The sequence below is a fragment of the Cynocephalus volans genome, chromosome 1, assembly GCF_027409185.1.
Source record: "Cynocephalus volans isolate mCynVol1 chromosome 1, mCynVol1.pri, whole genome shotgun sequence".
Lineage (NCBI taxonomy): Eukaryota > Metazoa > Chordata > Mammalia > Dermoptera > Cynocephalidae > Cynocephalus > Cynocephalus volans.
Genome location: NC_084460.1, coordinates 29,819,155 through 29,963,333, shown reverse-complemented (window position 1 = coordinate 29,963,333; position 144,179 = coordinate 29,819,155). Strand labels below are relative to the sequence as shown.

General features: G+C 46.2%; 4 protein-coding genes across 4 annotated transcripts; 1 reads left to right on the top strand and 3 right to left on the bottom strand.

Moving 5' to 3' along the window:
* Positions 1-25,812: 25,812 nt before the first annotated feature.
* On the bottom strand, positions 25,813-62,813 carry CHMP4B (charged multivesicular body protein 4B). Its single transcript, XM_063108561.1, has 5 exons — positions 62,467-62,813; positions 30,334-30,511; positions 28,408-28,522; positions 27,276-27,402; positions 25,813-26,060 (listed from the first exon to the last, which is right to left on the bottom strand). Exons 1-5 carry the CDS (start codon positions 62,654-62,656, stop codon positions 25,996-25,998), a joined length of 675 nt encoding a protein of 224 aa, XP_062964631.1. The 5' UTR covers positions 62,657-62,813; the 3' UTR covers positions 25,813-25,995.
* Positions 62,814-78,840: 16,027 nt separating this feature from the next.
* On the bottom strand, positions 78,841-111,828 carry ZNF341 (zinc finger protein 341). Its single transcript, XM_063096847.1, has 13 exons — positions 111,760-111,828; positions 106,397-106,546; positions 104,324-104,575; positions 102,007-102,202; positions 100,534-100,624; positions 98,220-98,413; positions 96,074-96,264; positions 93,921-94,129; positions 88,081-88,177; positions 86,858-86,990; positions 83,784-83,895; positions 83,465-83,535; positions 78,841-81,630 (listed from the first exon to the last, which is right to left on the bottom strand). Exons 1-13 carry the CDS (start codon positions 111,826-111,828, stop codon positions 81,101-81,103), a joined length of 2,295 nt encoding a protein of 764 aa, XP_062952917.1. The 3' UTR covers positions 78,841-81,100.
* Positions 111,829-125,546: 13,718 nt separating this feature from the next.
* Positions 125,547-138,972, top strand: PXMP4 (peroxisomal membrane protein 4). Its single transcript, XM_063112242.1, has 4 exons — positions 125,547-125,725; positions 131,968-132,030; positions 134,661-134,859; positions 138,142-138,972. The coding sequence occupies exons 1-4, from the start codon at positions 125,613-125,615 to the stop codon at positions 138,403-138,405; spliced, it is 639 nt and encodes a 212-aa protein (XP_062968312.1). The 5' UTR covers positions 125,547-125,612; the 3' UTR covers positions 138,406-138,972.
* A 3,614-nt stretch (positions 138,973-142,586) lies between these two features.
* On the bottom strand, positions 142,587-143,583 carry LOC134360977 (adenosine receptor A2b-like). The gene is given in 2 exon segments (XM_063075851.1): positions 142,587-143,267; positions 143,269-143,583. Coding segments are annotated over 2 exon segments (996 nt in total).
* Positions 143,584-144,179: the final 596 nt, after the last annotated feature.

Here is a 144,179-nt window from a genome sequence, read left to right as displayed (position 1 = left end):
AGAGGGAAGATCAAAAGTGTCTGAGTCCCCGGCAACTTCATAAAGCCACCAACTTCCTGGGGCTGTCATATCTGGACTTCTGGTTGCGAAGGGTTGGGGTTTTAACACCTCCTCCTCCAGGAGGATGGAAGGTGAGGCTCCAGACCCTGTGAGAGCCCGGGAGCTGGAACCAGGCTTTCTTAGGAAAAAGCTGGAAACAAGCTGTTTCTTCCTTGAATGTGAATGCAAGAAACTGTCCAACAACCATGGGTTGCATCCTGGAAGTGAGTTTGCTGCCCTGAGCCATGGAAGGAAAAAAGATCATCCAAGATCAATTTTAAAAAATAACAAAGAAACTCAATAGATGGGTTGACAGCAGTCTGGTATTAGTTTACTAGGGCTGACGTAACAAAATACCACAGACTGGGCGGCTTAAACAATAGAAATTTATTTTCTTACAGATCTGGAGGTTAAAAGTCCAAGATCACAACGTTGGCAGGTTTGGTTTCTTCTGAGGCCTCTCTCCTTGGCTTGCAAATGGCAACATTCTCACTTTGTCCTCATGTGGTCTTTCCTCTGTGTGCTCTCATCCCTGGTGTCCCTTTGTACGTCCAAATCTCTTCTTATAAGGACACCAGTCAGATTGGAATAGGACTCTGCCTAACAGCCTCATTCTAACTTAAGCACCTCTTTAAAGGCCTTATCTCCAAATACAGTCACATTTGGAGGTACTGAGGGTTAGAGCTTCAGCATGTGGATTTTAGGGAGGACACAATTCAGCCCATAACATCTGGACATAGTTGAAAAGAAAATGTTACTTAGAAGACCTATCTGAAGCCATCACCCAGAATACAGCCCACAGAGAGATAAAGAAATGTGAAATATAAAAGAGAAGTTAAGATGGAGGATGAAATAAAATGATTCATCATATATCTAACAGGATGTACAATAGGAATAGAAATCCCAATAAAACACAATAAAGAGAACATGGGAAAGGCAATACATAAAAATATAATATATAAGCATTTTTCAAAATTGGAGAAAGCTCTGAGTCCACACAGAGAAAAGTCATAGTTCAGAGTGAGATAAAAAGAAAGCTACACTTAGGCATGTCTAATTGTAGTTGTGCAACATTTAGGTAAAGGGAAAACCTTGAAAGCTGCCATAAGGTGGAAAGAGACAGATTCCTTCAAAGAAATGGTTAGACTGAAAAGTAGACTTCTAATCAGGGACAATAGGAGCCAGAAAAGAGTAGAATAATATCTTCAAACACAGTGAAAAAACTACTTGTCAGTCTAGATTCTAAACCTAGCTAAACTGTCATTGAAGAGTGAGGCCAAAACAAACATATTATCAGACATCCGTGATTAAGAGAGTTTAATACCCATAGGTCCTCACTGAAGGAATTATTAAAGGATGCACTTCAGCAAGAAGGAAAATGAACCCATAAGGAAGAAATGGAATGCAATATGGTGGCAAATTTAAGTAAGTTTTAACTGTAAAAAAAAAAAACCAACCAACAAAATGCCACGTTTTATAAACAAGATGAGACTAAAATACCAACCAATAGCAAAGAAGCTGGATGAGGACATTCAGGAGAATGGTAATGCATTCTGAGATTTTTTAAAACCAATTTTAGACTTCGTTAGAATCTATAACGTTAAGTACAAGTTTAACATTCAAGTGTAATCACTAAAATAGTATGTTTTAGATTGATGAAAAATTAAAGATGGCCATAAATTCTTTGTTACTGCTCCCATTGCAGGGTCTAATTCCCCACCTTTGAATCTGGGCTGGCCCTGATTGTTTTGTCCAAAGGAATGCAGAAGTAACACTGTGAAACTTCCAAAACTGGGCCTTTAAAATCTGCAACTTATGCCTTCAGCTCTGAATGTTCTTTCTTGGAACTTATCCACCATGCTGTGAGGAAGCTCAACTAGCCATGTGGACAGGCCCACATAGAGGAGAACAAAGGCCCCTAACCAATAGCACCAGTTGAGCTCCAAGATGGTGGCCAGCACAAATTGCCAGTCAAGTTACTGACACTTTTTTGGACCCTTTAGTTGTCTCAATACCACAGCCACAAGACGCAAGAGAATTGATAATAAATTGTTGTTTTAAGCCAACGAGTGGAATGGTTTTAATGCTATAATAGATACCTGAAACAAAATAGAAATAACATTTATAACTTCCAAGCGAATAGATGATAATAAAAAAATAGAGAAAACTTAATCAATTCAAAATGAAGCTCCAAAAAAGAAAAATTAAGAAGCAAAGAAAAAACAATATTTAAAAATTTCAATTTTTTTATTTATTTATTTTTTTTTTATTTTTTTATTTTTTTATTTTTTTGTCGTTTTTTCGTGACCGGCACTCAGCCAGTGAGTGCACCGGTCAGTCCTATATAGGATCCGAACCCGCGGCGGGAGCGTCGCCGCACTGCCAGCGCAGCACTCTACCAAGTGCGCCACGGGCTCGGCCCAAAAATTTCAATTTTTTTAAAAAAGAAAAATAAAATGGCTTGGGTTTGAACCCCTGCCCCATCACTTACTAGACATATGGCCTTAATAAAATTATCCAAATTCTCTGAGCTTTTTTGTCTCTATTTATTTTTCCTTTTGTATTAGGCTAGTATAGAGATCAAACCCTTGACCTTCATGTTATTGGGACCATGCTCTAACCAGCTGAGCTAACTGTCCAACCCCTGTTATCCCCATTTGTAAGTGGGTATAATAATTTCTAGAATGAAGTAGGGACTGTGTGTAAAGCACTTTGTAGGAGCTCAGTAAGAGGTGACCATTGGGGCCGGCCTGTGGCTCACTTGGGAGAGTGCGGTGCTGATAACACCAAGGCCACGGGTTCAGATCCCATATAGGGATGGCCGGTTAGCTCACTGGGTGAGCATGGTGCTGACAACACCAAGTCAAGGGTTAAGATCCCCTTACCAGTCATCTTTTGAAAAAAAAAAAAAAAAAAAGAGGTGACCATTATAGTTAGCATGAAGACAGTGATAGCTAGAAAGCTAGAAAGATGGATGACACATGAGAGAGGGTCCTCTCTACCATCACGTGTTCCAAATCTGGTAGAAATTCCAAAGACCATCAGAACCTCTAGGCCTTTGCCTTATCCTCACTAACGAAGCATGAAAAGCTGTGAAACTCAGAGTCCTTCTGCACAGCCTAGGCTGGCCCCTCAGGGATGACAATGGCCCTCCTCTACTTGCAGTGACCTCTCAGGGTCACTAAGGACCTGGGCCAGGCCCTCCAGGCCAAGGTTGGCTCACTGTCCAGCCTGTGTAGGACTTCCAGTCACATCTAGTTCCACAGCTTAGCCTGGAATTTTAGAACAAGAGGGTGAGCTCCTGCAGGGCCGTATCAGATCCGTCCCACTCACCTGAGCCTTGGAAAGGTTAGGTGGTGTCGTGTTCACCCCTGAGTGCTCAGCACCAACCACCTGGCACATAGTAGGTAGAGGAACAGACAGCTGTAGATTTTGCCATCCACCCCTTTTCTATTAACCTCAATCTCACCCCAATCTCTCCCACTCCTCCCCACTCTCCAGACATTGACTCCACCCCCAACTCCAGGGCTGAGCATATGACTCACACCTGGCCAGTCACATCATGACATTACTCTAGCCGTAGTGATTGGCTCAGGGATGGACATGTGACCTAGTGAGGGCCAATGAAATTCACTTGAACATGAGAGGATGTAAGGACCTGAGAAGGGCAGGGTTTTTTTTGTTTTTGTTTTTTAAGATGACCGGTAAGGGGATCTTAACCCTTGACTTGGTGTTGTCAGCACCACACTCTCCCAAGTGAGCCGCGGGCTGGCCCAAGAAGGGCAGATTTTTTACATATGTAACCAACGTGAAGGGGAAAGGATCAAGGAGACAGAGAGAGAAAGGAATCCCATTCTGGTATAATATTATTTGAGTCTTTGATCAAGCTTAACCTGAAGCTACTCCCGGACCTTTTAGTTTCAGGAGCCCACAAATTCTCTTTGTTGAGGGAAAGGGAATGAGTCAGAATGTTCTGTCACTTACAACCAGAAGAGCCCTTAGAAAACAACAGAGGTGAATAAATATATGTTAAATACATGAAACATGGTCCCTGTCTTTATGGATTATAGAATCTTATAACTATGGAACAACAGAGTTCTGGAGACATTGAATTTTGGACCCTGTCCACACCTGTTACATCCTGGTTTTGTCTGGTCTTCGGACCATGACCCCAGCTCATCTAATGGGATTATCTTCCTGTCTGTCATCTTCATTACACCCACACACCACCACACACATACAGCCCTTCTATCAAGCTCATTTTCCCAGTGCAGACCTGTGCCCACAACGCGCCTCATGACCCCTGCTCTGTTCCCCAACTGAACTTGAACAATTTGCCAGGGTGAAGCTCACAGCACTGCAGTGTGGTTGGTGAGGAGCAGCAGATCACCCAAGTGGTTTTTATCCCACAAATGTCCCATTTAGTGTCCATCGGGGGGGATGACCTTAGGCAAGCGGAAGCAAACTGGGAAAATGGTGTGGCTGGACTTGATTTCTTCAAGGGTCTTAGCCACTGAGAAGGGAGTGGCCAGTGAGCTGCGTCCCCCTTCTCCCGCCTCAGTCAGGGTAGATCTGTTGTTGATTGTCTTACGTATTTGATTTCCATGTCAAGACTTTCCTTGGAGAAAGACTCTGTAGCAAGTTTTTAAGATAAGTTTTAAAGATCCTCAGAACAGATGATCTCCTATGATCCTGCCTGATTCAGCGTTCCGTGATCCCTCTGAGAGTGTAGAGACCAGAGAGTGACGGCAGAGTCCTAGCAGACACCCAGAGGCCACCCCTCTCCATGGAGGACGCCTTAGGAAGATGTTTTCTACCTGCCCTACTCTAGGCAGAGCCGACACAGACTCACCCTCCACCTTTGCAAGGGAAGAAGTCAGTGTAGGGCCCTGCTGCCTTCCTAACTGGGCCCCGTGGAGGCAGTCAGTCCAGGCTTGGTGAGAAGGGCCTGGAGTAGCCCATTGTGCCTGGCAGCCCCTGTCGTCCCTAACTGGCTCAGCAGTGCAGGCTCCAGCACCATTTATCCTGTTGGCCAGGAGTCAGGCAGTCAGTTCCCAGAACCCTGAAGTCAGCAGTGGCATGGGGCTGCTAGTGAGGAATCCATCTAGGAGGAGGTGGATGGACTCACTTCCACTGTCTGAGCCTGAGCCATGGGGGAGTTTGGTCCTTCCTGGCCCCTGTTACTGCCACTCCTGAGCTCAGACAGATGCTTTATGGTGAGTCCAGCTGGTCCCCCTGCCGGTCCAGGTCTCTGGTGAGAGTGTTGGAGGAACGGGCAGGCCTTCCCTGGGAGACCATCAGAGAAAACTCTCAGGCAGTGAAAGTCCCCATTGCAATGGCATAACCCAAGGTCAAGTGGGCAGGGCATGGGCAGTGTGCACCACAGGAAGGGCAAGCGAAGTGGTGGCCTAAAGGACAAGAGGAAACAGGAACTCAGACTACCAGGATCCCCTCTCTTCTCTCCTCCTTCTTACTTCTGTGTATCAGTCAGTGTTCTCCAGAAAAACAGAATCAATAGAAGATATAGACACATTTTAAAGGAATTGGTTCACACACTTGTGGGGTCTTGCACGTCTGGAATCTGTAGGGCAGGCCAGCAGGCTGGAAACTCAAGCAGGACTTTATGCTGCAACCTTGAGGCAGAATTTCTTCCTTTCCAGGAAACCTCTGTTATTGCTCTTAAGGCCTTCAACTGATTGGACGAGGCCCACCCACATTACAGTCATCCAGATATCAAAATCCACGGATGCGTAAGTCCCTGATATAAAATGGTGTAGTACTTGCATATATAACCTACACACATCCTTCTGTATACTTTAAATCGTCTCTAGATGACTTGTAATACCTCATACAATATAAATGCTATGTGAATAGTTGTCATACTATATTGTTTAGGGAATAACAAGAAAAAAGTCTGTACATGTTCAGTACAATTTTTTAAAAAATGTTTTCAATCTGTAGTTGGTTGAATCCACAGATGCAGCACCCATGAATATGTAGGGCCGATTGTACCAAGATGACCTCCTTTACTGAGAGTCACCTGATTGCAGATATTAACCACATACACAAAATACCTCACAGTGACACCTAGATTCGTGTTTGATTCCTCACCAGCCACTATGGCCTGGCCGGGTTGACACAGGAGACTAACCATCACACTCAGCTGCCTGCCCCCACCCCCCACACCGCTTTCACAAAAAGGCTTCTCCATGGCTGGGCCTGGGGGACAGGGCCACCAGCAGCTCTGGGCTCTTGTTCTTCCAGCTGCATGACCAGAGGAAGGAGTCCCGCTTCCCCCATTTCCAGTTAGAAGAATCCCAGCAAAGATAGGCCAATCTCCACAGCTCAGGACGTAGGGCTAGGAAAGGAGAGGACGCGTCTTGATCCTGTGGCAGGGGAGGCAGGAATGGTTTCCCCAGAACAGAGGATGGGCACTCCTGGCAAGAGAAAGGGTGCTGGGGGCAGAGCAGGACCTGCCCCCTGGTCTCTTCCTGCGGGCAGGTGAGATCGAGGCTGCATCCAGCCTTCCCGTAACTCCGTCCTGCCTGTCACCTGCCACCCCGGGCCCAGCTGCTTGGTGACCCCAGCACCACCCCATCGAAGAACCCGGAGAAGCCCTCCCACCTCTTAAACACTCAGGTTCCGCATTATCATTGTTTTTTGGGTGTCTACCATGGGCCAGGCACTTGACATCCGTTTCTCCTTTAATCCTTTAATCAGTATCTCCTTAATCAACAACGCTTGGAGGTTTTACAAAGGAAGAACTGAGGCCCAGAGAGGGGAAGAGACTTGCTCAAAGTCCCTCAGCTATTAAGTTGAGGATTCAAGATTTCATTCCAGGTCTGTGTGAAGCCAAATCCCAGGATAGAAACTTCTCGTAGCCCTGTCTTGCAAACAGTCTTTCTGGAAAAGAAATGAAGACTTTGGGTTTATTATGATTTGGGCAAGACCTTGGCCCTCCCAGTTAATTCAGAGAGGTGAGGCCTGGCTGTGGGGATGGCACTCAAGGGGGTGAAGGTGTTTGCGTCCTTTCTCTGCCACTTCCTGGGCTCCCAGCTGCTGGCCAGAAACTTCTCGCCTAATTAAAAAATAAAATCAAAGAAAGAAAACTTTTTATTACACGTTTCTAATGACAGAAAATAGTCTCAGGCATAAAAAGGCATTCAGCTGGCTACTTCCCAGGCGTCAAAAATTAACAGCCACTACATTTTATTCTGAGGAATTAATGGAAAATTTTACATGGTGGTGTAAAATGTAGGGGACAAGATGAAGGGCAGGATTCTTCACTGAAGGGCTCAGTCCCTTACTTGCGGCAAAGACACTGGCTGGGCCACCTGCCCTGAGCAGGAGCCATAGGCCCACAGGATGCCAAGTGGGTTATGTGGTGCCTGGAGGGGAGATGTGGGGGATCTGGGTCAGCCTCGAGGAGAAAGTTCCGAAGCCCCCCTTGCACACACATTCGAACCCTGGCCCACTGAGCTGGCATCTTTCCTGCAAGCCTCCCTTTCCCCTCCAATGATTGCTGATGGCGAGAACTTCAGACTGGGGAACAGGAGGCCTGAGTTCTACCTCCAGTTCTGCCTCAGTCTCCCCATCTGGGAAATAGCCACAAGAGCTCTGGGAGCCCTCTGGATCCTGGTGTAAAACACACTTGTCCTTTGGTTTTGCCTATACATATAAGCAAGAACCTGGGCTTTGGAGCCTGGTAGACCTGGGTTCAAATCCTAGCTCAGCCATTCACCAGCTTTGTGGCTTTAGGCAAGTCGCTTCTCTGAGCCTCAGTTTCTGCTTCTGTAAAAGGGGACAATAGTCCACCGCTCTCAGGATGATTGTGGAATCCAGACATCAGCTTGTCGCATCTTCTCTAGCTCCAGGGGCCTCCCAGGTGAATTCCCAGCGACATAGACCCAAGCTCGTCTTCTTTTTTGCACAAAAGAATTCCCTCTAAAACATGCTAGTGATACACTTTACTGAAACCTCTACAAGGATGGGGTAGGGGAGGGTTTATTTCACTCATCTCACAGCAAACAACTGAAAAACCCCGTTGGTGCAAACACCAGAAATGGTAACCAGTTACTCTCAGGGGAGTAGGATGGAGGGGCTGGGGAGTGGGACAGAGGGGACAGGGAATACAGGGGAATATATATTTTAAGTACATTTGGGAAGAGGCACCATATAAGTCACTGTTATAGTATGGTCTGTGCTTTTTCTTTAAAATGTTTCTGAATCCAAATTAAAAATATATTTATATTTAAAATAAATAATTATACTTAATATAAATATTTGTATGCTTAATAATATTTGACAATTTATCAGAGGGACGGTAAGCCGGAGGGAAGGCCACACTCCTGGGGCTTCTGTCCACTCCACGGCCTCAGTGGCCCCAGCTGTCCAGGCCCACGCTCCATCTCAAGCCCGGGTCTTTCTCCAGATAGGCACTGTGACCTCCAGGAAGTCTCCCCCAGTGTCCTACCTCCCACTCAGGGAGCCCAACATTGACTACAGCTGCTCCCCACCCCAACTCCTCCCAAGCATTTCCACTAGCCACCCAGTTGTGCAAGCCAGGGCCCTGGTGTCCCCAGCCTCTCTCTTCCTCCAGCAACCGCCCCATTGATTCTACGTCTGGAACCTCTGCTGCCCTGACCCTAGTTCAGGCCCTGGCTCGGTTCCTCCCTGGTCCCTGGCTCCACACGCAGTTGGAGTGAGCTTTCTAAATGCAACATCCGATCGCTCCCTTCCAGTCGCGCCACCCTTTCACTGGCTCCCTGGGGCTTTGGAATAATGTCCACACCCCTCAGCTGGCGCCAACACCCTCCAGGGCCCAGCTCCTGCTAGTCTCTCCAGCTCATCGCTCACCACTCCAAGCCTGGAGCTTCAGGCTCTGGTAGCAGCCTCGCTGCTGGGAGCCCCCCGCATACCCCGGTACCTCCTGCTACCACCCCTCTGCTCATGCTGGGCCTTCTCCACGGCACACCCTTCCCTCTCCTCATTTCTCTACCTTGTGTCCCTACCACATCTCTACCTCACCTACCTCACACCTACCTCATCTCTAGACCCTTTGTACATCACCTTCCAGCCTGGCTCGACCAATGAGCAACTGCATTCAAAAACATGCAATGAGCATCTAGTGTGTGCTGGGGACACGGTGCTTAGTCAGACTGAGTCCCTGCCCTCAGGAGTGCCCAGTCTGGTGAAAGAGACAGAGACGATTAAAATCCTGTTTTGATGCTTACAGGACTGGATCCCAGAAGAAACCATAACACCGAGGAGAAACTGAGGAGAAACTGAGGATGGCTTCCTGGGGGAGGTGAGGTTTTAGACAGGCCTAGTAGAAGGAGGAGTTATTCAGCCTGCAGAGACAGAAGGGACAGCGTAGCAACCAGAGAACACAGCATTGGAAAAGGCCTGGGGTGCCCTCTCCACCGATGGCCTAACCCAGCCTCAAGGAAGCTCTTCCCAGGAGTTCCTTTGCCATATAACTAGGCTGGGAGCATTTCCAATTCTTCTAAGCACTGCCTAGAGGAAAGCTCTCTGTGAGGACAAAGATTTACATATTTGGTTGTAAACTGAAAGCCAGGCCAGGGTCGGGCATAGAGAGGAGAGAAGGGATGATAAAGACTCAGAGTACGGGGCCGACCCTGTGGCGCACTCAGGAGAGTACGGCGCTGGGAGCGCAGCGACACTCCTGCCGCAGGTTCGGATCCTATATAGGAATGGCCGGTGCAGTCACTGGCTGAGCGCTGGTCACGAAAAAGACAAAAAAAAAAAAGACTCAGAGTACGGGTATCCTTCAGCCTCAGGGACCCGGAGCTGGCCCCTCACCTCAGCTCAGTGCTATTCCAACAAAGGTCCTTCCACAAATGCACAGTGAGCACCTACTGTTTACTAGCCCTGTGCTAGGTGCTGGGGATACAGCAGTGAATGAGAAAGACAAAGGCCCTTTATTAGCCAGAGATGGACACATACCAAGCAGTGACAGGCCAGGGGTGTTGTGCTGAGGTGACAGGAACCCAGGGGGCCCTGAGAGCTCAGAGGAGTTCCCTGACCCAGCCTGGCAGGTGTAGGGGAGCAAGAGAGGGCAGGCAGAAAAGCTTCCAGAAGAGAGCCAAGAGAGGGAAGAGTGTGGTGAGGTGCTCTCCAGCCACGCCCCAGCCCCCTGGGTGAAGAGGCGCCCCAAGTGCAGGGGCCTGGAAAGGCATTACATGAAGAGGGAACAGCATGTGCAAAGGCAAGAGACACCACCATAGCTCTGCCCCTCCCACCCCTCAACTCCCACCCCTGGCAGCCCACCTTAGACCTCCTGTTGCCCCTTGAGTGTTTGTCCCAGCAAATGGCTCCAGCCAGCCTCCTCCTCTGAGGTCCACTTGACCACAGCCTCTCCCATGTAGCCCCTCCCTGTCTGCCCATACATTGTCCAATCTCATGGAGGTCCCAGGGCAGAGGCCGAGCCACTGCCTAAGCAGACCCCCCAATGGGGCACAAGATGCCCATCTGCCCTTCTAGTGGACCCCTGTCTCTGCAAGAGATCCCTTTGAAGATCCCCTCTCCTCTCCCACAGGCAGGGGGCACTAACTGACCCCTCCCAGGGCCAATAACTTAGGATCCAATAATTCTCTCTCTGCCTCTTGCTGGTTCTCCGCTTACGGAGACAGGACAAAAGGTGAAGGGCCGGGGGATGGTTGAGATAACAGAACTTGCTGGACTGTCTAAAGCCCTGAAAAGTGTGTCTGGCCCTAGTTTTAACTTTGCTTTTAAAATGTGGGGTGCTTGATGCTTTTGCCTATAGCTCTGGCCTCAGTCACCATTTCTAGGGCAACAGGAAACTTCATCCCATGTCTCATCCTGGTATGTGCACAAAAATGTTCATTGCCGCATTATCTGCAACTGTGAAAACTGCGAACAACCCTAGTGTCTAACAGCTGGGGAGAGTTATCAACTCCGCAAGAGCAGGACGACATCTGCCTTGTCCACTGTTATATCCCCAGTGCCTGATGCGGTGCCTGGCACACAGCAGGTGCTCAGGAAATGTTTGTGGGAAGAAGGAAAGGAAAAGAGGAGGGAAGGAAGTAGGGAGGGGAAGAAAATTCCAGAATCCCAGAAAGCAAACCCTTCCCCCTTCAGTTGAGCTGGAGAAGGTTCACTTTTGGGGGGTTGTTATTGTTCACTTTTAAAACTTCCATCAAACGACTCCAGAATTTAATTCCATCTTGAATGTTTTTCTTTCATTTTCATCCTCCATTGTCTTTTTAACACTCACTATTGAATTTCCCGTTTGGAGAAGCTGATTGCATTGTGGCTCCGGGGACTTGCGACCGTCACTTTAGGCAGTTAGAGTTTCAATACTGCTGCCACCGCCTAGGCCCCCCTTTAGCACCCTCTCTTATGAGAGCCAATTATATTTTAATAGCCCAGAACGTCACACTCTAAAACATGGGCTATAAAAATCAGAATTCTCTGATAATATACATCCAGTGAAAATATTAAAATGCCTATTTAACAGGAGAAAACTGATTGGAAAAATCCATGTGCTGGTGAAGTTCCATGGCTGACATCATTCAAGAGTCACCAGGTTTCACTTGGGAGAGTGTGGTGTTGATAACACCAAGATCAAGGGTTCAGATCCCCATACTGGCCAACCACACACAAAAAAATAAGAGTCACCAGGTCCAAGCCTGGGCAAGGCTGTGAGATCACCTGTCCAAGGGCCAAACCACCTAATCCCTCAGGGTACAGTGGGTTTCCACAGTCCTCCCTCCAGAGGGAGTGGCAGCTGGAGAAGGCCAGCAGAGGGGAAGGCATGCACATCGATTGAGCACCTACTGTGTGCCAGGCACCATACCAGGCATAATTTGATAAAATCCTGAGAACACCTTTGTCAGGTGAGATTTACTATCACACTTTTGGAGAGAGAGCTTCCTGTGGGATCTCGATGGATGAAGAGGAGTTAGTCAGGAGAAGTGGACAGCCCTGGAAAGGCATTACATGAACAGGGAACAGCATGTGCAAAGGCAAGAGGCAACAAATAGAATGAAAGCCGTTTGGTGTTGCTGAAGCTTAAAGTGCCATCCTGGAGAGGCGAGAATGAGGCTGGAGAGGTGGGCAGGGGTCAAATCACACAGAGCTTTGTGCACATTGCTGGGGGGGGCAGGGGATGGGGGAGGCACAAGCCAGAGCCAGAAGATGCCAGAGTAGACTGTCATAGTCATCCAGGGGGAGATGACAGAGCCTGGAGAGACATGTCCTGGAGGCAAAGTCGCAGGACTGGGGGACTGCTTAGATGCCCACGGATGCTGAAGGAGGAGAGCACCCAAGGATGGTGCCCAGATTCTAGTCTCCAGGGCTGATGGTGGGGCTGCCTCTGTCTCGGTGATCCAAGGGTGGCACAGACATGGGGAAAGATGCAGCATCACACTGTGACATGCTGGGTTTCTGATGCTCACAAGACGTGAGCCCAGGATGAGAGGGTCTGACTCAAGGGTGGGTCTGACCCAACACAGAAGAAGCACAGCTGTTGTTTCTCAGCTTGGTGACGATCCCTAAAGCCACAGAGTGGAGGACCTTGGACAGTGTGGGTGGGAGGCTGCAAATGAGCATCCCTGGGCTTTATCCATCCTACATACAAGTTCAGTTTGGCCTATACAGTGCCTCAAAAATCTTTGAGCCAATGTTTTAAAATCAAGCATGCTCACTTAAAAACACAGGTCTCTGGCTTCTCTTGTAAAACCAGAAGACCTAGCAACATGGGCTTGAAACCCCTCAGAGAACCATCACTGAGAAGTGGTTGCCCCCTCAGACAGGGCTCGTGCTCTCCTGTTCACCACAGTCCCCACCCTTCCCTTAATAGGTGCTAATCACCCAGAACCTGAGTTCCGTGTCAGTGATCATTGCACTTGCAATGATTTCTAGGTCCCACACCTCTATCAAATGCTGGGAAATAAAGGGGAGTCTCAGAGAGTCGGAGTCATGTTTCAAGTAAAATAGGACAATATTTACCTTTGCAGAAGCCAAGACAATTCCTTTGCCTTTAACAGGCAAAATGAGTCTGTGTCAAAAGCCTAGCCCAGGCCAGGCTCTCTTTTCTCATTCACAGGACCTACTGGTGACCCCTGATCTAGAGAGAGAGGAGAAGAGGGACACACAGGGAAGAGAGAGAGAGAGAGCAGAGAATGAGGGTGACATGGGAAGTTGCCAGAGAAGAGAAAGGAGACATCTAATGCTACCAGAAGTTAAATTGGGTAAGGCATGTAGGGTTTGCAACATGCAAGTGCACACAAGGCTACATGTGCATCCACACACCAAGAACAGTGCACACACATGTGCACACAGACATGCATGTGCACATACACACACCAGCTCATATGTGCTGGCCCACTCACACTTATGTGTATACACACCTCTAGACACAGAGGCACATGCGTGCACATGCAGAGAAAAGAGCACAGTAAAGGGGTATACACACAAGTAGACAGACACACACGCAGGCACGTGGGCACACGCACTCAGGCACAAGACATACGTATCCACACAGACAGCGGTGCGCACACGTACACAGAGCCGCCCCAGTCTGCACCCTCCCCGGGAGCGGGCTCACACCTCGCAAGGCCCTGCCAGTTCCAAGCCAGCAACTCGTAACTAAATAAATATGATAAACAACTCCCCTCCAGATGGCTTCGCACACACCCCCCTCCTCTTGCTCGGAGGGATGGCACATTCTATGCCAATAAATCCTCCTGTTTGAAAACATTTGCCTTCTTAATTGGTCCATTTATGGGTAAAATATGTTTCTGGGTAGCGCTCTGCCAGAATGGCTGAGAGGCCGGGCTGCTGGCGTGAGTTGCCACCTTAGCCTGGGGGGGGGGGGTCCAGCTTGACCCACTCCCAGAGAGAAGTTCCCAAGGGGGAAGGTCTCAGTACCACCAGGTCAGGCTTCCCCAATGGCCTTTTCCTCCTATGCCTTGATTCCTTTCCTTGGGTGCACATTTATTGAGCTTACTGCATGCAGCACTACCTAAGGTCTTTTACAGGAACCCTCAGGTCCTCACTTTCTTTCGAGGTGTGGATGACTGTTATAACCCTCATAGTGGGTTGAACGGTGGCTGCCCAAAAGGTATGTCCACATCCAAATCCCTGGAACCTGTGAAGGGGACCTTATTGAAAAAGGGTCTTTGCAGATATAATTAGGTTAAAGATTTTAAGATGATATCATCCTGGAATACCCTGGTGAGCCCTAAGTCTGATGACAAGTGTCCTTACAAGAGACAGAAGAAGACACACAGAGGAAAAGGTGATGTGAACACAGAGGCCAGAGGCTACAAACCCAGGGAGGCTGCGGGTTGCCGCAGCTTCTCTGGAAGAGGCAAAGTAGGGTTCTCCCCCAGCACCTCTGCAGGAGCATGGCCCTGCTGACACCTTGATTTGGGACTTGTGGCTCTTGATCATTCCTACTGTTTTAAGCCACCCAGTTTGTGGTTGTTCGTCCCAGCAACCTCAGGAAATGAATCCACCCGCTTATTTACATGGGGAAGTGTCCTGACTGCACACAGCTGGGTTTCAATTGCACATTTGCCCTCTACCCTAACATCCCGTAGGCTCTGCAAGAGACCCACACTAGAGGTGGGGAAACTGAGGCCCGGAGAGGGTCAGGGCGCCACTTGGTGGCAAGGCAAGGACCAGAACGTGGCACCCTGACCCTCTGCATGCTGCACTCGCCCTGGTGGTTTCCTGATCAGGAGCAGAGCAGCAGGACGCCCAGCACAGGATGGCCCCAAGGGGAGGTGCACCTAACGGTCCCACTCTGGGACCCTCTGAGGATGGACAGGAAAGAGACCCTCTTGGAGGTTCCATTTTCTTCTCAGAGGGCCCAGGGCGGATAAGGTGTGAAGACCCCTGATGGCCTCTCTCCTGAGCGCTCAGGATGTGCTGAGCACTGAGGCCACCTCTTCTCTACATGCCCCCTGCCCCTGGGGAGGTGGGCACTGACATCCGTCCTCCCCTCACTCGGGTGGGAAAGTGAGGCCAAAGACGCCCCACACACGGTTCTCACAGCTGCTCAGAGGCAGAGCTGGGATTCAAGTTCAGGCCTGTCTGTTTCCAGAGCCACTTGGTCATGCTGCCTCTCAGGTAAGAGCCCAGGCACCTCCTAGAGTCAGGGACACAGCCAGGCCACCAGAAGCAGCCTGAGGCCTTGGTCCCACTCTCCCCTCTCATTCTTAAAGAGCTGGTCTGTGGCTCAGCCTCCCTGTCATGACCAGGTCAAGGTGGGTGAGAAGTTTGAATCACCCACTGTGTGACCTTGGCCAAGTTCCTCTCCCTCTCTGAGCCTCCATTTTCTCATCTGCACCTCCGGGACATACTAATAGCCACTCCTAAGGGTTGTTGTGATGACCAGTGGAATAAAATCTAGAAAGCCCTTAGCAACATTCTGGCCACTCAGTAAGTGCTTAATAAATGCTGGCTGATGTTAAAGTGAGCTTGGAGGTTAGTGACATCACCACGGAAGGTCACTTGATCAAAGCAAGGCCAGGATGACAACAGGGCAGGTGAGACAAGCCAGCTGTGCTGCAGATGGGGCTGCGGCCCTACCCCTGTGCCCACCATTTGCACTCCTCCCCAGGGGACACCAAATCCTCTGCTCGTGACTCAGCCCAGATGCTGTTCTCAGAGCCAAGAGGTGGCCACGAGTGACCTGCATGCGCAGAGGAAATGGGAAATGGGAACATCACAACAATGTGACAGCTAAAGTTCAGAGTCTGACTAACATGAACATAAACCAGATCATTAACATTAGCCAAGAGGGGTTGGCTAAGGTTAAACATAGGAAACAAAGGAAAGTGGCACTATCGTTGCCACCAAACCAGGTCCATTTCACTCTCACCCTTCTACAGAGACACTGACTGCCTGGGCCTGGGGTCAGGGCTCTGGTCCGCACCCCCTCTGCAGGCAAAGCAGCTGCTCTTTCATCTGTTCATGCCATGGCTTCCCTGTAAGACCTCATTTAACAACGATTCTGTTACCAAAGAAAGTTTAAAAGTCCTTTTTCTGGTCCACCTGTCCTTTTCATCAATTAATTTTATTCAATTTAGCATATAGTGGGTGACTACTAAGTGCAGGCCTGCAGTGGTGCCAAACACAGGAATATAGTTGACCATCCATATCTGGAGGTTCACGGGCTGGCTGGTTAGCTCAGTTGGTTAGAGACGGTGTTGCAGCACCAAAGTTGAGGGTTCGGATCCCTGTACCATCCAAAAAAACCCCCATATCTGAAGGTTCTACATTTGCAGATTCAACCAACCATGTGCTGAAAATATTTGAGAAAAAAAAATTTGCGTCCGTACTGAATACGCATGGGGATTTTTTTCCTTGTCATTATTCCCCAAACAATACAGTATAACAACTATTTACATAAGGCTTATATTGTATTAGGTATTATTAGTAATCTACAGAGTGTGGTGCTGATAATACCAAGGTCCAGGGTTTGATACCTGTACCCACCAGCCACCAAAAAAAAAAGAAAGAAGAGAAAATGTAAAAATTTAAAAAATAAAGTATAGAGGAAGATGTTTGCACGTTATATGCAAATACTGCACCATTTTATATAGGTGACTTGAGCATCTGTGGTTTGTGGTATCCACAAGAGGTCCTGGAACCAATCCCCCATGGATGCAAGGGACAACTGTACAATGGTGGCCACAAGCCCTAGGAAGTTTCAGCATGGAGGGAGACACGAACATCGTCTGAGTAAATGCAGCTTCCACAGTGATGAGAGCTGGGCAGGGTGCACGCGTGGGGAGCTGTGAGAGCACATAACTGGGGAGTCGAGGGCAGGGGAAGCAGACCAGGTAGAAGACCTGTCCTCACTCCGAAGGACAAGTGGCACACAGGGGAGTGACAAGGTCTGGCCTAGATATTAAACGGTACCTCTGGCTGCTGAGTGGAGAATGGTTTGCAGGGGGTCAGGGAGACAGCAAGAAGGCCAGTGAGGAGATCGTGGCAGGCAAGCGAGGCTGTGGCCTGGATCAGAGCTGGGACTGCCACCTGTACAACCACGCAGGGCCCTCACTCAGAAGGGCCCCACACTTGGTTTAATACTCTGTTGTAGTTGTCTTGAAATTCTCAATAATTTTTGAACAAGGGGCTGTGTATTTTCACTTTGCACTGGGCGCTGTGAGCTGTGTAGCCAGTCCTTACCAAAGCAGAGGAGGGGTCTTCCTTAAACACTCGAAGTCGGGAACAGACCTTTTTCCACTGGTGTGCTCGAGCCAGCTTATACAAGCTCCAAGAACCAGTGGTTCAATTCTGGGAATTTTTTGGTCATGTCGGTAGCTTGAAACTGGCCATGGTGGAAGTATTTATGCCATGGGAATCGGCAAACATTACAGTCAGGGTCTTTTTTTCCCATAGATATTTTTTCATCAGTGTTTTTCAGAGTGTGTTCAAGGTCTACCTGACAGTGTGTTAAAACATAGTTTCTGGCACCCCTTGCCAGGCCTGCTGGGGCTCTGGGTGAGACTCCTCAGCCCCGAGGCTGGAGGGCCAGGGCAGGAAGGCCAAGGCCCTACGCAGTGGGCTGGCAAGCTTCACAGAAGGAGAAAGAAGCAGAGGAAACCGGTTTCACGGGGCTGGAAGAGGAAACCTGCCTGAGGTGAGGTGGTGGACGGCTGACCAGCTGAGCAGAGGGGCAGCAGTTTGGGGCCTGTGCTCTTGAGGACCCACATCCAAAGCGACAACGATGTCCAGGGAGCCAAGCCTGGGTGCTGCCTACAGTGCTGCCTTGCTTTGCCAGACTCTTGGGGCCGGGGCAGAGAGACCTGGAACAGGGGGACCTAGAGAACGAACGAGGCATGCACATCAGCAGCACCACGGCCCCCCAAACACGCACGGGGCCCCTTGCAGACTGGCGCTCCGTAAATGGTAACTGTTAGCACGAATGTGTTACAATGGCTCCACTTCCAGGCCGGCTTGTCCTCCCCCATCCTACGCTCTCTCCTCTCACCCCCGAACTGGCAGGAGCTAGGACACACCACACATCCCCTTCCCCGAGCAGTCAGGGAGCTGCACGGCAGGCAGGAGGAGGTATGCGCGTGTGCGTGTGTGTGTGCAGGAGCAGGAGGGTAGGGGGTTAGGGAGTTGGGTGGGGGTACCCAGAGCGGGGACCGCGGGATCCTAAGTAGACACCCGCCCCACCGCCTCCTCCAGACCACCCGCGAGGAGCCGGGCGTCACTGCCTGGGAGATGGCGCCACCTGCAGGCCCCCTGGTGCACTGCGGCGTCGGCCCCTCAAACAGGGAGGAGGGGTCGGAGAGGACCCCACGCTCTCCAGGGGCTCTGTTATTAGACCAGGCTCCACACAGTCTCCCCGAGACAGTGTTTCCCAAAAGCTGTCCTGAGGAACTCACACCCTGGTCAAGTAGTTTGGGAAATGCCTCTTGGAGATTATTAATGCACATTTGCCCCTGAAGTCCGACTTGAGTTAACCAACTTCAGTTCTTTAACGTGAACACCGAGGCCTTGGGAAAACTATGCTTTCTAGGCCTCAATTTCCTGATCTGCAGAATGGGGGTGAGGGTGTCGCACTAGAAGAGATTAGCTCAAAGGCTGGGTGGGATTCTTAGAAAGAGAATTATCTGGAAGCGTGTTTAAGAAGCAAGTTTCTGCCCCGCCCCTCACCCCCCAAAGACAATCTGATCAGCGCAGGAATCAACACGTGGAACCGTCCCCAGGTGGTCTGCCACCCCCAGGATGAGACACGCTGAAGGAACGGGCCCACCTGGAAAACCGGGCAGGGGACTGTTCATGCCTTGAGTGTGGAAGCTGTGACTGTGTCCGGAGGGCAGTAGAAGCCAGGGGAGGTTGTAAATGAGGAGTGACAGCTCTTTAGCAAGATCGCTCCGACTCTGGCGACTATGAAGGAAGAATTGATGGGGGTCAGGCAAAGTGGGTGGCAGAGAGACCAGGGAGGTAACTGCTGGAGTTGCCCAGGTGAGATTTAATGATGTCCTGGACCAGGTGGTGGCAGTGGAAGGGGAGGAGAGGGGCAGATTTCAGAGGTAAATCCTTTAACTCCTTAGGAATACAGGAAGAACACATTAAAATTTTTGATTATGTTTATTTCTTATCTCAGCCTTTTAAAACTTCAAGGAATTGTGTATTATTATCATGCAATATATTAGTACAGTGGTAAATATATATAATTTATAAATATGGTATGTACTCAAAAATATTTTCTCAATAGGGGTTCAGAGACCAGATAATTCAATACTTGACATACACTCTCTGTGTATCTATCACAGCAGATGTATCACCCAAAGATGGCCCCAGTGATATTTCCTGTCCTCCATACTATTTTATAACTAGCCATGCCCCATCAAGAGATGGAGATTAATTCCCCTCCCTTGGAACCTGGGTGGGTTTGCAGTTCACTCATAACCAGTAAAATGCAGTGAACTGATTCTGCATGATTTCCAAGGCTAGATCACAAAAGGTGATGCATCTTCCACCTTGCTGGCTGGGACAATCACTTTTAGAGCCCGGAGCTCTGACTACATTTAGGCCTCCATGCTGTAAGGAAGCCCAAGCCACACAGAGAAGCCACATGTTCCTGGTGACAGGCCCAGGGGAAGTCCCAGCCAACAACCAGCATCAACTACCACCATACCATATGACTGAAGAGGTCTCCAGAAGATTCCAGCCCTCCAGCCATTGAGGTCATCTCAGCCTTCAGATCTTCCCAAGTGAAGTCCTAGTTATCATGGAACAGAGACAAGTCATTCCCACTGGGCCCTTTCAGAATTTCTGACCCACAAAATCTGTAAGCATAATAAAATAGTTGCTTTTCACAACTAAGTCTCAGGCTGTTTTCTTATGCAGCAATAGAGAAATGGAACAGCCATCATTATGTAACATGGTGTCTTTGCCTACACTTTCTGTGAGGGAACCAAGTGTCCCCCACAGCAGCCCAAGCTGAGGAGGGAAGGAAGGAAATAGGTAGTGGATTGTCTGGGGGGAAAGAGACAGGGCTGCAGGCTGGGGAGAGGGCCCCAGCTGCAGAGGGGTCCCACCTTCATCAGCCCCTTGTGGAAGAGATAGGGAGCCCCAACTTTGCTGCATGGCTTAGACACCACCGCTACATTCCAGGTCACCCTGGATGATTCTGAGTCCTGTTGCTTGTGGCCTTTTTGCTGTCAGTCAGGAAGTAGATATCTGAGAAAGTTGGCTTCCTCTTTGGACCCCAGTGTTTGGTCACATTCAAGGTTGGTACCTTCTAAGGGAGACAGGGACCCGTCTCTGTAAACCTGCCCCTCCCCCACCACAGTGGCAGGGAAGGACTTGGCAAGGGAGTGGCTGGATTCTTGTGGGTCCACTGCTCACCAGCTCCGTGACCTTGGGCAAGTCACTTTACCTCCCCGGGCCCAGGCTTTCTCAGCTGTAAAATGGGGAGATTAATTGTCCTGCCCTGAAATAGTTCTTGTGTGGGTTAAATGAGATGATGCAGATTAAACGCCTCTTCTTAGTAAATGCTTCCTTGATGTTTGCTTTTCTTCTAGGGCTGTCGTTATCATTAAAACCCCAAAAGTCCCAGGCAGGTAGTGTCACTGTGAGCAGGAGAACACATTTCTGCTCTGAAGGGGACCCTTCCTCTCTGCTTCAGCCCAGAGTTGCCATGTGGGAAATGGAGCCCAGTATAGCCAGAGCCTCAGGGAAATCTAGCCTGGGGTTGGTGCAGAGTCTGGGCTGCAGGACCCAATGTTCTGTGCCTCTATCTGGCTCCACTCCCCTGTAGTCTGAGCAAGGCCAGGGTGCAGGGAGGAAGGAAGGGAGCTGTTTCTGTAAGGCAGGTACCCAGGGCAAGAAGGAAGAGACCTGCACGGGGAGCCGAGTTCATGTCTTAGCTCTGCTAGTACTTGCAGTGAGACTCAAAGCACCTCGGTGCCTCAGTTTCCTCATCTGTAATTCTTTTCATAAATAGTTACTGATGGTCTACTGACTCTGTAGCATTGTTCAACTCAGGCCCACAAGCAAGCCCAGGGTGGCTCCAGACCTTTGCACGTGCAATTGAATACAATGCTCCTATCTCCTTGTCTTTTACATCTTTTCCCCTTGATCTTGGCTGAGTCCTTCCACAAGCCCTCCTGAGTCAGCAGACCTCTTCCCAATGGGTTCCACTGCACGAATTACCCAGCCTGTGGTGGCAATGATGATGAAGAAGTAGATGGCAATGGCCTTTTTAAATTTTCCCACCAAACTATGAGTTTCGTGAGAGCTGGTGCAAAGGTGCTCAAAATACATTTGTTGAATGAATGGCCTTCATAGGATAAGAAGTCACCTCGTCACTTATTAACTGTGGGACCAGAAGCTTTTCTAAGTCTTGGTTTTCACACCTGGTAAACGGGGCCTGCAATACCTGTGCTTCCGTCTCTGCACTGTGCTGGGGCTTTACAGGCCATGAGCTCACAACTAAATGATGCAGTAGAGTGGGTTGAATAGCATTTCCCAAAATTCACATCTACCTGGAACTTCAGAATGTGACCTTTTTTGGAAATAGGGTCCCTGCAGATTTAATTAAGGCAAGAATCATGATGAGAACTTATTTAATTAGAATGGGCCTTAAATCCAATGACAAGTGTCCTTAGAGACAGAAACAGAAAGAGTCACAGAGAAGGCCACATGAAGACGGAGGCAGACTGGGGTGATGAAGCTACAAGCCAAGGAATGCCTGGAGCTCCCAGATGCTGGAAGAATGAAGGAAGGCTCCTCCCCTAGTGCCCCTACTGATACCCTAGAGTTTGGACTTCCGACCTCTTGAACTGTGGAAGAACACATCTCTGTTGTTTAACCCCCTAGTCTGTGGCAATTTGTTATGCCAGCCCTAGGAACTAATGCAGGCAGGTCTGTTATAGCCTGCATTTCTCACCTGCATTTACAGGTGAGAAAACTGAGGCTGAGACATGAGGTCACCTCCCCAGGCTCACACAACTGCTGCACCTGCAGAGGCAGTATCTGAAACTGGTGTGCCAGACCCCGAGCATTGACGCTACGTGCTGCTGAGGTGGCCTTCCCACCCTCTGGCCCACTGTCCAGTCTCGACTTGAAGCAGAGTTCGATTCCACAGTACTGCTGCTTCTAGAAAGCTGTTGTGGCTTCATGAGGGAAATGGAAGGCAGACTAAAAAGCTTCATCTCTACCCCTCCCCTGGCCTACAAATCATTGCCTGAGCAACTAATTTTCTTTCTCCCTTCCTCTTTTCTACCCCTTCGTTCCCCGCTTCCTCTCTCCCTTCCCTGCCTCTTAATGACCGCATATACCCCCGTCTCACACCCAAGATCCCAGTCCATCCCCAACCTCCCTCCCCAGTTCTACCTCCCACCTCTTCCCAAGCAAGCGCCTCCCCCAGTCAAGTCCTCCCTTGGGGAGGCAGCCCCTTGCCTCCCACCTTGTCTCCCCTCACAAGTTTCCCTTGGCCTAGAATGTCCCCCCACCCCCACCCCCAGGCACACGTAGAATCTACTTCTGAGTGCAAGCTCAAATCCCGCTTCCTCCTGGCATGCCCCGTGACGGAACCCCACTCTGATTTCCACCAAACACAGACATTCACACAAACATCCTCGAGCATCTGATCTTTGCTAAGCAGATCTAGGGGCCAGGAAATGCAGTGACCTCACTGTCTAGTAAGGGAGCGGGAAACAGTGACAAGACAGCGAGGAGAGGCGGGGAGCAGAGGAGAACGCTCCAATTCCCTGCAGGAAGATGAGGGCTGTGTCCAGGACAGCAAGGCTAAGGGGTTAGAGTACATGTTCTAGGAGGTGGGGAATTCTGGCTAAAGGAGTTGGGGGGCTGGCAGGGGAGATGAACGTAAGGGCCCGGCCATGGAGTGGCCACGTGGGTCACTCTGAGGCTGGATCCTGTCGACCTTTATTCCAGTGTGTGGGTCCCAGCCCACCTACATCAGAATCACCTGAGGAGTTTGTTAAAACACAATTCCTGGGTCCCCATGCAGCTCTTGGGATTTTTAACAAGCTCCCTGGGTAATTCCAATACACCCTCGTTTTCCAACCATTGAAGGGGAGAGGATGGAAGCAGACTGAGGGGTCTTAAAGAAGCAAGTGTCATGATCCCATCTGCTTTTTCGAAAACTGGTAGCACTAACCGCACATTTGTCTGATGTTTCTGGTGTTGGTGCCACTTACTCAACAACTATCCCCCCTTCTTCCTCACTAAAAAAACCCCAGTTTGTCCAGGTCATCAGGTGGGAGGGCTGTAGTATGCTCAGGGAAGGGAGGCCCCACTCCAGCCCTAGGGGAGAATCCTGATTGGACCCCTTTGTCCAGTACCCACTTTCCCATACTCCCTTGCAGTAAAAAGTGGCCATGTGACGGTTATGGCCCATGAGACATAAGGAATAGTTTGTGTGCAGTATTCTGGGAAAGGTTTGCCTCCTGTTAACACGTGCAGACATGAAGGAAAAGCTGGCAGGTGCTGATCCTCCCGCTCCTTGACCTTGGGTGTGTGATGAAGGGCTATCTCATGACCAAGAGGCAGCAAGTCTAAGAAGGAAAAGCCCGTGTGCCCAGGGTGCTCAGTGCAGAGCAGAAGGATGCAAAGAACCTGGTTCTTAAGGACATGATTGAGCCACTGTTCCAAACCCAGAAAACCACCACCACCAAGACTCCTTGTCCTAAGATTATTAGAAAGTAACCACTCTGAGGGCAGGAACTCAGTGTGTTTCATGTACTCCCAGTGCCTTAAACAGTACCTGGCACAGAGCAGGAGCTCAATGAATATTTGTTGAATAAGTGTTGGATGAATAAGCAAATGCGTTCATTGTTTATATCAGTTGGTTGAGTCTTCTGTTGCTTGTAGCGAAGGAATGCTGACACGGTAACTTTTCTCTCCGGCCCTGAGAAGCCCCTGAGAGCAAGAAAGGGACTGGGTATTACTGATCACTGTATCCCACAGGCTAATCTGTGATTAGATATGACACAAGGCTCACATCTAGTAAAAATAAGCAGCTATTTCTCAGGGAAGTCCCCGATGCTGCCCTGGACCTAGTTTCCAGATCTGCGAGCTGGGTGGTTGGGTCTGTGAGTTCCCTTCACCCAGATCTAGGGTGAGAAGCCTGTGGGGCAGGTGATGAGAAGAGCTGAAGAAGGTCCACTCTGGATCTGCCGCACCAAATGATGTCCGGGGCCATGTCAACTGCAGGCCGAGAAGGTGGAAGCTGGCAGCAAGCGTTGCCACTAGATTCTTACGGTGGAAAGAACTTCCAAGAATAGCCACATGCAACCTCCACACACGTCATGAATTAAGCCACTGTCATCAAGTCCCAATTCTAAGTGTGGCAGCCCTGGGAAGAGGAGGAATGATGGGTGAGGAACAGGGCACAAGCAGCTTCATACAGGCAGGACCTCTGGAATGATCTGGTCCTGCTCCCTTGTTTTACACATGAGAAACTGCGATCCAGGGAGCGTAGGCAACTTGCCCCAGGGCAAACAGTGAGCAATGATAGTGTCTAATCGTGAACTCAGGTTGGTTTTAATCTTAAAAGGATTGTGGATTTGGGGGATGTCCTCTCAATAATTCACATTTATGTGCAAAATTTAGGATGTGCAAAGACCTACTTCCCTCAAAGAGAGTGTCCATAGCATTCATCAAATTCTCAAGGGGGTACGAGACTAAAGAAAAGTAGAAAGAATGGAAAGGGCTGCGCCAAAGTCATAAGCCAAAGTCACATGGTGAGTCATAGCAGACCTGAGACAACCACGTTTATCCTAGATTCTCAGTCACTGCTGTGCTCTTCCTCCCCATGGGAAAGGTCATTTTCTTCAATGTGCCTGATGGGCCTTGTCCAGTGGGAACACCATGGTTTCCAACAGGTGGAGGCTTCTGCTGGCATTGCCCATGGACACTGGCAGAGAAGTAGGAGCTGCCCAAGAACTAGCTCACCCTGAACTGTGCCCACAGGGGCCCCAAGCAAGGCGAGGGCCACAGGTCCACGGCCTCTAGAACCTGAACAGACTTCTAGGAAGACAGACTTGCCCCTTTGGTTCAAGCTGTTGATATATCATGGTCAAGTATTCCACATGTTTCCAGACTCCACTGGACACCATGCTGGCCCAGAAAGAGTCAGTTCCTGAGGCAAATGACAAATTGAACACGACGGCAAAGTATGAAAATTAATCAAGATATTTAATAGACAGTGCAAACCATAATTTCATCTGAATATAAATGTATGCACATGTTTCCAATGAGTTATCTATCAGTTATCACAAACAGCAACAAGGACCTTAGAGCTATGTTAGAAAACTGTATAGCTGGAATCTCACTTGCTCTCAAGAGAACACTGTTCATTTCAAATCATTGTCACAAACTCCAAAAGACCAGAGGGTGAGAGTGAGGGGTGGGCCAGAGTGGTAAACACACGGGCCAGTTCACAGGTGATGGACAGACACAGCTCTCACAGAAACCGAGGTCAGATGCATTATTATAGCTAAGGACAAGGAAAAGCCTATGGCTTTAAAAAAAATGACTTTTTTTGCCAGTACCATACAAGTCTTACAAAGAGATGTGCGACAAGTCAACTGACTTAAGAGGACAGAGGCTACATTTTCAGGTCATTTCAACTGCAAACAATCAACTCTTTCCATTGAGGATTCAGCAGTAGAGTTAGCATAGTCCAGAAGCTTGATGTTGGATTTGCAAATACAGTTTATTTTACAGAAATTCAACATTATAAACAGCAGGCACCTCCCACCCCACCCGCCCACCCCCCTACCCCCACCCATCCCGCTGGGTGCAGGCCATGCTATGCAGAATGAGCAGTGATGTGGCCCTACTGCTTTGGAGTGAGATTTGAGAGCGATGGAACCTGCCTGCACCACGTCTTGCCTGCCCTGCACTTGTACATGCCTGCCCGCTGCGCAGGCCACCAGAGTCTGTCTGGGCCCAGACGCGCTGGACCAGTTACATGGATCCAGCCCAGTTCTCCAATTCCTTCATGTCGTCGTCTTCCTCTTCCTTCTTCTTGGCTGTGTGAAGAGAGAAAAGGCTGTTTAGAAGGGCTAGTTGTAGTGCTCGCCACACACGCTGACCAGGTGCTAGCTGCTACACGGTGTCTACCTAAAAGTCCTGCCCTTGCAGCCAGCCTCATCTCCTGGCTGTCAGCAGACTGCTTCTTGGTGCCCAAAAGCTGCAGCGTAAAACTCCAAAACACCAGGCACACTTTCTGCAGCACCTCCCTTGCGCCCCAGCAGGGTCAGACAAAACAAGAAGGATTCTACACTGAGAATCCATCAGGATTCCCATGAGACCTCAGCCCCAGAGCATCCAACGTGCGGGAAGAGAGGGAAGAACCCCACAAGAGATCTAATCTTTGCCAACCCCCCAACTCCACCTCAAGTTGCTTGAACAACCTCTATACACCCCCAGGAAGTTTGCTGGACAGCCTCTATCTACATACTGCCTAGGGGGCGATTTCCTCTTTACATATGGGGGAGAGAGGTGACTACAACCCGTTCACACACTGCTCCCTGTGCTCTCTCTCATGCCAAATGAAACTGCCTCACCTTTTCTAGAAGTTCTGTGTAGAATACTTCTATCCAGGGGTGAAATATTGGGAAAGGGAAGGGAGAGAAGGAACATGAAAAAGGAAATGAAGGTTTTATAGAACCATGTCTCTAAAAAAAGCCAAAGCTGTTTCCTTCCCCCAGGGGCTGCCTCCAAGCACCCAGGCTTTTACAGGTGTGCATAGCACAGGATACTAGACAGGGGGCAAGAGCTGTCCTGGAATTAAACTCTCACATTTTCTCACAGTACCTGGAACTTTCTCTTGTTTGGTGACATAGGAAAAAATGATTCTAGAATAGAGGTTCTCAACTGGGGATGATCCCCCCCAATCTCCACCAGGGGACATTTGGCAGTGTTTGGAGACATTTTTGTTTGTCACAACTTGGGGGGATTGCTCCTGGCATCTAGTGGGTAGAGGCCAGGAGCGCTGCTAAATATCCACAGTGCACAGGACAGCCCCTTCACCCCAAAGAATTATCTGGCCATGTCAATAGTGCCAAGGTTAAGAAACTCTGTTCTAGAGAGAAACTAGGAAAGGGCAGGTAGCCATCACAATGGATCCTACCTGGTTCACAACCCTGGGCAAGCTCAGAACCCAAACCAAAGCCAACCGACCACAAGATCACCCACCGCATGGCATCATGGGTATATCCTGATTCTAGATAAGAAGTACTCACTGGGTTTTGAAGGTAGGGCTATAGAGGGAACATTTGGTAGAGGGACTGTTTCGGGTCCACTGATTTCCAGCAAATTCTTGTCTAGTTCTTCCTGTTCTAGTTCTTCTAATTCGGCCATGAGTTCATCCTGGTAAAAGAAAACATTCCAGTGAGAGTCCTCCCTGGAAATCCCAGCCCCTGCAGCCATGCCTCTTACCTGATGCTCAGTGGACACACACACCCTTCTAGAAGATCAGAGAGGAGATGAACACTCCAGGTTCCACACTCTGATTCAAACATCCTAAACCAGCTTCTACTGGTGAATGTAACATGCTGTCAAGCAATCACTGATGTAAATGTCTGGTGTCCTACACTAAACTGTGAGCATCTTGGGAGAAGGGTTATATCTTTTCATTCCTCTTTATCTCAGAGCTGAGCACACCAGTGAATGCTCAGGAATGTTTGCTGAATTGAAATGAACTTGATTAGTCCATCAAACTCCAGCATGAAAACCCGATTCTGGGAGCTAAGAGCTGCAGGCTGCTTACCCAGTTACACAGAGGAAGCAGAGCACAATGAGTTAGGTTCAGTGGAGAGGAGCTGACCTTCAGGGTACTCAAATCTAAGGCATAGTGAAGTACCTTCAATAGGGGTTGGCTCTGAATTTCAAAAACCTAAAAGACTCAAAGTCTCAAACTGCTACAGCAGAAATTGACGGGTGGCCAACATCCAGACAGATCACTCAGGGGTCAGATGTAAATGCTCCTTCTATGGCTTTACCTTTACCTCACGTCAGAGTTGTATGAGGGCAAATCCTATAAATTTCTCCAGGGCATGGTCACCTCTGCTGCCCCAGCTCTGAGCTCAGGGCCCACCATGGAAAAGTGCAGACTAACTGCTTGTTGAAACCAATTATTGATCTGAAGGTTCGTTTACTCTACCTAAGCTTCTACCCTAAATAGTGAAAGCATCCCTCAAAATCCAGAATTTAGAGAGGGTTAACAACATGCCCTGTCTATGTCCAAGTCTCTAGAGAGGTAAGAATTGTGATTTGCAAACAATATACTCCTTGCCTCAGAGGCTTCAAGAGCACATCAAGGGGCAGCCTAGGTGTCATCTGTGAAGCTTACATGATCTGTATGAAATCACTCACCTCGTCAAACTCTTCTCCAAATCCTACAGGTTTTGAAATGGCTGTTGAAATCTCTTCTGCAAGTTCTTGCTGGTCAGCAATGTCTTGCATTAACTCATCGACTTTATCGATGTCCCTTTAAATAAGATGGACAGATGTCATATAGATTGATCGGTTCATGTAAAGAGGGTCTGCAGGGCTGGCTGGTTAGCTCAGTTGGTTAGAGCATAGTGTTGTAACACCAAGGTCAAGAGTTCAGATCCCCAAACAGGCCAGCCGCAAAAAAAAAAAAAAAGGGTCTGCAAGTCTCCAAGGCAGGAGCAGGAGAAGAAAAAATCCCCACCCTATACAATCAACTTCCCAGCTTTATCTCCTAAAATTACCCCCTGCAAGGAATCACTTGTGCTTACTGCCTTCTTCCTCACCTTTAAAATAGAGAATCACAAAATCAAAGGGATGGAAATGTCCCTAAAATATTACCTAGTCCAACACCCTAAGGAAATAAAGCTTATTTAGCAAAGATAGGTGGCACAGCCAAGGTCCCACATGCAAATTAATAAGCATGTCAGATGAGACCCTGGGCCAGTAGCTCTTCAAGCCCAAGGCAACTCTGTACAGGGGGAGGTAAAATCACAAATCACAAGATACAGCCTGACAGACCTTCCCAGCAACTCAAATCCACTTATGGCTCCTCTACTAGGCCTCAAAGGAAAGGCAAGTATGCAGAATTTGTTTCGATACACTGTCAATCATACAGTCAATACAATATGTACACATATAACTTCAAAGCATGTATAGAGTTTACTGAGATGTGCTCTGTGCTAGGTATCTGGGAGAACACAGAAATGCAGCAGATGGGGACCTCACTGAAGCAGCTCAGTCCAGTGAACATCCACCCTCAGACAACACCTCACTTATTTGAAGACTACTTTTCCTGTGTCTTCACATTTCTAGAGCAAACTAGAAATCTAGGGATCAGCAAACCTCTATAAAGAACCAGTTAGTAAACATTTTAGAATTTGTAGGCCATACACTGTTGCAAATACTCAAACCTGCTGTGCAGCACAAAAGCAGCAATAGAAAATAAGTAAATTAATGGGCATGACTGTGTTTCAATAAAACTTTATCTACAAAAATAGGTGGCAGGCCCACAGGCTGCATTTTGCCAATCCTTGTTCTAGAGCACAGCCGAGTACCCAAAAGGAAACAAAAAAGGCACCCCCAAATATAAGCTGCCAAGTCCAAACACTACAACCAATGCAGAATTTTGGTCACAGGAGAAATCCTCATTTGGAGCCTCGTTACCCTGGCCTTTGGTTACAACTGTAACAAACTCAGTTGTGTAGTTTCTTAAGCCACTGCTCATGAGAAGTAGCCACACAGAGGAGGAAGGATCGCTGAGAGCAAGAACATCTTCAACACGATAGCCACAGCACAAGGGCGCGGGAGGAGACAGAAAATTCCATCAAAAACAGACGTAAGAACAGAGAGCTCCAAAGCCCTCAGACATACCACACGTTCCATGACTCCTGACATCAGGAAAAAGTCATGAACACTGATTCAAATCCCAGCTCTATGCAAGGTCACCCATAACCCAGGGCAAGTCAGCTTCCCTCTATGGGACATGGCTTCCCCATCTTGATAATCAGAGGCCTGGGAAAGAGGATCTTCTAAGAACCTTTCCAGCTTGAAACTGTGCTCATCACAATAACCCTGAAATTACTCAGAAAATATTTCTTTTCATTTCATCAGATCAACTTCCAAAGGCAGCAGGGTACATGATCAATTTTAGAAGGAGTTCCAAAAAATAATGCAAATTAAAACAAACTCAGGTGCTTGAATGGACAAGTCAGGGGTCCACACAATGGGTCCCAGGCACGAGGCATTCCAGGGCCAGCACTGCCCTGCCGTGCAGGCCCTTCCCTCCACCAGCGGGGGGACACATACATGTTGTCGTGGGCAGCTTTCATGGCCTTGGCAGCATAGCCCATGTTCTTGAGCACCTCGGTGTTGGTGTTGGCATTCTCCAGGGCCTCCCGTTGGAACTCGATGGTTGATAATGTGCCATCAATCTGCGCCAGCTGCTTTTCATACCTCTTCTTGCGCTTCAGGGCCTGGAGGGCTGCTGCATGGTGGGTAAACAAGGTTTCAGAGAAGCCAGATACTGGGTGATGACCTAGAGTTCATTTGAGTCTTCTCCCTAGTCATACTGAATGCACCTCAGTTACTGTAACAGAGGGTTAAGAATCTCTTCCACACAAAGAAAAACGCATTCAATTTTCTAAGAAAACTACACAAAATTCACATACATCAAAACGCAGCCAGTAAACAAGCACATAAGCACAAGTTTACACTCTCTAGTAACTACACACACACAAATCAGAGCATGGACAGGCACCCAGAGAAAAAATGTGCTATAAGGTCAAACTGTCTTTGTCTCAAACTCCAGCTCACAGACTTAATCTGAGTTATTTAGGTACATTGTGAGGAGTACATGAGATAGTATATGTAAACATCTAACATATTAAACACAGTGGACACCATTAAAAAAAAAGCACACAGCTCTAATTATTATAAAGCAACTTTAAAATACCATTTTAGGCCAACTAAACTATGAAAATAATATAGAATGACTATACCAAATACTAGATCGGTTGGGTTAAAATGCTATCTTACACAAAGCCAACATTCCGTAAATTGTTATGCTTCTGAAAAGTAATGTGGCAACACAAAGCAACAGACACAGTGATGTTCCTGTCCTCTGACCAAATTATTTCCTCTGGAAATTTATTCAAAGCAAAGAGCCCCACGCCTGAAGATGGCTACTACAGCATTCTCTGTCATGGAAAACACAACTAAACTAAAAGAAAGACAGAATTCCTGGCCATGGACAAATCTCAAGTCTGACCATTTGGTCAAGTCAATGACATCATCTATCTTAGCCTCCTGGCATGTTATAGCTGTAGGGATCATCTTGTTTTAAGGTCCAATCAAGGCAAACAATTTGACCGAGGTGAATTTACTGCAGAGCTGGGACCAAAACCACTTCTCCCTACTCAAAACCCAGGCTTCCTCCCTCTTACTGTCTCAGCTCCCCTCTTTACACTGAAAATTATCTTTAGCACACATCTTAGATGGGCAACAAAGCAGGAAGAATGCTCAGCACACACATGGAGAGGGCAGAGCCAGAAAGCCGCCCAGCCCCTGCCTTGGGTCTGGACAGCACTAGCCTCACATATACACATATGCGCCCATGCACGCTCCCCAATGTCCCCCAAGCTCCAGACCAGAGCCATCTCTTGTAGGATGGAGGTCACAATCTCCTTCCCTAATGGAGTTGTAGTTTCTCCACATGTCACATGAATAGGTCCCATGCTCCTTCCACTCACAGTCCCTATTAGCCCAGGATTCCATCCTGAGAACCACTTGCCAAGGGAAAACTTGCCAAGCTTGGCCTGCATGTACAGTCCACAATTCCTCTAAAAGCAGCAGATAAAATAACCAGGAGAAATTCTCCCAGCCAAAGGATAGGGGAGGCTAAAGAGAACTTGCAAAAAATGTGAAAAACAACGAAATATGCCTCAGTAAAATCTGAAAAGCCAAGTCTCCCTTGATTCTGATGTGAATGGCCAGAACAGCCCATGACTTCAAGACTTCAAGACGATCCTACAGTCACGCCATAGGGTCCCAAAGACCCTTACTGAACACCCTCACCTTCTGATAGCACTAAGTCATGCACACTACATAAATACCTCACAACGACAACTTTGTAAGGTAAGAATGACTACCCCTTTTAGTAAATGAGGTTCTGAGAGATTATGTAACTCAGCCCAGGTCACCAGGTGGTAACCAGCAGAGGGGATTTAAGGCAGGTGTGGAACTCCTTGACCTGGAGGGAGTCATCCAGTATAGCACAGAATGTCCAAGGGACCCTAGGAACACATGAGTGCAAATCCAACCATTCCTTTGCTTAAAAACACTCAATAGCTTTCTTTGCCCACAGGACAAAGCCTCCACAAGGTTTAATGTAGCCTGCAAAGTCCTGCAGGGGCAAAGGACTGAAATTCTCTCCACAAAGCCACAAAGTCTGAATAACCACTTCTGCCACAGACAATCATGGCAGAGGAGAGTCCTATACGTGCCCAGGGGTGTGGGGCTGCTGACCTGCTTCCTCTGTGACTTCTTCGGTGCTGTGTTACTTTTCCACAGAAAAGTGATCCAGACATGCCCTTGTCACCAAGTGATTCTCATGCCTTCTCAGGCCAGACACCAATGTCCCACAGGTACCTCTTTCCCAGCTTCCCCCGGTAGCCATCCCCATCACCCATAGCCCAGCCCAGCCCAGCATATAACTTGTCCACCACTCAAGATTCACCAAGGCATTCTGAGAGCCTGCTGCACGGTAAGCAAGCAAGGTGACAGCCCTGTCTTCCTCCTCATTTCATTTAATCCTGCAGCATCCACTCATGTGGTGGAGACCCAGACTCCATACTAAAAAGGTGACAGAGACTGGACAGGTAAAGCAGCTCACCCAAGTAATCCTGCTGCGAAGTGGGAAGGGGAGGGCTCAGCCCATCCCCCAGCCCTCCACCCTTCCCCAGCACAGGCTCAGAATGATGGCAAGTGACTCCAGGACAGTTCTCATGAACGAACACTGAGGTGACATATCTGCTTTGCTTTTCAGTGTCCTGAGTGTGACAGGAGCCTGATAAAATGTTCATGAAACTGATTTTATACAGTCAGCTACATTCTGATTTTTAAAACTAAGGTTATTTCCCTTCTAATGTCAGATTTAGAACTGTTTTATCTTTTTCTCTAATACAGTGACTCCTTGTATGCCAATCTCTGACCTCCATCTCCACTTCTAAAATCTCTCAAATAATAAATCATCTGGAAGCAAATACCCAAATATACTAGAGAGATAAGCAAGAGACCCCCTTCACCATAAATGAAATATGTTTATATCGTTCATCCTTGCAGACCAACATCTAGCACAACTGATACACATGAAGTGCTTAATATCCATTACACTGAATCTGCAATTTCATCTGTTTTATAAGGTTTTCATATATTCTATCCAGGGTTCTTCATACGGGGTGTGCCCATATTTTATTGCTGTGCACCTCTGACTCAGAGGAGAAATGGTACTATCTTGCTGAAACAGGGGCCAGGGAAATCATTTGGCAGGCTCCTCTCCCTGCATTCCTCCTGGCCCATACAAAATAGAAACTTCTGCAAGTACCTTGCTGCAAAGTGCCTTGCTTCATATAAAATAGGAATGTCTGGGCCGGCCCGTGGCTCACTCGGGAGAGTGCGGTGCTGATAACACCAAGGCCCCAGGTTCGGATCCCATATATGGATGGCCGGTTCGCTCATTGGCTGAGAGTGGTGCTCACAACTCCAAGTCAAGGGTTAAGATCCCCTTACCAGTCATCTTTTAAAAAAAATAAAAATAAAATAAATAAATAAATAAATAAATAAATAAATAGGAACGTCTGCAAGTCTCAGGTGTGCCCTCTGAGACTGGGGAAAAGTCCCAAGCAAACAGCCTGGCCCCCCAGGGCTCCTCTCCTGCCTGCAGGGTTCACACAGCCTCCTCCCCTCCATGCAGTGAACTCTCCAGGATGGTGTCTACCGGGGACTGCTGATTTTTTTCTACAACTATCTAACTTCTGTGTGTATTTATCAACTAGTTGAAAACTCCAAATTAATTTCACCCTCAGAAGCCCCCAAACATGGTTCATGAGTAAAGTAACCTTGAAAATAGACATGGGGTCAGCATCTGGGCTATGAGAATAGGTGAAAACATTAATATTCACAGCACTTGAACCACTCCGTATCTTACAAACATGTGGCACCATGGTGGAGCATAACATAGGGCAAACTAAAGGCTTAGAGGAACCAGAGTGCTTTGACAAGTAAAATGCCACTCTTCCTGAACACTGTTACACTTAAAGTAAAACTTCCTCATCCCAACTTTATTTCCAACCACAGAAATTTGCTTCTCTATGTAGCCAAAGTCCAAAAAGCCAAGCCCAATGTTTACATAAATACAATTACTGGGTAATCAAGGAACTGTTCATCTAAACCAGATATTCAAAGAAGAGGTGTCTAAAAAAATCCCTTTACTCCCAAAGAATCCCCAGTGTCATTTATAAAAACAGTGGCTTTAACAACGGAGATCTAACCCAGGCCAATAGAAGTTTAAGGGGCTGCTTTTAGATGGAAAAAAAAAAAAAGTCTTTGGAATCTCCATATTTAATTATGCCTTTGCCGGTTCCAAGAGAGTAATTACAGCAGCAATTACAGAATCTAATAACTAGCTTTATTGGCACTGAAAGCTGAAGCAAAAACAACTCCAACCATGTTGAAATAAACATTGGTCTCCAGACAGTTGCTTCATTAGACCCTCCAAACAGCTATTTGGAGGAAAGATTACAGAAGAGATACCCCAAGAAACAGAAAGACTTGTTGAAAAGACGTTCTCCCAGGACGAGAAAGCAAGGCACCTGTTAGTGACTACCAAAACCATTTTCAGAGAACTCATCGGTTCAATGCAACTAGACAGGACATTGCTTTCTCCTAGGCAAAGGCAAACTTGACTCCTCTTTGAAAAGTTGCTGAGGAGGGCAAGTCTGCCTGCCCCCGATTGGGGGCATTCAGTACAGGGGCAAATAGCCAGGGCATCTCAATAGATGCAAAGAAGCCATAACCATACACTCATTACTGGTATAGAGAAATTCAGACATGGGGGGACAGAGGGCCCAGTAATATGCTCTCCCTAAATGAATGACGTCTATAGTACTTTCAAAGACCCAAGAGTCTACATTTGAAGTCATCTAACAGAGGTACAGGGCTAGGAGGGAAGAAGAGGGCTGCTTCCTTCCCGCTCTCAGTGTAAATGACATGGCAAACACAAACACTCCAGAGGACACTTACACACAAATGCCTAAGTGAGAACTGTGAAGAACCCTCAGCAGCCTGGTCCTGGCAGGGCTACTGGCAGGCAGGGAGCCTGCTGGGGGCAGGCACTTCAACGCCCCTTGCTTCTTCTGCCCATGAATAAATCTCAAACATTCAGGGTACCCTCAGCCAGGAGGACCATACTTGGCCCTCAAGCTGCTAGTTGCTTTTGCTAGACAGCAGAAGGAGTGGGGTTGGGGATGTCATTTGTCATCTGTCCTGAGTGGGTGGGTGAGAAAAGACCCAAAGTCAAAACAACAGTTAACCACCAGTGTCAAAGAAGCCCATACTCCTGTAGAGATGATTATCAGAAATCATCACAAGGCATCACATATCCCACCAAACCTTGATCAAATAGAAGTTACAATCTTAACATCAAGAGCAGAGGGAGGTTGAAGGACTCTCAAAGATACCGAAGTCCAACCCCTCTCATTAGATAACTGAGAAGAATGATGCCCAGAAAATGTGGCACAACCTGCCAGGACCCCGAAGCAAGGCAGAGGAAAAAATCAGGACTAGAACCTAGGTCTCCAGCTCAGGGATCTTTCTACCATTCAAGTCTGTTATCGCCAAATTAAATTGCTCTAAATAAGCCAGCAGTTCCTCCTGCCATAAGGAAAATCTGCCTAATGCTCTTTCATCCAATTTCCAAACCCTGCCCTTTGCAAACTCCATTTAAAAGCTTATGCAGACACATGAAAGAACAGGAAAGCTAACCAATTTGCTCTCCTAAGTCCCCAGTCAGAAGAAAAAGAAAACAAGATGGAAAAGAGGTGCTAGTCTGCCTGGTTGCAAGGTACCTTCCTCAAATGAATGCTGTTGATCCTGCCTGTAGTTTTAGAAGGTGGGGGCAGGGCTGGGCTCTTGTTTCTTTACCCTGTGTAAAGGTGGTTGGGACAGTGTGGGCCTACAGGACCTAGAGAAAGTTCTCAGAAACCAAAATGCACCTTGGAAGCCCAAAAAGAGGCTGTTTTGTGTTTATCATTGCTCAGAGTCCTATGTTCACCTGCAGGACAGAGGCCTCATCCTGCAAAAGCTTTGGAATGCTGTCCCTGACATTGCTGTATTTATTCCCACACAGCTGGAGAGTTCAGATTATAGGTGCACACAGCATTTTTCAGAGCAGCCTCCTTCTCTGTGATGTATCTCCGTTTCCCTTAATTTGCTCTCCATGGCCTGGAGCTAACGTGCTCCATTTAGAGATGGCAAAATAAGTACTTGTGTGTGACCAGGAAATCAGAATCTGAAACCCTGCTGACTTCATCAGCAAACACACAGGGAGTACAGTACTCACTGCAAGGGAAAATTCTAGAGAGAAAGAAAGAAGCCCCTTATCTGTTTAACAGGGACAAAGATGAAAGAAATAAGCCCCACAATCAACAACCTAACAGAATATCAAACTGCTCCCAAATCATTTAAGCAGCATATACAAAGTGTGTTTTGTAAAAGGTATGATAAAATACTTCCACAGTCAAACAAGCTTAGAACATGCTGGATCACATAAAATTACAACGGTCATTTAGGGAGTCCAGTTGTCCAGCTGTGGTTTCAGCTCTACCATCAAGTAACCCTAGGCAAATTATTTAATCTCATTAATCCTCGTGATAATAAGAACACCCACTTCATAGGGTTCCCATGAGGATTAAAATGAGGTATGTACGTGAAGTACCTGGCACACGGCCTTACATGCAGTAAGTGCTCAGTAAATGCCGTTCAAAGGGATTATTAACTGCAGGACTTCTCAGAGCCTATTTCCATAGAAAGAGAACACCCACACACCCCAACTCAGCACGCACACACACACAAAAGATAAAAAAAAACCAACAACACATAAACACCAACATCTGCAAAACACAGTTTGGGAAAAACCAATTTAAGGCCACCTAGATCATTTAGTCAACTGCAGCTTCATCAACCCTGCCCTTGGTTGATGTCTACCAGCACTGGGCCACAGTGAACAGAATATGAGGCTTTGTGCCAGAAGATCGGGTCACAATCCTGGCCCTGATGCTGGGTGTCAGGTAAGTTATTTCACTTCTCTGAATGTGTTTCATCAGATGCAAAATGGGGGTGATATCACTACCCCACGAATGTATGAGATAATCTCTACGAAAACATTTAATGAATGTAAGCATTCTTTCCGCCTTGCCTATTCCTTCCCCCCTTGGCCTCTCTTTACTTGCCTGTCTTGGGGCTCAGATAACCCCAAAGTGAGGCCTCAGAAGCAGCCTCAGAAGCAAAGTCTTTCTCTGACCTTCTCTTGCCCTCCTGTCTCTCACCCTCTATCCTCCCGTGAGGCAAGTCATAGAAACCGGAATTCCTCTTCCTCAAGGCAGGTCACAGAAACCAGAACCCCTTTTAAAAAAAGCCAGCCATCAAGCCTAAAAAATATTACTCTAACCTTTTCCCACCTTTTTATGTAACAGCTGGCTATAAAGAAATTAAGACCCTCATTCCAGAGGGTCCTGCCACATACCCAGGAGGAAGGAATGCTGCCAAGAAGAAAATGAACAGACAGGCCTTGCTGAGTTTCCCCACTTGGTCTATTAGCATTAGGTCATACCTCTTCTGTCTAATCATAATTTCTACACAGCTACCCATTCTTAACTGAACCTAAGCCCAAAAGTGGATAGTTTTCCCTATATCTTTGGGTCTTCATTCTGAAGGTTTCCATGATCAAATAAATGTGTCATGCTTTTCTCTTGTTAACTCACCTTTGTTACAGGGGTGTTGGTCGTGACCCTTATGATGGAGAGAAAAGGGATCACGCCCTTTCTGCCCTTACACCTGTGTCCAACATTATCTTTCTGTCCCTGTCCTGTCACATCTCCTAGCCCAGTGTGTCTCTCCACAAAAGAGTATACAGCTGCAGCATGATGGAGAAAAAGATAATGTATAACAGCAGCTAACATTTATGAGGGGCTTCCTGGGTGCCAGGCACTGTGACTGGTACTTTACATACTCACTGGCTCTTCCCAACAACCCTATGAATATGAAGTAGGAACTGTTATTGTCCCACTTGAAAAATCAGGATACTGATGCTCAAAGAGCCTACAATATCCTACCTACCTACCCAAGTCTACAGTTAGGCAGTGGCTAGCCTGGGAGCAAAGACAGGCTGCCTATTTGCAAAGGACATGTTCTTTATGCAGAAACATCTACCCTGCACCAAGCAGGCAGCTGGGGCTGCTTCTGCCTGGGACCGGAGATCTGAGAGCTTCTGGGGCCTTTCCCACCCCACAGATTCCACAAACTAGAAGTCTGGCACCAAAGGCATCCAAGGGGGCAGCTCAGTCTCCCCCTAAATTCCCCAATAACTGGTAATCCATGACAGTAGACAGTAAAAGACTCTGATGAGAAAAAAAAATTTTTTTTAGTGATTTTTAAATTGGTTAAAAGAACATATAATAAAATCCAACCATTTAATCACCCCCTCTACACTTAGGTTAACAATTCTACATACCTGGGGAGTTTGCAGTGAGTTTTTTTCTGTGTTTTAAAGAATATCTTCCTCCTTCATGCCTGTTCTTTGTCTTCCCTAAACCATAAGCTCCTCAAGAGTAGAACCTTCATCTCCTACATGTGCCCCTAACAGCACTGAAATAGGGAGAAGGGAAGGGTGGCCCCTTCATTTCACCCATTAGTGCCCTCTGTCCTTTCACCCCATCATGGCCTCCAGATCTTTACCAGGACCTAAAATGTCCTTCCCTCTGTATGCTAGAAGGCCCAGGGACCATAGCTACAAGAACTTGGTAAGGTTTCCCAAACTTCTGTAATTTGCTCACTTTTTTCTCTGGGTTAACTCCCATTGGGATTCCTAGAATTTTATTTTATTTTTTATTTATTTATTTTTTAAAGATGACCGGTAAGGGGATCTTAACCCTTGATTTGGTGTTGTCAGCACCACGCTCTCCCAAGGGAGCTAACCGGCCATCCCTATAAGGGATCCGAACCCATGGCCTTGGTGTTATCAGCACCACACTCTCTCAAGTGAGCCACGGGCCGGCCCTGGATTCCTAGAATTTTAAAACCAAACAGTGCAGGGGCTTTTTATTATCAGGGACAGTGAGCCTGGGACCTCCTATGACTACTCCTGGAGGGAGGTGGCAAAGACCAAGAGTAAGCAGCAGATTGTTCCAGCGGGAGTGGCCCAGGCCATAAACAAGAAGAAGAGAAAATGGCCAACGGGAGTCCAGCCTACAAAAGGGAACAGTGCAAAGGCCTATGTGGCTGCCTCCTCCTGCTCCCAAAAGGGCAGCTGATGGCTTCCCACGGCTCTGCTGCAGCTGGGTTCCATTGTGGAAGGAATAGGAGGTGTTTCACTTCCTAGACACAGCAGGCAGTCAGGGAGTAGTAGATCTTGGTGATAAGAATAACTTAGGGCCAGGATGGAGAACTGGGATCCTAGGAAGGCAAGTGACCTGCCCTTGTTTAATGAGAGCCATAGTCAGCCTGTGCTCTGGAATCCAAGGTCAAGGTTCTTTCCTGTACACCAGCCAGGCTGCAGAATTTCATTTAAACAGCTATCAGAGGTGAAAACTGGGCACCTGTGTAGCCCACAGATATGTCTTAATTGTTTCATGTCTTAACTAAGACATGTTATAATATGTTAATTTCAATATTACATATTTCACAGAAAAAGCCAAATTTTTGGCTTCCTTTGAGCCCACACTGCCACCTGGCAACAATCCACTGGAGCTGAGTAGCAGCCATCCATCCCTTTCAGAAGGGGCACATACTTTCCAGTTCACCTAAGAGCCCACCACTGCTCCTCATCTTCTCCCTGGCCATATTACTCATCGACATGTCCTGACCAGTCCTGTAACACCTGACATTAATTTTAATCTGAGGAGGGGGGTGGGGAGGAGGAGAAGGACTGGACTAACAAGTACAAAACTATGCTACCTACCCCAAGTGACTCATATGCATATACTGAAACAACACACTATACCCCACAAAAATAAATATAAATAAAATTACATTTTAGATCTGGAGGAAAATGCTAAAAGTTATCTGGTACAATCTCTTGCCTTCAGGCAGTTAAGGTTATGCCTAATTTAAAGATAAGCAACCGAAGTCACAAAGGTTCAACAACTTGCTCAAGGTCACAAAATCGGAGGTAATGGACAAAGAGGAATCCAAGCCAGATGCCCTGAACAGACAATGCTCCTTCCACTATTTCAGGTGAAATGTCTCTAGATAGAACCTGCAACACAGGTCCTGTGATCCTGAATCTGGCTTCTAGTTCCAACTCTGCCATGACCAAATTATGTTACCGAACAAGTCCCCTAACTTCTTAGGGCCTTGGACTCCTTATCAAGGACATGGGCAGGGTTGATTAGATGTCTCTAAGTCTTCTTCCAGCTCTAACAGTATATGAACCCATATAGCTATGAGATTTCCAGTAACTGGACTGAAACAAACACAAAAGGCTTTTTCTGGTTGACCCTGTGTGTGATCCTGAAAATATAATTAACATCCATATACTCCATTTCCTGAGTATTTCACATAATCAAGTTTTTCTTGTCCAATGAAATTAGCAGCCCCTCTTTTATTTGAACTGGTTTCATAAAGTGAGTTACAAAGATCAGAGACTCCATCTGGCCTCTGAATTCAGCTGCTCCAGCTGAGCCGAGGAAGTCAGCATTCTGATCCAATGTCAGCCACAAATGTCACTCAGGGAGAAGAGGTAACTGTAGTTAAAAGGCAAAGATTATTCAATTGGGTTTAAAAAAATCCCAACTATATACTGCCTACAAGAAACACACTTTAATTATAAAGACAAGTAGGGTAAAAATAAAAGGATTGGAAAAGATATACCATGGTTACACTAATCAAAAGAGAGAGTGTCTATACTAATTAATATATCAAAGTAGATTTCAGAGCAAAGAATATTACCAGGGACAAAAAAGGTCATTTCATAATGATAAAGGTGTTTAATTTATCAGGAAGCTATAACAACTGCAAATATTTATACACATAATAACAGAGTTTTCAAATACAAGACGCAAAAATGGATAGAATTTCAAGGAGAAACAGACAAATCCACAATTACAGTCAGATTTCAATACCACTCTCTCAGCAAACGACCAGCAGAATATTCATTCTGTTCATTTGCACACGGAACGTTTACCAAAATGGTCCATATTCTGGACCATAATACGAGTCTCAATAATTTTAAAAGGATTCAAGCCATACAAAGTGTTTTCTCTGACTACAATGGAATTAAATTAGAAATCTTAAACAGAAGAACTCTGAAAAATCCCTCAATATTTGGATACAAAATAGTATACTTTTATATAAACCACAGGTCAAAGAAGAAAGGAAACAGGAAATTAGAAAGTATTTTGAACCAACTGAAAATGAAAACACAACATCTCAAAATCTGTGAGATGACATTAATAGAGGACTTAGGGGAACTAAACGCATATAATACTAGAGAAGAAGAAAGATCTCAAATCAACCTCACCTTCTACCTTAAGTAGCTAGGAAAAAAAAAAAAAGAGCAAATGAAATCCAAAATAAGTAGAAGAAAGGAAATAAAGATCAAAGTGAAAAACTCAATAAAACAGAAATCAGAAATAAGAGAGGGGCTGTCCAGTTAGCTCACTCGCATGGAGGAGGAGGAGAGGTCTGGATACTGGGACAGAAAGGCAAGAAAAGGGAAAGGGGGGCAGAAGGAGAAAGGAAGTAGGCTGCCCAGCATGCAGGCCCCTCTGAGTTGCAAAACCTGTACCTAAGTTGGCTAAACTCGTGACAGGCTTGCAAAGGGGACTTTCTGAAGGAATGGACAGGTTGAGGGAGGTGCTGATAACACCACAGTCACCAGTTCAGATACCCTTAGGGGTCAGCCACCAAAGAAAACAAAACAAAGCAAAAAAAAAGAAAAGAAAAGAAACAATGGAGAAGGTCAATGAAATAAAAAGCTGGTTCTTAGAGAAGATCAATAAAATTGAACTTCTAGCCAGACTGATCAGGCAAAAAAGAATATAAACATCAGGAATTACACATGTTATATCACTAGATTCCACAGATATTAAAAGGATAAAAAAGGAACATTATGAACAACTTCATGCCAATAAATTTAACAACCTAGATGAAATGGACAAATTCCTTGAATGACCGAAATCCATGCTCCTCCTACTATATCAGGAATTATACCCTGCTCATGACACTTTGCTAGGGAACTAGTAACTAAAATGCTACAAACCCAAGGCTGAAAGAGTTCACAGACCAGCAGAGAGATGGACAATGTAATATAATGACAGAGGTAACCACGGGGCACTGTGGGGACCTAGCGGAGGGGAATGTAACCTTTGGAGCCATCACACATTTTAAAGGATCATAAGAGACAGCTAGGAGGGACACATCCCAAGCAGGAAGAACAGAGAGGCATGAGAGAATGGGGGCAAGAGCAAGGAAAGATAAAAGCGGAAGAGAGAAATTCAAGAACGGACTTGTCTGTCTGGTTAAGGAGCTGTTGGACTTTATCCCAGGGTTAGTGGGAAGCTATTGAAAGACTAAGCAGGCCAGGAACGTGATCAGATTTGCATTTCAGAAAGATCCCTCTGGCCGCTGTGGGGAGAAAGGGGCTGACAACCACGGCAATAATCCACTAAGTTGTGATTTCAAGGGCCTGAACCAAGGCCACAGCAGAGGGGCTGACCTGGAGAGGATGAACTTCACAGACACCAGGAGGGAAGACTCCATGGACCTGTATCACCTGTTTGAATGTGCAGGGGAAGTAAAATGAGAGGGAGCCAGGAATGACTTCCAGATCCCTGGCCGGTGCAACTAGGTGGTAGAGATGCTATTTCTCAGAGAGACCAGTGACTCGGAGAAGAGAAGATGGGGTGGGGAGGGAGAAACAATTCTTACAGGTCTTTCTGTGGGGCTGTGGGCTTCAAAATTCAAATTAGCACTTGAAATGTAAATTAACATTCTCTAAATCCATATGATGAAGATGGAGTTCAGGGACTTCTGAGTGGGTCAAATTTCTAAATCACTTCTTACAAAACTATAAAGAGCACAGGATTCCAAGGTAACCTAATTACTACCACTTATGTACGTGTATATTGGGAGAATATACAGGTATAAGTTTGTAATTGCTGAGACTCTCTCTGGGCCTTGTAATTGGTCATCTCTGGGAAGGGCACAGAACGGCTGGGGCAGGGAAGACACTTTTAAAACTATGTACCATTTAAATGACTATATAAATCAAAATTTAAAAAAAAGAACAGCCAATTTACTCCCCATCCCCAGACAGGCAGTTATATATATATTTTTTTTTTTGTCATTTTTTTCGTGACCGGCACTCAGCCAGTGAGTGCACCGGTCAGTCCTACATAGGATCCGAACCTGCGGCGGGAGCGTCGCCACGCTCCCAGTGCAGCACTCTACCAAGTGCGCCACGGACTCGGCCCTAGGCAGTTATATTTAAAGCAGCACACAGAACCACCTAACTGTGCCCAGCACTGGAGCTATGGTCTGGTCCTATCTATGGAATGAGGGCACTGATTGAGCTCTTCCCCCCACCCACCAAGTTCCAGGCAGGATGCACTTAGCCAGGCTTGCTCGAGGTGGCCAGGTTCTTGGCTGGGACAGAGGGGAAACAGCCTGCCCTTGGTTTCCGTTCCCAGGCTGGGATGCACTGTTTCTTTTCCGACTGGCTTTTCTTCTTCTGCTTCCAGCTGAATCCATGCCAACAAGAGCCCCCTTCTGCCTGAGCAAGCATGAGAGCACCCTGGCAACTGAGATGACAACAGAGGTCGGGGGAGGTTTGTAGGGAAGTGGGGAGAGAGTGGAATGCCAACAGAAAAATACTTACAGCGTGTGCACTTGTTAGAAGAGCAAAGCAACAGGGAAAACCAAACCAGCCTTTTTTCCTTTTGGAATCAAAGAGACATGATGAGGGTTTGCAGAGACAAATTATCCTCCCTGCCCAAATGGCAGCAAGGGACAAAGGGCAAAAAGAGTCACAGGAAGCTGGTTCTCTTCTGGGAAAAGGTAGTCTTGCCTTGGTCCATAAAAAAATGGGGCACAGAACCTCAGAGTCTTGGAAATCTACGGCATATCTCTTTTTCACACTTCATGCAATTTAACTAAAATGTGAGCTCCTAGGAGCAGAAACAGTGTTCTACTCATCTCAGCATCCTTGGTACACAGTAGGTGCTCAGTGAGGATGGATAGCTGGACACTTTCTTATTTGTACAGACAGGGAAACAAAGGCCTGGGGAGGTACGATCACAGAGCCAGTGCCCAGGAAAGCCTCGTGGGCCCAGGACCAGAACCCAGGTATCCTGCCTTCCCCACAGCTTTGTTGGGGCTGAGAAAGAAGATATGAGCAGGAGGAGTGCCTTTACCACTGAGGAAGAGAAAAGTAAGGGGCAATTGTTTTCCTAAGGACCAACCCCAAGCCTTTGCAAACAGACCCTGCCTTCCTGGCCCTTGGGTAGGGTAGGCGTGTGATCCAAGCTGAGCCACAAACACCCTCCCCTTGATTATGGTGATTGATCTAGTCATGAGACATGACCTCAGCAGCCAATCAGAATCCCTCTCTGGAATTTTTCTAACAGAGCTAGGAGAGAAATGGGGGTGGAAAGAGGCACAGACTTACCCCCCAGCAACCAAAGCTATAAACCAGAGTGGCCTGCAGCCATGGCCCAGACTCATGAGGAAGTCAGTACGAATGAAGTCAACTGCAGAGATACAAGCTCAACCCTGCCCTTTCCCAGAGTCATGTGAGTCAATAAATCCCCTTCCAGCAGGTTAAGATGGTATGAGCTGGCATTCTATCACCTGCAACTAAAAGACTGCAGTTAGCAAGTAATGGAGCCTGAATTCAAGCCCAGTTTGTCCGACTCAAGGGCCCTTATTACTATTGTATTCTCATTTTACAGATGGGGACACAGGCTCAGAGACGTCAAATAGCTAATCTTAATGGCAGAAAACAAACTTGAGTAGTGTTTTATTCAAGAGTAAAAACAGATCAGGCACAATGTGAATGTATTTAATGCCACAGAACTGTACCCTTAAAAATGGTTAAAATGGAAATTTTTATGTTACGTATATCTTATCACAATTAAAAACAAAAACAGATTGGTTCATGAATTTTTGCTATCTGACCTTCCCTGCTGAACACTGTAGCTTATAACAATGTATGTAAGAAAAATAAAACTAGAGGACTAACTCCAAACTGTACAGAATTACCAGAAACTGAAACTGAGAGAAAATAACCTCTGTTCCCTTGAACAAGTCACAACAGTACTAGATTACAATCTAACTGTTTAGAAATGAATGTAAAGAAAGAAATGTCAGAAAGCAGGCTTCCTACACCAAGGAAAACAATATCTCAAAGGTCCTAAAATAGCCAATTAGAAAACAAAAAGATAAGGAGTGCTATGGACTGAATTATGCCTCCCCAGAATACATATGTTGAGGCCAGCCTCACATGTGACTGCATTTGGAGATGTGGCCTTTAGGTAGTAACTAAGGCTAAATGAGATCATATGGGTGGGGCCCTAATCTGATAGGACTAGTGGCCTTATAAGAATAGAGATCTCTCTCTCTTTCTACCCACCCCCCATAACACTCACACATGCCAAGGAAAGGCCATGTGAAGACACAGAAAGAAGACAGCTGGTTGTCTGCAAGCCAGGAAGAGAGCCTTCACCAGAAACCGAATCACCCAGCACCTTGACTTCCAGTCTCCACAACTATGAAAAAATAAATTTCTGTTATTTAAACCTCCCAGTCTATGGTATTTTGTTATGGCAGCCTGAGCTAACTAATACAAGGAAGACAAGCACTGAGGATTACCCAGCCATTCAAAATCCTTAATCCAGGGCTGGCCAGTTAGCTCACTTTATTCAGAGCATGGTACTGATAACACCAAGGTAAAAAATTTGGATCCTGGTATGGCCAGCCACCAAAAAAACAAACAAACCCACAAAATCTTTAATCCTGGCCATAATATCCCTCATATCCTCTTGCTGTGGGGCTCCCAGGGACCTACTTCAGATGACTGACAGCCTCAGCATTCACCCTGCCTCCCCACTCTAGCCTCCTCCTCCTCGGGACCTTGCTTTTCCTGGCTCCAAATGCTGGGGGGAACCATCCAATGTTCCTGTCACTCCATTCATCCTCCTCCTTGCCACCATTCTCTCCCAGCCAAGCTTCCTTCCAAATCCTGCTGAGCACTCCTCCAGAACGTCTTCATGAGCCACCAACGTGAGAGATGATTCTGGTTCCAGCTCTGCTGCCAGCCAGATCTGATCAAATCAAAGTCTTAGTTTCCTACTCTGTCAAATAGGGTAAGAGAATGGACCCAGATGACCTCTCAAGTCCCTTATATTTCCAAAACACAGTAACTCATTTCATTAGAACCTGAACAAGGTTCAGCCAGGCTAAGCCATCACCCTTCTTCCTTTCCTATCTACAGTCTACACATGTACACACATACCAAGATGCGGCTCTATAATGTTCAGATGTCCTAGGTTGTTATCTCTTCACACTGGCTCTACCTCAGGCAATGGTCTTAACTACCTCCGAAACCTCTTTCTTTGAAGAAAAAGATCGCCATGCATCTACTTTGGATATGGCCTCCATCCCTCCTAACAACCACAGAGCCATATGCCTTTATTAGCAATTTTAAAAAGTTGTTTCTCATTTATGCAAAGGATCAGAAAAGACCTTCTTGGGTCTGTTTTCACTTAAGAAAGAGAAAATCCTATGTTTTAAACTATTTGACCAAAGGGGGCAGAAATTCAGACCAAAATTAACTCAGAAGATCTGTTGTCTTAGTCTTAAGACCCAAGACCAAAGGGAAGTCTGCTACTTAGAGCCTGGGGGCCTGACAAGGGCAGGAAGTGCCTCTTGTTTTTGCTTTCTCCATGCTGCCCAGTCTGCTCCTATTTCCCAAGGGAGAAGGCAAACTGGGTCTACACCTCTCCAAGTACCCAATGTGGCTAAGAAGTGGCTTATAAAATCTTAATCTGGCCCTTTTCCTGTTTACAAACATTTAGAGGACCAGGGAAAATTCCGTGCCTACATAAACACACACACCCTCTCCTCTCCCAGCAAGAGGCAGCTCTTTCCTCCAAGCTTCTCACACAGCCCTTCTCACTTTCTCCTTTGGATTCTAGTCATAATTCCTGATGGGTTGTGAGCCCCAGACAGAGGCCAACAATTCCTAATTTCTGTACTCCCAGAACACCTAGCAGTGTGCCCTGTACTGAAGGTGTTTGGGAAACATGTTAGATAAGTAACAGAAGGATAAATGGCCTCTGAGAGTCTTAAAGGAGCCAGAGTAAACAAACACTGCTCTTTTCTCAAGTCCTGAGCTGCTACAAAAATCATCAAGACAGCTGGGGTGCTGAAAATGTTCTATATTTTGATCTGGGTGGTGGTTACACAGGGACATACATCTGTAAAAATTCATTGAGCTGTACATTTAAGATTTGTCTGCTTTACTGTAAGTTATACTGCAATAAAAAGAAAAAAACAAACAAGCAGCACCAAAAATTGCTATTTATATACCAATTTTTTCTTAGGTCTCTTTATAGACTTCCTAATCCTCTCCAGAGTCAGTAAAACGGGCTAAAAGTAGGAATTATTCTGATCCTTTGCAGAGGAACCTGTGATAAAGAGAAAGACAGTGCCTTATTCAGCCTGGTCACACAGAGTCAGAAATGTACGAGCAACAAGACCCTGGGGTTTGTGATCCTCCACCCAGGCTGTGCCAGCCTGCCAAACCACTGACAGCCAGATATAATTCAAAAGAAAACAACCCCCTAAAATAGGAACTGTTTGCTACATCTCTCCTGTTAGCCGGCTTTCTGCATGGCAACTTTAACATTCTTTTCAAAACCATTCTGGCAGGGTTGGGAACATGCCACTACAGCATCTGCTGAGAATCAGTGAGGCAGCAGAAAAACTCACTGGAATGAGGAAATAGGAGCCATATGCTCCAATCCCAGCTTTGCCTTCAATGAATGAGCTGTGTCACTTTTAACAGGTGTACTAACTTCTCTGGGCCTGGGATTCCCCTCCGTATGGGCAAGATGAGCTCTTAAGCTGTGTGATTTATCCAGAGCTGCTTAGGAGATAGGAATGTACTATGCAAGTTAATAAAAGGAGAGAGCTGTTTCAATGTTACTAGTACGGACTTGAGGTTTTAAAGGCCCTAATTTAGAACCAGGTGGATAAATGTTTTCCATATTCCTAAGAGGCTTAGCTGCTCATGATGGAGCCAGGACTTACACTAAGCCCACAAGGCCTTTGCAAAAAAGCCCGCTCTCCTCCCAGCACTCCCAACATCATTAGTTGCTTCTTCACTCGCCATCCTAAAGAGCAGATTTAATTAAAATGACTCAAGTCAGGCCAGCACTCAGCAGCTGGTTCCTTTCTTTGTTACTCTCACATAGGAGACAAGTCCCCTATATCCTGTGACCCCAAAGGTGGGTCAGTGGCAAAGTCAAGTTCCTGCCACACATATGCACACCCAGTGTGCTTAATGGTCACTTAATGGTCACCAGGTTTCTGTCCAGCAGGGCTTGAACATGCTCAACCCCAGCAGAAAGTTGTGCCTCTCATTTGCCAAAAGGCTGGCAGTAAAGTCAGAGGCAGGCTACTGATCGAAACAAGGCTCAGATGCCAGGAGAGATGCCCTCCAGCATCTGTGCTGCTCAGGGGAGCTGCTAAAAACCACTAATCAGCTCTGGCCTCTGAACCAGGGAATCAAAATGGAAAAGTGAGGGGCCGAGCCCGTGGCACACTCGGTAGAGTGCTGCGCTGGGAGCGCGGCGATCCTCCCGCCGCGGGTTCGGATCCTATATAGGAATGACCGGTGCACTCACTGGCTGAGTGTCGGTCACGAAAAAACGACAAAATGGAAAAGTGTCCAGCACCTTCTACAAAAACAGCCTGTGGCTACCGTCGACTTTTACAATGAGCAGGGATGTACCCAAGCTGTTAACAGAAAATGAATGGTGAGCTGCTCCATCTTTTTATGCAGCAAAACTGCTGGGAGCAACACCTGGTTCTCTGGAGGCTTACTGTATAATATGGCACTCATTGGCTCAAAGAATGTTAGAGCAGGAAGGAATCTTAGCACTCATTTAATCCATCCTTATGTTGTTGTTGAGAAAACAAGGCCAGAGGTGGGAAGGCACTTGCCCAAAGACACGTGGTGACTGAGTCAGAACTAAGAACTTGGGTGCACGGCATCTCAAGACCTAGGGCTCTGCTTCACCATTTTGGGTGATGGAGTGAGCACCCAGGGACAGAAAAGCGAACAGAAGGCTGGGAGCTAAGGAAAAGGGGTTGAGGGGTATGTGGGAAGAGTTAGTTCTCAGACTTTTGTGAATGGGATTGTAGATAGAGTCTGGATTGAACTTAAATTTATGACCTCAGAAATACAGGTCACTGTTATCAGCCAAGAGAAGTAACTAGCTCTCTCTAAGATCAAAGATAAACATTAAGGGAAGATTAAATAATCCCAAAATCATGACTAATTGAGTGAGCCAACCAGGCAGCCCGGAGTGAAACATACAATATAAGACAGCAAAGGTGGGCTGGCCAGTTAGCTTAGTTGGTTAGAGCACAGCCTTATAACACCAAGGTCACGGATTCCCATACCAGCCAGCCGCTAAAAAAAAAAAAGAAAAAGACAGCCAAGGACCTGATCAATAAATGAGGCTGGGTCAAGCTAATTTGATCAGGAAGGATTTGCCTGCTTACCTTTGGCATGTAACCTGAGATATTCTCAGAGCAGAGGAAAACTGTTGTCTTACTCAGCTGCCCAGGATATGCTGGGCTTCAAATAAAGCAGAAGGGGAACTGGGGAGAAGTAACAAGAGAAAAGGTAATGACCCATAGGACTTTCCTTATCAGGGAAAAGCCCCTCTGCCCACCTCATTCCTTCAGGCAGCAATGGATAGAAAGCCTACCGATGGGAAACTTCACCAGGGTGCTGCAGGGAGATGGCTGCTGGTCTGCAGCACACTGCTCTCTAGAGACAGAAAATGTCCATTTCGTAAGTGCCTCACTAAACCCAAACACAAATTCTTCAGCTTGGCAACCAGGGCCTCCTCTGGGAAGCCACAGCCAAAACCTTCACCCCACCTGAGCCACCACCACTGCCCCTCACCCACACCCCATAATCCCTCATCTCTGCCACATACACACACAGCATATATTAATCTTTGTACCTTGGATCCCATAATCTCCTCTGCCTGGAATTGTCCTACCCCCTTGCTCTGTTCCAAATCCCATTATCTGTCAAGTCCCAACTCAGAACCCCTCCCCTCCCTGGCGCTGTCTCAGAGCCTCTCAGTTGTAATTCATTTCTCCTTCTGTCCTCCTCCTACCATACTTTGAATAAATACCAATGATGCTGTGTCTTACCTTAGAGACTGTTGTGCACTGTCTGCCTTTCTCCCCAGCCCTCACCAGACTGGAAGCTCCTGGAAGTTTAAGAACTCTGTGTCCCACAGAGTCCCTTCAAATGGAGTGTTTCACAGTGAACACTCAAAATGTTTGCTGACTTGGGTGGAACTTAATCTTTTTCCTCTTCCCATATCATCTGACAGAAACAAATAGCCCCATCCTGGGATGCAAACCAGAAGTCCCAGCTCCTAAATCTGGGAGGAGCTGGCTCTTTTTCAGGGACCATTTGTGTGCCCTGGCCTCTCTGTTTATCTTTGCAATAAGAATAATGGTTCTTGTCAGAGAAGCTGACTGCTTTGAGATGAGAGGCTCTGGAAACACAGATTCTCAAGTTCAAGGCCATTACTGTAAACTCCCCTTGGACCCATGCTCCATTTACCAACTAATGCTAGAAACTTAAAAGCTTGTTTCCAGCCAAATGTCTCTTCTTTTATCACAAATGCCCTAGTGTATAGCTGTTGAGAGAAATGCACTGAGGACTCTGGGTAGTCTGTTGAATTTTATTTCCACAGAGTGTAGAGATTTCCATCTCAAGTGTGGAGAGAGTTCATGATTTCAGGAAAAGCCCAGAGTTTCATGCAGGCTGTTCTCTTGAGTCTCGTGGCATAATGCATCAATTGGTTCCCAATCCGTGGTTTGTGAGCCCATGGGGTTCACAGTTATCGCTCCAGTGCTCTGTGAATATGCCTGCCTGTGCACTAAATGATGAATGTACCACACAATAATAAAAACAACAACCATGTGATCACTCCTACCATTTACGTCAGACACAGTCCTATGACAGAGACACAGAACAGTGGGTAGTTAGTAAATATGGTGCTGAAAGGAATCATGTATCTGTATCTTCTCAATTAACAGGTACTAAAAGTATAGCTATTATCACATAACCATTCCTGACATTTTTTGGAATTGGAAAAGGGTCTTCCAATCTGAAAAGACTATGGACCTCTGGGTTGATGAAAGAGCCCTGTGTGGGAGGGATTCAAGTCTGAGTCCCAGCCCTAGCCAGACTCCCAGAAAGCAGAGCCAGGTGGCCCTGAGCTAAATCTCTAGATCTTGGTTTCCTGAACAGAACAACCAAACGGTAGGATTAAAAATACTCCAACAAGTCCCCTCAGCTCTGCTTTTTATGATCCCCTCATCCTTAGACCATCCTCTAAAGCTCTAGAGCTGTACCTGCAGTGGCTTGACAATTGCTGCTCCCCCTCCCCCACCCGGGGGACATTTGGCAATATTTGGAGACATTTTAATTGTCACAATTAGAGGAGGGGCTGCTATGAACATCTAGTGGGTAGAGGCCAAAGATGCTACTAAATATCCTATAATACACAGGACAGCCCTCCACAACAAAGAGGTACCCCGTCCAAAATGCCAATAGTGCCAAGGTTAAGCAACACTGCTCTAGAGGACACAGATTACTGTGGGAAAAGATGGAAACTAGGCTGGAAAAGGCACAATGCTGATGGCATAGCAGACTATGAACAAATGAATACAAGTGAATAAAGGCTATCAAACCATTCTAGAATGTATTAACAGTCTCCTCACTTCTCTCTGGCACAAGTCTCACTGTGCATAAAATGATCCAGTCACTCTAAGGACCCCAACCCTAACCTGTCCTCCTCAAACTGACCGCACCCTCTACTGACACACAGGTTTGCTGGAGCTGCCAGGGGAATCTGAATTTGAGCATTAATAGTAAGGAACAGCATCGTGTGGTAATTAAGCACTAGACTTGGAGCCCTAAAGAAGGGCTCCAAGGGCTGGCTGGTGGCTCACTTGGGAGAGTGTGGTGCTGATAACACCAAGGCCACGGGTTCAGATCCCCATATACGGATGGCCAGTTAGCTCACTTGGGAGAGCGTGGTACTGACAACACCAAGTCAAGGGTTAAGATCCCCTTACTGGTCATCTTTAAAAAAAAAAAAAAAAAAAGAAGAAGGGCTCCAGCCTTGGTTCTGCCTCTAGGTAAACCACTAATTGCTTTGAGACTTAGTTTCCTCCTCTGCAAAATGGGGCTAAAAATCATAACCTGCCCTACTTACCTTATAAGGCTTCTCTGAATTTCAAAACTAGATTATGCATGTCAAAGTACTTTGGAACCCACAAAACCCTGTACAAATATGAAGTATTCCCCTGAAGAATAATAGAAGGTGCTCACACTGGAGGGAATATTATAAAAATTGATTTCCAATGACAGAATTCTGTCCATTGATAAGTTATGAGCACTCAAGAATACAGTGTTCTGGCCCTATAAGAATGTCAAAGACAACAGAACTGTGATACAGTCCACCTTAGGATCCCCAAGGCACAGAGCAGGGTCTGCCCAGTGACTCATGTAATCTGAACCTTGGCTTTCTTATTTCTAAAATGGGATAATACCACTTAATGCATGGGGTTGTTGAAAAGATCAAACATGATCAAGTTTGTAAAGTGTATGGCATTTCCCAAAAATGAAGAGATGTTTTTATTTCCTGAGGATTTTTTTCCTGAAGATTTTTGTTTACTCTGAAACAGAATTTTTTTTAGAATGATGAAAATTACCTAAGTGGTCTTATATTGCTATCTGTCCTTTACACCTCCAAAATTACTTCTAAAATCTAAACATGAAAAGAGAGCCCTGGAGTCCTGTCAGCTAGGAGCAACAAGCTGATACGAGTTCCCTCCTTGGACATGGCCATAGAAGGTTATGGGAGCCCATTACAACTCGACACCCAAATCTTCTAACTCCAGACTCACAAGTAATCTGCAACGACACACTGCCTGTGTGCAAGATTCTAAAGGGAGAAAATGTTCTAGAGAGGTGAAAGCAACTGATCCATCCACCTGATGGAGAATTAAGAAACTAGCAATTGTTTGGGTTTTAAATGCCAGCCTTGTCAGTCAATGTCTCCAAGTCCAGTGAACTCTGGGATACCAAACTGATTGAATCCCTCACCCTAATCAGGGAGTCACAAGGTAAATGCCTCTTTCAGGTTGCCTAGACTTGGTAGAGCAATGCCTCTTCAAACCTCTGCCAGGAATAGCAGCTGGTCTACACACATGTACAAGCCTTACTTTTGCTTTCACAACTCTCAGATCTTACAAAGATTTCAAACACAAAATTTACAGTTCCTGCTTAAACAGATAGTAAAAAACCCACTCCTCAGGTTTCTTTGTTCCTACTTCCTTTTGTAGGAAGACAATTGTAATTAATTGATTTTCATGGATTAATTAATTAAGCAAATTAATTATCAGGATAAACTATACTTTAAATTTAGAATTCCAAAGCTAATTATTTTATTACTAAACTAAGTAAAGCATTGATCCATTCCTATGTCTGCACCAAGAGGTTTCTGATTCAAATAAAGTGCTTTTAAAAACTACTGCATATATTTCCATGTTCCTGGTTTTTCTTTCCCAAAAAACTTTTCCTATTCATTCAAAGTTATAAACTCTCATACATTTTGAGCTCCCTTCTGCTCTAACACTCCATTACTCTCCAAAATAACTATTCAATACAAGGAGATAAAAGTTCCCACCTCCCAGGCTGTTTCGGCTCCCTCTACTGCATGTCACTTACTCTGAATATGTTACTTATTCTGAATATGCTACTAGAACAGATCACACTGTACCACAGTTAGCTGTTTACTTGTCTGTCACTCCAGCTAGATTGTAAGCTCCTCAGAGGCAGTGATCTGTCTTCATCTGCATTTACCCAGCAACTAGGACAGTATCTGGCGTACAGCTCAAATTAATACATACTTATCAAATGGATTCACGAATTAAGCCAAAGTTTCCAGCTACCTGCTTTTAAATGGACCACCTAAAATTAAATGCAAATGTCCATCTATGCAACATTAAGACCAAAAATAACTGGGATTTCAACATCACAGCCCCCAAACGTGATCAATTTCCAAATCTATTTCAAAATCTCTCAAACTTTAATGGGCATACAAACCACACGGGCATCTCATATAAATGCAGGTTCTGCCTCAGTTGGTCAGGATGGGATCTAAGAGTCTGCATTTCTAAACAATTTCCCAGGTGTTCCCACAGATCACCTGTAGCAAGATCATCTGAGTAGAAAGGTTATATAGTAAATACTGTATTTCATTTTTGCAGCTGAAAAAGCTGATGCTCAGATATGTGAGGAAACTTACCCAGGAACACAAAACCAGCAAGTGGCAGAGGTAGAATGTAAAGTCAGGTCTTCTGACCCCAAAATCCAGCACCTTTTCCACTATGCATACCAATAACCTTTTGAGCTAAACAGCCACAATGAAAAGAAATAGCTTTCCTCTATCCCTCAAATAAGCCTTCCAGCCAGCTTTGCCTTGTAAGGAAAAGGGAGGAGGTAGAACTAGAAATATCAGCTACGAGAGAATCAAGCCAGCCAGATGCTCTTGTTAAGAACTTAAATCATTCAATCCTTCAGCTAAGAATCCTTAAGAAGGGCCGAACAAACTTTAGGGGTTCCTAGATACTCATTCCCTTAATAATGAAAAGCCATGGAACAGCCATGGTAAAGTATGATTGCTTTTTGGGGGAAAAAAACATGTCTCAGTGATATGGAAATTATCAGGGCCAAAGAGTATTCAGAGTATTCGGCTCTGCCCATTCTACACCCTAAAAGCAACACTGATGAACAGGAGCACATCCAGAGGAGGGTAACAAGGAAGGAATAGAAACACCAGGCAACGAACAGTAAATGGAGCAGAGACGGTCTAGCAAAGGGCAGGCTTGAGACATAAGTACCATCTTCCTTGATCTCTCCTGTCCAGGTGAGGGAATGGGGAGGGGCACAGACCTGTTCTCTGTGACCCCAAGAAACAGATTCAGCAACCTGTTTTCCTGTTCACAATTGTCTCGCATCAGAACTGGAATTTGTCCCCATGCCTCTAACTCCAATTCCCATATTCTTTCCACTAGCCCAGGCTGCTTCCCCATGGAGCTACCACCCCAACCTGTAGCAGAGACAGATCTCAGTCCCAAATAAGAAAAATGATATTCTTTTTTTTAAAAAAAGATGACCGGTAAGGGGATCTTAACCCTTGACTTGGTGTTGTCAGCACCATGTTCACCCAGTGAGCTAACCAGCCATCCCAATATGGGATCCGAACTTGTGGCCTTGGTGTTATCAGCACCACACTCTCCCAAGTGAGCCAAGGGCCAGCCCAGAAAAATGATTTTGTAGTCAGAGCTGTCCAAAGACAGACTCTGCTGTAGCATGGGAGAACAGAGCACCTAATATAGATCCTATCAACAGAGAAGTTCATCTCAGAGGTTAATCGCTTGGCAGGAATACTGCAAAGGAAATTTGGGCACTGGATAGGTGACTGTGTGAGATGAACCTGCTGGCCTCAGAGATGAATTAATTTCTTCCTGCTGTATTTTCCCTTAACACTTCACTTGTATACTTACTGTGGTTTGCCTTTTATCATAGTTATTTGTACCTGTGTGTGTCTTCCTTGCTGAGAGAGTGTGTGTCTTCATCACATCGTGGGGAGATGATAGTGTCTTATCTATCCTTATACTCTTATTGTGCCTAAGACTATACCTGAGAAAACAAGGGAACGTTTACATCTCTCCTACGTGCCAGGCACTCTGCTAGGCACTTTACATACATCAACTTATTCCATATCCTCTCAAGAATGCTATGAAGTAAGTATTAGTATTCCCTTTTTATAGATAAGGAAATTGAGATTCAGAGAGGGCAAGTAACTGCCAAAGTACTGCTGGTGAGTAGTAAAGCTGCATTCAAACTAGGAATCTTTTGCCTACACCACTATGCTGTCTTCCTCCTAGAAGGAAAGCAGTAAATATCTGCTGACTTTAGCCAAACAGTTTAAAACAGACCAGTACTATATCCACCTATGTCTGTTTCCTGTTTCTATGTTCAAATTTTCCTTCTAAATATAGTCACCATCCTCAGAATGATCAATCTAAAGTTGCGTTTTTGAATATCCTCTCTCTTTCACTCTTTTCAAGACAGTGGCATAGTACAAAACAATTCTAGGCCAAGTTTTCATAAACCTTTCCTGCCCAGAAGAATTCCTCAAGACCCCAAGTGCTCTCCGCACTCCTTCCAGTGGACCCTGGCTCCATATCAGGACTCGGGACCACTGCAGACAAATCAGATCCTGGCTTTATACCTCAAAGACTCATGGCTTGCATGCATCTTCACAGGCTGTTCTCCAGGACCTCACTCCCCACACTCAAACCCAACTCTGGACAACTCAAGATTTTCCCAAGCAAAACAGTCTGGCTCAAAGGTCTTCATGTTTAGTTAAACTTCCAAACAAAATCGATCTTGAATTTCAAATCACATTATAAACCTACTCTGGCAGGCACTTAAAAATATTTAATCTCCTTGCCAAATGAGGCAAAAAAAGATTTTGTCATTTGAATCAAAGGCACCAGCATGTTTATACAGCCTCTCTGACATTCCATCTGACTTGAAAAGTAAACCAAACCCAATCTGGCCAACCATTTCTTCAAACGAGAAACTTAAGTGTCACCAAGAGAAATTCCCACAGCTCAGTTCTCTGGGTAAGTTTTGGGTTTTTCATCCCCAAGCCTCCGGGGTAAGAGATCCTGCTGGCACATGAACCATTAAGATGTTGTGCTTTTCAACCTGGTATTTTGATTCCAGAGAACCCAAAGCCACGTTCACTATAAATTTAATTTATTAAGACATCTTCTCAAATGCTAACGTTTCAGAGCGTCTTTATTAAACATGAATATGCCACCCTGGCTCCAGCAATGAGCAGAACTTAATGAAGATATATTTCCCATGAGCTCCTGGCCTCTCTGCATCCATCAGACATTCTCGGCTGAACCTAAATTAACCTGTAAAAGAACTGATTTGCATCCATAAATCCACAGAAATGAACCAGTACAGGGTGTTTGAAATACCCAGTTTCCATTTCTCAATCTCATAAAATTTTCTTGTTAAACTAAAATATGATCCTTTCTACAAACTGTTTCCATCTTTATTAAAACAGGAAAAAAAGGGAAATCTGAACGACCTATAGTAGTTATTTCCTTAACTAGTTACCATGCCTTAAAAAGAAAAGGATAGGGGCCGGCCCGTGGCTCACTTGGGAGAGTGTGGTGCTGATAACACCAAGGCCCCGGGTTCGGATCCCATATAGGGATGGCCGGTTTGCTCACTGGCTGAGCGTGGTGCTGACAACACCAAGCCAAGGGTTAAGATCCCCTTACCGGTCATCTTTTTAAAAAAAGAAAAAAAAGAAAAGGATCTAGGATGGCTGGTTAGTTCAACTGGTTAGAGTGTAGTGCTGACAGAAAGAAACAGAGAAGGAGAGGAAGGAGAGGAAGGAGAGGAAGGAGAGGAAGGAAGGAAGGAAAGAAGGAAGGAAGGAGGGAAGGAAGGAAGAAAGAATCTTTGATATCTGATCATTTTCTTAGAGAGAAAACCAACAGGGCACTGTTCAGAAAGGTACCAAAAAACACCTAAGTTTGGGTGATTTTTGTCAGTTCATCTAGACCTCAATCCTGGTTTCCATCCAGCTCTCAGTGAAAGAACTCTTCCATTTTCACAATTAAACCAAAGATGTCTGATCAATGATAACTTTATTAGAAAAGTATTCTTACTCAATATCCACAGTGTGCCACATTCCTTCATATATTATCTTAGCTAATCCTCATCATAGTCATGTGGGATGAATATTATTTCATAAGTGATGACATTTAAGTCCCTTGGATCGCAGGGACCACATCTGGTTCATGTCTGTATCCTCAGCACCAAGCAGGGCCTAGGACACAGTAAGAGCCATCCACATGCTAGAGAATGAATACACGACTAAAGAAGAGGAAAAGAAATTTGGAAAAAACAGGCAACATAACTTTTGAATAACTGGGCCCCTAACTGAAACCACTGCCTGGGACACACCTACACATTGCAAATAATCTACTCAAGCTTCTGAGGTTTGTTTCAAAGGGCCACTATCATCTTTCCAATGTGTACATCATAAAAATAGTATCCACATTTGGCTAGATACTCCCCAAGGCAGGGCCTGGTCCTGTCTCACTTTTCTCCCCAACTCAGAGCACCACACCTTGCGAGGTGGGTGTTTAATGACCTGAGCGATGACAAAAGCCATGATGACGCAGGGAGTAAAAAACACAAGCTGCCCGCAGCCACTGGAAAAACTGGTCTCTGAGTTGACTTACAGCCCTCTTGAGCCTTATTTTCCTCTCCATACAATGGGAATAACAGAACATACTCACAAGACTGTTTTTATTCATTTCATAAATATTTACTAAACATTGCCCACATGCTGGGTGCTGGGGACACAGCAGTGAACATAATCATCACATCCTACCTCGTGGAGCTCAGTCTCAGTGGATGGTGCCAGACTTACATGAAAAAAGTTTTACAAACTTCAAAGAATCACTCCTCCTCTGTGTTTCCCAACTTTGGTTAAGGGCATGACCATCCACCCAGTTGCCCAAGCTGTAACTTGGGAATTGTCCTCAACTCCAATCTCTCCTTCATCCTGCCCATTCCCACAATCCCAATAAATCACTAACTTTCTTTTGATTCTTGTTTAGAATAGTCTCTGACATGTATTATTTTTCTTCCAGTTTTCCATGCTTCTACTCTAGGCCCTTTGTTCCTATCTTGAATAATTGCAAGTCCTATTCTAATAACGATAATGGAAAGCATTTATTGATCATTTACTATATGCCAGGCACTGTACTAATAGCTTTGCGCCCATAACATATTTTAATCCTATAAGGCAGATACCAGTACCCTGATTTGTAGAGGAAGAATCTGAGGTGCAGAGTAACCTGCCCCAGGCACACAGCTAGTAAGTGAGGAAGCTACAACTCAAATCCAGGTCTATGAGATTTTATCCTTATCCTATTACGGGATTCCTGCCTCCAGTCCCTTCCTGGTCAGTCTACAACTTCCTCCTTTAAGCTGTTGCTAGAATTTCCTTTCAAAAATCCAAGTAGATATGACTCTTGCTTTAAAAGACAGACTTACCATCTCCAAGACAAGATTTAGAGGTTACAGGCTACTCTCCAGTGTTATGTCCGGTCCCTTCCCACAGACTCCAGCCAGAGACACTAACTGCTCCTCAAACACACCAAACTCCTTGCTGATCCACCTCACATTCTCCTTCTGCTGCAAAGTCTCCTTTCACCTCCAAACAGGAACCCATGTACACATCATGTTTCAGCACTGTTACAATTATTTCCTTTCCTTACTCTGTCTCTCTCTCTTTCTCTCTCTCTTTCTGTCACACACACACACCACACACTTCCAAGCCTGAGTTTCTGGAGGACAGGCACAGTGTATTTTCATCTCTGATTCTCAAGGTCCCAGCACAGCGGCAAGTCAATAAGTAGACTAAATGAATGGTATGAGTGATCTTAACACCTCACAGCATCATTCCAGTAAGCAGCTAAGGCCTTTCTCCCGGAGGATGCTAAAAAGAAGGGCAAGTTATAGTAGCTCCTGTCCTCTTGGGCAAACTCCAGAAGACAGAAGTTAATTATCCCCAAAGTTACTACAACTGAGAATGGTCCTCGACAGACTGCTGGCAGACTCTCCAAGCCTCTTGAAAGCCAATTCAATCACCTCTAAAACGGCAGAAACCAAGCTAGCTCCAGATCAAAAGACCGCAGGAGAATTGACCTCTCTGATAGGAGATGAGGTACACCGATACCCTCCCTTCACCACCCAGCAATGGGGGAAGCACTCCGAAATGGAGAATGGTAAAAACAATGACTCTAATTACCATGAATAACAGAGGATCCTGACTGAGGGAGAGTCATCAGAGAAAAAAGCTAGAGACAGCAAAATATAACCCTACTCTCCACCTCCAGAGCTACAGCTGTAGTCCAGGCCACAAAGGGATGGCTGCAACGGCTTCCTTACTGGTCTCCCTGCTCCCACCCTCACCCCTCTCTTCTGCCCCCCCATTATCCAAAGAGCAGCTAGATGTTTTCAAAACCCTATCAACGATTAGGAAACACTGCAGCATAACACCATACAACAGCTTTCCAGTCACTTAAATCCAAACTCTTTAACAGAAGTTCAAGGTCTAACCCACCACTTCCTTATTTCTTACTACTCTCCCTTCAATCACCACATTCCAGAACACAGGGGTCCTCTTGGACAAACTTTTCCTATTCTGCTTCCCTGCCTGGAAGGCTCCTCCCCCAGATTTCTACAGAGCTGGTTCCTTCCAAAGGCTCAGTTCAAACTTTATCTTTTCAAAGAAGCCTTCTTTGACCATTCTATCTAAAGTGACATATAACCATCCCACCCCATCAGATGATCTTTTGTTTGTCTGTTTAGTACTTATCACCACCAGATGGTAGTTTTCTTCATTTATTTTCCTGTTTCTTGTCTTCTCGCCCATTAGAGTGGACACTCTGTTTTATTCACCCCTATAAATATAGTGCATGCAGTAGGCACTCAAAAAGAATTTCCAGAATATTTATTGACTATCAGAAGAGGGGCATCCTCAGGAAGAGCTATTTTGTTCTTCTGTGAGAATGAAGAAAACATCTACGTGCTGGGTACTGTAAATCCATGATCTTCCTTTTCAGAAGGGTAAATTTATTAGCTCAAGGTCACACCAGCAGACTTCTGAATTAAATACTTGTTTGTATTACTTCTAAACCCTCCCACCTTTGCCCTCCTCTCAGGCGGAAGGGTTGTCACTGTATGACTCACTCTCATATTGCCAAAACAAGAAAAATCGAACATTTCTAAATTGCTGTACAGTTACTAAAGCATTTCACTTAAGACAGATACAAAGCACTCGCCCGGAAAGAGAGTAAAGTAAGGGTGCCTCAAGGTTCAATACCCCGGCCCTGAACCCCAGTAGAGGGATTGGGAAGCAGTCTGGCCAAGAGAAGCACGGAGTCCATATTTCTGGTTCAGAGGGATGGGGAAGCGGTGAGTCACGGGTGAAGGCTTGCGCCACGGGAAACTCTGATAAGGCCAGGCTATGAGGCAACAGAAAGTGAATCACAGAGCTGGAAGACACCGTAGGCCTTATGGAGGCCAAACCCTGGCTGATGTATGGGGGAACTGAGGCCTCAAAGGGAAAGCGACTGGCTCAAGTTCACTCAGCAAGTAAACACAGCGGGATACAGGGGTCTCCTCTCCCCTGTTCCCTTTTCTCTCCATCAAGGAGGCTTTTCAAGGAGAATTCTTAGTTAGTGGGATGGGGAGAGGTCAGAAGCAGCTCAGATCCCAGAGAAGGGTCGGCAGAGGGCAGGGCTAGGACCAGGAAGCACATAAATGTTAGGATGGGGGGGCAGAAACGAGCCACGGAGGCAGCGGCAGTAGCTGGGAAGGTAGGTGAGGCCAAAAGCAAGAGGAAAAGGCGGAAGTGAAAGAAATAGAGTGAGGGCGGAGGAAAGTGCTGTGAGATCGGGGTATGAAGGGGCCTGGAAGAGTGGGAAGAGCCTGAAGGGAGAGGGATGGAATGAGAGTCTGATGGTGGAAGAGCCCAGGGCACAGGGAGACACTGAAGGGAGTCAGACGCGAAGGGGTCCTAGACCAGGAAGCCACGGAAAGAAGTCTGAGGGGGGGAGATCCAGGGTCCTAGCAGACCCTGAGGCCAGTCTGACGAAGGTAGAGTCTGGCCCGGAGAGGCTCGGGGGAACTGTGGGGAGTCCGAAGGGGCCGGGCCGCCTCACCTCGCTTGTTTTTGGTGCCGTGCTTCTTGGCAGCCGTCAGTTCCTGCTCGATCTTCTTCTCCAGGAACTCCTGTTTCTTGCTTAGCATTTCCTCCGTGTCCCGAAGCCGTTGGATGGCCTCCTGGGGGGTCGGGCCGCCCTTGCCGGCCTTACCCCCTCCAGCCCCGAACAGCTTCCCGAACACCGACATGGTTGCTGCTCGCCGCGCCGGCCTTCGCCGCCCGCTCCGGCTCGGCTCGGCTTCGGCGCCCGCTCCCGGCCCCGCCGCTCCCTGCAGCCGCAGGCCTCGCCTCCGCCTCCGCCCTGAAGCTGGGCCCGGCCGCGCCACCTCCCACAGGTCCCCACTCCCGGCCCGGCAGGCGTCTGGGCAACGCGCCGCTGACTACAATTCCCGATGAGCAACGCGCCGGCCGCGCCTCATATCTAATGGAGGGATGCGCGCTGCATGCCGGGAGGCTGTAGTCTTCCAGCTTGAGGAACTCCCGGCGCGTCTTTTTAGTCCAGCTAGGGTCAAAGGGTGAAGTAGCATGCTGGGAAATGTAGTCTCCTTGGAACGTGCTCTATGAATGTGAAAGAACAGGAAGAGAAATAACTTAAGTGTTAGGATCATAACACTGCTTAAAAATGTGTAAGTATGGGAAACAGCTATGGCTGAACTGTATCTTCATGTGAAATTGTCTTAAAAGCTTGAAGGCAACAGATATTTCCAATTCAATGATCTTGGAAGCAAAGAAGTATCTACTTCAGTAGGTACAGCAGTTTCTGTGGTTTCAGTTACCCCTGTTAAATAAAAATCATAGGAGGCCATTTTTTGGACTAAGTTCCTGCTCTAGGCTGCAACAAACCAGACTAAAAACCACAATGAAGTCCCTCCTGCTAAATTCCAAGAAGTCAAGAGAAAGAGATAACAGCCAATTCCCCCAAATATGCCAGTTTAAATCTTCAATACTATGATAATGAAGTTCTCTCCACTTTTCTTTAATCCTTTTTTATTTTTTGGAAGCTGGCTGGTGAGGGGATCTGAACCCTTCACATTGGTGTTACCAACACCATGCTCTAACCAATTGAGCAAACTGGCCGGCTCCCTCTGCTTTAATCTTTACACAGGAGATAGCCTGAAGTAGCTTGATGTTAACTAATCAGTTATTTTTTATTGTTCTATCTCCCTATCCCCACCTTACAAAGAAAGTAACTTTGAAATGACCAATCTGCTTTTTGTTCATTGTTTCTGCTTTCTTCAGCCTTTTGTCTATAAAGGCTTTGTTATTTGTAATAGGCTTTGGAGCACTTCTCTGACTTTGATGGATAGTGTTTCCCAGGTCGATCCTCACATTTAGCTCCTGGTAAACTTTACATACTATTTCTGCCTCTACAGCCTTAATTGCAGTTGACACCCCTAATAAATTTTATCCAAGATATTATTAAATGGATGAATTTTATCTGAAAATATTAAATGGAAAATTCCAGAAATAAACAGTTCATAAGTTTTAAATTTCTCACTGAGGAAGTGAATCATCCCTTTGTCCAGCATATCTGTGCTGTATACACTACCCTCCCGTTTTGGTTATCAGATCAACTGTCCAGGTATTGCAGTGTTTGTGTTCAAGTAACCCTTATTTTACTGAATAATGGCCCCAAAGCGCAAGAAGAGTGATGCTGGCAACTTGGATACACCAAAGAGAAGCCATAAAGTGCTTCTTTAAGAAAGAAGGTGAAAGTTTTCAAATTAATAGAAAAGAGAAAAAATCGTGTACTTAGGTTGCTAAGATGTATGGTAAGAATGAATCTTCTATCTGTGAAACTGTGAAGAAGGAAAAGAAATTCAAGCTAGTTTTGCTGTTGCACCTCAAACTGCAAAAGTTATGACCACAGTGTGAGGTAAGTGCTTAGTGAAGATGTAAAAGGCATTACATTTGTGGGTGGAAGACATGGACAGAAAACATGTTCCTACCGATGGCAACGTGTTGCACCAGTAAGCATTGAGCCTATATGAAGACTTCAGCAAGGGATCCCCTGAAACAAGTGACAACAAGCCATTTACTGCAAGGATGGTCACACAGATTCAGGAATAGGTTTGGCCTGAAAAATATAAAAATTACTGGAGAGGCTGTACTAGTCCATTTCTGTTGCTTGTACCACAATACCTGGAACTGGGAGATTGGTAAGAAAATAAAATTTACAGCTTACAGTTTCAGAGGCTGGGAAGTCCAAAGTGCAGGGAACACATCTGGTGAGGGTTTTCTTTGTTGTGGCTTTACAGCAACGCAAGGGACTCACATGGCAGAAAATGGCAGAGCAAAGGGAGAAAGACTTTCATGTGCTCTACTTTTAAACAGCTCAGAACCACACCCCTGACCACCATTATTAACCCATTCATTAGGGCATTGTCCTCAGAATCTAATCACCTCTTCAAGGCCCCACCTTTCAATTACCATAATAGGATTTCCCACCCTCTTAACAGTCACAGTGGGGGATCAAGCTTCTAATACATAAAACTTGGGGAACATAATTCAATCCATATCAAGGCTACAGGAAGACAAGTTAGTGGGGAAGGATTTGCCAACATGCTTGATGAAGAAGTGGAAGAACATATTGAAGGTCCTCAAGAAATGTTAATTAAGGACGAATTGGAAGAACTTGTTGAGATGTCTACAGAGGAAGAGGAAGAGGAAACAGAAGCAAAATCAGCAACGTGGACATTACCAAAATTTGCTGAAGTGGTTCAAATTACACAAACATTAAAGGACAAAATTGTGGAATATGATCCTTGGATGGAATGTGGTATTAAAGTCAGCCAACGATCACCGAAGGGTTACAACACTTTGTGGAGTTAAAAAGAGTCAAAAAGAAAGAGACCATAATTATGATTACAATGTTCTTCCAAAAGGTTTCAGAAAAAAAACTTTCAACTGTTAAGGAGCCCCAATCACCGACACCATCTGCTCCTGACATCCTGACATCCAACCATCGACACTGTCATGGCTTGATGATCTAGGTTCACCTGAAGTAGATGCTCTACTGTCAGAAGGTCAGTAGAAACCTATGCTTGCGTCATTCACCTCACTTCATATCATCATGTAGGCATTTCATCATCTCACATTATCATAAGGAGGGTGAGAATGGTACAATAAGATATTTTGACAAAGATAGAAAGACCACATTCACATAACTTTTATTACAGCATATTGTTATAATTGTTCTATTTTATTATTAGTTATTGTTATTAATCTGTTACTGTGCCTAACTGATAAATTCATCTTTATCATAGGTATGTATGTATAGAAAAAAGCAGTATGTGTAGAAAAAAGCAGTATATATAGGGTTCAATACTATCCATGGTTTCAGGCAGCCACTGAGTGTGTTGGAACATATCCACTGCAGATAATGGGGGACTGCTGTATTAAAAAAAAAAAAAAAAAAAAACAATAAGGGCTGGCTGGTTAGCTCAGTTGGTTAGAGCATGGTACTGATAACACCGAAACACTCTGGTTTCTCTTCAGATCGTATAAATCTTTCGCCTTTTACTGATAACACCGAAGTCCAGGGTTAGATCCCTGAACTGGCCAGTCACCAAAACAGACAAAAAGAAAACAAAAAAAATTAATATGGTGACCTTCTATGATTTAGGCATTGTGCAACATACTTTACATGTATTATTACATTTAATTCTCATAAGCAGCCTCTGACAGATAATACTGCTTTCCATTTTATTGGTGAATGATATGGGTTGAAATTTGTCCCCCAAATTTTAGTGTATTGAAACTTCATCCCCACTGTGACAGTGTTAAGAGCAGGGGAAATCCTATTGTAATTGAAATGTGGGGTTTTGAAGAGGTGATTAGATTCTGAGGATCATGCCCTAATGAATGGATTAATCCATTCATAGAGTAATAAAGTGATGGTTTAATGGGTGGTAATGGGTGTGGCTCTCTGATGGCTTTATAAGGAGAGCAAGTGAGTAGGTTAGCTCTTTCTCACTCAAGCCATTCACTATGATGATGCCCTGCGTTGCTGTGAAGAGTCACCATCCACCAGGAAAAGGCCTTCACCAGATGTGTTCCCTGGACTTTGGACTTCCCAGCCTCCAAAACTGTAAGAAATAAATTCTAGTTCTTTATAAATTATCCAGTTTCAGATATTTACATTATAAGCAACAGAAACAGACTAATATAGTGAGTAAACCAAGACTCAGAGAAATTGAATGACTGACTAGCTTAACTTACTAGCCGTATCTTTGCTAATGCTGTTCCCTCTGCCTGGAATGCCTTTCTACTGTTTATTCATCTAATAGGTTCTTTGAAATCTAGAAGAGGTTAACAGCCTTGGCACTGAACTTAGACTGTAAAGATTCAAAACCTGCCTTGACTACTTATTTGGGCGAGTTACTTCCCCTACTCTGTGTGCCTCCCTTTCCACAACTGTAAACTGGAGGTTATAACAGGACCACATCCAAGCTTATGTGAGATAAGGAACGTTAATTGCTTACTTAGCATCGACCTGGCACACAGCACGTGCTCAAAATGTGTATTTTACTACTAGAAATTCTGGATCATCATTATGGGCAATTATCATTGAACCAGGCGGAGACCCAGAGCTTTCAAAAGTAGCAGAAGTGTTGAGGATATTTTTGCCCCTGGAGTAAACAGGCCCAGTTAGTCATGGGGCCACATTTCATTGTTTTCTCTTGTCTTTGCTGTCCAGAATCACTTCGCCAGCCATTAGCAGTGAGGCTGCCTCGAATAGCAGATACTTCCCCCACCACTCTAATTTGCTTCTTCCAATCTTTTGCGTTTTTTAGCCTTGCATGAAAACAAACAGGAAACCAGTTCTGAATGAGGGTCTGAAGTGCTCTCCAATGAAGAAAAATATGGCTTCTCAAAGGTCTTTTTTATTCCTTCCTGGACCTTTCAAATATGTGAAGTTGCTTGGGAACAGGGTTTCAAATAAATGAGAACTTACCTGGACTTTTCCTCTATTATTTTACATACATAACTCTTGTTTCCTCCCCCAGACTATGATCTTCATGTGGACAAAAACCATGCCTTGAATGTTGTTGTTGTTTTAATCCTTGAATAATGTTATTGTTGCGCGTACTGGTCACCATTCCCAGAGGATGGGAGATCATTTCACCCAACTTTCCAGGTTGGAAGAAATTTTTCAAATGTGAGAGACATGTTAGAACTGTCAAGAATTCACAGCAACACAAATTGTTAAACATAAGTCACACTGTGTCCTGTAATTGAGATATTGCAGTGTTTTATGAAAGTAAAAAATAAAAGCAAGGAAGCTTCAAAAATAAAAATAAATATGAACTAGAAAAGAAAAACAAGGAGGCTTCAATCAGGCCACTTCCTGGGCCAGCAACCCCTCTACACCTAAGTAACCTGCCCCTTCACCTTATCTGAGTCACTGCACACAGGCACACAGGTAACAAAACATTTGCTGGGTTTCAGCTATTATCTAAAGAATATATGAATAGGCAGATGCTGTAAACCTCACCACCACCAGTCTCCTACCGCTGTGGGGTAAACTGAGAATATTAACACAGCCTCTCATATCATAACTCTGTGAGCCCACAAAAACATCTTGTGGATGTGATAACAGAAAACTCAAGGTTTAATCCTGAGTATCAACCCCAAGCAATTGGTGTTGGCCACCTGGACTGCTGCGTTGAGAAGAATTTCGAGGCTGCATCAGGACTCCTTGTAAGAAAAGTGCCTAGATCAATTTGTGATGTTAACCTAGGGTGTAGGATGGGAAGTAGTGACACATGGGCAGGGTAGCTGCCATCCTGGCTGAGGATTCAACTGCCATGGTAGAGAATCCCAGGGTGGATTGGCTCCAAAATGGAGAGCCCCGGGCTTCCCTGGCTCTCCTTTTTCTGTTCTCTTGGGCAAATGCACAGCCTTTTCAAACCTTGGCCAACTGGTTAGCTCATTAAAAACCGAAAGTGAATGAGCTGCCAGTACATGCAACCATTTGCATGACTCAAAACAGATATGCTGAGTGAAAGAAACCAGACATGAAAGCCTGTATGATTCCATTTATACAAAGTTCAAAAACTGGGAAAACTAATCTACAGTGATAGGAGTCAGAATAGTGGTTACCCCCAGGGTGATAAAGACCAAGAAGAGGACCCTTATGAGGTGCTGGAGAGGTTCAATAAGCAGGATCCAGTGGTGTTCACATGGCTGTATACAAATTCATCAGTCTTTATACTTAAGATCAGTGCCCTTTACATACTTTACATACTTTACTAAACATGTTATATCACAATTTAAAAAACATCTCTGGTAAGAGCAGCAATAGGAGCATATAGTTTTTATTTTCAGAGTACCTTTGCATACAAAATCCCATGTCATCTCCACTGTTCATCAAAGCCCATGAAATAAGTACTGCTATACCACCTCCATTTTACAACTGAAGAAACTGAGGCCCAAAGCAGTAAGAATTGCCCAAGGTCAAATGGCTAAAGATACCCAGCCATATATTTGTAAACTTCTTTGAAAACATGTCAATAAAAGCTGAATTATTATGAAACTTGGTCTCACACAATTATACCAAGTTAAAAACTGAGCACTTTGCTGATTTTTAGTTGTAAAAACTAATGAGGGTACATCCAGCACCCTCTCTTGATTAAAAAAGAAAAAAAAGGAAAACATTCAGTAAACTAGGAATAGGAGAGAACTGCTCAACCTGATAAAGGGCATCTATGAAAAACCCACAGATAACATCATACTTAATGGTGAAAGACTGAAAGCTTTCCCCCCTAAGATCAGAAATAAGACAAGGATGCCTACTCTCACCACTGTTATTCAACATTGTACTAAAAGTTCTTGCCAGGGCAATTAGGCAAGAAAAAGAAATAAAAGGCATACACATTGTAAAAGAAGACTCAAAACTCTTTCTATTTGCAGAAGATATGATCTGATATATAAAAAACCCTAAAGAATACACAAAAAGCTATTAGAGGTAAAAACAAGTTCAGCAAAGTTTCAAGATACAAGATCAACACACAAAAATCAGTTGTATCTCTATACACTATCAATGAACAATCTGAAAATGATATTAAGAAAACGTTTCCATTTACAGTAGCATCAAGAAGAATAAAATACTCAGGAATAAATTTAACCAATGAAATGAAAGACTTGTTACTGTGGGTTATTTGAATTCTGTTCCCCAAAGTCCATATATTAGAAGCTTAATTCCCACTGCAACTGTTGAGGGTGGAAAATCCTATTATGATAATTGAAAGGTGGGGCCTTGAAGAGGTGATTAGATTCTGAGGATAATGCCCTAATGAATGGATTAAAACTGGTGGTTGGGATGTGGTTCTGAGGGCTTTAAAAGGAGAGTGAATGAGGAGGTTGGTCTCTAGCTCTCTCTGCTCCACCATTTTCTTTCTTTCTTTTTTTTTTTTTTAAAGATGACCAGTAGGGGGATCTTAACCCTTGACTTGGTGTTGTCAGCACCACACTCTCCCAAGTGAGCCACGGGCGGCCCCTGCTCCACCATTTTCTGCCATGTGAGACCCCTGGGTCAGTGTCACCACCACCAAGGCCTTCACCAAATGTGTTCCCTGGACTTTGGACTTCCCAGCCTCTGAAACTATAAGCAATAAATTTTGTCTTCTTTATAAATCATCCAGTTTCAGGAATTTTGTTATGAGCAACAGAAATGGACTAATACACTTGTACTCTGAAAAGTACAAAACATTGTTGAAAGAAAGGAAGACCTAAATAAATGGAAAGACATCCAATATTCCTGGATTGGAGGACCTAATATTATTAAGATAGCAACACTCTCCAAATTGATATACAGATATGATGCAACCCTACCAAAACATGTGCTGCCTTTTTTATCAAAAGAGAAGGGGAGAAGAAAGAAAAAAACTTGAACTTCCTTTTTTACAGAAATGGGCAGGCTGATCCTAAAATTCATGTGGAATTGCAAGAAGCCCTGAAAGTCAAAACAGTAATCAAAAAGAAAAATAGAGTTGGAGGGCTCACACTTCCTGATTTCAAAATTTACTACACAGAGCTACAGTAATCAAAACAGTGTGGAACTGGCATAAGAATAGACATATAGGTCAATGGAATAGAATTGAGATTCTAAGCGCTGACCCCGTGGCTCACTAGGGAGAGTGTGGCACTGGGAGCGCAGTGGCACTGGGAGCGCTGAGGCCCCAGGTTCAGATCCTATATAGGGATGGCCAGTGCACTCACTGGCTGAGCGCGGTGCAGGCGACACCAAGCCAAGGGTTACGATCCCCTTACTGGTCACAAAAAAAAAAAAAAAAGAATTGAGATTCCAAAAATAAACCTATATATCTGTGGCCCATTGATTTTCAACAAGTGTGCCAAGACCATTCAACAGGCAAAGAATAGTGCTTTCAACAAATGGTGGTGGGATAACTGAATTATTCAAAAGCAAAAGAATGGAATTTGTATCCCTATCTTACATCATATACAAAAACTAACTCAAAATAGATCAAAGACCTAAATGTAAGAGTTAAAACTATTAGAAGGAAACATAGGTGTAAAGCTTTGTAACTGTGAATTAGGCAACAGTTTCTTAAATGTGAAACTAAAATCACAATCAACAAAAGAAAATAGAGACATTGGACTTCATCAAAATTAAACACATTTTAGGCATCAAAGTACACTATCAAGGTGATGGGGCTCTCTGGTTAGCCCAGTTGGTTAGAGCATGGTGCTGATAAAAACAAGGTCCAGGGTTCGACCCCTATACCAGCAAGCCACCAAAAAAGAAAAAAGTGGGGGAAAGATATCCCTTGAATGGGAGAAAATATAACAACAACAAAAAGACAAGACAATCTAACTAAAGCAGAAGCAAAAGATTTGAATAGATATTTCTCAAAAAAAGATACATAAATAGCCAATAAGCACATGAAAAGATACTCAACATCGTTAGTTGCTAGGAAAATGCAAACCAAAAACAATGGGATCAATGAGATGCCACTTCATACCCACTAGGATGGCTATAATTTACTTTTGTGGGGGATTTTTTGTTTTGTTTTTTTGGTGGCTGGTTGGTATGGGGATCTGAACCCCTGACCTTGGTGTTATAACATTGTGCTCTAACTGACTGAGCTAACTGGCCAGCCAAGATAGCAATAATTTAAAATAAAACAAAACAGAAAATGTCAAGTGTTGGAGAGGACATGGAGAAATTGGAACTCTCGGGGCTGGCCCGTGGATCACTCGGGAGAGTGTGGTGCTGATAACACCAAGGCCATGGGTTCGGATCCCATATAGGGATGGCTGGTTAGCTCACTGGGTGAGCGTGGTGCTGACAACATCAAGTCAAGGGTTAAGATCCCCTTGCCAGTCATTTAAAAAAAAAAAAAGAAAGAAATTGGAACTCTCATACATTGCTGGTGGGAATGTCAAATGGTGCAGCTGCCATGGAAAACTGTTTGGCATTTCTTCAAAAAGTTAAACATAGAATTACCACATGACTCAGAAATTCCACTCCTAAGTTTATACTCAAGAAACACATGTTCACACAAAAAACTGTGCACGAATGCACATAGCAGTATTATTCATAAGAGCCAAAAAGTGGAACAGCCCAGATGTCCATTAGTGGATAAATGCATAAACAAAATCCAATACAATAAAATATTATTCAGTCATAAAAAGGAATGAAATAATGAGACATGCTACAACATGGGTTAATCTTTAAAACACTTAGTTAAGTGACAGAAACCAGACACAAAAGGCCACATACTGTATGATTCTGTTTATATGAAATGTCTAAAATAGGCAAATCCACAGAGACAGAAAGTAGATTAGTGGTTGCCAGGGGCCAGGGAGAGGGAAATGGGAAATGACTGCTTAATGGGTCAGGGTTTCTTTTTGGGGTGATGCAAACGTTATGGAACTAGATAGTGGGGATAGACACACAATATTGTGAATACTATACCAAAAAGCACTGAATTGTGTACTTTAAAATAGTTGAAATGGTGAATTTTATGTCAGGTGAATTTTATCTCAATTGAAAAAAGTGTGCTAATGTAGTGAAAAGAGAACATGTTTTGGTGCCCCCCATACAGACCTAGATTAGAATGGGTCTAATTAGGTTAATTTATCTAATTAGATTAGATTAGAATGAATCTGCCATTCAGCCACATGCTTTACCTGCCTTGGTCTGCCCATCTGTGAAATAGAAATAACACTGTCTTCTTCACCAGGCCAGTCTGATGATTCAGTGGGAACACAGGTAAAGGGCTTGGCACAGATATTTATGCATCCAATAAATATTTATGAAATAAATAAATAATGACAGGAATAATAATCATTGACATCTTTTGAGCCCTCAGTCAGAGAGCTTACATAGAATATCTCATTTATTTTATTTATTTATTTATTTTTATTTTTATTTATTTATTATTTATTTTTTTTAAATTTTATTTAGTCGACATACATTGTGGCTGATCATTGCTCCCCATCACCAAAACCTCCCTCCCCTCTCCCTCCCCCCCTCCCCCCCAACAATGTCCTCTCTGTTTGCCTGTCGCATCAACCTCAAATAATTGTGGTCGTTATATCTTCTCCCCCCCCCCCCCCGAGAATATCTCATTTAATCATCCAATTACAGCCCTGTGCGGCAGGGACAGATGACAGCTGAGGAAACAAAATCTTAGAGAGGCTGAATAACCTGACCAGCATTATTAAGTGGTGTGGCTGTCACTTGCACCCTGAAAAAAGAATAGAATATCTTTATTCAGCCCTTTATGCTAAGCCAGATACTGAGCTGAGCATTTTGCGTGCATTATCTCATTAAGCCCACACAACTTCATGAAGTGGGCATGATTGTCCCTATTTTATACATTATGTACTGGAGAAATGGGTTGAACAGCTTGCCCATGGTCACACAGACTGTAAAGGCAGTCACCTCAACCACTATTCTATCCTTCCTACATCCAAATAAATGGACAGAGAGACACACATACATACAAACACGTAAATAAAGGATGTATGGTGGGCCTAAGAGCAGGTATGACCTCCCTGGGGAGTAGGGCAAAGTTAGCAATGGGGGTAGGACAGACGCAGCCCGGCAGAACCAGAGAGGGGTGAATGGTGAGTGGCGGGAGATTGAGGGCTGAAAGCAAGCCTGTACTTGAGCTAATGGTGGGTTACAGGGCTTACTCCATACCCATTCATCTGAGCACATGCAGACCATGCAGCAGGCACTGTGCCCTAGAGGGCCACATGGGCTCCAATTAATGATTTGTGACTCCCTGGACCTCACCCAAGCTCAGGCCCAAGGCAGAGGTGAACTAGAAGTCTCCCTCTGCAAGGAAGGAATGGTCCACATCCAATCTCTAAGAATATCTGTTGGTTATACCCTCAAAATACATGCAGAAACCCATCATTACTCACTGTCTTTGCTGCTGTCACTCAGGTCAGCATCATCTCTCACCTGGACTATTGTAGTAGCCTCCTGTGGTGGGCAGAATAATGGCCCTCTAAAGACATCCATGTCCTAGTCCCCAGAATATCACCTTAAACGGACTGCAGAATTGTTAAACTGAGGAGCTTGAGATGGGGAGATTATCCTGGATTATCCGATGGGGTCCACTGTAATTGGAAGAAGGAAGCAGGAGGGTCAGAGGGAGAAACTGCAAGATGCTACCCTTCCTTCTGGCATTAAAGATGAAGACAGGGATCACAAGCTAAGAAATGCAGGTGACTTCTAGAAACTAGAAAAGGCAGTGGACCAGATTCTCTTCTAGAGCCTCCAGAAGGAATGCAGCCCTGCCAACCACTTGCTTTTAGTCCAGTAAGAACCATAGACTTCTGACCTCCAAAGCTGTAAGAGAGTAAATTTGGGTTGTTAAAGTCACTAAGTCTGTGGTCATTTGTTACAGCAGCAACACAAACTTAATGTACTTCTCCCTGGCCTTCCTATCTCCATTCTTACCCCCCACCCTCAGCTCATTCTCTGCATGGTAACCGGAGGGATCCTGTAAAAAATGTATGTCAGATCCAGTCACTGCACTACTCACCACCCTCCAATGGCCCTCCATGTCCCTTAGGTTAAAAGCCAAAGTCCTTTCAATGTCCCTCAAGTCCCTACACATGTCATGATCTTCCCTTCACCTCCCTGCCACTTCCTTCCCAAGGCCTCACTCCAGCCACACTGGCCTCTCTGCTATTCCTCAAACACACCAGGGCTGCCCTGCACTCCCCAAACCTCTGCTGTCCTCTGTTTTTTTCTTTTTCTACAGTACTCGTTGCCTTGTAACATGCTATATAACTTATGTACTTTGTTGTTTATCTTCAGGTTCCTCCACAAGGGATCTCCATAGATCATTGTCTTGTTCATGGTGTGTAGTCAACACCTACAACTATGCCTGGCACATAGTAGGAGCTCAATAAGTATCTGTTGAAGGAATAAATGAGTGGCCTGAGGTCGCAGTGACCTGGGAGGCAGCCTTGCCATGGTAAGACCTTGAACAAGACCCTTTCCCTTTCTGGGCCTCAGTTTCTTCTCTGTGATTCTAGCCAGGACCCAAGGCCCTGAAGTTGGGCCTTGACTTCCTGCCTCAGGTTTCTGTGCTTATGTATACACCAGGCACCCACAGCAAATAGGGGGTCACCTCTAGCCCTGAGGTGGATTCTGCCAACCTCCCTGATCACCACTCTTCAGGCCCTGAGAGTCGTGGGAGGGTCATTTGCTGGCAGCCTCGGGGATTGGAAGCACCTGCAGCTGCCACCTCCATTCCTTCCTCCACAGGGGAGACAACCTGGTCCAACAGGTTCTTCTTGCCACAGAGATATATGCTCTGTCAGCTCAGACTTCCAAGCCACTGCCTCTGTCATTTGTAGTTTTTTGTTTGTTTTTGGGGGGATTTTTTGGTGGCCGCCCTGCACGGCTGCCTCAGTCATTTGTTCCAGATAGTCTCTGCTCCCTCTTCAGACAATGGATGGTGTCTTTTATATGAGACATTACTTCTCAGTACTCTGGGTTAGCCATTTCTCAGTCTACATGGCAGATTCTTCATGAGGGAAACTCACTCTTGGCCTCCCAGGGGTGGAAGGAGGGGATGGGTAGAGTGGGCTTCCTTCTCTCAAAATGCTGTTGTTCATTCATTCAACAAATATAGATGAACAAGTCCTGGGCAGTTCAAGGCACTGTACGTATATCAGTGAACAAAACAGACAAAAGCCCCTGGCCTCATGGACCTTTTGTTTTTAAGGAGGACAAGACAACAAAGAAATGTGTAATGTAAAGTCCTCAGTGCTGAATAAAAATCAAACCAGGTAAGGAACTAGAGAATAATGGGGATGGGGAATATTTTAGACAGATTGGCCAAGGAAGGTTTCTCTGAGGAAGTAACTTTTGGACAAAGGTGACTAGAGGGAGGGAGACTGCCATATGAAAATCTGCAGGAATGGGACCAGCCCGTGGCTCACTTGGGAGAGTGTGGTGCTGATAACACCAAGGCCACGGGTTCAGATCCCTATATAGGGATGGCCAGTTAGCTCACTTGGAGAGCGTGATGCTGACAACACCAAGTCAAGGGTTAAGATCCCCTTACCGGTCATCTTTTTTAAAAAATAAAAATAAATAAATAAAAAAGAAAATCTGCAGGAAGAGTATTCTAGACAGAGGGAATAGCAAGTGCAAAGTCCCTGAGGCAGGAATTAGCTTATGTGGTGGAGGAGCAGCAAGAAGGCAGATGAGTCTAGAGTGGAGGGAGAGAAGAAAATAGAGGTGGGAGACAAGGTTGAAGTTAGGTAGGGGCCACATCATGTAGAAACTTGAAATCTTGGGCAGGTTGCTACACCTCTCTCAGCCTTGGTTTCCCCATCTGTAAAATGGGCATGATAAGAGAGCTTTCTTCCAAGGGGTGTCTTGAGGATTCAGTGACATGTAAGTAAAGCACATAGCACAGAACTTGGCAATAAGAAGGTACTGAATAAAGTTCACCATGACTCAACCCCCACATTTGCTGATAGAGAAACTGAGGCCAGCTAGTTTAGAGGAAGAGGGAGGACTGGAAAAGGAAGAGAGGAAAGGAATAAGGATTTACAGGATTCTCAAGTCACGTAGTCACAGAGTCCACACTGTGAGATGGATACTAGATAACCTCAATACTGGAAAGCCTTCCCTCCATACCTGTTTGTTCTCTGTTCCCAAGTGCAATCCCTGTGTGGGCCTGCACAGTTTACAGTACTCGCCTGCTCTTGACTGTGACCACATGTAACTAATAAACTGCTGTCAATCTTTAAAAAAAAAGGATGAATAAAGTGAGCGAGGAACATAAAAAATCATGTGGCTCTTTCTGCATCTTGTTTTCCCACTTTTGAGAGAACTTAGAAATATTTCTCTACTCTAAATCCAACACAACACAGTAAATAGCAACTGACATTCAGCTGCAATGTCAGGGAGACAGCAGAGAACGAGGACTATGGCCATCGAGAATGTACATGCCCATCTATAGAGGCTGGCTAGCGCCAGATACCAGTCCCCCCTTTTTTTTGCATCTGGCCAGTATAGAGATCTGCACCTTGGTGTTATAACACCACACTGTAACTGACAGAGCTAACCAGCCAGCCCCAATTTTCTTTTCTTTTTCTTTTTTTTTTAAATGTGTTTCTTTTCTTTTTTTGTTTTCAAAAGATGACTGGTAAGGGGATCTTAACCCTTGACTTGGTGTTGTCAGCACCACACTCTCCCAAGTGAGTCATGGGCCGGCCCTCTTTTTTTTTTTTTTAAGTGCATTCTAAGATATTGTCGGGGGGGACGGGGGAAGGGAGAACAAGGCTGACTCGTGCAGGCTCCATTGTGGGCCTGGTTGTGGTGGGGGGTGGGGCTGAGGCCCTCCACCCACTGTCTCAGGACCCACACCCCAATTTTCAATAGAAGTCCAAAACCCAGATTTTCATGAGAAATGTCCCAATTTTTAATTACATTTTCCAATTGCTCCTGGTATATAGGAACACGGTAAATTTTTATATATTGATCTTGCTGTTATTTCAGTATCCTTGCTGTTATCTCATCCTTTCTAATCCTTATACCATTTATTTCTTTTTCTTGCCTTATTGCTCTGGCCAGGCCTTCAGCATAATATTGGAATCATGACAGCAGGCATCCTTATCTTATTCTGAAACAGAAGGAATACATCTCATGTTTCACCACTGCAGCACATTTTAAATTTCATTATTTTTAGACTGGCCAGTTAGCTCAGTTGGTTAGAGTGCAGTGTTATAACACCTAGGTCAAGGGTTTGAATCCCAGAACTGGCCAGGCACCAAAAAAAAAAAAAAAAAAAAAAATCATTATTTTTAAATGTTTGCTCATTTCAAACATTATAAATGCTAACAGTCTATCTGGATTCAACCCATGTGCTGCCAATCTGTGATCTCCATTTTACCTGAATTACTTCCCTGAATTCTGACAATTACCTAATCAGGTAGGTACTATTATTCTTCCCATTGTTGTGAGGAAACTGAGGTTCAGAGAGATGAAGTGACTCGCCAAAGTCACACAGCTAGGAATGGGGAGAGCCAAGATTCAAACCCAGCTCTGCCCGATGCCAAAGTCTTTGATCTTTCTGTGGGTAGAGTGGGACCCTGGATGCCCAGGCCAGCCCCTCTTTATGCTACACCCTGTCCAACATTTCAGGGCTCTATGAGGGGTCCTGGGGCCCTGGAGCAGCTCTGTCCCCAACTCTCCGTGACCCTTGGCCAAGGGCCTTCTCCTCTCTGGGCCTCAGCCTCTCTACCTGCTAGCCTTGGAGTAACTCAGCTGGGAGATCCCTGCAGCCCAACTCTGCATCTTTTAAACATTAGACCTGATCTTGGTATGTCCCTTATTCTGTGACCTGGCTCTGCCACTTACCTGCCATGTGACTTTGGGCCGCTTAACCTTCATGTGCCTCTTGCCTCATCTCAGTGGCAAAATGGGATTAAAAGTAGCACCCACATCCAAGTGCTCGGGACATGCCAGGCATGCAACAAGTGCCTTATGTTAGTTCTCATGCTTTTCTTTTTTCTGGTGGCTGGCCAGTATGGGGATCCAAACCCTTGGCCTTATTGTTGTAACACTGTGCTCTAAACAACTGAGCTAACCAGCCAGCCCCTAGTTCTCATAATTATTGGGTTGTGTTAGTCTGTTTCATACTACTATAACAGAATATCTGAGACTGGGTAATTTACAAGGAACAGAAATGTACTGCTTCACTGTTTGGGAGGCTGGGAAGTCTCAGATTGAGGGGCAGCATCTGGTGAGGGCCTTCTTACTGTGTGGTAACGTGGTGGAAGGCATCACATGGTGAGAGAGAGAGCAAGAGAAGGCCAAACTTACTTTACTTTTTATTTTCGTTTCCATTTTTTTCTTTCTTTTCTTTTTATTCTTTGAACTCACTTTTATAACAAACCTACTCCCAAAATAACGACATTAATCCATCCATGTGGGCAGAACCCTCATGACCTGATCACCTCTTAAAAGTCCCACCTTTCAACACTGTTACATTGGGATTAAGTTTCCAACACATGAACTTTGGGGGACACATTCAAACCACAGCATTGGAAAAATTGTATGCATGTGTACACTGACAGGAAGAAGCAATGGAAATACAACTTAAATAATTGTATTAGGATAAAGATGTGGTTTTTAAAATTTCCTTTAATATCATTATTATAATTTTAAAAAATGTTTACTGCCTCCCATGACCCCTCCATCAGGTAGAGAATAAAGTCCAGATTCCTTAACCCAGCATTGAAGCCTCACTCTGATTCAACACCAATTCATATTTCAATTCAGAAAAGTGCTGAGAGCATGTGGAAGACCACCCTGGCTTGGATCCCAGCTCTTTGCTTACTGGCTGAGCTTGGGCAAGGAACTTTGCCTCTCTGTGCCTGTTCCTCAACTGTAAAATAGGGAAAGTAATAGCATTCACCTGGTAGGTTAAGGGGATGTAATATAAATAGCTTGGTACAGTGTCCATCATGTGGAGGCTTGAAGAGTTAGTGATTTTCATTGTCTGCCTGCTCCTCTGAACTCTCTGGTTACCCTGGACCATTCACCAGCCCTGGAGCATGACTACACTGTCATACCTCAAGGTCTTTGCTTGTGCCTTGCCCTTACCTAGCATGCCTTCCCTGTCTATCCATCCATCAAAGCACTCAGTGCCGATACCCGCTCAAATGTCATCCTCTCTGACACTTCCTGTCCCCACCAGTTCCTCCTCCAGCCTTTTTGCAGGCTGGAACACTTACAGCCCTCACCTCCATCAACTTTGTCCCTCCCGCCACATCATACCCTCCCTGAGGACATGGAAAGTTGGGCTTGGCTCTGAGCTCCAGCCCTGGGTCCCAGCACAGACATCTGAGGAAACTCAGTCATCACTGAATCAGACAGCTCCATTGTGTCTTGCCCCATCCCCTCTCCAAGCCTCCATCTCCTCTCCTGTAGTGGAGGCAATGTTGCCCAGAGGGGTGGCTGTGATGATAAGTGGGGAAACACTGGTCAAGCCTCTCTTCCCCTTCCTGCCTCCTGATGAGCCTGGCTCACCTCCCGCCTGGACTATTTGGGGAGGAGAAGGGGAATCCTGGAGGTGGGGATACTCATGGCCATCCACAGGCCAGCCCAAGATGGCTCTGGTCAGAGCATCTCATTCCCAAGGGTTGGGGGTGAGGCCCAGGATCTTGAATTTTCACGAGTCAGTAGAAACGCTTTCCCCTGCGTGTTTCCATGGGGCATATTCCGTAATACGTTTCTGAGAGCTCCAAACCTGCTCCTTCCTTCAGGACCTCTCCCTGGCTTCTGTGTGCCAGGAGCTGCAGGACCCCTCAGCCCCCACACACTTTAGAGGGGAGTGCTGCCACCTCGGGGCTAAGAAAAAAACTGCCAAAATTTGGGCCTGAGCCATTTGGACACACACAGTGATAAAAACATTGATTGAGCACTTTCTGAGCCCCAGGCACCATGCCGAGTCCTTTGCACCTTTTCCTCATACTGGATCCCCATGACAACCCTATGAGGTAGTACCATTGTAAGTCCCATTGTAGAGTCGAGGAACACAGGCTCAGAGAGGTGACATGACTTGCCCAAGGTCACACAGCAAGTTCATGGCAACTCTTGGGTTTGAAGCCAGATCTGGTTCATAATTGCACTCTAACCACAACACTTGAGTGCCTCCTAAATGCCTACATCACAGTGTTGTCTGAGGACACTGTGAGGTACTGTATGTGAAAAGGTCCAAAGATAAGGACTCGGACCATGTCAAGCTTCCTGAAGAGAAGCTTGACGAGAGGCTACCCTGAGGTGGCCGAGTGGGGGTAGGCAGGAAGATGGTGCGGATCTAACCCCCAGCCTAGCCCAGCCAGATGCTGGACTGTTCAGGCTCCAGCCATCTCTCTTGCCATCGCTCTGCCCAGAAGTCGTAGGCAACCCTGCCCCAGATCCTAGAATGTTACAGGGCTTTCCAGCAGGATAGGGGTCACAGGAAGGCAGCCACAGGCTGGGGTTTTTAAATGACGTTCAAAAGGATTTCTACCAATGGCTCTCTTCCACTGGGAAGGATGTCTAGTCTGCCCCCAGAGGCTCCAGACCCAAAGATGAGCATCAGGCTGGTCCTTGCAGCAAATGCCACAGGCCATCACTCTGAGGCCTGGATGTAGACAGGCACGGCGAGCATGGCACAAGGGCCCTCGGCCCCAGCCTGCAGCTCTGCCAGCGCTAGGTTGGAGCCCAGTGCCTCGGGATGCCCAGGCACCACCAGCTCAGGCTCCCCACCCACTGAGCCACCCACCACGATGGACAGCACAGCATCGGGCTCGGCAAAGGGCGGCTTGCTTGGGGCGGCCTCGGCCACTGGCCCAGCCCCTGAGTCCTTCAGCTCCTCCAGCCCCAGCGGGTCGGACAGGGGAGTCACCACCTTGTGCCCGCCACTGCTGCCACTGCGGGGGGCTGCCCTCCTCCGGGGGGGGCGCCGGGTTTGCAGGTCCTTGTCCTTTTGGGGACCAAGGCGGCAGCGGTGATCCTTGAGGTATTTGTGGCGGGAAAAGCCCTTGGCACAACCAGCACAGCGGAACTTGTAGTTGCCCGTGTGGGCACGCTGGTGCTCAGCGAGGTGGGCACGGCGGCTGAAGGACTTGCTGCACAGGGCACATTTGTGGAGCTTCATGCCTGGGGAGCAAGGGGAAGTCAGTGAGAGGCACCCAGAGCCTCACCCGTAGCAGTGACCTGCACTGGGAATAAAACCCAGGCTCTGGGCTTGCCCCACAAGCACCCGTGTGATCTGGCCTGGCTCCCTCCACTCTCCACTCTTCCCTTGTCCCAGCCACTCATGCATGCCAGCCACACGCGCTCTCCTCAAAGGCACCAAGATGCCACCTGCCTCTGGGCCTTTGCGTGTGCTGTCTCCCTCTGCCTGGAACAGCCCCCTCAAACCTGGACAACTTTGCCAGGTCACCATCACCTCTCACCTGCATGACCAGAGCAGCTACCTCCTCTCGGGTCTGCCTGCTTTACCCAGGACCCTTCAGACCTCCCCACGGGGCAGCTAGAGATGTTTTTGTAAAACACACAGATGACCATGACATTCCCAGCTCCAAAGCCCCCTCGGGCTCCCCTAGTTTCCACGAAGCGTGGTGCTGACCCCCCTCTTCATCTCTCAGCCCCATCTTCTCTCTCTCCCTTGTGTTCCCTGTGTGCCAGGCCTCATACCCACCTCTCCTTGTCAGACACCTCCCAGTCCCCTCCTGCCTCAAGGCTAGCACTGGCTGCTCCCTCTGCCTGGAAAGCTATTTCCTCATTCTTCTCATCCCTCAGGACTCAGCTCTCCTGTCACCTGCTCAAGGGGGCCCTCCCTGATACCCACACCCTTCATTCTCTGCCCCTTACCCTGTTTATTTCCATCTTTGCACTCAGCATACTTTGCTGCTATGTACTTATTTGTTCATTTTTTATTCCAGTCCCCCACTAAATGCTAAGCTCCCCAAGAGGGCAGGATAGGATTCTGCCTGTCTCACTCCCCCCACAGCACACTCACAGCCTGACAGGGTCTGTTCTCACAAGAGTCACTCACTGAACGAATCACTGGTGCCTCCAAGTCCACCATGAAGTCAACTCCAGCCCACAATCACTCTGAGCCAAGCACCTTTCACAAATGCCTTCAGCGCTCTCTGCTTCCTTAAGATGAAGGCTCAGAGAGGGGCAGTGACTTGCCTGAGGCCACCCAGCAGGAAAGTGGCAGCACCAAGACTCAAACCCAGACTCTGTGTCTCCAAGTCCTTGATCTACTCTCCCAGTTTTCAAACTTTCTTTGGCCACTGAATCCTTTCTGTAAATCAGTTGTTCTCAAATAAGGGTAATTTTATCCTCTGGGGGGCCTTTGGCAATGCCTGGAGACATTTTTGGTTGTCACCACTCAGGGGATGCCACCAACACCTAGTGGGTAGAGGCTAGGACACTGCTAAACATCCTACAGGGTGCAGGACAGCCCCCACGGCAAAGAATTATCCAGCCCAAAATGTCAATGGTGCCAAGGTTGAAAAACCCTGTTCTAGACCAAATAATATGTAGAAACCCAACCAAGCTGTTCTGGAGGGCCCCTGGGAAACTGAGGCATGGTTTGGAGACCTCTGCCCTGCTCTACCACAGAAGCTTTATGACCATATCTTGTACCCATTGGAATCTGGTTTCCCTCCTCACCGGATCCACTGCTGAGCCACACCTGGTCCACACCTGTATCATCCTGGGCACCACTTTGATTTACAGTTCTCTCCCCTCAGGTCAGCTTCCCCTCAGACTGGGGCACTGTGTTGGATCCGTCTCTGCACACCCTAAGGTCCCCCTCGCAGGTTTGGTTGATAGCCCACATGAGTGAAAGTCCCCTGGCAGGAATGTACCAGGCAGGGACAATAAGCCTCATAGGATGTGTCTGCTCTTTCTCTTCCTGGGTCCATCCTGGGGAGCTGAGCTGAAGCAGACCCTCCTGGCAGGCCCATGCGTCCCTTACCAGAGTGGGAGAGGATGTGAGCCTTCAGCTTGTCCGGCCGATTGAACTCCTTACTGCAGCCTGTGTGTGTCCTAAAACCCAGAGCCACCGGTCAGAGGGAGCTCCCCATGTTGAGGGCCCCTCTTGCTGGCCCCTCCACTAGCTCTGGGCACGAGGGACACCTTGTCCATCCTAAGCAGGGTGGGAAGTGAGGCAGGCAGGGTAAAAGGAGAGAGGACTTCCGCCCTCAGCCTGACATTCTGTCCCACCCTTCCGGCAGTCCCCTGGGGGAATCTGCCCACCACCCACGCCTCCCGCCTGCATGGCAGTCTCTACTCACGAGAAGGGGCATTTGTATTTCTTGAAGGGCTCATGGATCAACATGTGTCTCTTCAGTTTGTCCTTGCGGTTGAATGCAGACTCGCACACTGAGCATTTGTAGGGCTTCTCACCTGCAGGAGACAGACAGGGAGAGCGAGGGCCCCGTAAGAAGGAATATAAAAGGGGGCACAGGGGTCCCCACTGGGCCCCTCAGGGCAGCAGCTCCTTCAGGGAGGTGGCCCGGGGAAAAATAGCCCGTCTCATTCCTCATGACTTTGTTTTGCCAGGGAGACAGGGGGCTCAGAGAGGCCTCTCTGATGAGGTGAGAGCTGAGGTGGTCAGAGAGCAGGCCGTGTGGAACTCTGGACAGGGTCCCAGGCAGAAGGGAAAGCAAGTGCCAAGGCTCCAAGGTAGGAGCACGTTTGGTGTGTCTGAGGAACGATGGGGAGGCCAGTGTGGCTGGAACAGAAGGCACAGAAGGAGAAAGAGGCAGGAGGCCAGGTTAGCCAGGCAGCCAGGCCTGACTGGGAAGACCTGGAAGATAAAGGCAAAGAAGCTGGCCTTAACTCTGAGCCAGAAGAGAAGCCCCAGAGGGTCTGAGCAAAGTGGGTACAGGACCTGACTTAAGATTTTAACAGGCTTCCTCTGGGTGTGGAGAACAGTATGAGGGGGTAAAGGGGGAGTCAGGAAGGAGGCTGGTACAATAAACAGGAAGTGGTCAAGGGTGGGCTATGTTGAGAAAGTAGAATGGGCAGCCCTTGCCAGAGGATTGCCCATGGGGGGTGAGAGGAAGGGAGGAACCAGGATGGGTTTCAAGTGTGGCCTGGGCAGCAGGGTCCACCACAGGGGAGGGGGAACCACACCTCACCTAATTGAATCCTTGCAGCAAACCATGAAGTAAGTACTGCCGTTACGCCCGTTTTATAGATAAGACTGCAGTCACAGAGGTGAAGTGACTTGCTCATGGTCTATACCTAGCGGTTGGGGGAGCTAAGATTCCAGCCCAGCAGTGTGATCCAGAGCCCACTTGAGCTACCCCAAATCTTCCCGCTGCTTAGCCCATCCTGGGGTTGCAGGGGAGGGCAGCTCTCACCTGATGGGTGTCAGGTCACCCAAGACCACGGGAAAAGAAGGGAGGTGCCTACAAAGCTCCTGTGGGGTCACAACCTGCCCTTTAAAAAAGGGCTGTTCCTGGCTGTTTGATTTCCTGCCATGATTTCCTCTCTGTATCTCCCTCTAGAATGAATAAGGTACTTTTGAAAAATGCCAACTCAGTTGATTACGGAAATTCTGGTCATTACAATGGAATGCTCTGCAGTCATTAAAAAGATTAAATTGATCTGTGTTTCCAGATCTGGAAAGATCTCCTGGACATATTGCAGTGGAAAAGAAAGCTGTAGAACAGCTTAACACAGGTACATTTTTGTGAGAAAAAAATATAATCCCCCCCCCCAGAAAAGCCCCAGCCATGTGTTTGTATACACACCGATGATGCAGTAGCAATTGGGATTTGAAGGGGAATTTCACATTTTACTTTACGTACTTCTATAGTGCTTCCTTCCATTTGTGTAATACACACGTTACTGTTTTTTTTGGCAGCTGGCCCATACAGGGATCCGAACTCTGTGACCTTGATGTTACCCACACCATATTACTTTTGAATACTAAAAAATTTTAAAACCATAAAGAGAGTAATTTGATAATATCTATCAAAATTGCAATTCATATACTTCTTTTTCTTTTTTTATTGGGGTAAAATATATACAATATAAAACTTATCATTTTAACTCTCTTTAAGTGTACAGTTCTGTGGCATTAAATACATTTGCACTGTTGTGCAACCATCACCACCATCAATCTCCAGAACTTTTCACCATTCCAAATTGAAACTCAGTACTGCATTTTAACCTAGGATTCGCACTGCTAGGAATATACACTACAGATACACTCTGAAAAGCTTGCCAAGGGACCCACACAGCATTGTGTGTACTACTAACAGCTGAAAAATAATTTAAGGGTCCAACTATAGGGAACTGGCTAGATACAAGATGGTAAATCCACAGAGGAATACCACGCAGCTGTGAAAAAGAAGATACTGTCAGGGAACATCTTCAAGGTATATTGATAACAAAAAAAGGCACATAACAGAGTTATATTATGTGCTCATTTGTATAAAAGTAAGAAGGTGTGTTGTACACATGTAAAATAAAACTAGAACAACCTAGACTAGACCATTAATAGCAGTTACCTTTGGGAGAGGGAATTAGAAGTATTTTGCAAAATGTAAGTCACAACCTGTTGGTGGCTACTTTAAAAACTAACATTGAACAGGACAGAATAGAAAATACTGCTTTCTGAAAGTTTTGTTTCAGTATTCTATGGGTATACATATATGTTTTCTGGGTTGCAATATAAAATGTATTTTTTACCATAGGTCATAGTAAAAAAAATCGAAAAACACTGGATTGTCCATCCGAGGTGAGACGAGGTTTCAGTTTCATTATACATGCTTTTGTACTGTCAAGGATTTTCTCCTTAAGTTTTCTCAATCTTTAAATCCTTTTCAATTAAAAAATATTTAATTAAAATTTTTAATGAATTAAAAAACATCTAAAGATAAAAAGAAAAGAAAATGTCAATGTGTCTTACCTAGGGAACCAAGGAGAAGGGGGTTTGTCCAGCTCTGGGTGGGAATCTTGCAGTGAGACAGCGCCCTCACCCCCAGGGGCCCAGAGTGGTCTGAGGGGACTGACTCTCGGGCACAGCCCTCACAGCCTCCAGGGGCTCATCTCTGCTCTAGTATTAGTGGGAGCCCCTTGTTCACGAGTGGGGGCAGGCAGCAGGGGGCTGGGAAGGAGATGGAAAGGGGGATGTAGCAAGGCAAGGGGAGAGAGAAGGAGGAGGAAGGAGGGGGAAGGGGAGGACGACCAGATAGGGATAGGGAGGAGGGCTGGAGGGGGTGGGGGGAGGGGGGTGGAAGGGAGATAAAGAGGAGGGTCAGAGGGCATAGCAAGAGGACAGAGAAAGGGATGAGGAGAGGCTGGGGGAGGCAAAGGGGGCTGGGCAGGAGTTGGTGGGGTGCAGGGTACCCACCTGAGTGGATGTGGGCGTGCAGTTTGAGGTAGTGCTCCCGCCGGAAGAACTTCTTGCACACCTGGCACTTGAACCTGCCCCCGCTGCCGTGGGTGGGCAGGTGACGCCGCAGGTAGCGTTCACAAGGGAATACCTGGTGGACGAGAAGTGTGGGCTTCAGGTCTGACTCACCAGGCCCCCCCCTCCATCGCCACCTTCTGAGCTCCAGGGTCCCCTCATTTCCAATCCTTATGGAGACACCTTCCTTTCTGTCTACCAAGGGCCAGGGTCCTTAGCACCTCATGGCTCCCCCTACTCACGCATGAGCCCAGCCAAAACATGCCTGCTCAGAGCTTCTGCCCACAATGTTCTTCCTACCTAGAGGCCCTTTCTCTCTTAGTCTGACAAACTCCTGCTCATCCTTCAAGACCCAGCTCAAGTTTTGCTGCTCTGTGAAGCCTTCCCTAACTCCTCAGCACCATGCCAGGAAAAGCAAATTCTGCACCTCAATGTCCACCCACATTTTTTTATTATTTTTTTAAAAGATGACCGGTAAGGGGATCTTAACCCTTGACTTGGTGTTGTGAGCACCACGCTCAGCCAGTGAGCGAACCGGCCATCCGTATATGGGATCCGAACCCGGGGCCTTGGTGTTCTCAGCACCACACTCTCCCGAGTGAGCCACGGGCCGGCCCCTGTCCACCCACATTTTTAAGTCTACACTTAACCCACTGAATTATACCCCTTTGCTTACAATGGAGTTCCAAGGGAGCAGAGAGGGGCTTTCATTTCCTAAGACAGTCAGGATAGTCAAATAACTGACATGTAAAAGAATGAATGAAAAAATGCACAAATAACTAAAGAAATGACTGGAGGGGTAATAAAAAGCCAGAAAACACAGAAGCCAAAAGTCTCTTTCCAACCCAGGCAGATGAAGGGCATTCATTCATTCATTCATTCATTTGGCGGAGAAGTAGTCAAGGCACAAACGCAGCTGCCCCACTACTTGTTAGCCCCACCATTTCCTACCTGAGTGAACATTCTGTGCCTTGGTTTCCCCATCTGTAAAATGGGGATAGTAATAGTACATCTACCCTTTAGGGTTCAATGAGTCAATTCAGGTAAATGCTTAAAACAGCATCTGGCATATCATAGGAAGGGAGAAGGAAAGGGGGAGGATTCCCCCACCACCTTGTCACCCCTATGATGGCCCAGGCCCTGGGAAGGGAGGCAGCGGCACCCACCTTCTGGCAGTGCGGGCAGGGGAAGTTGTGCGTGGCAGTCTGCAGGTGGTGCTCCAGGGCCTCGGGGGTGGAGTACTTGTTGACACATTTGACACACCTAAGTGGGAAGGAGCAGGAGAGGTGAGAAAGGAGACCCAGCAGGCACAGGAACCAGCACCCCACCACCCCAGGACCAACATTAGGAGGCAAAATCCTATATTTAACTCATTCTCAAATCTGTCCACTCTTCTCGCTTGCCAACACCTCTGTTCTCATCTGAGCAGCCATCAGCTCTTGCTCAGACATGTGCAGTAGCCTCCTCACTGGCCTCGCTGTCCCCACCCTGCCCACTGTAGTCTGTTCTTTACAAGGCGGCCAGCAGGAGCCCTTAAAAATGAAAATGAGACTGTGTCACACTGTTGCTTAAAACTGCCCACATTGGCCTACAAGACCCTACGGTGTGACCCACTCCCACCTCTCAGACCTCCTCTTTCTCCACTCCCCACCTTCCTCACCCTGCTTTGGCCCCTGGCCTCCTGCATGTACCTTGAACACACCAAACCCATTCCTACCTCAGGGCCTTTGCACTTGCTGTCCTGGTACCTGGAACATTCTTCCCCAAGTCTCCCCCAGGCAGTGCCTTCTCATCCCTCATGTCTCAGTGCAAATGTCACCTCCTCAGAGAGGCCCTCAACCACCCTGTCTCAAATTGCTCCCCACCATACACCCCCAGCCACTGCCCATTATGTCACCCAGTTTTATTTTCTTCTTAGCACTTATCATCTGGAATTATTTTATTTATTTGCTTACTTTGTTACTATCTGTCTCCTCCACTAGCAAGTGGTCCCTGCCGCAGGGTGGGATCTTTCCAGTTCACAACTTGCTCTGAGCACCAGTGAGAATCTGTTCTATGAAAGAGTCAGACAGACAGGGATCCAGGCCCAGCTCCTTCTCTGACCCTCTCAGTTTCCTCATCCATAAAATGGGGTAGGAATCCCAATCAGACCTGACTCTCGTTCACTCTTAAGATAGACAGAGTCAAAAGACACAACCTTGGCAAACAGCTCATAAGCCACAAAGCACTACATACATGGTCTCTATTTTTAACATTGTTGTGGCTAATGTGCCTTTGGAACAGCAGTTCCAGGCCATGGACCACTCTGAAGGAAGAAAAGACGCCACCATCTCCCCACCACAAAAACACTTGCCAGCAAAGGGACCCATCCACAATGAGATACCCGTGAGGAATGTCAGAGGCAGGCGGACAAATCATGCCAAAAACAGAAACATGGGCCCTGTCGTTCTGTACAGTGCCACCCATGGGAAACCCCAGGCAGGCTGCACCTGTGGTGGGCTCAAGGGACCCCTCAGACCACACTCTGAAAATGCCTACAGATGGCAATAAAGAAAGGCAGGGGTGGGGGGGAGGGAAGAGGGCTTCCAAGAAGGCAGAGACCTAAGAAGCTGGGGAGGTGGGAGAGGACAGAATCTCACAGGCTCCAGGGGAGGAGAGACAGGTTTGTACAGGGAGTTAGTTTGGCAATAGTCATGAAAATGAAAACTCCTTGCCAGAAACACCACCTTAACTAAGTGATCCAAGGTAACATCACCAGGAATGGGATGAATCAACATCACGTGCCTCCTGACATGATACACGGAGAGGGACACAGTGTCACTTGTGATATTCCTGCCCAAAGTGTACATTCTGGATCTAATCATGGGATGAAATCAGGCAGATTCAAACCTAGGACGTTCTACAAAATAACTTGTCTATACTCTTCAACAATATCAAGGGCACAAAAGGCAAAGAACGAGGAACTGTTCCAGCTTAAAGGAGACTAAAGAGACATGACAACAGAATGCAATGTGTGATCCTGGGTTGGATCTTGGGCCAGGAAAAATGGGTTTTTCTTTTTCTATAAAGGCTGTTATTGGAACAATTGGAAAATTTTGAATAAGGCCTGTAGAATGGTACTGAGGGTAACGTCCTGATTTTGATAACTATGCTGTGCTTACGTAAGAGGTTATCCTTGTTTTCTAGGAAATACACACTGAAGTAAAGGGACATCATGTTTGCAAATTACTCTCAAATACCTCAGAACATGATAGAGAAATGCGGTAAAACGTTAACAGCTGGGAAATCTGGGTGAAGGGTATACATGGGAATTCTCTGTACTATTCTTGTAACTTTTCTGGAAGTCTAAAACCAGGTCAAAATACATAGTTTGAAAAGAATATTTTTTTAACATGATTGCTTGTGATATGGGGAAGTGGGTCAGGGTGGATGGGGAATTCCTTTTCTCCCTATGCCCTTTTGTAGTTTTAAAATATTGAGCTGCATGCACATAACAATTACTTTTTGAAGTAGGTAATTAATCTTTCTTAAAACTCCCTTAGATCTTTGACCTGCAAAATCGCTTCTAGGAACTTACAAGTGAGCAAAGGGGTATGTCTAAAGTTGTTCCCGGTAGCACTGTTTATACCAGTGACAAACTGAAAATACCCCAACTATCCAGCAATGGGGGATGACTTAAATAAATTACAGCACATCGATGTACAATGGAATATTAAGTAGCTGTTTAAGAGGCAAGTCTATAGCGCCGAAATGCGAAGGTATCCATATTAGTTTTCAATGCAAAAGTTTTAAGTGATAAGACCAAGTGTAGATTGATCCCATTAAGTTTCAGCCTGTTTGTTGGATGTTGTTGCATAATAGAAAGATAATATGATGAATTTTCACCAAATTCAGTGACTGTGTTTAGGATATTGATATTGATATACTTGACTCAATTATAGTCTGTGATATTTATATCTATCAATATCAATAAACATATTTATTACAGATATATATCAAAGGACATACACCAAGAGGTTAACAGTGGTAATCTTTGTATGACAGAGTTCTGTTTTTTTGTTTTTGTGTGGGTTTTTATGCCATTTATTATTTTTGGGGGGGCAGCTGTCTAGTATAGGGGTGCATGGGTTTTTTAAAAATCCTTTTCTCTGCATTAATCATGTATGACTTTTGTAATTATGGGGGAAAAAATCAATAAATCTTATTTTTAAAAGAAAAAAATGTATAGTAAAGATATAGTGGAATGCATGAAATTTACTTGAGAGGTTTGGGGAAGTACCCACAGGCAGGCCAAGGCAATTGGGCTCAAAGAGAACAGAGCAGCCAAAGTGACAGGGCCTGGACCCCTGAAAAGAGGGTGAAGCCACCACACCCCCTGAAATGTCACTTTGAGAAATCAACTCTCACTTTGTTTAAGCCACTTTTATTCTGGGTGTCTATTGCATGCAGCCAAATCTATATCTAAATAATACAAATAATAATAATTGTAGCAATCACATTTATTGAGCACCTACTATGTTCCAGGCACCATGTCTAAGTACCTCATCCTTTTCTTACTTGATCCTTATAAATAATCCAATATGGTAGGCACATCCAATAGAGTAGGCACTATTATGATCCCCATTTCACAGATGAAGAAACTGAGGCTCAGGGTGTCTGAATACCTCACCCACAGTAATCCATCAGGTTTGCAGTTGAGATGGAATTTGAGCACAGGCAGGTGGCTCCAGAACCCTTAGTGTTACCCATGACACCATTCCACCCTCTGGCAATCCAGATGGTGGCCTGCCTCCTCGGGCCTAACTTTTGGCAGGGACAGCATCTCTGGTGTCTACAAGAGGCCACTGGCACTCTGACCCTTCAGGAGAATTACACAGGGCCATCTGCATTGGGCTCAACCTTCAGCCTGCGAACTCCAAGACCAGAGCTGTGAGGCTTCCAAAGTCTCAGACTAGTGTCCAAATCCCAGCTCTGCCCTGATGTTGTCACTCTGGTGGGCAGGTTACTTCTCTCTGAGCCTCAGTGTTCTCATCTTCAAAATGGGGAGAACACCACCTTGCTCCAGGAAGGAGTGCAGGGATCGATGTCCCTAAGTAGGTGCTCCCTTCCTTTTACTTGGCATCTCACTCCAGAGCCACGCAGCCACAGGAACTCACAGATAATCCACAGATTGGAATGGCAAAAGCAGAAGAAAATTCCCCCTGAGGACGAATGGGAATTATTCATCGCTACCTAGAAATCTCCACCCCTTGACAGGCCAAAGCTTTGCTCAGCTTTCCTGCCTCTCAGGTCCATTTCCCAGTCTTCTTGGGAGTAAACTGCCCTACACCCCATTTCTTGAGTCCCAGTTCCTCTGCCAAATTCTCAAAGCTCTTATAATTTCTATATGAAACTTCATGCCCTGGCCCCACTTTTTCCCATGGTCCCTATCTAAACATCTCCTCCCACTTCCACTCCATACAACAGTCTTTCTAAAATACTTGCTATTTTATTTTATATCTCCACACTTGCTGTTCCTCCTGCTAGGTATGCACTCTACCCCATCCATACCTACCTGGCAAACTCCAACTCATCTTTCAAAACCCAGTTCAGATACCACTGCTCCTGGGACAGCTTCCCTGGCCTGCCTCCCACTGCGGTACTTCTATACCTTATACATATGTATATAACAGCATTTCATCACAGTGTATGGTAGCATTTGTTTACACACCCATCTCCCTGAGCAGGCCATGCATTCTAAGCTCAAAATCTGTATTTACTTATCTCTGAACTCTGGAAGCCTCATCCAGGAGTTACAGGAGTCCCCAATTAACAGAATCATCAGCCAAGTCCCTGTATGTCCAAGTTTGTATAGAGAAGCAAAAGCCATTCTAACATGGAAATATCCACCAATGAACTGAAGGAGTCCCCAGACAAACACCCCTTCTCGCCTTTCACACAATCTGTCCCCATGCACTCCTGGGCTTTGGAGGCAGTTGCTCCCAGATGACAAAGGGAAAATGCACAGTAAAATGACCACAGGGCAAAAATGTGGGATTTCATCAAAGTGATGTTGGATATCTGCAGATAACAACACCATCAACAAAGGAGGGCCTGGCACAGTGACTGGAAAACAGTCAAGGGAGAGAAACTCGAGAAGGATGATCACAGGATCAAAAGCTCCAAAGAGAATGATTTGAAGGTCTAGGGATTAAAAGCGTGTGGCAAAACTGAGGGAGCCCCTCATGATTTCTGCCAGAGGGACCCTCTCTATGATCACAGTGGAAGACTAAAGTGATCTAAAGGATTATCAGAAAAAATTACCCCGAATAAAATCTATACTTGATTCATTCCTTGTTCATTCTAAAGATCAGCATAACTTCAACTATAATCGAAATTTTACAGATTATAAAACAAACCAATTTTATTTTTATTATTTTTGCTTTCAAATATGGGCTTGTTCATTCTTTTTTCTTTCTAAGAATCAGTGTACTGTTTTGACTGTACTCGAAATTTTGTAGATTGTGAGACAAAGTGCTATTTTCGTAATTTTTCAGTTTAGAAAAAAACATTTAGGGCCCGTGGCTCACTTGGGAGAGTGTGGTGTTGATAATACCAAGGCCACGGGTTCGGATCCCTATATAGGGATGGCCGGGGAGCTCACTGGGAGAGCGTGGTGCTGACAACACCAAGTCAAGGATTAAGATCCCTTTACCGGTCATCTTTAAAAAAAAAAAGCACTTTTTTCCCACTGTGAACAAGGAAATACTGGTTACCCTTTTTAAGGATTTTTTTTAGGATAAATGTCTGTCAAGTTGAAGAATGATATAAGAAGAGCCAACATCTTTACCCCCACCAATGCCAAGGTCCAGAATCCTTTCTGCAGGCTGGACCCAGCCCAGAGCCTTAGTTTCCCCTTTGAGGTATCCCACTGGTCCTGAGCAGTCAGAACCAGCAAGGCCACAGACCCCCGGGCTCCCTACCTCCCACCCGTCCACCTAGGAGAGGGAAGCATGAGGACACGTACTTGTAGATGGCGTTGTCCTTCTTGGGGCTGTGCTGCGGCAGGAGGCTATGGGAGTACTGGTGCACGCCCAGGTCGTACAACGAGGGGAAGTCCTTGCCACAGAGGTGGCACCGGTAGCTCAGCTCTTCCTGGTGGCTCTTTATGTGCTCCAGAAATGTGTCAAGCTTTGGGAACGTCTGAGCACAGCTTTTGACAACGCACTTGTACACCTGGAGGGAGGATGCTGGGCAGGTAAGGGGAGGCAGGAGACCTGCCCACTGCCACTCCCTGCCCTGTGATGTTGGCCTTGAACACTGCTAGTGGATGACCTGACTACTGGTCCCCCTGCTCCCCTGCTGCTGGAACCCCAGTTTCATTTTAATTAGAGGATTCCCTCCTCACAATGACAATGGCCCCATTACCCCTCCCTCACGCTCTGTGTGGCCCGAGTGTATTTAGAAAAATTATCTAAGACCTGGAAAGACAGTGAAACGGTGACAGCATGTCCATTCAATGTCATGCTGGAGTAGTGCCTCTCAAACACGAGCGGGGATCAGAATCACAGATGGCTGGGCACTATGCCCAGAGGACCTGATTCGGTAGGTCTGGGTGGCCTGACTATGTGCAGTTGCTAATGAGGAATAATCTGGTGATGCAGATGCTGCTGGTCTGGGCACCTCACTTTGAGAACTGCCATCTAACAAGCTGCCTAGGGTCATCTCAGTCTCTGGGGGATGTGGCTAGTTGTGACTTTACTAATGACTAGGACCCAGACTCTAAAGTTAATTGTTAACTTATAAAAAACTGATCCGATGTAACTAATTTTTATCAGGCATAGAAGATAATCCCAAAGGTCATAAATTTTGTTGCCCTGTAGGACATTAACAAGATTTGTATCTAACTTAGCAACCTGACTTCAGTATTCCTTTTTTTTCACTGACAATTATATACAGGTATAGATATCAGTGTCTCATATCTTCTTTTGAACCTGCTTTGTCATTCTTCCAACTCTCTCATTAACGAGTTAAGTAAAATTCTGACTCATGTTCAGAGTTTCATTTGCATGAGAATTATGTTTTTAACATTTTGAAGATTATACTTTGATAAGTGGTACATACTCCTGGTTGCCTACACAATATCACACACTTCTTTTTCCTAACGAAGTGAGCCCTGATTTGCTCAAGGTGGCAACATGCCTAGTTAAGACACTTGATCCCCCTGGCTCCCTTGTATTTAGTGTCATCCATGTGACTCCTTTCTTGCCAATAATATGTAGGCAATAGTCTTAGGGAACGGCATCACTCAGAATGAAAAGGCAAAAGCTTCCTAGGAGAAATCCCCTCTGCTTTTTGCATTTGTCCTGACTGGAATACAGATGCAGTAGACAGAGATACAGCAGCCCTCTTTCAACCTTGAGGATAAATGCTACAAGCTAAGGATGGCAGAGCAGAAAGCTAGAAGAAGCTATAAGGAGCCTGAGTCCATGATGACATATCTGACCTGCTATTCAAGCCCAACACTGCGTACTTATGGACTTCTTTTGATGTGAGAGAAGTAAAACCCTAACTCTTAAGCCAGTTTTCTATTATTTGCAGCACAATAGTGCATTCGTAAGTGACAGCACATGCACTGGCCCTGACCAATGAGAGATCTACAGAGTGCTTCTAGGAAAGGTTTCCTTGCTCCTAAACAAGACAGAAAATATAACTCCTTTTTGTTCATGGATAATACTATGCCTGAACTGCTGCCTAGAAAGAGCAATCACCATCCCAGGATCACAAGGTGAGCCATCAGTAAAGGACAAGGCCACCCCTGAAATGGCAGAGACCACAGCAGGAAAGACACAGACAGGGTCCTTGATCCTGGACTGAGTCAACTGATCATCTCAGGCCTGCAGCTACCTTGCCTCAAGCCTCTTGTTATGTGAGATGACAAATTCCCTAACTGTTTAAACCAGTTTGAGTCAAAGTTTTCTGTAATTTGCCCCAAGGGTAACCTAACCTCACTCCACCAACCCCCATGCTGGGAATCTATCCTAAGGAAAAAGTGAGAGCTGTGGATAAAGATTTGATTGACTGATGCTCACCCCTTTCTAGGTAGCATTCAAGACCCCGACACCAGCCAAGGCTCACAACTGTGGTGGCTATGGCCCCTGATGCCTGCCATCCACCTACCTGCTCGTTCTTATGCTGGGTCATGTGGGACTTGAGCTGGAAGTAGGTGCTGAACTTGTTGGGACAGAACTGGCACAGGTAGGAGCTATCGATGAGGACCACCTGCTTGGTCTCCAGCTTATCCCCCTCGTCCTTGCTGGCCGAAGGCAAGGCCTGGGCCTGAGGTGTACTCGCCAGGGTCTGGCCCAACCCTATGGGGAAAGCCAGGGAGGGAAGTCACTGAGAAAGGTCAAGAAGAGCCAGGACACGGAGCCACGCCATTCAGGAAGGACTCTCAGAACGAATGTCGCGTGTTCCTCTGTGTTCACCCCACCACCTATTATGTGCTTGGTGTTGGATACTGTGCTCAGCGTGCTGCACCCACATTTAGCTGATGTGTACTGATATGGCCATTGCAGATGCTAAAATACTGGGATACTTACATTCTGATTGAGAAACACCTATTTCCTGAAGTCTCTGTTCCCTTGCCTTCCTCTCGGACACTGTAGACCTCTCCATGGTTATCAAAAATTCAGAGCATCCCTCCTAGTTGTACTGTTAATGCCTCCTCAGCACCTTTTTCTAATTTTTTTTTTTTTTGGCAGCTGGCCAGTACAGGGATCAAACCCTTGACCTTGGTGTTTATCAGCACCATGCTCTAACCAACCAAGCCAGCATCCCTTGTTCTAATGATAATCATCTGTTTTACTGTCCTTCCCTCACTAGACTGTTCCTCCATCTCTTTTGCATCAGGGACCTCTGATCTTATCTCTGTAGGCTGAGAGATATAGTAGGTCTGGCATATAGTAGGCCTCCATAAATGTTTGCAAAATGGTTGAACCTTTGGTGCTAGGCATGTACGAGTTTTAAAAGAAATGGAAGAAATGGTTTCTTCTCTAAGGGGCTCACAAGAACTCAGAGGGCACACAGTAGGGATAGTTCCAACAGAAAGCATGATGGCAGGTCAGAGAAAAGTGGCCACATGTTGCTTGCCCAGCAAAACACTCCCTTCATTTAGCTGCCATGTGGCTGGTATTGCTTACCCTTGGGGCTGCGTGAGAAAGGCTTAGGCTCTGGCCCTGCGCTGCCAATCCAGTGGCCATGAGCCATGTGTGGCTACTGAGAACTTGAAATGTGGTCAGTCCAAAATCCAGATGTGCTATAAATGGAAATATACACTGGATGTCAAAAATTTAGTACTAAAAATGAATGTAGAGGGCTTGCTGTTTAGCTCACTTGGTTAGAGCATGGTGTTGATGATACCAAGGTCAAGGATTTGGATCCCCGTACTGGCCAGCCACACACAAAAAAAAAGGAATATAAAATATCTCACTAATAATTTCTTTATATTACATGTTAAAATGATATTAATACATTGGGTTAAATAAAATATATGATAAAATTAACTTCATATTTTTAAACTGTTTTTAACATAGCTACTAGAAAATTTTAAATGATCTATGTTGTTTATATTATATTTCTGCTGGACAGCACTGCTGTAAACCTAGTAAGTCCTCAGCTCTCATGCAGGAGAGGAATTAAATCAATATCAGAAACAGGATTGTGAGCTCAGGAAAAACCAATGATTAGATGAGAATCCCAGGATGGATAAAGGGCTTTGGACATCAGTTGTACACAGGGGTCAAATAGGTTTCAACTCCTGATCAACTATAGTAACTGCCTGTATAGTGACTGCTTGGAGCAATATATTGAAAATAGATTCTGAGATGGGATCCAGGCTTGGGAACAAAAAAATGTGATTGATTAGTGATGTCTAGTATGGCCATAGTATCAGAGTAATGCCACACAGATTGTATACCAGGGTAATTCAAAAGGTTCACGAAAGGGCTGGCTAGTTAACTCAGTTGGTTAGAGCATGGTGCTGATAACACCAAGGTCCAGGGTTCAATCCCTGCAACAGCCAACTGCCAAAAAAAAAAAAAGTTCATGGAAAGATTCACATTATCTTTCAATTCTATTTTTCCATGAACTTCTTAAAATACCCTCGTATTTATCATCCTTCCTTTCATCCTATGCCCCATTTTATAAAGTACACTAAAGCCCAGAGAGGTCGAGGAATGTGTCCAAGGTCACACAGCTAGCAACAAAACCTGTGAAGCAGCAGAGGAGAGGTGTGGGGAGAGTGGCATTCCCCATTTCCACCTACCTGTGTTTTCCTCATCCTCCTCCCTGCTGGGGTTCAGAGCCATGACCTGTACTGTCACAGAGTTGCGAGAAACAGTGCTACCACTGCGTCCTGGAGGCCACACCTTGTGGGTCTGCATGTGTTTCTTGACATTAGACTTCTGGGCAAAGGCGCGGCCACATGCAATGCACTGGAAGGGCTTCTCACCGGTGTGGCTGTGGGAAACAAGGCTTGTCAGCACCCTCGTGTAGGAATACAGACATGGCCTCAGCCCCAGACCTCACAGCCACCAGGAAGGCCCAGAGGGAGCATCCAGATGCTGCTGGCCACCACTCCAACACCATGGGGACAAGCCCTCTCACTGAGGCAGGCAGATCAGAGATGGAAAGACCCCAGACCCTTGAACACATTACTGAGCTGCTGAATCAGCCAACCCTGAGCTGACCTCCTCTGTGACCATCTTGTACTATGAAATAAAACATTTCCTAATTGTTTAAGCCCATTTAAGTGGGGACTTCTGTTACTCAAAGGAGTAAACATCTTAGCTGTCACAGCACAGCACTTGTACCACGATTTGCTTTACTTCATAATTAACTCACTTTTTTAAAACTTAAAATAATTTTAAAATTATTTAAATACACTTGTCATAAATACAAAATAACTCCCCAAATTGCAAAATCTAGAGCTGCACTGTCCAATAATGTAGACACAAGCCACATGGAACTATTTACATATAAATTCATTAAAATAAAATAGGGCTGGCTGGTTAACTCAGTTGATTAGAGCACAGCCTTATAACACCATAGTCACAGGTTCAGATCCCTGTACCAGTTAGCTGCAAAAAATTGATTAATTAATTAAATTAAAAATTCAGAAGATGGCAGAATAGACAGTCCCCAGTGTCACTCTCTCCTACAAATCAACAAATTTACAACTATAAAAATGTAACATCAGCCAAGCTGGGACCGCTGGAGCTCAGGGGAAGAGGAGGAGAGACCTGTGGAACTCATGAAGGCGGGAGAAACCACGATGAGAGAAAGAAAAAACTGCTCTCAGCGTTTCAGGCTGTGGCCACTTTAATGCTGGAGCGCACCGAGCAGGAGCTGGCAGAAGCTGCAGCTGTGCCCTTCAGATGGAGTTACTTGGAGGCGGAAGGGGAGAAGAGGACTTTGGTGGCCCCCAGGACAGCAAGTTCACTAATAGGGTTCCAATGGACTCATGCAGGAGCGAGGGGCCAGAACAGCTGAAAAAGGGGAGCCATTCAGAACTGGTGAGTCATCGCAAGGGACTGGCACAGGGCCTGTCCCATGGGAAGTGTTTGGAGCATGGGCGGTGGGGGAGATGGGCCCACCGGGAGAACACTGGGACACAACAAGGACAGCTGATCTGCCCCCCAATCAGTGCAGGACCACTCAGAGGAGACTGGTCGGGAATGCAGAATTGCATTGGGTGCAATTTGATGAAAAAATTCAGGCTCAGATCGGAGTTTCTACACAACCCAGGTGCACTGAATACCTGGAGAGCCGGAAGTACCTATAAGGTCAACCATTAAACCCTGAGCTGCACAAAAAGCCTTCCCTAGGGAATCAGCAGCAAAGCAGCAATTTACTCAACCACACAGCTCAAGAACTGGTTCCCACAAGAAGTTCCTCCATGTTAGAAGTAAGCATAGGACAAAAAGTTGGTTCTGGCCCAGGCATGCCAGCAATGCCTTAGGGCCCACCACGGGACATGAGGCATAGAGCCAGGGGCAGGACCACAACCACTCACATGACCAGCACCTCGGGGCCCTGCCCAGGAGCCTGAGGATTAGAGCCGGGACCAGACTCCACTCCCACATCCAGGCACACCACCAATGCCTTGGGTCCCGCTGGAGGACATGAAGCTAGCAGCTGGGGACTGGACCCCCTTCCCAGACCTAGGAACACTGTGACAGCACCTCTGGGGCCCCACCCAGGGGACCGAGACATGGAGAAGGGGACCAGACCCTCTCCCGCAACCAGGCACATCTCGCCAGCGCCTCAGGGCCCGCCCAGGGTCCTGGGGCATGGAGAAGGGGACCGGACCCCTCTCCTGCAACCAGGCTTACTGTGCCAGCACCTCGGGGGCCCCCCAGGGACTCGGGGTATGGAGCCGGGGATCGGACACTCTCCACAACCAGGCACACTGCCAGCACCAAGGAGCATGCTAAAATCATCTCCTCCATGTGGGGTGGCCCACGCAGCCACCACAATATCTATGGCTGCCGCAAAGTCAGCTAGATGCCAAAACCACCACGCAGATGGTCCACCAGCCAGGGCTGCCTGGGAGCCACCTGCCCTCCATGCCCACGTACCTTCGGATGTGCTGCTGCAGGTCAAAGTTTTTGGTGAATGATTTGTCACAGTATGAACACTTGAGTTTCTGAGCCTTTGGCTTTCCTGCAGCTGAAAGACAAAGTGGGAGGAGGGGGGTGGTGAGGCTGAGGGCACAGCTGAGGGTGCCAAGGGCAGCCCCCAGCCATTCCACCTCCTGGACCTGGGGCCAGACAGCCCACATCCCAAGAAATCTTCATCCATGCACAGGCAGCACAAGAGGCACAGAAGAGCTTCTCACAGTGGGTAGGGAAGAAAGCCTAGGACATGCTCTGGCTGAGAAAGCATGAAAAACCTCTCAGAGGCCCCCCTTTGCTCTAGGATAAAACCCAAACTCTCTGCTATTGCCCATATAGCACTCTGCATCCTCTGACTCCTGCCAACCTCATCGTTCCCTCCATCCAGCTGCAGTGGACTCCTTGTTAACCTTAAAAGACTTCAAACATGGTCCCACCTCAGGGCCTTTGCAGTTGCTATTCCCTCTTGCCTGGAATGCTTGTCCCTCAGATACCCACAAGGCTGCTTCCTTCACTTCCCCCAAATGGATAGGTGGCACAATTTTCCAGCCTCACCCTAGTTATACTCAATCAAAGTACCCTGTTAATCTCCTTCCTAGAACAACTCATAAATATTCATTTATTCCCTGTCTGTTTCTCCTGTTAAACTGAGAGTAACTGAGGACAGAAGAAACCATGGACCAAGATACTGGATCCCTGGTGCCTGGCACAGAGCCTGACACACAGATGCTCAATCCATATTTGTGGAAGGAAAGAAGGGAGGAAGTGGTTGACTGGAAAGCCCCTGAAAAATTCTCAATTTCTCTTCCCTCTGTCCACACCCTGCTTCTGACATTGTCCCCCACCCTGTACTTAGCATCTCCAATGGGGCAGCAGATACTGCTGCTTGCCTGCCTAATATCCACTCTCTCCTTCTTCTGACCACATAAATCCCCTTTATAATGGAAACATCAAGTTTCCTGGCTAAAAGAGACATTTCCCAGCTTTCTTTGCAGCTAGGTAAGCTACTTGACTAAGTTTTCACCAATGAGATGCAAGCAAAAGTATCATAGAGAACTTCTGGAAGCTGGGAGATACCCCATCTCCCTTATTCTTACTACCTGCAATATGAAATTGATATGGATTGGACCATCATAGACCATGAGGCACACTGATACCTGAAGAGCCATGTTCTGGGGATGGCAGACCAAAAAGATAAAAGAAATGTGGGTGGCTGGTAACCATGCAGTCACATGATCTGCAGACTGTGTGCTTCTGGCCTTATTTTATACAGGAGATAAACAAAATTCTATCATTTTGAAATCACTGTTATTTTGGATTTTCCATTACATGCAACCAAGCTTAACCCTAACCATCATAAAAGGGAAGACCAGAACCAAGCAGCCTGTGAATAAGCCAGTGCTGAGGAAAGATGCCCATGGCTGGCTGGGGGCCCACCTTCCGGAAGTCCACTGGCACCTTTAGCCCGTCGGGTCTTCAGTGTTGGTGGGGAGTCAAAGGTGGCCACCGTGCCACCAGTGGCACTTGTCATGGGGGCAGCGGGGTTTGGTCCTTTTGGTTTGAATCCCTGTTTGCCAGGGCTGTACACTGGGGGGGTGGGGTACACCGGAGCCTCCACACACTGGTTTGGCACCTAGAAGGACAGCACAGTCAGTGAAAGAGCCCTGGGAAGGGAGGGAAAGCACTGGCCCAGCCACATCACCATCCTAACACCACTACCTGGCTCAGACACCCCAGTCACTCCCAAGAGCCCTTGGAACTTCATGAAGCCAGCAGGCCTGAAGCAGCTTTGGAGCCAGGCTGCCTGAGTTAAAATCCTGACTCTGCCAGTTACCACCTAAGTGACCCTGGGCATCTTTTAACTTCTCTGTCTCAGTTTCTATGTGGTAAAATGGGGCTAATCATAGTACCCCTCTCATAAGATTGTCGTAAGGATTAAATGAAGTAACACATAAAGAGCTTAGAACAGCGGCGGGCACACAGTAAGCACTCAATAGCGTTAGCTGTTATTATTGCCATTATTATTAGTAGTAGTAGTTTGTTGCACAAAAGAACCAGGAAGTCAGAAGGGTCTGTGCCCTCACCAGCTACTCCAGTTCCTGAAACCACTGTTACTCCAGCCTTCCATCAGCTTTGTGAGCACCTAACTTCCTGTACTAAATCCCTCTACCAGAAATACCTAGCATGGTTTCTATTCTCCTGACTAAACCCTAACCAATACAGCACTCAATAAACATTTGTCACAGGAATGAATTTCCATTACTCAAGGCATTACTGAGCAATTACGTGACTGCCACCGGGTTAGACTCACATTATCAACAGCTGTGCAAGGAGAGTTCCCATTTTAGAGAAGGGGAAACTGAGGTCTGAGGGCCCTATTTAAGCCACCTACTAGAGGTGTTCCACAGGCCAAGTGCTCTGCTATGGGCTAAAGATGCAAAGCCAAATAAGACTCAGGCTCTGCCCTCAAAGAACACCCTCATCTACGTGGCAAAAAAAACCAGCAGCCCCTCTCCCACCCCGTGCTGGTCCCCTCTGTCTAGCAAACCACCAGCATCATCTCAGCATCCCAATGACTTAAATGTTTTCCAATTCAATAAATTACTTAGGGAAGCTTGCTCTATTCTCCTAGGCTAGCACAAAACCCCCTGCAGGCTCTCATAACATCACATGCCTTGTGGTGGAATCTTTCCACTGGTCTGGGCTCTTCTTACATACAGGTACACCTGACATGGAATGTCTGTATGCCTAGATTCTAGGATTGAGTCTGGGTTAGTGTGACCTCAGGTGCAGGCAGGCTGTTTCTGTGACAACCCTACCCTCTAGCACTGGTGTCTGGGAAGGTTCTATGAACTCCCAGCACTTTAAGAGTAGACTTCCCATGACTCAGAGCACATCAGCAGGGAATTAATATGGTACACTGATTGCATAATGGCCCTGATTCTTTATCCCTCCCCATATCTTTGCCTTTCCAGTGTAACTCTGCAGCTCTTCCCATCAAGAGGTGGCATCTATTTCCCTACCCCTTGCTTCTAAGCTGGCCTTGTGACCTGCTTTGGCCAATAGAAGTGATACTGTCATTTACAAACCTAAGCCTCAAGAGGCCTTGAGCATTTCTGCTTGCATTTTTGCATCTCCACCATGGCCACGAGAACCTGCTGGAGGATGAGAGTTGCATGGAGCAGAGCTGAGTCATCCCACTTGTCCCAGCCCAAGCCATCCCAGAGCAGCTGACAGACAGCCGACCACCAGACATGCTGTGAGCCCAGCCAAGATCTGCAGCGTTGCCTAGCTGAGCACCATAAACATATGAACAATAAACACTTTTTGCCATATTCCACTGAGGCCTTGAGAACATTTCTTACACAACAATAGCTAAGTGATACACCTAGCTTCTTAAAAAATGTAAGAGATGCTTATGCAGATAATTTTTTGGAATTCTCTCCTCAAAAGGCAAGTATTCCCTGACTGTTCTGAGCATTACCTGAGGGCAGCTTATATTTCTGCTATAACTTCTGTTTCATCCACCTTCTCAGAGTTCGCATTTTACATTTGTAGGTGGGATGCTTTGATTAAAGTCCTTCTCTCCCATGATGCAGTACCCTACACGAGGGCAGGGATTGGGTCTGGTTCTGTTCCCCACCAAATCCCAACACAGTGCCTGGCACACAGCTGGTGCTCAGGAAAGGTCCAGCTCACCCACAACACCATGACCAGTTCTCCCCCCTTCGGCCCATTCCCCACCTTTGCTCACCTCCAGGGGTGGGTAGGGCTGCATCCCCAGTGCCTGGATCTCCACCGTTCCACTCCCAGCCAGGGGTGCAGTGGCACTGTACACCTCCACCACGCCATTCCCACCGGGGTTGGGACGCCCAGGGGGGCCCAGGCTCTGGGGTGGGGGAGGCGGGGGCTGGGGGGCTGGGGGTGGAGGCAGTGGTGGAGGAGGTGGAGGAGGTGGTGGAGGCTGGGTGAGGTAGCTGGGCACAGAATGCATGTTCAGGCTGCTCTGAAATCAGAAGAGAAAATTAAAGTGTTATAGCCTCTTGATAGTAGCTACCTTGTTTATCAATGAGGAAGGGCATTTGCCTTAGCCAGCTACATGGAAAGAACAGCTACTCACAGGGCAGCTCAGAGTATGGGGCTGAGAGGGAGCAGGGAAACAAAGTCACAGGAGAATTTAGAGGAGTGTCAGCTTGGTGCTGCGATCCCTTTTCTATATGAAAGTCAGCCAAAATGACCCAGTTCATGCAGGGAAGGATTAATACAGCAGGCCTAATGTTACTATCTTATTAGGGCTTGCTTGGAGGACTGGCTCTTGATTGGCATCTGAGAACTTGGCTTTTGGAACCTTCCCTTCATTAATAAGGCTGTTTTGCCCACCTGTCTATACTGTATGAACTCACCTAGGCTGCTTAAACCATTTGATTTATGGTGAACACCTTCTTCTCTTCTGGGGTTCTGGGATTTGGGTTATGGTGTCTGGTCACCTACGTGACTAATCTCCAATAAAAACCGCGGCCTCTCAACAAGCAAACAGAAAGGACATTGTTGGGGGGGAGGGGGGGAGGGAGAAGGGAGGGAGGTTTTGGTGATGGGGAGCAATAATCAGCTACAATGTATATCGACAAAATAAAATTAAAAAAAAAAAAAAAACCGCGGCCTCTGAGCCGTTAAGTGTGTTTCTCCAGGCAGAGACACTGCATACGTTTGCTGCGCTGCACTGTGGGAGGAGAAGTGTGTTTTGTGCAGCTTCTCCCCTCTTACCCAGGAGAGAGAATGTTGGGAACCTGCTCCTGGATTCCTCCAGATTCCACCGATGTGTCTTTTCCCTTGGCTAATCTTGCTGTGTATCTTTCTTTTTTTTTTTTTTAAAGATGACCGGTAAGGGGATCTCAACCCTTGGCTTGGTGTTGTCAGCACCACACTCAGCCAGTGAGCAAACCGGCCATCCCTATATAGGATCCGAACCCGTGGCCTTGGTGTTATCAGCACCGCACTCTACCGAGTGAGCCACGGGCCGGCCTTGCTGTGTATCTTTCTGCTGTAATAAACCACAGCCATGAACACAACCACCCCTGAGTCCTGTGAATCTTTTTAGCGTCAACGAATGTGTAAATGGTTGTGAACTCCTGAAACACAGCCACTGATTTCTAGAAATTTATTCTACAAAAATAATTAGGCAGGTGGGCAAAGATATATGTACATGGATGGTTACTCTTGTAGTTTTTATAACAGCAAAAAATGGCAATGACCTATATGTCCACCCACAGAAGCCTGGCTAAATAGAGGATGGTCTATCCATATGATGGAATCCTTTGTGTCTGTTAAAATGATGATGCTGGTCAGTATTTCATAAAGGGTGCTCCTCTTCATTGCTGTTCCTTGGGTTCCATAGTCAAATATGTTTGAGAAAAAATCTGGATTGACAAAATCGGAAGTATTTCTTTACTGCAGGAAAAACCCAGGGACAGAGTGAAGTAGAACGCCTCCATCCTAGGCTGGTCTGAGCAGAGATCCTTCTTGTAGTGGAAAATTCCAAGGAGCCACTGTGTATTTTCCAATGTTTTTCTAATGGACATGGGACACTTTTGTTAAGAATAACAACAGGAGTCAACATAGCCGGACTACAGCTGTGAAACCTCACATGTTCTGGGTCTCCACCTGAGTGTAGCGCCTACAACGCTGGCCAAGGGGAAGGCTGACAGTCCGCCTCCACGTGGGGGAGAGCTGGGGCCAAGCCTACTTTTTCCTATAAGATTCTGAATCCAGAGGAGTTAACAGGCAGGCCTAGAATCAAGACCCTGTGAGAAGCCTGCTGCCTCCTTACCTGCACAGGTGGGGGCCCTTGGGGCATGGGCTGGTCCAGGGATGTGAAGGCTGACATGGCAGACATGAGCACGTCATCGCTTACCAAGATGTTCCCCTGTACCAGGGTTTGAATCAGCGGGGACGGGGGCACTGTGATGTATGTGGAGATCTGGACAGAGAGAGAGAGAGAAGGAGGATTATGTCTGAGGCTCTGTAAGAAAGCTGAGGGCATTATGCAAAGATCCAGGTTCTGGAGTCCCACAGAGTTGGGTTCCATTTCCACCTCTGCTGTGTGACCCTTTGTGACCCTGGGCAAGTCACTCCACCTCTCTGAGCCTTCATTTAATCACCTACCAAATGAAGAGAAAAAGTCATACTTCTCTGTAAGGCATATGCCCTATGACCCAGCAATAATATTTCCTGGTATGTATCCTAGAGACACACTCGCACATGTCCACAGGAAGTCAACAAATGAGAGTATTCTGTACAGCCTTGTTTCTAATAGTGAAAAGCTATAAATAACCTAAATGTCTATCAATAAGAGAATGGATTTAAAAATTATGCAATAGGCTGGCCAGTTAGCTCAGCTGGTTAGAGTGCAGTGTTACAACACCAAGGTCAAGGGTTCAGCTCTCCATACTGGCCAGCTGCCAAAACAAAAAAAAGAGAGAGAGAAAATAAAAATTATGCAATATTGTCATGGGATAGAGTACTATACAGCATGAAAAATCAAATTACATAATAATATGTAGATTACATATTTTTATTTTTAAAAATCTAAAACAATAGTACTATATAATTCCTGTGGTTAATAAATAAGTAAGTGAAAGTACCTTAGGTCAAGAAGGATATCCATCAACAGTTGCCTGGGGGCAAGGAAGAGGAACAGTGCCAAAAGAGCCTTGATTTGTTTTGGGGCGGGTTTTTTTGGCAGCTCGCCAATTTGGGGATCTGAACCCTTGACCCTGGTGTTATAACACCACACTCTAACCAACTGAGTTAACTGGCCAGCCTTGATTTGTAACATTCTTTTATTTATTTATTTATTTTTAAAGCTGTTGCTTTTTTTGAGGGGGGGAGCAGCTAGCCAACATTCTACCTTTAACTAATTTATTTATTTTTACTATTATTCTCCTCATTTTATTTATTTTTGGCAGCCAGCACACGGATCCAAACCCTTGACATCGGTGTTACCAGCACCATGCTCTCGCAAGTGAGCCACCAGCCAGCCCCAACATGCTAACCTTTAAAAAGGAGAAGGGAGGGGCCGGCCCGTGGCTCACTTGGGAGAGTGCGGTGCTGATAACACCAAGGCTACGGGTTCAGATCCCATATAGGGATGGCCGGTTGGCTCACTGGGTGAGCGTGGTGCTGACAACACCAAGTCAAGGGTTAAGATCCCCTTACCGGTCATCTTTTAAAAAAATAAATAAATAAAATAAAAATAAAAAGGAGAAGGGAAGCATGTGTTACTTAAAAATATACAAGTTAATAATAAAAATAATAATATCGTACTCAGGGCAATAGTGAAAATGACGGGTAGACCTTATAAGAAAGTGTCAAACATCAATGATTGCTCCTCTCAGCAGCTATAAAAGGTGCTTTGTTTTGTTTTGTTGTTTTCTTTACTGACAGGCCCTTGGCATCTTCCTAGTTCACTGGCATCTTCCTAATTCACTGGTCTCTGTGAAACCTCCAGGCACAGCAGCAACTGGGCCCAGGGACCCAAAATCCCTGTTCAGAGATGGGATGTCTTTGACCTTCACTAAGCAAGGGCAGCCTGGCAAGGTGGGGAAATGCCCGGAAAGGCAGTGTAGATTCTAGCTCATTTGTATTTTTACAATGTCACACAAGTTAGGCTGAGACAAAATATGGGGAATCACATCCGTGTTCTACCAAGTCACTTAGGCAAGGGGATTTACGTTTGCCCATAACTGACTGCTTGTGTTCTGAGGTTATTTCCTTACCCAGGACTGGAGGAAATTCACTCTCTCCTTTTATTGAAAAAAAAAAAAAAAAAAAAAAAGGAAGAGAGGGAAATATTTTCTGCTAGCAAAACTCGTAATCAAGGAGTGAGAAAAATGACTGTGTTCTATGCTAGAAAATATCTGTGGAAACCTGAAATGTTTCAGTCTATATGTCCTATGGGTCTGTGGGTGAATGCTTTTATTTTGATGGCAGGAATTATTTCTATACAGTGGAAGAAAATAATGTTTTAAAGGAATAAGAAAAGAGGAAGCCAGAGGGAAATCTGACTCCTTGACTTAGCATCCTGAGACATGCCTGGCCTCTGTTATGAGGAATTCTTTAATCTTTTTAAGAGCCCCCCAACCCAGGGTGTCTTTGCTCTAGAACCATGTTCTTAACTGAAGACTCCACAAGTTTCTCCAGATACCTCCAGCCTGGCCCTCTCCTCTGACCTCCAGACTTGGAGGCCTACAGTGTCAACATAGTCACCGTCTCCACTTAAAGGTCCAAGGGCATCTCAAATCCGAAGTGTCCAGCTGAACTCTTGACAACCCCCTAAAACCCTCTCCTCATAGTTTTCCCCACTTCAGGTGATGGCAACTCCAACTCCAGAGTCACCTTTGACTCTTCTTTATCTCTTGCTCCTCACCCAATTGATCCATAAACTCTTTCAGCAACCCCATCAAAATATTTCTAAAACCTCAGCCCCTCTCACCACCTCCACTGCCACTACCAGCCACTTCCCGGATGTGTACAACAGTCCCCAATGGGTCTCTTGGCTTTTTCTCTTGCTCCTTCCCCCCATCAAAATCTATTCTGTGTAGAGCAGCCAGAGTGACCTGTCTAAAGTGTAAGCACACTATGTCCCTCCTCTGCTCCAAACCCTCCAATGGCTCCCATCTCACTCTGAGTAAAAGCCCACAGGGCCCACATGATTTAAGGACCTTCCTGCTGCCTCTCTGACCTGTTGTCTCCCATCCTTCTCCTTACTCACTCAGCCCCAACACTCTTACCTCCTTGTAGTTCCTGGACTAAATCTAGCACACTCCCACCTCAGGGCCTTTGCACTTGCTGATCACTCCACCTAGAACGCTCTTCCCCAAACTAACTGCATGACTCATTCCCTCAATTCCTTAGGTCTTTGCTCATATGCCACCTCTTCACAGAGCCCTTCCCCAAGCACCATATACAACATGGCAAAACCTCCCACCCCTGTCTTGGTATTCCTTGTCTCTCTGCATTTAACATGCCGAAAAAAGTCTATCTTCATACATTTGTTTGCGTACTATCCATCTCACCCAACTCCACCAGGGCAGTGACTTGGTATGTCTTGTCCATCGCCATGCCTCTGGTGCCTAGTCACAGTGTCTGACACACAGTAGGTACTCAAAAAAGATGTGCTGAATGAATGAATGAACAAATAAATGAATGATTACCTGGCGATTGGCAGGAGGTGGGGCCTGCTGGACCGCTGCAGGTGCTGCTGAAGGTGTGTAGATGCTGTTGGTAGCCAGTGAGACTGTGGCCAGGGTGGGGGCACTCCCCTGGCACTGCTCCCTCTTGTGGGTCATAAACACCGGCAGGGAGTTGAACTGCTTCTTACACTTCCCGCAGAGAAAGACATCTTCATCATCTAGGGGTCAGAGCCACGGAGGAGTGGGAAGGGGCCACAGAAGGATCAAAGTAACCAAAAAAAAAAAAAAAAAAAGCAACAGTAAGTCAGGGACATCACAGTAAGAAACAGGAGACCCGCGGCTGACCACAAGAACAGCAAATCTGAACAGCACCCCATGATTCGATGTGCATGTGTCAAGCATTGGCTATGAGCCACCTAAGAGCTTTCTAAACCACACTGGCGCCCGCAGGAACAGCCAGCCATGTGCAGCCAGGCATCAAATAATTCGAAACTGGGAAATAGTAAAGTGGGTTTGCTTCAAAGTTGAGAAAGTCAGTCTTTATCCTGCCTGAATTTATTCATCAGTCCCCAAGTGGGCCCTGTGATCACACTCCTCTGTGCCTTTGTATGCCCCTGCCAAACCACGTTTCTCAGAACAACATATTCTGCAGGGCTCAGCTCAAATGTCACCTCCTCTAGGAAGCCTTCTCAAAGCCAGTGGCCACAGTTCCTTCCTCTGGGCACACCTCTCATATCAGTTTTGTCATCACCACCAGATGTAGTCCCCTAAGGGAAGGAAATGTGCCTTATTTATCACCATAATTGTGATAGCTCCTGGGCACATAGGAGGTCCTCAATGGATGTTTGTTGAATGAATGAAAAACTAAATGAATGATTAGCTACCGTTAACACTACCCATTACTGAGAGCCTACCATGGCCATGCATTGTGCCTAGCACTTAACATGTAGCAAAAATGTCTAACTATTATTTAATTCTAATTGTATCCTTCTTATATACTAATACAAATTTTACTGGGAAACATGGCTTCCTAAAGAATAAATTTCCCAGCCTTCTTTGCAGCTAGGTATGTCGTGTGACTGAATTCTGACCAATGGGACGAGAACAGAGGTATACTGTATATGCAACATCCCCTTAAAAGGAAAGGGTATGACTTCCACCTCCTTCTTTCTTCCCTTCATGTGGGCTGGAATATGGAAATCAAAGTTGGAGCTGGGGCAGCCATCCTGGATTGCATGTTGAGGGCAGCAGAGCCACAGAAAGAAGGGGTCTGACTCTCACCACACCCACCCCAAATGCCCATCAGGACTTCATGTAACAGAGAAATAAACTTTAATCTTGTAGAAACCATAAGAAACTTCTGTTTCTTATTTACAATAGCTGCAATCAAATTCCAAGTACTCTCATAAGATTCCTATGAGGCAGGACAATTATCCCGGTTTTACATATGTGGAAATTGACACACAGAGAGGTTAACTCACTTTCCCAGGGTCATAGAGCCAGGAACTGTGGGAACAAGGATTCAAACCCTGGGGTTTATCTCTCCGTCCCATGTGGTTCTCAAGTACTCAAAAATGTTTGTGGAATGAATAAAGAATACACAGACTCACAAAGAGCTTTCCAAGAGAAGTCCCTTGCCCTCTCCGTATAAATTGGAGAAATTTATGCTCAGCCTGTTCTTCCCATAAAGGGGAGGCTGAGAAACGACTTCCAGGGCAAAGGTACAAATGTTGCCAAGCAGTGGGGCTCCTAGCTATTCGCTGGATCATGATCCCATCTCCCCACATTCACCAAGTACTTGAGAGAGGGTGTCCTCAGAGTTAAGCAGAGAAAGATATGAGCCTGAAGATACAGGATGGGAAGAAGGGGAGCGGGTTCAGACTTCAGAGGACATCCTGGGGACCACAGTGGGCAGTTCACTCCCATGTCCCATGTGAGCCCCACCTGTTCTTCATATGGCCATTCACCCTTCCATGGGTAAACTTGAGCAGATACTCACCCAATGGCTGGATGGCAGGGGGTGCACTGACACTCTGGCCTGTTGGATCAGGGACTGCTCCTTGGCCATCCAACAATGACTGAACGGCCAGAACAGTCTGATTGTCCATTCCTGAAAAAAGAAACGCAGTCTCTTTGGAAGCGGGCACCGAATCCTCCTCTGACTTCATCCTTACAAGCCAGGCCTGCTGTGAAACATCCTTGGCAAAGATGGCTGGCTGTGCCCCAATATACATTCTCTCCTACTTCCACTGTCATAGATCCCAAGATTCTGGGCTGGAAACATGGTCCCAGAGCAAAGACTGTATTTACCAGCCTCTCTTGCAGCTAGGGAATGATTACATTCTGGCCAAAGGGATGAAAGTAAAGGTATTTCATGGCAGCTTTTGGGAAGTTTTCTTCTCTTTTTTGGCAGCTGGCCAGTAAGGGGATCCAAATCCTTGACCTTGGTATTATCAGCACCACGCTCTGAGTGAGCTAACTGGACAGCCCTGGGAAGTTTTCTTAAAAGCTGCTTGGTATGAGACCTTTGTCCCATCCTCCATTCTGCTTCCTAGAACAAGAACATGGTGGTGGGAACTCTACCCACCATTCTGGACCATGACGAAAAGCCCTAGGGATTGCAGGACAGAAAGCTAGAAGGATCCTGGGCCTCTGTGAATCTTGTAGTACACGCCACCCTCATAGCCCTAGACTGGCTTACTCTGACTTTCATGTGAAAGAAATAACCTTCCTGCCTGGTTAAGCCACTGCTCGGTTGGGCTCCTCTCTCACACACAGCTGACTCTAGTCCTAAGTGACACAGCCAGCCCCTCTGGAAACCATGTCACCCGGTCTTCCTCATTCACACCTCCCAAGCCCACAAATCTGTTTGCACTTGGGCGTTCTTGCTTTCCTGTTCCCACCTCTACTCCCTTCAACATCAAGCATCCAAGGAGGGTCATCTACACCCTCTATCTTCTCTGTTCACCCATGATCCTCCTCTACCCACCCTGGTAGGGCTTAAGCCCCCACCATTCCACCAAAGACCATCTGGCAACATCTGACACTCCTTGAAACACTCCCTTCTGGGTTCCAGGATCCACCCTTCCTGGGTCTTCTCCCACCTCTCTGGGGCCTCCTTTACTCTTCCTCTCCTATCCACTCCAAATGCTTCAATTTTGAGGGGTCTCTTCTGTCTGGACTCTCTCTCCTCTCCCTCTTACACTCCCTGGGCAGTCTCATTCACTCCCAGGCTAGTTCCCTCCAATATCTGGGGTGCATGCTCCCCTGAACAAGCTTCAGTAAATCTTCTACCATTTTATGCAAAACTGCATTTTAGCATTTGAGTGCGAATCTGTACATGAATGTTCGTAGGATTTTTTTTTTTTTTTTTTGCGGCTGGATCCAAATCCTTGACTTTAGTGTTCTAACACTGTGCTCTAACCAACTGAGCTAACTGGGCAGCCCTTCATACAACTTTTATTTATAACAGTAAAAAACTGGAAACGGTTCAGATATCTTTCAGTGGGTGAATGGTTAAACTGTGAAGTATCCATACCAGGAATACAACTCAGCAATAAAAGGGAACAAACTATTAATATATACAACAACTTGGATGAATCTCCAGGGACTAAACTAGAAACGGTTCATATATCTTTCAGTGGGTGAATGGTTAAACTGTGAAGTATCCATACCAGGAATACAACTCAGCAATAAAAGGGAACAAACTATTAATATATACAACAACTTGGATGAATCTCCAGGGACTTATAATGAGTAAAAAAATCCCATCTCAAAGGTTACACACTGTATGACTCCATTTACATAACATTCTTGAAATGATAAAATTTTAGAAATGGAGAACAGATCACTGGTTGCCTGGCGTCAGGGATAGTGGCAGAAGGGGAGGGATTTGGGGTGTGGCTATAAAAGGGCAACACCTTGTGTTGATGGAACTGTTTTTCTGTGTGTTGACTGGTAGTGATATTCTATAGTTATGCAAAATGTTACCACCGGGGGAACTGGGCAAAGGATACATAGGATCACTCTGTATAATTTCTTACAACTACATGCAAATCTACAGAAAAAAAAATTTCCAAATATAAAGTTTAATTTTAAAAAATGCAGACTGTCAATTAAGTGGTTGGCAAATAAAATTAAATTAAAATTTAACAATACAGCCTGTCTAAAATAACTCAAATCAAATGTGTCAAGGGCTGGCCGGTTAGCTCAGTTAGTTAGAGCACAGCCTTATAACACCAAGGTCACGAATTCAGATCCCCATACTGGCCAGCCACCAAAAAAACCAAAAATGAAAAGTGTTATCCCCCACCTCTAAGTTTGTTCCTCTGCCAGTAATCCTCATCACTAAGAACAAGGTACGACCGTCCACCCAGCCACAGCCCCTGGGACAACCATTGATTCATCCCTCAACCTACAAGCCCTCCCACCCCCATTTCCAGTCCTTCTGCTAATCTATCTTATTCTGCTTCCCAAATAGGTCTCAAATTCACTTTCTTTCCATCCCCACCGCTGTCCCCCTGGCTCAGGCCACCAGTTCTCAGCTAGACAACCTTGGCAGCCTCCTCGCTCAACCTCCCGCTGCCACTCTGACCCCCTGCAATCTGCTCCCGAAGCATCCAGGGTGAACTTTATAAAACAGACAACAGATTGTGCTGCTCCCCTACTGAAAACCTTTATGTAGCTCCACACTGATCCCAAGATAAACTTCAGAAGCTTCACCAGCTCACTCACACTGAGTCCTGTCAGACCTATCCCTCCCTCCCCAGGGCTCTGCAAATGTACCTGCCACTGCCTTGGTCACTCTGATGTCCCCTCTTCTCTGGTTATCCATGTATCTGCACAGTCCTGCTGCCCTTACCTCACCCAGCACCCATCGAACTGTCCTAGGAACTGATATCCCTTTTCATTTCCTTTTTTTTTTTTGATGGCTGGCCAGTACAGGGATCGGAACCCTTGACTTTGGTGTTATAACACTGTGCTCTAACCAACCAAGCTAACTGGCCAGCCCTATCTTTCCATTTCTTTATTACTCAATACATGAACACATTCTTGTAGGGAAAATTCAAACAATGAAGAAGTCTATACAGCTTAAAGAGAAAGTAAGCCTCATCCCATCCAACTGTCCTCTCAGAGGGAACCAGCACTGACCCTGGTCCTCCACACCCATCACTTCCTGCTTATTTTCTTAACAGCATGGAACGCCAACTGAAGTTATCTTCTTTTACCATTTACCTTTTCTATAATTCTATAACTTTGATAACCAAAAGAATCTGCTCTGACCAAGTCAGCTAAATTACAGTGCCTTGGGAGATCTAGGATAAGTAACCACATCCGCCCATCCTGGAACACATTCTCATAAGACCATTTTACTTAGAAGCAGCCATATGGTGGCAGAAAGCCATAAAATAACCTAGAATACTTGTTACCTTTACCCTAGATCCCTGCATGTAGTACATAACCTAGGAACAGTCCCAAATCTATATGTCACATACTACCAGTAGAAAGCCTGATGAAGCAATTAGGCAGGGCTGTCTTTCACTCTCCTTTGACCCTTCTCCCTTCTTTTGGTTATAAAATGTTAAGCTCTGCTGGCCCTCTTCAGAACACATTTCAGGGCTACCTGCTCTATGTGTCTTCGTGGTTGCAATCATCATATCTGCTCAATAAGTCCTTGCTATATGTATTTGGTCTCAGTTTCTTTTTATTTTTTTAGTGGCTGGCCAGTACAGGGATTCTGAACCCGTAATCTTGGTGTTATAAGGCTGTCAGTTTCTTTTGAGGTCAATGTTTCTCTAATTGCTTGTTCTATAATTTTTCTCCCTCTCCCCGACCAGACCATGGGGTAGGGACTGTCTGGCTCAATGAGCACTCCTGAAACTGAACCCCTCTACATGGGGGAGGATTACCTCCATTTAGGGTGAGAACTCTGAAAGTGACAGACACTTCCTCAAAGCCTCAACCCCACAGCGCCAGTCCAGCCCATTTCATTTGCACTCTATATGTTACTCATCTCATGACGCCCCTCCAAGAACATTCTTGAAGGCCCGGCCAGTGGCTCACTTGGGAGAGTGTGGTGCTGATACCACCAAGACCACGTGTTCGGATCCCTATATAGGGATGGCCGATTAGCTCACTTGGAGAGCGTGGTGCTGACAACACCAAGTCAAGGGTTAAGATCCCCTTACCGGTCATCTTAAAAAAAAAAAAAAAAATTCTTGGGTCTGTATGTCCCCCAGCGTCTACTCTGTGCCATGTCCCTGAGTCGCTAAGGCTGTCCTTCCTCCCTGACACCCAGCAGGTGCACATGGAGGCGCTCAATGTTTGCTGTCTCCACAGCCCACAATTCTCTGAGCCCGGGGACTACTCCCATCCCAGGAGCTTGCAGAGCACAGGACAGTATAAGTGTTCGCTCCTAGCGTTTGCTGGCTTGGGTCTGGGAGCACCGCGACCCGGCCAGGCACACCGTCGGCACCCATCATTTTGTAGTCTGAGCTTGTAAAACTCTGCACTCCAGCATGGTGCACACAGCAGGCGCCGAAGTGTTTGCTGGTTTGGATCTGTGAGCCCTGAGTTTCGGGCTTGCACCCAGGTGTCGCCTCTTCTGTCGTGGTCTGAATTTAAGAGACTACATCACAGCACGAGGCACACAGTTCGCTCAATAGAAGTTGTTTGCGGTCAGGGCGCCTAGCTTAGGTGCTCCGGCCGCCTACGCCCTCCGTCCCCTCCGTGCAGCCCTCCGGTCCCCCGCGTCCCGCCGAGTCGCCTGGCTAGCCACGGCGGCTCCCGGAAGGGCCCACCCGCACCTTCCCGGGCTGTTCCCTCCGGGGCACCCCTCCCGCGCCGCCGAGGCCCTCCAGGCTGGAGCTGTTCCGGTCCCGAGGCCCCCTCCCCGCTGGACTAGCTCTCCCCGGCTGTTCCGGTCCCGGTGCCCCCCCCCGCCGGGCCTCGGCTCCCGCGGCTGTTCCCGCCCGCGCCCCTCCCGCCCCGCGGCTGTTCCGCCCCGGCGCCCTCCGCCCCGAGGCCTCCGCGCGTCCTGGGCCCGGCGCTGCGAGGGCGCGGCGGGAGGGGGCGCAACGCGGAACAGCCGCCTCCCCCGGCCCCGCCGCCGCTCACCCTCCAGGGCCTCGAAGATCGCCTGCGCCATCTTGGAGTCGCCGCCGCCGCCGCCGCCACGGGAGACGAAGCGGGGCTACGCGAGCATTGTGGGAGCCGCGGCGGCGGCGGCGGGGCCGGGGCCACCAGGGGGCGCCCGGGAGCCGCCGCCGAGCCCCCAGCCCCGGAAACCCAGCCTTGGCTCTCGGGACCCCCAGCATCCCTGCGCACCCCCGACCCCGCCTCGATGGCCCATCACGGGTGCACATGGACCCCCCATCACCGCCTCATCCGTCCTGAACCCACATCCCACTGCATGTGAGACCCCAGCTCCGCAACATGGACCCAATTCCCATCGCACACAATACACCCCAACTTTGCGACACCTCATTCGCATCTCACTCGGACCACCCAGCTCTGTCACGAGGGCCCCCCGCCTTCTAGCAACTGCAATACAGATTCCCATCCCTTGCCATAGACCTTCTATTCCCCCCTCCCACAGCGACCCTTATCTCTGCCGATTGGGAGCCACTTGTCTCTTACGTGACTCCCATCTTTCAGAGATCCCCAATGGCTATTTAATGCCCCATTTCCACGTTTTGGGGACCTCCATTTCCTCTTCACACAGATCTCCCATCCCTGCCTGTCTGGGACCCCATTCCTGTCACATAATCCCCCAATATCCATCTCAACCACTCCCAGCCCAGGCTCATAGGGATCCTCTTGCCCCTCATCCTGATCCCCCCACCCCCCTATCACACGCAGACCCCTCTCTCATCTTCATGCTCCATCAGCTCCTGTGATAGCTCAAGAAGTACAGTGGTGCTTTCCCACGGAGTAACCGGGGGGGGGGGGGGGGGGGGGGGAGAAGACAGACATTTCATCTTAAAAATTGTTTAATTACGATGTGTGATAATGGTTTCAAAGAAGTACCCGTGGGCAACAGGGAAGAGATGAGGGGATTTATGGTGGGGAGGGGAACCTGGAGGTGCCATTGATCGTAGATCTTGCCCGTGATCATGGCCATATTCCCATACAACTGGACTACTGTTGATTTGACTCCAAACTTTCTCATTGTTTTTAGTTAAATCCCTATTTTAGCTTCAGCCTAAGCAATAAGCGACAAAAATCACAATTTTCATTTTCTTATATTCACTAAATTATAACTCCTAGAATTAAAAAATATTTGTTCAAAGCTCCTTTCCCCTTGTGGAACACTGCCAGCCACTCTTCCTGATAAGTTGCCTCACAGACCCTATGCCTAAACACACCCTCAAGGTCCATTTCTATCAGTAAACTCCCTATCCTGCCCTGAACACCACCCCAGAGCCCCTCACCACTACCCGTTTCCCTTCCCAGCCCCCATTGCACTTCAAGCCCTGAACAAATGTCCCACACAGAAAACCCACTCTTCTCCCAGACTCCACATCCCACCCCCATTCCTGGCGATTCTGGAGACCCAAGGCCCACCGTAAGCCTAAACTCCCCTTACACTTGCTTCTCTGGCAGGAGTGAGGCCAGGGTTCCCTCCTCCCTGTCTTTAACATCCCCACTGATCTAATAGCCTCAGATTGACATCATCGCTCCCCTGCAGGAATTTCTCGGTATAACTATTCTCTTTATTATTATTCAAGTAATATATTCATACCTTCACATTCTTTTTATTTATTTTTTGTTGGCTGGCTAGTATGGGGATCCGAACCCTTGACCTTGGCATTAGCAGCACCATGCTCTCCCAAGTGAGCCAGCCAGCCAGCCCTTAAATGTCTTCCCTTCTTTTTTTCTTTTGTTTGCTCTTTGTTTTTGGTGGCTCGCCGATATCGAACCTTGGGCCTTGATATTTTTTCCTTGCTTTTTTTGTTTGGTTTGGTTTTTTTGGTGGCTGGCCAATCACATTCATTTAATTAATTTAAAAATATTTGTTGAGTACTCATGTGTGCCAAACAGTTATAGATGCTAGGGACACAGCTATGAACAAAAAGACAAAAATCCTTGCCTTTGTGGAGTCATAGTTCAGCAGGTGAGAAGGGCTGTAACAAGAAAAAGAGAGACATATCCCATGACTTTAAATATTTTTTCCTGGGAGGAGGAGAAGCTACTTTAGGTAGGGTGGCCAGGAAACGCCTCTCTTTGTTGTTGTTACTTTTTGGGCAGCTGGCCAGTATGGGGATCCAGACCCTTGACTTTGGTGTTATAAGGTTGCGCCCTAACCAACTGAGCTAACATTCCAGCCCACGGAGGTGCTCTCTAAGGAGGTGAACCTGAAGAATGAGATGGAGTCAGCTACATGAAAAGGAAACAGAAAGGCAGGGGAACAATTACAAAGACCCTGAGGCCAAAATGAAAGGAGGCCAAGAAAGGTAAAGGGGCAGCTGTGGGTAATAAGTGAGGTATGGGTAGAGGGGAAAGAGGAGGGAGAGATGGACAAGGCCACAGTGAGGGTTTAGGTTTTATTCTGAGGGTGATGGGAGGCACGGGACAGTAAAAGATTCCACCAGTGCAAGGCAATACAAGCCTTGGTGGTTTTCCATGTATTTCCATACATCCAAACATATATATGCACATAGTAGATTTTTATCTTTTTCTTTTCTTTTTTTTTCGGTACTCAGCCAGTGAGTGCACCGGTCAGTCCTATATAGGATCCGAACTCGCGGCGGGAGCGTCGCCGCGCTCCCAGCGCAGCACTCTACCAAGTGCGCCACAGGCTCAGCCCATCTTTTTCTTTTTTTCTAAAGCAGAAGAAAAAATATATTTGTAATTTCAAAGGTTTAGGGACTTGATCATTTTTATCTTGTTTTTAAAAAGTTAAAGTAGAAAATAATAAAATAGCTTATTTTGAGTATAACTTGACCCAGTGTAGTCACACTGATTACAGCAGGACACATAGGGTTGTCTCCTTAACAGAGGTTGTCTACATCTTCTGAAGTCAAATGCTCTACCGCTGAGATATACCTGCTGTCTACAGCTTCTGAATCAGCATAGCAGGAGCATCTCCTCCTCCGCTGCAAATACTGGCAAGACCCTTTTGTCCGTGCTGTTCTCTCTTCCTGAAATGTTTTCCTACCCTCATCAGAACAATAGGAACTTGTCTTTTTCCTCTGAGAAGCTTTCCCTGATCTCCCAGGATGAATCCATTCCTCCCTTGCCCTTCTTGGTTCTCACAGTACCTGGTACCACTCCATCATGTGATATTCTCTGAATCTCTTGGGTCCCTTTTGTTCCACTCCTCAATAGGGAGCCCTCACTGCTGCCAGGCTCCCCAGTCAGGCTGCCGCCTGCTACAAACTTTCCACTTTTTACTGCCATGTCTTCCTCCACCAAAATCTTATCAGTCCCATGTCCCAATTCCTCAGAGCCTCCTGGTTGGCATTGAACAGAATCCAATCACAGCTTAGAGACTCCTGGGGCAAGTAATGTCGTAATTGCAGGCCTGGAGCCAAGCAGAGAAGAGGGAGGTTAGGAAATTTCCAGTGTTCTGCTCCCACAAGGAGTACTCCAGCCACCCCAGTAAAGATATCATCTCTGTGAGGAGGGGAGAATCATGAGTAGCTTAAACCAGACTCCAAAGGGGCTGGCTTAGTTAGAGCGTGGTGTCATAACACTGAGGTCACAGGTCTGCCTCCCCATACCGGTCAGCCTCCAAATAAATAAATAAATAAACCAGACTCTCAACTGCAAGGGACAGAAAGTAAGGACACACAAAGCAACGCTGGATCCTGACATCTTATTAGGTTTATTGGTATTGGTAGGAGGCAGCAAAGCATGGCGGTTGTTATGAACTGAATTGTGTCTGCCCCAGAATTCATATGTTGACATCCTAGCCTCCAGTACCTCAGAACGTGACTATATTTGGAGTTAGGGCCTTTAAAGAGGTTAAATTAAGGTTAAACGAGATCATATAAGTGGGCCCTAATCCAATATGGCTGGTGTCCTTTTAAGAAGATGAGATTAGGACACACACATAGATGGGGTGACCATCTGCAAGACAAGGAGAGGCTTCAGGAGACACCAAATGTGCCGACAGCTTGGTCTTGGACTTCTAGCCTCCAGAACTGTAAGAAGATACATTTTTGTTCTCTAAATCATCCAGTCTGCAGTATTTTGTTGTGTCAGCCCTAGGAAACTAACACAGTGATGGAGATTGTTGGAGTGAGCAGGACTGTAGCCGTGTTGGGACCTAAAACTACATGGGCTTTAGAAAAAAATTTTTTTTTCTTAGCATGCATTTTTCTGAGTTCCATCTTTTCCCATGGTTATTTGATATTTTGAAACTTGTTTCCAGGGGAAGATGACATTATTTACATAAATGTAAAGTTGTCTTCTAGCCTGAAGCTGCAAACTTGCCATGAGACACCAAGATCCTGGGGAACCAAGGAAGACATCAACAAAGCTATGCTGATTCCACCCCAAAGCAAATCAAAATTTTGCAGGACCCTAAGACAACATCAAGGATAAGAACAGATGGAGCCTTGATGTGAATTTGCACCTGGCCCCTTACACATCCCCCTCCCTCCTGCTTTTCATTTCCTCACCCCCGCCCCTTTAAAAAAAACCCTAAGTAAATAAATCTGAGTCTTTGAAATGGCTTTAGTCTGGCCATCTCCTTCAGGTTTACCAGGGACATAGGTCAGCCTAATGTCTCTCCTCAGATCACTGGTATTTCTGAATAAAGCTGACTTCCTATTTGACCAACAATTTGACTTTAGGTCATTTGGTTTTGTTTGGGGCAGGTAGCCAGACTTGGGTTTGGTAACAAGATCAGGGACTCTGAAGCCAGGGGGCCTGGATTCAAATCCTGACTCTGTCTCCTATTTTTTTTTTTTTTTTTTTTGGAGGCTGGCCGGTATGAGGAACTGAACCCTTGGCCTTGGTTTTACAAGGTTGTACTCTAACCAACTGAGCTAACGGCCCAGCCCCTGGCTCTCTCTCTTATTAGCTCCGTCATCTTGGGCATGTTACTTTGCTTCTCTGTGCCTCAGTTTCCCATAAGTTAAATGGACATGGTTACAGTATCTACCGTACAGGGTTGCTATGAGAATGAAATGGTTAATAAAACACTGAGGAAGCAATCCCTGGCACACGGTTAGTACTCCATAGGTGCTTGTTGAAGAAATTTTATTTTTCTGGATAAAGGTGAAGCAACAGGCCCAGCCCTGAGGAACTCAGAGTTACACAAAGTTAAAAAGGGTCACCAGGTAAGAAGTGTTTCCATTATGGCAACTCTTTATCCATAACACCCCGAGAGGCTTCTTAAAGGCAGAAGCTTATTCATCTCTGTGAAAAAGGGCTTAGCAAAAGATAGGACCTAGGAAGAACTTGAGGAACCACATCCTTTCCAAACATCCACTCCCGATGCCCGGCCAGGTGTCAGGGCTTAGTGACTGATCCTCCATGGGTGTAGCAGGTGATATTTCTAGGTGTTCTCTTTGGTATCTTTTCAAATTTGCCATTTTATGGGGTTTTTTTTCAAAATTGCCATTAAAAAAATAGTTTTCTAGTTTTCTGTTCCCTATAGCTATTTTCTAGCTTTAAATTTTGTGTGCACAATTTAAAAAAAAAAAAAACCTACACCTGTGACTCACACTACCTGAAATCTGTGTTGATCTGTTCATTCTTCTTCTTCTTGCCTTGGGGGCCTGGTTATCTCTATGTGCTGGTCATCACCCTTGAAAAATTATTTGTGGTGGTTTCCTGAAGCCAAAGACGGATGTGCCCTTTCCCCAGAGAGGCTTCGTATTTGCTTTTCGCCAAGGGTTTGGGGGTACTTCCTGTCAGTTATCACCTCAAACCAGGTTCCCAGTTCATAGCTTCGGATATCTTGATTTACCAAGCTTTAGTCCCCAGGGTACAAAAGAACTCATCAAGAGTCACAACTTTCTAAGGAAGAGTTTTTAAGAATGTTTCCTTTCCGTTTCCTTCAACTGTTCTGCTCAGCACCAAAGCATCTTTCTCTGTCATTCTTTGGGGACAGAAGTGTGGGTTGTGCAGCAGGTTCATATCACATCAGACTTGAGGGTGAAACCCTTTGGGGTCTCAGCTTAATGTGAAGAGATTTTACTGTAAGACTCCCCACCTGGGGCAGGCCCTGGACTTTCACTTTTGTCTTTCTTGCCCTGTGTGGTTGATGAACTGAAACTCACAGGTCCAGTATTGGCAGACGCCCTCATGTCATAAGTGGCTTTGGTGCTCCAATATTCCAATCCTCCTTTTAACTATCTGGTTACTGGTTTGCACGCAATAACTGGCCTGGGCATTCCTCACAATTTTTAAGCATTTCAGTTTTTTTAAGAGGATATTTTTATTATCTAACATGCTTACTATTTTCAGAAGGAAGATAACTGAATAAACTAGCTCATCACTGGTGTTGGGAAAATAAAATGGTTTGGTCAGGACCCTTGGCTTGGGGCCAGTTGGGTGTGGTTCAGCACATCCTTTGTAAGCGAATTGTGTGTGTGTGTGTGTGTGTGTGTGTGTGTGTGTGTGTGTGTGTGTGTGTGTGTGTAGTTAGTGTGCATGCACGCCAATGTATCTTTTTAGTTTTGTTGCTATTCTGGTGTTCTTCAGAGTTTGTGAAGCAGGCTGGCTGACTACTGCCTCAGGCAGCCGCCATGCATGCAGCCATGCTTTCCAACCTATGGCTTCCAAGGACCTGTTTGCCAGTTACCTAGCTCACAGACCTGTGTGTGAAGGGTCTGGTGATCCAGCCTCGCATGTGAAGGGTTTGTGATACAGTCTGGACAACAGGCTCGAGGGGTCTGTGAGCTCCAGACCCAGCCCTAGCTTTACAATTGGCATCAGGAACAAGATTAAGTAGCTTTACAATTGGAGACATTAGCAGGATTCCGACATTAGTCTAGTGCCACAATTGGCTACCACTATAGGTAACTGAAACAAACATAAATATATATATATATTTTTGATGGCTGGCCAGTACAGGGATCCGAACCCTTGACCTTGGTGCTACAAGGTGGCACTCAAACCAATTGAGCTAACTGGCTAGCCCCTGAAAGAAATAAAAATTTTAAATAAAAATAAATAAGTAAAGAAAATGATTCCATCTTAACAGAAGAAAAACCCCAAAAAATCCAGTTTCAGTGATAAAACAGGACCAGAATAATTCCTTCTTTCATTGATTACTGACATCGTTTTCTCACATTCACCCAGGCAATAATATCACAGGTAAATACCACATGGCTCAAGTACCAGGGGACACTCTCACAAGTCACAGCCACTACTCAACATATAGCTGTTATCCAATGACAACACCACACAGTGATGTCACCCATAAATGCTCTGGAAGATTGTGGAGATATAAGCATTAAAATGAAGGGAGAGCTTCCTTAAAAAATAAATAAATAATAAATAAAATGGAGGAAAGAAGTTAAAAAAAGAAAAAAGAAAATAGTAAAATAAAAGAAATAAAACTAAAACACTAAAAAAAAAAAAGAAGAAGAAGAAGAAGGGGGTTGGATTTGTGTCGTCAAAAGGTAAATGGTGAAATTTCAAGCAAAATTGAGACTAGTGTGTAAACTCTCCAAGCTGGCCAAAACTGGTTGGGACTAATTGGGAGTCCCCAGCTGTTATTAAAAAATGGTTTCCTTGCCCAATCAGCATTGTAGTACGAAGGCGAGGAAAGGAGAAAGACTGATTAGGGAGAGAAAGGAATGAAGGGGGTAGCTCTTAATCAAAAAGGAGTTGTAGTGGGTAACTCTCAAGATGACCACCCAAAACTGTGTATGTGTTGGGCACCCACCATGAGCCAAGTGCTGGGGTTACAGCCGAAAACAAGACATACAAGGTTTCTGCACTCATGGAACTTACAGTCTGGTAGAGGCAATGGTCAATGAACACGTAGCAAACAAATAATTTCAACGTGTGGAGAGTTCTCTGAAGAAAAAACCCAACAACAAAACACAGGGTAATGAATTCCAGTGGGCAGTGCTGGTCTAGATGGGATACCTAGGAAGGCCTCTAAAGAGGTGGCATTTGAAGCGAAACCTGAAGGTTGAGAAAAAGCAGCCATGGGAAGATCTGGGAGTGATGTGTTTCAGGCAGGGCAATAAGGAGTGCAAAGGCCCGGAGGCAGGGGGGTTCCAGGCCTGCTCAAGGAACAGAAAGGAAGCTACTCTGGCAGGAGAAGAGTGAGGTAAAAAGTGGTGGGACGTGGGGTTAGAGAGGGAGGCAGGGGAGCGATCTTTTGCGGGTCTTGGGGAATATAATAAATGGAAGCCATTGAGGCTGCCATGTGATTTACCCTCTGAGAAGATCGCTATGACAACAACTATCTAGTCAGAATTGTTACGTGTAAAGATGAGGCCCGGTTCTTTCCGGTGTCACCACCCTAACTCTAAGGAGGAAGGCTCCTCTTCCAGGAAAACTCCTCGCAAACCCACAGCGACACACCTCCTTCCAAGCCCACGGCTGAACCGAACACGCCCCAAAGGAAAATGCCTCCTGATTGGACAAATACAGGTGCTTGACCTTCAGGAGGCCGAGTCGGGCGGGGCCCACTGTGATTGGTTACAGCTCTTCTTTCTCTTCCAATCAGACAGCTACTCTGAAGAGTGCGAGCATCCCATTCCCCTAGTGAGGCGACTGCGCTCTGTAATTGGTGCTCCCTATATGAGTGACAGAAGATACAACCTATGTGCGCAACGACGGACGGTGCTGCCGGGGAGCTGTGGGCTGTGCAGCCGAGACCCCGGGCTCTCAGTGCGAGTCAGACTGTGTCCCCGCGCCCCGCGCGCTGCCCAGGCTATGGCTGCCCCGCCGCAGCTGCGGGCTCTGCTTCTGGCAGTCAACGCACTGCTGCGCAAGCGCCGCTACCACGCAGCGTTGGCCGTGCTTAAAGGCTTCCGGAACGGGGCCGTGTGAGTAGGGCCGTTGGGACTGGGCTGAGGGCCGGGCTGGGGTTGGAGGCGCGGGTTCGAGGCCCGGCGCCGCCGTGCTATGTGTCCCCGCGCAGCCCTCGTGTGAATCTAGTTCTCGGTGTCCACCATCTGTGCAGTGGGAGCTGGATTTTGGGTTCTGAGCGCCTTCGCAGCTTTGATCCGGGGCTCCCACTGTACTGTTTCTGGCTTCTCCTTGTTTTGCAACTTCTCTCTTGCCTTGAGCGCCTGCCATGCCAGCCCCTGCATCCCCTCATTTGGACCCATCTCACCTTGGCCTGCCTGGCCTCACTGACCCATCTGCACAATGGGAAACTGGATTCTGGCCTCTAGCAGGCAGACAGACGCCTCCTGCCTTTGCTTCCCCCATTAAGCTGCCCGTGCAAAGGCTCTCATCCGCCTTTGCACCCCTCATCTGTATGATTCCAGCACCAAATCTCCATTTGACACAGGGGACTTCTGGGGTGTGACAATGAATGTAAAAGAAACTGCAAATATTTGCCGGGCAAATTGGTCTCACTGTGGCCATCGTACCAGCAGGAGAGGAGGTCTTGGGGTCATCTCGCCTGGCTGGTGCCTGTAGGATAAGCTGGGCCTCCTTAAACCTCATGCATAACGGCCACCATTTATTGAGGGCCTACTGTTCCAGAACTGGGACAAAACAGAGAACAAACCATACAAAGGTCTGTGTCCCTCTGGAGTTGGCATCCTAGTGGCAGCATGGCATGGTGGTGAGGATGGGGACTGCCTCGATTTGAATCCTGGTGTCTCCTAACTGTGTGATCTTGACGAAGTCATTTAGCCTCTCTAAGCCTCAGTTTCTATAAAATGGGCATGATCATAGTACTTATACTATCAGAGAACTGAGTCAATATGTGTGAAATGCTTAGTGCAGCACCTGGCATATATAATATATAAAAACTGTTGGCTGTTGTTACTATGGTTATATTCACATGAGGTATGCCTGGCTCACTCCCTCACCTATTTCAGGCCTCTGCCAAAGTGTCACCTACTCATAACTGAGACCATCCCTGAACTCCCCACCTCCTTCCCTACTTTATTTTTTCTATAGTACTTGTCACCATATGACACTAAGTAGTTCACTTATGTATCTTGTTTTCACGGTCCATCTTTCTCACTAGAAAGAGAGATTCATGGGGACAGAAATTTATCTACCTTGTTCCTTGGTATATTCCTAGCACCCGGTATATTATAGCTCTCAAATATTTATTGAATGAAGGAATAAATGTGCAAGGTAGGAATTGCCATTGTCTCCACTTTCCAGATGAGAAGACTGTGACTCAGAGAGGTAAACTCATGGTCACTTCACTTGGTCAGGGTTGGAGCCAGGATTCAAACCCAGGGATGCCTGACCAGATGGCAGACTCTTGGCTTCCGTGGGCACTCAGAGTTGTAGAAGCTTATTTCCATTGGGTCTGGCCTGATCATATCAGCCATTCCTTGGTGTGACCTGGGGGTGGACCCTGAGATAGCATCGGTGGCCCTTTTGCTGAGATATTCACAGGGCTAAGCAGGAGTGAATAGGAGTCACACAGGCCTCAGTGCCAGCAGGCGTTGCCTAATGAGACCTTTGCACCTCTGCCCCCACTCCAGCTTTCCCTGTGTCCTCAGGGTAACTTCCCAGCCAGGGAAGGCACTTTCTGAGGTCTAATCCCAGTTCATTTTAAAACTGAATGACCCTTCATCTCTTCTGGCCTCAGTCTCCTTCTCTGTAAAGTAGAAACAATAAACTCTTCCATACAGGCTGCTCTGAGGCAGTGTTCCCATTACTGGTTAGTTCCCATTACTGTGCCCTTCAATAAGGATTGCCAGTCCAGGGGGGAAGACTGACCATTGAACTCCCATGGCAGTACCAGGTGATCAGGAATGCTTTACAGAGGAGGGGATAGTGACATTTTGAAGGCTGAATTGGAATTTTCCAGAGAGAGAAGAGCATCACAGGCAGAGGGAATGGCTTGAACAAGGCCTGGAGATGGAAAAGAATATGCTGTTTGTGAAGAGAGGCCATCCATTTAGGGAGGCCTACTTGTACGACCGAGATGTTTGGACTTCATAAAATTTAACTTGCTTTGATGTTCCACTCTATATTAGTCTGTTTTCTGTTGCTTGTAACAGAATACCTAAAAATGGATAAGATATAAAGAAGTAGAATTTATTTCTTACAGTTTTGAAGGCTGGGAAGTCCAAGGTCCAGGGAGCACATCTGGTGAGGCCTTCTTGGTGGGCACTCTACAGAATCCCATGGCAATGCAAAGTGTCACATGACGAGAGTGGAAAGGGCATGCTTTACATGCTCACTTGCTCTCCTTATAAAGCCACCAGTCTCCTCACTGATAACCATTAACCCATTAATCCATGAATGATTTAATCCATTCATGAGGACATAGTCCTCATGATCCAATCATCTCTTTAAGGCCCCACCTTTCAGATGAAAGTTCCTGCAGGGGCTTTGGAGGGGACAAACATTGAAAGCATAGCACACCCCTAAATATTTCAGTGTAAAACCTAACTCAGTTTGATATCCCACCCCTAAATATTTCGTTGTGCATCAAAGAGCATTTTTCTATATAAGTTATCATGACTGCATTTAATAATTTAATAATAATTTTTTAATTTTTTTTTTAAGATGACCGGTAAGGGGATCTTAACCCTTGACTTGGTATTGTCAGCACCACGCTCTCCCAAGTGAGCTAACTGGCCATCCCTATATGGGATCCGAACCCGTGGCCTTGGTGTTATCAGCACCACACTCTCCCGAGTGAGACACGGGCTGGCCCTAAATTAGTAATAATTCTATAATGTTGACTATCGTCCTCTCAATAGTCAAATGGTTTCAGTTGTCCCGCAGTGTCCTCTACAGCTAGTTTTTCCACCAGCATTCTCCAGGACATCACACTGCACCTGTTATTATGTCCTTTAAGTCCTTTTTCATCCAGGGCATACATTTTTTTACAGGGGTAATCCCATGAACAGGAGAGTAACTGGCCCCCATCTGAGTCTGAAGACTTTGGGAAGGAGCTTGGCAGATGTAGGGAGTTGGGGGCACTGTTCACTTGTGTATGGGTATAAGTAAGGAACCGTTAGCCCTGGCCAGCTGAGACAGCGTGGGCCTCTTAGTTCAGGAGAAAGAGATGTGGCTTTGGAGGATGCTTGGAGAAGAGAGCTTGCTGGGACTGGGATGGGGGTGCTGGCCCCCTGCCCACTGCTAGGCATGGGAGAAGACAAGCGATCCAGCATGGCCTCTACAACAATGACACTGGGTTTAGATCGATAACATTTTAAATTTCTTTAATTTTATTTTTTTAATTTAATTTAATTTAATTTAATTTATTTTTTGTCTTTTTCGTGACCGGCACTCAGCCAGTGAGTGCACCAGCCATTCCTATGTAGGATCCGAACCCACGGCAGGAGCGTCGCTGCGCTCCCAGCGGCCGCACTCTCCCGAGTGCGCCACGGGCTCGGCCCGTAATTTTATTTTTTAAAAATTAGTTAGCACATGCAGAAAAGGCATAAGAAGTTAGATGCTAAAATGTCCTGCATACCCCATCCCTCTTTCACCTAGTCCCCCTCCCTGGAGTTAACCCCCGTGTCCAATCTGTTATGACTTCCTCCCAAAATATTGTGTACATATACAAATAAATACATATATTCTCCCCCCACACCTTTAAAATCTTTATTTTGAAACAATTTTACATTTATAGAGAATTTCTTCATTTTACACAATTATTTCCATGCTGCACACACTGCTTGCTCTAATAAATCCTGCAGACTCTCCTTATCGGTGCGCATAAAGCCACCTCATTCTTTTGTAGCTTCGTAGCATTCTGTTCAATGGTGGAACCATTATTTTTGGCAGTTGGCCAGTAAGGGATGGAACCTGAATCTTGGTGTTATCAGCACCATGCTCCGACCCATTAAGCTAACTGGCCAATGCAAGGAACCATTATTTACTTACCCAGTAGCCTCCTGTGGGTGGACATGGGTCTGATTTCAGTTTTTTGTTCTTTCAAACAAGTCTGCAGTGAACATTCACATATATTCAGGTGATGACAGTATGTGGCTTATTGCCATTGTCTCAAGGAAGCTGTCGAGGACTTTTAGGCCTTGTAGCCTGAAAAGACCAAGTTCAAGCAGCTGGAGAACTTGTTTGGGAATGGGGGTGAGGGTGTCCAAAAAGAATAGGAAAAGAAAAAACATAATATTGGTTGAGCTAGGAACTTTTACATATGCTACATCCTTAACTGTCAGAGGCAACTCTTTGAAGTGGAGAATACCTTTTGTTGATAGAAGAAGGGAGGCTCAGAGAGGTTAAGTGAGTTATCCAGGTTCACACAGCAAAATATGGCAGGGCTTTGACGCTAAATACCATTTCATTCTACTACTCCTTTGAATGTATTTAAAACAATAAAGGTCCTTATAACACCAAGGTCATGGGTTCAGATCCCTGTACTGGCCAGCCACAAAACAAACAAACAAACAAACAAACAAACAGAAAAAAACCAGTGAAGGTGAACATGTCTTGTTCACATAATCCCCAGATGCTCAAATGAGGTGAAATAAGGGTCGGGGGAAGAGGTTTGAATCTTAAAAAGAGGCAATCATGTAATAGTTAAAATCTTTAATACTTTTAAAAGCAGTGCTTAATCATTGTAGACCATTTTGGAAGTACAGAAAAGTTAAAAAAAAAGAAAAAAATAAATTCCCATATTCTTCCATCTCAGGGAACATTGTGGCATTTTTCCTTTCCATCTTGCTTTTTGTTTTTTGTTTGTTTGTTTGTTTTGGGTCTTTTTGGTGCTGGCTGGTACAGGGATCCAAACCCATGACCTTGGTGTTACAAGCACCACACTTAACCAAGTGAGCTAACTGTCTAGCCTTCAATCTTTTTTTTTTTTTCAAATGCATTTTTACAAAGTTGAGGTCCTCCTGTTCATAGTAGTTGCAAAGAGGTGTGTGTGTGTGTGTGTGTGTATGTGTGTGTGTATTTTTTTTTTTTTTTAAAGATGACCAGTAAGGGGATCTTAACCCTTGACTTGGTGTTGTCAGCACCCCGCTCTAACTGGCCATCCCTATATAGGGATCTGAACCCATGGCCTTGGTGTTATCAGCACCACACTCTCCCAAGTGAGCCACAGGTCGGCCCTGAAAGAGGTATATCTTGAACAGGTAGAAGGAAGGTATAATGTTATTTGACTGTTTTAGGGAACTAGTTAACTCTAAGATAGACCAAGCTGAATATGGAACTTTCTAGAAATTACCTTCCCTCAAGGGTAATCAAGGGCTGTTCCAGAATCAGTCAGTCAACAATCATTTATTGAGCACATTCTATATGTCAAGTATCATGTGGGTTGCTGGGGACTCTGCAGAGGACAAGCCAGACACATTCCCTGTCCTCACAGAACCCACAGTCTAATGGAAGAAAGGTAGTTATAATAGAATAAATAGTTAGGAGTAATTGAGTCATTAAATTGGGAGTGTGAAGTGCTGCAGAGAAGTTTGGAGATCTGTGGCAATGAAAATATTACTCCAACCTAGTCTGGAGGGTCAGGAAACCTTTGCAGAGGGCTCAACTCTGCAAAGACTGGAAGGCTGAGGAAAAGGAGGCTGAGTAAGGAGTAAGGGGATAGCACTCCAGGCGGGGGGAACAGCCTGCACAAAGGCCAGGAGGCAGAGAAGAACCCGATGTGTCAGAGGAACTCCAGGAAGGCCAGCGTGGCTGGTGCAGAAGAGGTGAGCTAGGGCCAAGTCCTGCGGCACTTTCAAAGCTGTGGGGGGAGCCTGGATTTCATTCTGTGAGTAGTGGAAAGATGTTGGAGGCTTTTTAGCTGTGACTGATGTGGTGAGATTTATGTTTTTGAAAGATGAGTCTGGCCACAATGGGAATGTCAGGATGGAGCCGAAGGAGCACCTCCATGAAGCCAGTTGAGTAGGGTTGGTGAAGACCTTTACATACATCGTCTCCGTTCACCAGAATGATAACTGAGGCTCAGAAAAGTTAAATGACAAGTCCAAGGCCACACTACCGGGAAGTGTCAGAGCTGGGATTTGAATCCAGATCTACCTGGAAAGCCAGCATTATTTCCCCTTCCAAAGAGATGTTAGAATTAGGGATGGGGAGAGCGGACAAGGGGTCATAAGGGAGAGCCCAGAAAAAAACTGCAATACAGCGATGCTGTAGTAACTCTTTTCTTCTGTTTCTACAGCTATGGAGCCAAAATCCGGGCCCCTCATGCGCTGGTCATGACCTTTCTCTTCCGGAACGGCAGGTACTCGCCCACTTTGTATACCCCTCAATCTGGGAGACAGTGTGGTCAGCCCTCAGAGCCAGGATGGTTGTAGCAGCTTCCTAGCTGGGTCAAGCCTGTCCCCCACCACACTCCTAAAGTCTAACTCAGATCTTATTACCCCTCCTCAAAAGCTCGCCTAGCTCCCCACTGTCCTCCAAAGAAGCCCAGCTTCCAGTCCTGGCCTTCAAGGCCTTCTGCAGCCTGGCCTCAGCTGTTATCTCTCCTGTGTTCACCCTGGGGTCCCCTTGGCACATGAAACGCGCGGCCATTCCACGCAAATGCCATGTATGGTTCTGCCTCCACACGTTTGCTCATGCAGTCCCCCCTTTTCTCTTCTACCCACCTTTATTTCCCTCTTGGCAACCTGTGCCGGTTCTCTGGGGATCACTTCTGCTGGAAAGCTGTGTCTGGCCTCTCTTTCCTCCTTCAAGCATCTTGGCCTTCCTCTGATTTCCCATACTCTCCCCTCAGGGCACTTCTCAGAAAGCATCTTATGGTCTAATTTTATCTACGTAGACTCACCTGGAGCTTATAGGAATCAAACATGGGCAGCCTACTAGCCGAATCCAACTTGCAAGATTGTCTTTTTTTATATTTTTGTTTTATTTATTCATTTTTGTTTCTTTTGGGTTTTTTTGCCCCCCTGAATTTTTTTTTTAAATTGAACTCATTCATTCATTCAGCAAATATTTATTGAGCATCTACTATGTGCCAGACACTGTTCTAGGTGCTGGGGATACAGCACTGAACAAAACAAACGATGATTCCTGCCCTCCTAGAATGTACATTCTAGCTGAGGGGGGCAGAAAATAAACATAATGAAATAAGGAAAGTGTATGGTATGGTAGAAGATGATATGGGCTGTGGAAAAGAAAAATTAGAGTGGGGAAAGGGGGGGAGGGGATCAGAGGTGCTGGAGTAGGGACAGTTTGCAAAATTAAATAAGGAAGGCTCCCATGAGAAAGTGACATTGGAGTAAAGACTTGAAACAGGCGAGAGTGTTGGCCAAGTGAGTGAGTATCAGGGGAAAGAGTATTCCAGGCCCTGAGAACAGCCAGTGCAAAGGCCGTGAAGTGGGATCATGCCTGCTGAATTTGAGGAGGCTGGAATGGAGGTATTGAAAGGGATGGAGGATAGAGGAGGGTCAGGGCAGTAACCTGGGTTGGTCCCGTCCAGCACCATAGAGAGGAGCTTGGCTTTTCCTTTAAATGAAGTGGGAAATTGTTGTAAGATTTAGAGCAGGGGTGTGCCATTATTGGACTTACGTTTTAAAAGTTTGAGGGTTAAGAATTTGCTTCCAGGTTAAGAACAGATTGGTGGGAGGGGGAGAAGGAGGTGGCACAAGGGTCGAATTAGGTGTACATTAGGAGGCTGTGGCAATAACTCGGGTGATGATGGTGGCCCAAACCTGGGCGGTGATAGTGGAGATGAGGAGAGTGGTCAGTCTCTAGAAACATTTTGAAAGCAGAATTAATGCCAGCATTTACAAACTGGGAATTTCACATGGAAATCCAGATGTCTTGCCTTAGAAGTGGCAACACTGGGGCCCATGTTCCCGTGGGCAAGAACCAGCTGCTCCTGGCTGAACAGGGCCCAGGGGACCTACCTGGCTCGTTTAGGGTCCTTGTCTAGCCTTGAGGGCACTTGAGTTTGCCATTCCTGAATTGAGAGGGGGCGCTCTCCTCCCCTGCTGGCATTCTCCTTGCTGCCCCCTAGTGATTTTAAGAGATAAATTAAATCACCTACTCTACTTACAGGTTCACCTCTCAGGATAGAGGCAAAACTCAGCGTGTCCCCACGCCCTCTCCCCTGCATCCTTCCCCCGCACATTCTCTGCTCATGGCCACATGGCTTCTCTCTGTTTCTCTGCTCCCTGCTGTCCATCCCTTCTCAGGCCTTTGCATGTGCTGAGTCCTTTGCCTGGGATGCAGCTCCCCTGCCCTCTTGACCTTATTGACTTCTCATCCTTCCGATCCCGGGACCATCTCTTGTCAAGATCGAAGTTTGGCCCTTCTTTTTGTGATTATTTATTTCATATTTCCCTCTTCCATTAGATCATAAGTCCTATGAGGGCAGCAAGCAGATCTGTTTTTTCTCAGAATTGTATCACCAGATCTAGCACATAGTAGGCAGTCACCCACTCATTTATTTCTTCATATGTTCCACTCAAAAAATATTGAACAACTGCTATGTGCCAGGCCCTGTTCTGGCCCTGAGGATGAACAAGCCAGGTCTAGAGGTCTAGACACTACTCTCCAGGAGCTTCTATGGGGGCAGGGGGGACACAGGTGGGAGGAGATAATAAACAAGCATGTAAATATCAGGTGGTATTAAGAGCTAGGAAGGGGAAGAAAAGTAGGCTAAGGGGAAGGGATGTGATGGGCACTCTTTTATGTAGGTGGTCAGGAAGGACCTCTGAGGAGGTGGCATTGAGTCAAGGTGTGACTCTTGTGAGAGAGCAGCGCTGAGGACATGGTAGGTAGAGGTCTGGGACTGAGTGAGTACCAGCCTGTGAGATCCTTGTCTGCTTCAGTTTTGCGTGCCCAGTGGATGAACACCCTTGGAAGGGCTGGGCCTGCACTCATGGGGGGCTCCTTGTGTTTGTGCAGCCTCCGAGAGAAGTTGCAGGCCATCTTGCAGGCCACGTACACCCACTCCCGGAACCTGGCCTGCTTTGTCTTCACCTACAAGGGTCTCTGTGCCCTGCAGTCCCATGCACAGGGCAAGACCTACCAGGTGCACTCATTCCTGGCTGCCTTCATCGGGGGCCTCCTGGTGTTTGGAGACAACAATAACATCAACAGCCAGGTAAAGATCCTCCCCTGAGATGGGGCTGGAGGAGTGGGACATGGGTCAGGCATAGGGTTGGGGGTGGGGGTTGAAACAGGTGAGTCCTTGTCTCCTTCCCATGTCTGAGGTCTGTGATTCATCAGTCCCTGTGGGACCTTGGGAAAGTCACTTCCCCATTTAGTTTCCTCATCTGGGGACCAAGCAGCTGTTGGAATTCCATGATTCCCAAAATCCATGTGTGTGTCGCTCTCTGGGACAAAGATTTAAAAAAAGAAAACCACAAAAAAAAAATGCTTTGTAGTAAAATGGGAGGAAAAAATGATCCTGGAGTAAGAGTTTCATATAACTTACTACACTCAAAAAATTATCTCTTATTCTGTGACTTGTCCTTTTTCTGGTTTAAAATTCGCATTTTAATGAAATGATGATGAATGATGAAACTAAATGCTAATTGTTGTTGTTTAATGTACTTTGGCAAAATGAAAAGTTAGCAGCCTCTCATTTGCCCTGCTCAAATTTCTTAAATATTTTTAAGTTATAATAAATAGTTTTTTTGGTGGCTGGCTGGTATGGGGATCCGAACCCATGACCTTGGTGTTATAAGGCCATGCTCTAAAAAAATAGTTTTTGGCTGGCCAGTTAGCTCAGTTGGGTAGAGCACAGTGTTGATAACAGCAAGGTCTGGGGGTCAATCCCTGTACCAGCCAGCCGCAAAAGAAAAAAAAAAGTTTTTATTTTTACATTTTAAAAAATGAAGACTAAATGAAAACAACTTATCAAAATTTGTGGGATGTAGTGAAAGCAGTGCTTAGAAAGATATTTATAATATTGAATGCATATATTAGAGAAGAAATATCTGAAATCAATAATCTAAATTGCCACCTTAGGCAACTAGAAAAAGAAGAGCAAACTAAATCCAAAGTAAGCAGAAGAAAAGACATAATAAAAATTGGAGCAGAAATCAATGAAATTGAAAATAGGAAATCAGTAGAAAAAATCAACTAAACCAAAAACTGAGGTTTTTTTTGAAAAGATAAATAATAATCAATAAGCCTTTAGCCAGATTTACTAAGAAAAGAGTAGAGGACACAAACTAGACCAACTCCTTGATAGACATAATCTGCCAAAATCATAGAGGAAGAAATAGATGATTTTGTTTTGTTTTTTGTCTGGCTGATAAGGAAATAGACAATCTTAACAGGCCTATGTCTATTAAAATTGCAGGCTAAGCATCCCCTACCTACCTGGCACACTTCTCGCTGCTTGCGAGACATCATGATAAAATCAGAAAATAAGTTGAAAAGAAAGTCCCATCCCCCTGTAATTCCAAAGCCGCTGCCAGAACCAGTTGCTGTTAACTGTGTCTCATATGGCCTCTCAGAAAGTGCCTTTGCTTCTATCAGTGGCCCTACCAGGGCCTTTCCACCAATGAGATTGTACTATACTTTTTGTCCTGTAACAGTGTATCTTGGAGACATTTTCTGTCTGTCCCTCATCCATTTTAATGTCACCAGCACACTCTGCTGTATGGATGGACCAGCTGTGATTTCCCCAGGCCCCTCTGGACACACATTTAGGGAGTTTAGCCTTTTGCTGTCACACAAAAGCTAGTCTGCAGCTTTGTTCAGACATCTTCAGGGCCGGCCCGTGGCTCACTCAGGAGAGTGCGGTGCTGCTAATACCAAGGCCACGGGTTCGGATCCCTACGTGGGGATGGCCGGTTCGCTCACTGGCTGAGCGTGGTGCTGACAACACCAGGTCAAGAGTTATGATCTCCTTACCGGTCATCTTTTAAAAAAAAACAAAAAATAAAACCCCACATCTTCTTGCACACGTCAGTCTGTCTGTAGGATAAGTTCCTAGACTTGGAATTGTGGAGTCTGAGAGTATTTTGTATTTTGAGAAAGTTTCCCTAGTTTTATTTTTTGTTAGAAATTTCACTAGCCTATGAAGTTCCAAAGTCTGGGAGTCCTGGTCATATCCATCTTCCTCCATCACCACCCCCTTCTCTGATCATTGACAACTACTTTGTTCTCCATTTCTAAAATTTTGTCATTTAAAACTGTTCTTTAAATGGAACCATACAGTTTATAACCTTTGGGGTTTGGCTTTTTCATTTAGCATAATTCCCTGGAAATTCCCTAAATTGTTGTATGTATCAATAATTCATTTCTTTTTACTGCTGAGTAGTAGTCTGTAGTATAGATGGACCACAGTTTGTTTAAACATTCACACTCACAGAAGGGCATCTGGTTGTTTCCACCTCTAGGGTATTATGAATACAGCTGCTAAGAACATTCTTGTACAGGATTTTATGTGAACAAAAGTTTTCATTTCTCACAGATAAATGCCTAAGAGTGCAATTGCTGGATTGCATGGTATATGCATGATTAGTTTTAAAGGAAACTGTCAAACTGTTTTCCAAAGTGACTGTACCATTTTACATTCCCACCAGTAATACACAAGTGATCTAGTTTCTCCACATCCTAGTCAGTGTTTGGTTTATCACATTTATTTTAGCCATTTTTTTTTTTTTTTTTTTTTTTAAAAGATGACCGGTAAGGGGATCTCAACCCTTGGCTTGGTGTTGTCAGCACCACGCTCAGCCAGTGAGCAAACCGGCCATCCCTATATAGGATCCGAACCCGTGGCCTTGGTGTTATCAGCACCGCACTCCACCGAGTGAGCCACGGGCCGGCCCTTAGCCATTTTGATAGTTATATAGAGCTCTATCTCAGTGTGGTTTTAATTTGCAATTCCCTGATGGCTAATGATGTTGAACATATTTTCATGTGCTTATTAGCCATCTGTATAACCTCTTGGTGAAATGTCTGTTTATGTCTTTTGCCCATTTTCTAATTGGATTTTTTTTCTTTACTGTTGAGTTTTGAGAATATTTTAAATATTCTAGATCCTAGTTTTTTGTCAGATGCGTGTTTGTAAATATCTTCTAGTCTGTAGCTTTTCTTTTCATCCTCTTCACATGGGTTTCACAGAGAAAATTTCAAATTTTGATGAGATCCAGTTTGTCAGTTTTTACCTTTATGGATCATATTTTTGGTGTCAAGTTATCTTTTGGTTTTGAACCATGAAATGGATTCATTTTTCCAAATTTCTAATTAACAAGAATAATAAAAGACACAAATAGTAATAGTAGAATGTCTGTTAGTTACCATTTAGAATCATCTTGTGTATCAACTTTGAAAGACACTGATCCAGTGCCCAGTAGATGCCCCAGTACATAGGGGGTGGGTGGGAAGAAGATTCCCACCAGTCATGCCTGTCATTCTCTCCCTGCAGATCAACATGTACCTGCTGTCACGTGTCCTGTTTGCCCTGTGCCGCCTGGGCGTGGAAAAGGGCTACATCCCTGCACCCCGGTGGGACCCATTCCCGGTATTTGCCGCAATCACGTGGGGGTTGGTGCTGTGGCTCTTTGAGTATCACCAGCCCACGCTGCAGCCCTCACTGCAGTCCTCCATGACCTATCTATACAAGGACAGCAACGTGTGGCATGACATCTCAGACTTCCTCGTCTATAACAAGAGACGCCCCTCCAAGTAATGTGGCCTTGAGGTGCTGCTAGGGGCTTCTCCACCCAGCTGGTGTCTGGCTGTGCTTGAGGCATGGCCTCGTCTTCAGACCCTTCCTGAGGATCCTTCCTTCTCAAGACCATTGGCCTCAGATTCCAACTTGTGTTACCCCAGGGTTTTACGACGTAAAAGAACTGATTTTCAAACCCCAATAGGTACTCTTGAATGGCGGAGCAAGTGGCCGAACCAGGCTGAGGAGTTGTGGGCTTGGTTCCATCTGTGCTGCTGACTTCTGTAGGACTGGGGCAAGTCACACCTCTCTGTGGGGTCATCGAGCTCAGAGGAGGGCCCTGAGGTCTCTTTCTGGTGGGTACATTCATTCTTAGACTGTTCTTATGTAAGAGGGCTCCTTGCTGGTGGGCAGTGGGTTGCAAGTACTTTAAAAAAAATATTAAGTTCCTTGTCTCAGGTGTTTTTCTACTGGAGAAGTTCTAGAGCCCTACTGTCCAACAGAAACTCAAGGTGAGCCATGTATGTAATTAACATTTTTCTAATAGCCACATTTAAAAATGTAGAAAGAGGTGAGATTAATCTTAATTATATATTTTAACCCAATATTTCTAAAGTCTTCTTTCAACATATAATTAACTTAAAACATTAATGAGATATTTTACATTCTTTTTTCTTGTACTAAGTCTTTAAAATTGAGTGTGTGTTTTACACTTGCAACACACCTCAGTTTGGACTAGTCACATTTCCAGTGCTCAGTAGCTATGTGTGGCTGGTGGCTCTTGTACTGGGCAACACAGATATAGAACACTTGTATACTTGCAGAAGATTCTAGTGGACAGTGCAGATCTAGAGCTAGATGACATGGGTTTGAGTCCCCATTCCACCACTGTGTAACCTGTGAAGGTTCTTGACCTCTCAGAGCCTCAATTTCTTGTGAAATGAGGATAATTATAACACCCGGTGTCCACATTGGACTTGTACAACCACAACTGCTGCCACTACTATTAGTTGCTTCCACTTAGCGAGCTCCTACTTTCTGGATGCTTTGTACATATTATTTTAAATCCATACAGTGACCTTGCAAGTATGTATTTTTATCCCCATTTTACAGATGTGGAAACTGAGGGTCAGAGAGGGGAAGTAACTTGCTCAAGGTAATACAGTTAGCAGGATAGCCAAATGAGGATTTGAACCCAGATCTGTCTGATTTTAAAGCCCATGTTTTTTCAGCGTCTTGCTTTAAATTAAGAAATCTAAGCCATGCTATGCAAATGGCAGCTGGTTATAGGATCTGGGCCAGAGGTGGGCACAGACTCAGATGCTGATGGGCCTGAAGTGGCATAGATGGAAGTGTTTGGGGTGCTGTGCAGTAGGGAGTTATGGGGACCTGGTAAGCTGGGGACTTCTGGGCCATATGATTTTTTAAAACCACCATGCTGGACAAATCAAACAATCCTTTGGGAAAATTTGGTCCACAGGCCACCGATTTGAAACCCTTGGTCTAGTAGGAATATTTCTATTAATATCCTTGCTCCATCAGTCTTTTTTTATGTTTTAGAAGTTACTCGTAGAAATGTACACACGAGTGTATTAGTCTGTTTTGTGTTGCTCTAACAGAATACCTGAGACTGAGTAATTTATAAAGAGTAGAGGTTTGTTTGGCTTACGATTCTGGGACAGCTGCATCTGGCACGGGCCTCAGGCTGCTTCTACTCATGGCAGAAAGCGGCAGGCAGCCAGCAGGTACAAGCAGATCATTTGGCAAGAGGAAGCAAGAGAGAAGAGAGGAGGAGATGCCAGGGTCTTTTAAACAATCAGCTCTTACAGAAACTAATAGAGTGAGATCTCACTCAGGTCCCCCTTCCCCAGGGAGAGCATTAATCCTTTCATGAGTGATCGGCCCTCATCACTCAAACAGCTCCAAGCACTGCCACTTTGGAGATCAGATTTCCAACATGAGTTTTGGTGGGGACAACACATCCAAACTCTATCACGTGAGTCACTGGAGCTCTTTTTAAAGCAGATACTGATTCATTGGGTCTGGGGTTGGACCTAAGAGTCTGCATTTCTCACAGGCTGCTAGGTGCTGCCAGTGTCACTGGTCTGAGCCACACCTTGAGTAAGGAGGTAGTGGGGAATGATATGGGCCAACCATTATTATTCCATGTGACAAATGAGTCACAAAGCTGTTAGATAGTTGAGGTGGGATTATGTCTGATTCTGTAAGCAGTGTTCTTAGCCATGACATATTACTACAAGCTTGAAGTAGGTGATTTTTTTTTGGCACCTGGCTGGCCCAGGGAACCGTGATCTTGACCTTGATGTTAGGAGGCCATACTCTACCAACTGAGCTAACTGACCAGCTATAAATGTAGGTCTTTTTGAAGATCCTCTAACTCACTCTGCAGAGGTTGAATGAGCTCTCAAGGTTACGAGGAGGTGGGAGGTTTGATAGTAGATGACGGGGGTGCTCTGCCTATATCCCTTCTAACTTACCACTTGAATGCATACCAGCCCACTTTTCCAGTTGCCACCCCTGTGTCTTTGTGCCCAAGGACTCTTACTTGCTACTGGTGCCTGCTTTCGACCCTGCAGTAGGCCTGAAGTGCTGGGAGATCCACACATCCCTGGAGCAGCCCCCAACCAATGACTGATACGTATGCCTGCAGCCCACACCCCTGGCTGGGATAACTCAGAGGTGCTGGCTCCCAGAGCTCCCTAGCAGGATTGAGCTTCACTTGCCCACAGTGGTAACTTGCTTGATAACACACCCTCCTGTCTCCTTCCCTGATCCCCTCCCAATGCTTCTGAGACCATTGCATATAAACCACTTGCACTCAAGTCCTTGTCTTAGGGTGTGCTACTGGGGGAACCCAAACTAAAACTAGCCTCTGGTACAGCAGGTGGAAATGCAGTATAACATAGCAATTAGGGGCACAGGCTTTGGAACCAGAGGGCTGGGGCTCAAGCCCTGGGCCTGCTATTTCTTTGCGCAAGTGACTTACCCATTCTTGCCTTTGTTTCCTCATCTGTAAAATACGTGTAATGGCACACACCTCACAGATGGTCTGGAGGATTAAACAACACAGCACACACAGAGTGATGACTCGGTAAATGTTGCCTTTTTTTTTTGTTTTTTGGGGGAGGGCAGCTGGCCAGTGTTACAACACTGTGCTCTAAGCAACCGAGCTAACTATCCAGCCCATTACTGTTATTTCTTTTTTGTTTTGTTTTGTTTTTAAAAAACTTATTTATTTCACGTAGTATACATGCACAGTTATATAATTTTACTTAGTAAAATCTTCACACTTTGGGTTCCAACAATTTGGCCAAACTTGAACTTGGAAGAGAAGAAAAATTCACTACCTAGCTCTAGAAGGGGGAAATTTGGTAGAGGAAGGATCCCATTTCTCCAGTTTCTTCCTCTAGGGTAGTTTCCTGGATATGAAAAGAATGAAGTCTAAAATTATCTGATAATAATTCTGTTTAGGAACTTGTGAGAATATCATTTCCCTAATTTAATATGGCAGTTTGTTTTTTGGGTTTTTTTTTTTTTCCTATATAAAGATGACCGGTAAGGGGATCTCAACCCCTTGGCTTGGTGTTGTCAGCACCACACTCAGCCAGTGAGCCAACTGGCCATCCCTATATAGGATCCGAACCCTATATGTGATAACACCCCTGTAGTGTTATCAGCACTACACTCTCCTGAGTGAACCACGGGCCGGTCCAATATGGCAGTTTCTTGATTGAAGAATTATACTTTTAATTTTCCTGGTCACCTTCCTAGGTACAAGTATACATTTTTAGTACAGTGAACTTTTATTTTTCCATTACCTCTAAGTTAAAAAAAATGTGCATTATAGTAGTTCACAGTGTTTGATTCACAATAAAATATTTTCAGTCATTTTCCATGATGAATGAGGCAGACTCTTAAAAACAAAATAATCTTTTAGAATCCTTCAAGGCTTCAGCATCATCCACACAGTAAGAACAGCAAAAAAGAAGCATAAATATAACTGTCAATCGTTGGCGCCTACTAATGACACATACATACTAGCTAGATATGTGGTAACTCCAGGGACGTGCTTGGAAGAGGCAGCATCTATGCCTGTGAGGTGCCAATGAGAAGCAGCCCGTCATGTTCTGTCCCTTTGTTTATTGTGAACCTGTGCCTTCTTGAAGAGGCCAGGGCCTCGGTCATAGGCCCACACTGAGAGCAGGCTGTGCCCTGGCCTGCCCATTCCCACTCTTGACATCTGTCTGGCAGAGAACATACCTGGAGATGATTTTGTGAAAAGTATAGCGGAAGTCTTGGTTCTAGTAGGCATAGACAATGGGATTGACAACTGAATTGGCATGTGACAAGAGAATGGCCATATTCATTGCCCACTTGGGCTTATCCTTAGCCCGAGCTGGCTGAAAAAGAGTGACACAATTGATGGCATGTACTGGCAGCCAGCAGAGAGCGAAAATCCCCACAATCATGGCCAGCGACTTGGCCGCGTGGATCTCCCTTTGGAGGGTGGTCCTGGAGTGGTCCATCAGCTCGGTGCGCCGAAGCTGCCTGCAGGCCACTGTGAAGATCTTGATGTAGGTCACCAGCATTATGAGCAGTGGTGGCAGGACACACCCAAAGAATTTGAAATACACCATGTAACTCATGGGGACCACATTCTCAAAAAGACACTTCACACGGCAGCAGCTCTCATTCATGGTTCCATCCCAGGGCTCCGTGCAGTTGGTAGCACTGTCTTTACTGTTCCACCCCAGGAATGGAGTCAGTCCGATGCCGAAGGCAAGGACCCAGAGGGCAGCAATGACCCCTCTTGCTCGTGTTCCAGTGACTAAACTTTTATACCTGAGCGGGACGCGGATGGCCCAGGTACCTGTCGACGGCCACGGCCAGCAGGCTGAAGATGGAGCTCTGCGTGAGCACCAGCACGAAGCAGGCGAGGAAGAGGCAGCCGTGGAAGTCCGTGCAGAAGCCCAGGCTGATGGTGACGGCGAAGGGGATGGCCAGCAGCCCCACGGCCACGTCGGCCGCCGCCAGGGACACCAGGAAGTAGTTGGTGGGCGTCTGCAGCGCGCTCGACGTGCTCACCGCCGCGCACACCAGCACGTTGCCCGCCACCGACAGCGCGGCGACGGCCAGCTCCAGGGCCACGTACGCGGCGTCCTGCGCCTCCAGCGGCATGGCCAGGCCGGCCGGGCCCTGGGCGTCGCCTACCGGGGCCAAGCGGTGCGGGGGGCCGTCGCGTGGGCGCCGCCGGGCATGGCCGGAGCGTCCGCACCGCGCGCAGCCAGCCGCGTCTGAGCTGCGGGGTTGGCGCACTTCCCATTACTGTTATTTCTAATGTAGAGGTGAAATGCAGAAAGAAGCGAGGTCCTGAGAACTGAGTACACCCTGCTTTTAGTCTGTGTTGCCCCCTAGCTGAAGGTAAAGCTGTGGCTACCTGGCTGCCTGAAGTCCCCCCACCGCTGCTGGGGGTTGGCTGGTTCCACCACTGACTGTCACTGCTCTCTAAGAATAGGTTTCCCTCCCAGATGGTATCTCTCTGGATCTTGCCAGAGCATCTGGTGCCTCCAACTGCACACTCCAGGGAGAAAAGTGGGGTGGTCCTTGCCAAGGAGCAGGGGTCTAGCTTCCAGCAGTCCTGAGAGGGGGCTCACTCACTCCTTCTTGGCAGAGCCCCCATTTTCTACAATCTGTGAAACAGGATCGCCAAGGGGCCCTTGGCACACAGTAGTACTGCAATTTCTAAATGCTAGTTTCTGAAATAGCATAGTGGT

Bases quoted from the DNA above. Each gene is read 5' to 3' on its own strand.
- PXMP4 (XM_063112242.1), top strand. From the start codon at position 125,613: ATGGCTGCCCCGCCGCAGCTGCGGGCTCTGCTTCTGGCAGTCAACGCA. The intron at 132,031-134,660 runs GTACTCGCCCAC...GTGTTTGTGCAG, and splicing joins TTTCTCTTCCGGAACGGCAG to CCTCCGAGAGAAGTTGCAGG. The intron at 134,860-138,141 runs GTAAAGATCCTC...CTCTCCCTGCAG, and splicing joins ACAATAACATCAACAGCCAG to ATCAACATGTACCTGCTGTC.
- CHMP4B (XM_063108561.1), bottom strand. From the start codon at position 62,656: ATGTCGGTGTTCGGGAAGCTGTTCGGGGCTGGAGGGGGTAAGGCCGGC. The intron at 28,523-30,333 runs GTATGTGTCCCC...TCTTATTTAAAG, and splicing joins AAAGCTGCCCACGACAACAT to GGACATCGATAAAGTCGATG. The intron at 26,061-27,275 runs GTGAGTACTTCT...CTCTTCACACAG, and splicing joins AGCCCTACCTTCAAAACCCA to CCAAGAAGAAGGAAGAGGAA.
- ZNF341 (XM_063096847.1), bottom strand. From the start codon at position 111,828: ATGGCCAAGGAGCAGTCCCTGATCCAACAGGCCAGAGTGTCAGTGCAC. The intron at 100,625-102,006 runs GTGGGCCCCCAG...TTTGTCTTTCAG, and splicing joins TGCCAGTGGACTTCCGGAAG to CTGCAGGAAAGCCAAAGGCT. The intron at 83,896-86,857 runs GTGGGTACCCTG...TGTCTCCTGCAG, and splicing joins GCACGCCCACATCCACTCAG to GTGAGAAGCCCTACAAATGC.